The sequence below is a fragment of the Megalops cyprinoides genome, chromosome 5 (genome assembly GCF_013368585.1).
Source record: "Megalops cyprinoides isolate fMegCyp1 chromosome 5, fMegCyp1.pri, whole genome shotgun sequence".
Classification (NCBI taxonomy): Eukaryota; Metazoa; Chordata; class Actinopteri; order Elopiformes; family Megalopidae; genus Megalops; species Megalops cyprinoides.
The window spans coordinates 28,775,001-28,883,788 of record NC_050587.1 but is presented as its reverse complement, the minus strand read 5'-3'; the positions used below and the strand labels follow the sequence as shown (position 1 = coordinate 28,883,788).

At 41.9% G+C, this 108,788-nt stretch overlaps 2 protein-coding genes across 5 annotated transcripts in view; one reads left to right on the top strand and one right to left on the bottom strand.

The window, feature by feature from the left end:
- Positions 1-1,025: 1,025 nt before the first annotated feature.
- gnaz (guanine nucleotide binding protein (G protein), alpha z polypeptide) lies at positions 1,026-50,237 on the bottom strand. 4 transcript variants are annotated; one of them, XM_036528257.1, is made up of 3 exons: positions 49,987-50,237; positions 18,527-19,957; positions 1,026-2,305 (listed from the first exon to the last, which is right to left on the bottom strand). In XM_036528257.1, the coding sequence occupies exons 2-3, from the start codon at positions 19,247-19,249 to the stop codon at positions 1,961-1,963; spliced, it is 1,068 nt and encodes a 355-aa protein (XP_036384150.1). In that variant the 5' UTR covers positions 19,250-19,957; positions 49,987-50,237; the 3' UTR covers positions 1,026-1,960. The 4 variants fall into 4 exon arrangements, with proteins under 4 accessions (XP_036384150.1, XP_036384152.1, XP_036384151.1 ...); XM_036528259.1 differs by lacking the exon at positions 49,987-50,237 and adding an exon at positions 23,813-23,958; XM_036528258.1 differs by lacking the exon at positions 49,987-50,237 and adding an exon at positions 23,704-23,801.
- A 36,594-nt stretch (positions 50,238-86,831) lies between these two features.
- The window catches only part of sppl3 (signal peptide peptidase 3), a 32,522-nt gene continuing 10,565 nt past the window's right edge, over positions 86,832-108,788 (top strand). The window contains exon 1 of the mRNA XM_036529215.1: positions 86,832-87,358. Within this exon, the coding sequence (XP_036385108.1) occupies positions 87,333-87,358 (26 nt within the window). The 5' untranslated portion in view covers positions 86,832-87,332. The remainder of the gene's footprint in view (positions 87,359-108,788) is intronic.

Sequence of the window (108,788 nt, the reverse complement as noted above, 5' to 3'; positions counted from 1 at the left end):
CTTTGGTTGGACAAACAGTCCTTATGTCTTACCTGTCTGCGCTGTTGTCTTTTGCCTCCCTATGAAAACAGGTGACTGATAAGGCTTCTCATATTACTAAGACATCACTTGAAATCGGGTTTCAAGGCTTCTATGGCATGCCTGTGACAGGCTATGTGTTGGTCAGGAGGAGCCATGCAGCCCTTTTGTGAAACACCACATAGAGACATGTCGGGACTAAACATATTTCAAGTTCATCTTTTGCTCTCTCCCACTCCCTCCCCTCCCACCACCTCACAAAAACACATCTGCACCAGAGTCAACATTTCAACATTTGCTTTATTTACTAATATTGTTCTTCTTATATTTTTTGTTAAATCATTTTTCAAAGTGGACATCTTGGAAAATCAAGCCTGAAGCCCTTAGCTGAGTTGTTAGCACATCACGCCCCTTCTCTGCCCAAGAGGAGGAGAGGAGTGGACCAGCATTTCCCTCACTGTTGTTAACACTTTTTCTTATCCACAGAGAGAGTGTACTTGCGGTTATATGCTGCCATTATATCTATGACAGTGTCCACTTAATGCAAGGAGATTAAAGTACATTTTTTTTTCTCCAGGAGGGTTGCCCTCCTCCCTCTCTCCTTACATCTTCTCATGCTGGCTTTTGAGATGACCTCACTGTCACCTGTGAATGCTTTGAATTATGTGGAACAGTCAGTGGAAACTCTTCAAAGCCAATCCAGCATATATATATATATATATATATATATATATATATATATATATATATATAATGTGTGTGTGTTTATGAATTCAGTTGTTTTCAATAAATACCTTTCAGACAAGAACTGTACAGTCGCACACAGTGTGTGTTTTCGTTTTTCATACTATACTTAGGGAGTATTTTCGTAACTAAAACAAACCGAATAAAAATGGTAAAAATCCAAAACTTAAGTCATGCATTTTTTCCTCTTTCACTCAATAAAAAATGAAAAGATAACATTTCTTATATTCTTTTTTTTTTATTATTTACACTGAAATTGGCACTGATGTCATTTTCTTTCTTTTTGGAACCTGGAATGCAGGTAAGAGGGTGTGAAGAACTGCTATCAGCTCTGTGTAAAACACTCTTAGAAAATCAAATAAGAACTTGCAGTAAAAGGCAAGTTTGGTGCACATCCATGTTTTGCAAAATAAAAGAAACAAAATAACTAAGGATGAAAAAATATATCTTTAGAGCCTTCCAACCAACCGACCAACCAAAAAAAAAAAAAAAAAAAACAGTGTTGCAGACCCATATTTATTCCGATTCGTGGCAGTTTTCACCTTTGGGGTTTGGACCCTGTCAAATCGTTGAAATCCTCTGACAAATCTCACAGGAATTCAGTTTATCGCTCCCTCCACTCCCTCCGGCTGTCCATTTGTACAAGTGATCCTCCAGCAGGAAAAAAAGCCACAGACCTTTCATTTTTAAGAATCTTTTTTTTTTTTTTTTTAGAGAACAGCATGGATTGAACCAGCATGGATGGAACAGCTAAGAACAAAAAACAAAACCAAAAAAAAAAGCATAAATGGACTGCGAAGAACTCCTGTTTGAATATGATGGTTGGCGGGTCAAGAAGAAGGAAGGGGCTGGAAGTCTCGTGGCTCCAGATGTTTCCATGTCAAACAGGCGATTGACAGCTGATCCAAAATCCCAAGGCCTTGCATGTGAACAAACGCGTACGCGCGTGTGTGTGTATATGTGTCTATATATTCAGTGCAGAGACATATATTCCAATCTTCAAAAGCTCTTGCAACCTTCACTTCCTTACACTTCTTTTTCTCAAGGGAGAGGGATGCAACTGTATTCCCCTAGATAATCCCTCCCAGCTCCCAAGACTGTCTCTCTTGTCTTTCCTCTACAGCATGTGGCACATCAGCCATTGCACAGCTGCCCCCCCCAGCCCAACCTCCCAACCCCAACCCCCTGACCCCCAGTCCTAGCATAGCCCAATGTACTTCAGATTGTTCTGGATGATGACGTCCGTGACGGCGTCGAACACAAACTGGATGTTGCTGGTGTCCGTGGCGCAGGTGAAGTGGGAGTAGATCTCCTTGGTCTCCTTGTTGCGGTTGAGGTCCTCGAACTGCCGCTGGATGTAGACGGCCGCCTCCTCATAGGTGTTCTGGCCCTTGTAGTCGGCGAAGCACACGGTGAGCGGGATGCGCTTGATCTTCTCGGCCAGCAGGTCCTTCTTGTTGAGGAAGAGGATGAGGGAGGTGTTGACGAACCAGTTGTTGTTGCAGATGGAGTCGAACAGGCGCAGGCTCTCTGCCATCCGGCTCTGAGAGAAAGAGAGAGAGAGAGAGAGTGAGAGAGCAAGTGAGAGAGAGAGAGAGAGAGAGAAAGAGAGAGAGTGAGAGAAAGAGAACAAGAGAGAGAGAGAGAGAAAGAGAGAGAGAGAGAGAGAGCGAGTGAGGTGAAACAGTGATCTTGCTGATCTCCAAGTCAAGGGACCAACCATACACAGAGTCAAGGATGCTATTGCAAGGGGGTCCTCAGCTAACCATATCGGCAATGGAAACACCTTTCTAAGCGTAAAAATATGGAGGAGACCCAATGCACATGCACAAAAATTTCCCAAGGAAATAGCAGAGAATGGCTGACATGTCCGTGCGCAGATGAAGTCTCCTCTGAAATAGAGCCATTATTGAAGGAGTTGCCCAGCTGTCAAGGTAATGCTTCCAGTGCATTATGTTAAGACACTTAACTCTTTATGGGACACTTGATTGAAACGAGTTCCAAGCTTTTAACCATGAGAGCATAGCAGTGCTATGGACAAGCTTCTGCAGCCTCCTGTTGACTACAACACAGGAGAGACATGTTTCATCTTCATAACCTTGCTCTGATTCAACCTGTAAAAAGTCCAGAAGCCTGCATCAGTTGGGGCTCTTGCTCTGTTTGCTTTCAGAGAGAATCAGGAAAGAGCAAGCCATAACAGTGATGTCGGAGTTTACAGGACAGGCACATGTTGGCATGCATGCACACCGCATCCAGTACATTTTAAAACCATTGTTTCCTCTGCTGTGCTATTGGAACAACTGGAGCTTAACGTTGTCAATATCCATCTTTTGCTCCTAGCCTGGCCTGGTGCAGGAGCAGGGACACAGATCAATTTTTCAATTGGATTAGTCCGTGTGAAATCATACGCCTAACACCATTACCGTTTCCAATGGCGATGGATTGTGGCCGACGCTGAAAAATGAAAAAAAAAAAAAGCAAACTCATCGTAGCAAAGCCATCGGAAAGACAGAAGACATAGAGAGTAAGAGAATGGAGAAAGATAGAGAGAGACAGGAGGGGTCTCACACTATTCACACAAAATTTAACTGAAAACTTAATACTTCAGAACTTAGTAGCACTGCAGACAGGCCTGTTCAACTAATTTGCAAATAATTGGCCTCAGCTTCACCTGTGCAAATGGCTTAATTACACAATAAAATTAATGGCTTTGTCAGTGGTAATTTGGAGTATTTGGAGTATTTTACACATTAAGCAAATGAGAAATGTGCTATATGATAAGTTAGAGTTTGATTGTGTGTGTGTGTATATATATATATATATATATATATATATACACACACATATATATTCTGCATATATATTCTGCATATACATATAGCCAATTATATGTGATTAGAACAGCAGCTCCTTTACATGTAGTTCAGAGGGCATCTTATTGGTTCATGTCTGGAGTGATATAAGTACCTGTGCTTGAGGTGCTCTGTCTACTGTAGTGAGGGTCCCAGGCGTGCACACTGATGCTGTACAGTTAGAAAGGTACCTAACCATAGCTACCCACTACCAGACTGCAGTACCTACTCAGCGAGCTGAAGCTGTTTGCGAAGTGGGTCAGCTTTAGTAAACGTCTGTACTGTGAGAATCAATAATTGAGTTAAGGATCGTCTACACATCGCTCAACATTTCTTTGAATACTTCCACATTCTTTCTGTTTTTCCTGCAACCCCCTCCCCCCATTGTTCTTGGCCCGTGTTTTTGCTGTGGTTCTCCCCTGCCTCTCTCCTCATCCCTTGCTTGTTTCAGTTTTCAGCCCAGTGGTGTAGGCCTTGCTGTACTGCATGTGTACTGGAAGCAGTTTTATCGTCCTCCTGCACCAGTTCCCCATGCTGTTCCAGCGTTGTCTGTTTCTCCTTTTCCCCTTAGTGGAGAAACTTACCCTTTCATTTGTCCTATTTCACACACCAGCTTAGTCCTTGCAAAACCTCTAGTATCCACTCAGGCAGAGAAGTCACTGCTGTGGTCATCAGTCTTCATTTTACTCCCAGACTGAATGCTAATGGCAGTAATGACTTCTAACACCTCTCTAGTGCTTTCACTTTTCAGTGCCATGACACTGTTTTGGTATTAATTATGACAGTGAAGTTAAACACAGAATTTATTCTTTGCCTTGCTCTGAGGTAGAGGTCATCCTGGCTCCTTCTTAAAGAGCTACTCCTTACTTGGTCAGGTGTCAAAGCGTGTGCATGTGTGAACATACATATGGTCTTGCCACGCCAGGGTGCTTGAGGAGTTTTTATCTGCGTACATTTGTAATGTGTGTGTGTGTGTGTGTGCGTGTGAGTGTCAGGGTGCATTTGAGAGAGCTTACGACGCGGGGGTAGGGGTGGGGTTGCAGGCACGTGGTCGGTGCAGGGCAGCTTGTGACTGAGGGGAGGGGTTCAGTGGGAAGACTGGGCTGCTGTTCGAAAGGTTACACAGATCGCCCGGGCGCTCGGAGCAAATCACAAGATCTCCTGCGCTCTCTGCCTCCTGGTTGCTGGGAGAGACAGAGATACGCAGAGACAAATCAATGGACTGGGAGCCCCCAGAGGAATGCTGACTAGGGGCCATATGAACAGATATTGTATGGGCTCACCCTGGTGAACCGGGCCCTGTAACGGGGCCAGTGTGTAAGGGCAAGCCAAGCCGGTTGCCCGGCATGCGTTGTGCATTCTGCTGATTGCCACAGCGCTGCTCTTCAGACTGAGATCGAATTAGAAACGGCTGCAATACCCTCCACTCTGACTTCCAAAGCTTGTTTACTCACAGCTGTGCTAGCTCGAAACATTCCCAGCAGTAGAAAATTTGTCCAAACAGTGCCACTCTTGAACAATGCCAACACTCAGCGCTTGCCTCTCCCGCTTTATTTTTAGACAAGCTTTCTGAATTTTGGCCTGGGAGAATACAGCCTATCCGCGAGCTGTCTCTGCAATTGTGAATTTTGGTTATTGTCTCATAGTATCTCTGCACACCATTGGTAGCTTTGCATTGTGCCCATGTGGCGGCTGTGTTCCCCTGGTAAGATGATAACATGCAGCATTGCGTATTCTCTGGTTGTTATTTGCTTGTTTTGTTCAAAAGCATGGAAAGAGACATCCACTATAAACAATACAGATTCTTTCAGAGGTCTTTGTGGATCTGCAGCAACTTAAAAAAAATGAGGAAGGTTGTATCTTATACCATGATGTTGTGATTTTTCTAAGGGTGCCCCTGCCTATGCTTGTGGAACAGAGCCCCCTGCACTGAGTATGAATTTTCCCTCCGCTGTGGCTGCCTATTGGCCGTGGGAGAGTCTGCTCAGATCTATTACAGAGCCCGCAGCCTCCAGTCATTCCAGTTCCATCGGAGCCCTGCTGAATCCTGTTCCCGCTTTGCCCGTGGCACCTATCAGGCGCCTGAAAGACAGCTGCTGTCCAAATGACATTGCCCACGGTCCAGCTCGGAGTGGCTCCGGTGTCGTGCCAAGATAAGTCCTGTTTTGGCTAAGGATCGGTGGAAGAAAAATCTGCTGACCTCCAGGTGATTTTTACTTCATGACCGACAGCCCCTACAATGCATGTGCTCCTTCACACGTGCTATTTCAAAGTATACATTTTGATTCAGTCTTAAATATCTTAATTACAGACGTGTTGTAAGGCTTTACATGGAATACACACGATGTCTCAAATTATTTAGGGCTAGTTTTGCTTTCCTAGTAATCATTAATTGTCCTAGTCAGTAAAATTGACTAAAAAAATTGGTTTTCTAATACATGCAGTAATTATCAGGGGTTGCAGTGAAGACTGGAGTGGAATGCTATTCTTCCACCAAGGCATGATCTCAATATATTCCCAAAACATTTAATTGAAAATCTGACCCTCTTTGTACTTGAAGCATGCAGTATGCATCAGAACCACAGCATGGTGTTGGTTTTCATCAAAACAGCTGTAACCTCATTAAAATCCAGATTTGTAGAGAGAGGTCTGTTTGTGCACCAGTATGTCATTGTCCAAATTTGACCTCAAACTTGGTGAAACACAAAATAAAAATTTGAACAGCGGCACCTATTTCTGTCCTGTGTCTGCTTGTCTGCTTGTAGTCAGCATGGCAAGAGACACTGAACGGCTAAATGACTACTAACTGTGGCATTGGCACTGAGATGGCATTGTTATCAGCATAATCTCTGTGTTTCTGTAAAGAAAGAAACAAGACTTGCTAGCCATTTCTGCTCAGTACTAATGGTTTTAAAGAATAGAAGCCAGCTATGCTATCACCGGGTAGACCTCAACATACTTAGTTGTCTGCTTGTGTGCTTTTTGCTTTTCTAGTGCTGATAGGAAACTTGCTGTGGATTCAGTATGTTGCCAGAACACACAATATGACATAATAGTATTGAATAAAAAAACATAAATTGTGGTATGTACCTTATCAGATTATGGAATTCTATGATGAGACACTTGTTTTGCGAGGTTTTTGCAAGGAAAACTCAAAGGAGTAAGTGCTGCCTAATGCTTAGCCCCTCTCATTCCATTTAAAGTGTTGTTATGCAGCACGTTTGACATGAGAGACTAGCTTAAAGTAGTAAAGTACTATTGGTACATTTGTCGGAATGATTTTAATAGCAGTGTTTTTGAAAAATCCATTTCCACCTTAGTGAAATTGAGGAAACTGCATCTTGTAAAGTGAGTGTTGCAGATATAGCTGTATTTTAGAGAGTCAAAAGTGCTATTCAGATGGGAATATATTACCCAAGGACATCTTTTATTACTGGAATTTGTAAACTGTGCTGATTTCCACGACCTCAATCCTACATATAGAAACAGCCATAAAGGTAGTGATTTTTGCCAAGGTCCTCAATAATTATTACAGGCTAAATAAAGCCTATGTCCAGAGGTAATACTAGCTCATTGTGTAAGACAAGAAGACAAGAAAAAAACAAATCCCTTATTTAGTAAAACAGGAAAACAGGACATGCCAAATATATACACATATACACATATTATTTAGAGCCATCTTGTGCAAGTTTCTGTGTGTGAAAATACTTTGCTGGATACTGGAATGCTTTTGCAAATGCAAATGCATGGAGCTAGCATAAAAAGTTCCCTGCATCCTCTGGGATGGGATTTTGTGACACAACCCCTCCAAAACTATCATCAAAATAGATTCATCCATATTGGGTCATAAAGCATTGACACAATGACAAAAGAGTTTGTCAAATGAAAATGCTACACCACAGTGAGCTGGGATCATGGCAGAGGTACCTGGTTATCCCCAGTGAAGTATTTTATAATACTGTCCTAACATAAATATGACATCATCCACGTTGCAGACAAAAATAAACATCATCTCTTGGTTAAAAAAAAAATTGTCAAATTTGTTCAAACTCAGAGGACCCTAGTGAGTATACTCCCATGTGAGTACTTAAGATAGTCTCAAATATGTGTATGGACTCCAGAGACTGTCAAATAATTACTGCACTCAAGAACTGCTTGTACTGGCTCATCTCTGAGCGCTCAGTGATCATTGTAAGTGGAAAATGTGTTCGGTTGTGTAGATTTGGAAGTGGAACTGGGGGGTTTCCTTGGGGAAAATATAATTCATTTCCACTCTTGTGCTTCTTAATATTTTGTTGGGTGCTTTAAGGATGAATAAATATATATAAATAAATAAATATATATAAGGGGGGTCATTTTTTACTTTCACTTTCCGGCAAACCTAAAATATAAAAAAATTGAACTGTTGAACTGTTATATAAACATGGTAGTATCCAGCACAGGGTGTTCCTGGACGAGTTCTGGACACTGAACACAGAGCAGTGGCTGATTCATAAACAAGTGATGAAAGGGACTTTAAGGTCAAACAGTGCAAGTCCTGGGCCCTTTAATATGGGCCGAGGGTCAGCCACGCTCATGGGCAGGCTGGACAACCTCCGTGCCTTCAACCCACTGTCCAGTCTGCAGGGGACAATGCACCCAGCATAAAACAGCGGTCCCATGAGTGACCCCTCCTAACCACCCTGCTGGCTGTATGTATTCAATTCTCTCCTCTACACTGTCTGACATTTAGCTGCTTTTGTACAACACAGAAAGGGGCTCTTTTAAAACCTTGAACACCCCTGTCGCCAAATAATCTGTCTTTCCACAGGGCGGCTCACACAGGAAGAGGAAGGCCTCTCAGAAATGATTGCCCTCTCGCATCCGACTGGGGCTGCGCTCGTTTTGAATATCGCTCTCAATGTTTTGATTGGCTCCGCTGAATGCGCCATTGCGTTGGGCGTGTGAACTGCAGATGAGTGTTACGGTACATGATTTCTCCAGGCCCTCATGCGGCGCCTGCTGATGAATCATTTGAAAAACAGCTGTCTAAGAGCGGCCTAACTCAGTCCTACCGTTGCATTCAAAATCAGGTCACAGTCAGCAGGAGTCTCTCCAGCATGTTGTGGGTTTTTTTTTTTTCCTATGCAAGAGCCTGCAGTTTGGGGACATCCAGAGAGGATTCAACCTGCTGTGCAGTGGGAATCTCATCGCTGCCTCCTTGTTCCTTACCCGGTGTGATTGGGCTAAGCACACACAGAGAGAGGGGAGGGGAGAGAGAGAGAGAGAGAGAGAGAGAGAGAGAGAGAGAGAGAGAGAGAGAGAGAGACAGAGAGATGCTACTGAGAGACAGGGATGGAGAGGGAATGTCAGGGAGGCAAGACAGGGAGGGGGAGAGGGAGAGAGAGAGAGAGAAGGAGAGAGAGGTAGAGGGAGAGAGGGAGCAGCATAGCTATTAGCCTACAGCCCACAGCTAGCAGTACACAGCATGAAGCCCCAGGCAGCCTCTGCACTCCCCGATCAGTCCAGACACACAACCCTTAATTAAGCTTCAGTATTAATGAAGAGGTTCAGTGGCGTGTTAATTCTTTGTTTCCAGTAAATACAAATCACTGGAGCACTGGAGTCTGTAGTTCCTCCTTCCACAAGTCCAATTCCATTCACATAGATTTATTTTCTGTCTGTCCTCTGTCTGTTTCTCTCTCTCTCTCTCTCTCTCTCTCTCCCTTCCCCCTCTCTCTGTAACTGCTCTGCCATGACAAAATAGCCAATGCCTCTGTTTTTTCTGTGCCTCATGGCTTCCCTTTCTGCCAGTGAACAGAGCAACACACTGAACTCCAATGGCTGCCCAGTCTCCTCAAATCAAACAGCCACAATAAAACTGCGTTTTCTTTTAATTTTGTGCTGTTCATATTTCAGTTACAACCTGAAATACAGTTAATCATAGATAAACGCCTTATACATCTGTACAACTTGATCGTGGCGTTTCTCATTATTCCATATGTCAGAGATAAATGTGCAGTGGTTTTGTGCGTTTTTCTGTGAGATGAGCATACTTGCTATTCCAGGTCATCTATGAAAAAAGGGCATATTTTTTCTGTCACTAGAGCACTATACAGCTATGACGCAAGCTGGAGAGAGAGAGAGAGAGAGAGAGAGAGAGAGAGCGAGAGAGAGCGAGAGAGAGAGAGAGAGAGAGAGAGAGAGAGAGAGCCATGGTAGCAGCAGTAATTGAAATGTTTGCATTGACAGGGTCAAGTTTCCTATGGAATTCATGTGTTTTGTGCCAAGCATGATCAAAAATGAAGCTCAGAACACATGGATTCATAGCTGAATAACTCTCATGGAATTCAGGTTTGTTGTTCGCAGTGCCCTCAAAAGCAAAGTGTTTAGAACAGCTGTACCATATTAATAGGAATTTTTGGATCTAGGTGTTTTGTTCAGAGCACTTTTAAAGACAACATGAATGGCAGGGCAGACTGGGGCTTGCTGAGCCCGCAGGTAAGTCAACCCAGTTTCTCTTCTTGAGGATTTGTTTTCAGGCTGTGGAGCCGTCGGACAAATGAATAGAGGAGACATCTGCCACCAACTGTATGCTTACAAAGGTTTGGTTTCAGTTTGGAGGGCTGGTGTCACAGGCATTTTTTTATGGTTTTTGGTTCCAGAGTATTTGCAACTTTATCAAGTAGAGATAACAACTGTCACATGTTTTGCATTTGAAGGGCAGAGGAGGCACTTTGTTTAGGTGATACCTGATAAATGATATCCAGGATATACGTCATTCTCTCTCTGTTCATTTATGTAATTATTTGCTTTTCAAAAAAGAATTCTGTGGTGTGAATTGACCTAGCACCTATGGGGCAAGCTGACTATTACCTCAACTAAATCATACCTTCACAGTAAATGTGAAACATTTAACCAAAGCTCCCAAAGGTTGAAGGCAGGCCCGAAGACACAACAGCCAAGCATCAGGAAACAAAAGAGAATTAGCCTAACAAGCTCAAGCCGCTCAAACGATGATAGCAAATTTGATTTTGATCTGAACGAAAATAGCTCATCTGATTTTCAATCTCGTGACAGCAGCAACTCCAACGCTTGATTCCCAAAGCAATAGAAATGAAGATGGAAGATACGCAGCAAAAGGCAGAGGTCATTTTCTCTATCATACTTGTAGAACAATCCAAAATGTACTTTTATGTGAGTGAGGTAGGTGACATAGACAGGAAGGAGGTTCATGGAAAGTTCATGACAAAGATGTATGAATTGGAAAATCAAGTACTGCCTACATTTGCCTTGAGGAAATGTTCCGTTTGGGTAATGTTTCAAAAATGTGGTACACATTTAGGTAAATAACTATGTAAAAGTTAAATTTTTCTCAATGTTTAGCTGAAGAAAGAACATTTTAGTAGTGGTTGTATGTATTAGCTCAACCCATGGAGACTGCTAAATAGATATTGTGATGCAGGTACACTCAGCCAAAGCCAAGAACAAAATTTCTGCCTTAACAGATGTTGAGGTTAAACACTGACACGCACACAAGATACCATATCCAACTGGAATGTGTGGATGTGTGTTTTATGCAGTAAGGTGTTCAAGGTGGGCCCACAGTATCTGCTCTGAGTACACAACCATATAAATTAGCCATGCAGGCTTTCAGAAATGAGGAAGTCAAAACAAGCCTGGCATAATTACCATGGATATCCACACCTTAAAACACATAGCATCCTTATCAAGGCTGGGTAATAGGAAAACACTGTGCTAGTCCATGTGGCCAATATCTTTTAAGAAGACAGTGTATATTGAATTCATTGCAACAATAGCCAAGAAATTGTCACAGCCCTTTTTCACTTGGCTTAGTTAATATTTTTGTTAGTTTCTTAGCAAGGACAACAATGAAAGTTAAGCATGATATGAAATGATATGAATGATATGAAAATGCTTAACAGATAAGGAATAACATATACAGTATTATGATTTTCAGTAGAGCACTCCATCAATACTACTATATTTAGAAAATGTATTACTTGGTAATTAAACATGTATCACTATAAAGGAAAGGTATATAAAAACAGAAAGGTGTTAGATAATGACAACTCACTGACAGCATCGCCAGAGCATTGACAACAGCTGAACCACATAAGAGGGCAGAGTGAGGTACATGCAACCTTCTGATATACAGACAGGCCTACCATGGCAGTTTTTCATCCTTCAAGTCCTACAGTGAGTCAGGATGTGAATGCTATCATGTTGTAAATGCATTCTCCTCATACTGGATGAGTAACTAACTCACAGGCACTCAAGTGCGTCCCAGTTCGCTGAGAACAGAACAATGAGGGGTCCCTGGTTGACCTACCCACCCCTATCCCCAGTAAAACTAAGCCAGTTTGTTGAGTCAGTGTGGGCTCCTGGTCATTGTGTGCAAATGACACATCCAGTTTCAAACCTGGGCTGTAGGGCTCAGCCTACGTTTTGAAAAATTACTTTTACTGTCTGAGCCACTCAAGAGCCAGTGCAGGCTCAAACGTATGTCATATAACAATATGTTCCCCAAAGGTAATTGAGATAAATGATTAGAGTTTGTTTGGTTCGTGTTCCTCTCCTCAAACAGCCAATGTCTACACCCTTCTCTGAAACCCTGCCCCTGGGTCAAACAAGGACAACAAACCCTGTGAGTATCCTTAAGAGATAGTATTGCACTGCGCCGGATGCTAACAGCCACAGAATGGTTAAGTCAGACACTGGTGACACACTGGCTACTTGTTTTTTAATGAAGCAGCCACATGACCACTCCATCAAAGACTTTCACAGCTCCAGCAACACAACCTTATGCAGGTTTCTTATTTGTCTGTGCAATGTTCAATAATTATCAACAGCGCAAGACTGTACTAAAGATCTGGGGCATTCACTTCCCAGCCTGAATTGAGATTAAGTGTACGTACTCTAATGTTAAAATCATTGGTTTTTTTGATATTTTGAAACATACTGCAAGCTGCTGTCAGGCCAGACCTTGCATCCTAGCTGATTTCAGTTCAAGGCGTTGTGATGGTTGTCCACCTCCTGGGTAATGTGGGCTGAACTGGGCCAAGCCCCATTCTATGCCCTAGTACACTGTGCCCGTTCGTGGGCATTCCCTGACCTCCTTACTGTCACAAACAGCCTTAGAGATACCACTAGATTTGGTTTCACCTCTTTGGCCACCCACACGTCTTGCAGGTGTTATCCTCTGCGTAAGATACGTGCTCAAATTTCACCCCCCCGTGTGGCAGCTGTCCCCAACCAGGGACGGGTCACCTGAACACGTGTGCTCCATGGGCCACTTTCTTTCTCCCTCCAAAAACAGCCATCCATTTTTCCCAGTGAGAGAAAACCCAGTGAGAGAAATTCCTGGTTATTCTGCTATATATTTTTTTTTAACTTTTGTAGTGGTTAAGCCACCCTGTCCCATTTCAAAATAAGTTCTCATGTACAAACCCTTCCGCTGTCAAGTGTGCCCCACTTCCTGCCCTGTCACCTCACACAGGCTTTTCACTCTGTCCTACTGTATCAGCCACCCCCCCCGCCCCCCCCAAAGACACGCATACATTTTCTCTGTTGCTGTGTGCTATATTTCCCCTCCCCCTCCTCAGTCACAGCTCATTGTCAACAGCCTAGGATTAGGTGCGTGTGACTGGTTTGTTGCTAGGCAACGGTCTCCATGGCAGCCAGCTCAAATTGAAGAGAGGGATGGGGGGAAAAAAAAGGACTGGGAAAGGGGAGAAAGGGAGTGGGGAAAACATAGAAATGTACTTTGAATAATTATATAATAAGCATCATTTTTAATGGGTAAAATACCGTAGGTAACGCATTTAGATTTACGTGAAGCAGATGGACAACTTTCATCAAAAGCAGTGTGCTACATTCATTTCATACCAGTAAATGTTTCTGTCCATAAATTGAGTCATTTACAAAAGTTTTACCATATGCTACCTTTCACATCTCCTGTTAGCTGTTGTGTGGATGTGTGAGGTGGGACAGTTTTCAGTACACCTTCCCTGCTTTTCTTCATTGCACCATGCAGTCCTATGACAAGGCTTAATCCCTGCCTCCTGCACCCAAGTATAAACCAGCACCGGGCCTGCCTCTTCCCCATCACCGTGGACCCCGCCCCTCATTACACACAAGTTCCCCCAATGACCCGTAAATCAGGCCCCTGCCCTTCCCTCCTCCATTACAGAAGGTGTCAGATTACACGTCTTTCCTATGAGGATGTCCATTCTCCACAGACACTTTTCTCTATATTTCAGTGCAGTTCGTATAGCAGGGCAGCCTTGTCTATTCCTGCACATCACTGCCGTCATCAGATGGCAGATCAAGGCAAATAGCAGAGAGACCATATATGGCAGCGGGTGTGGTTTACTCACTGTAAAAAAATAACATGCTTGTGTTTTGGCCAAGGCAAATTTAGGCAAGGCAAATTGGGTTCTCCTTAGATCATCAGTATTGAAGACATGCAATATATTTTATATGGAATCCATAGGGATTTTTGACATAGCTCCTTAATTTGCTGTAATGAAGAGACCAATTTATGTGTGCATTACATTGAGTTACCTTCTCATGCCATGGTATGAGTTCACAGCTAAAAAGAATAATAACCACAAAATCAAATGTAAGTGTTGAGAAGAGAATACTATCTTAAGTAAACAAACAGATCGTCCATTATATTTGCAGTGGTTTTGTTATTGGTGTAGGCTTGTATTTTCAGGCAACTCATACTTTGTCGCTAAGCGTTTGTGAGTTAATCAGTCCAAGGACTGCTTGCATGTTTCCCAAAATAAACATCATGAATTCTGTGCCTATGTGTCCTCAAGAGAGAAATGACAGCCTCGCAACAGTGTAACCGGCTCCCCGTTAAAAGGGGTCGCATTCTAGCACAACAAGGCTGTGTGTGGACTGCATTGCCGTGCCCTATTGTAGAAGTGACCCTACAGCTGCGCATGTGATCTGTGCATCGGCACTCCAGAGCAGCTCAGATGTCCTGAGAGTCAGCGTCGGAATTAGAAGGCTCTCCCTCAGGCTGGTCCTGCTGTGTACCAATCTGCCTTCTCTTCCTCCATATCTCCTCTCTTTTTTCCCTCTCCCTTATCTCCCAGCCTCTTCCCTCTCTCTCTCTCTGTCTCTCTCTCTCCTTGTTTCTCCTGTCCCTCACCCCCATCAGTACCATCACAGAATGCAAAGAGAGGGGCTGGGGGGGTAGGGCATAAGGCTGCTATTGACTTATCCTGAGCCCCATCGATCATATTTTGTTTTGAAAGCACATATATGTGCACAGACTGCCATACACACGTACACACATGTGTATACATACACACACACACACATACACACACACACACACACACACACACACACACACACACACACACACACACACACACACAGTTCATGAACTTCTTTTATTTAGCTGTTCACTAGCCATAAGTGAGTACAAAGTAATGAAAGCTCCCCTTTGTAAGGAACATGAAAAAAAAATGATTACCATGCTTATAACGTCTGTAGCCTAGCATAGCATAGAATAGCATAGCAGAGTATAGTTAAAAAGGGGGGCTGTATGTATATTGCAAGTTCAATCATTCTCAAATGTGCAAGACCTCTCAGAAATGAGTGAATTGGAAAGACAGTTTAAAGGTTAACTCCACTCACTAGACATCTTTGTTTCCTGGCTGTGTCAAAGCAGTATTTATCAGTTAAAAATCTGACATTTGACAGCGTGGTGTCTTGTCTAGGGGATTCAGCTTGTAACCATAGAGTTGTAGTATCGATTCACAGGCTGAGCATTGGTATTTGTACTTCTGAACATAAATTGCTGCAGGAAAACATCTACATTCATTTTTATAAGTGTAGTGAAAGTCAGTCAGCAGACTGGACTATGCAGGCTGGTGGCCGGGGATCCAAATCTGTTGATCTGAAAAAGCTCTTTCATCACCCCTACTGTCTGACACTTGATCATGCCAAGCCGGCACAGGGGAGCAGGCCGAGCAAGCATCTCTTTTCCTTTCACCTTCTGTCCTGTTCCTCCTCTACCTGGCTGCCCCCCCCTCCCCAACCCCCCTTCTACTTCCTATGCTTTGCCAAACCTTGCAGCTTCAGTAGCTGTTAGTTAGTTCTCAGATTCAAATACTTTTAGCTGCCTTTCCTGTGAACTCAATTATCACTTCTTTGCTCTATAATTCGCAAGACTCTCAGTTATTTATGCTTTCTTAGCACAATATTAATATGTAACATCTTTATTATTGCTTTTATGTACATGCCAGGAGTATTTGTGTTTCAAAAGTATGTGTGCAGTCTGCTATCTGATATTAAATATTATGCTTAGACTGTGTTGTCTGTCATGCTTGGCTGTTGTTTCATACCATTTTTTAAGTTATGTTCCATGAAACAGATACTGTAGCATTAACAGAGCCAAAATACAGCATGACTCCAACATCGCAATCATAAGAAAAGCTATAAGAAAAATAACCTTATACCTTATAATCTTATAATCTCATACCTACAATTTGTGTATAAAGTATAAGGTAAATCCAAGGTGCTTATCACAACAACATTATACTCTTACTCAAATATTTTGCTTGTAATTATTTAGCTCATCAGATTTGCAGCAGTCACTTTCTTTGCAGGCTGGTCAGGGAGATTGATCCCACAGCCATGTTTACAGACATGATAACCGTATTCTTCGCTGTTCTGCGCTCCCCCAAAACTAGTACGTGCAACTCTGTAGACATATTGCTGGCACCTTGCAGTAGTTACCACAGAGTATTTACCATAGATAAACCAGTAGATACCACAAGTGTATCTACCTAAATCTACCACAGGCTTTTGAGACTCTCAACAGCAATACGTCAAATAACTAACATTCTTACAAAACAACACTGCAAGATTGCTACAGCAAGATGAGAGAATGCTGCATGTTTGCTACATGAGCCGCCAATAACCCCAACAGGTTATAGTGTACTTGTAGACCTAAATTTATAAAATGGGATTGCACATGTTTAATGGCCATAAAACCGGCACTGAATGCTGTGATGGGATTTCCGCAATACAGGCGATAGCATGAAATGCAATTAGGATGTGGCCTACAAGGTTTAATGTTTCGCTCTTCTGCATATGCAATGCTTTAAATGTACGATGAGTTCTGGGGTGTTCCAAAACAACACAACCCCAGGGGGAAGAGAGGTGGCAGAAGTTCAATTCTATTAAAACATGTCCCACATCACTGGAAACCCTATATTTTTCAAATCATTTACAGTAAATATAACCTGTTGGAGTTCAGTTTGTTGGAAACTGATTCAAAGAATTTACCAGGAAATGTTTAGCTATGAACGTATTACAGTTTTCTGCGAAAAAGACATTTAAGCCCAGCCCAACACTTAGTTATCACAGGAAAATGATAATGATGATGGTGATGATGATGGTGTTGGTGAAGATGATCATTTACTCAAGATAATGATTTCAGTTTTATCATCCGTGTGATGTATTATTTTTTTTGACTAAAATCACTGCCATTTTTACACCAGCTGAAAAAAGCACGTAATCACCCAGCTGGATATTACTTACTATAATTCGGTGACCTTGCAGCAATTGTATTGCTGATTGCTGACAAGAGTAAACTTGATAAGAAAACTGAGCACGTCCTAATATTCAATTCTGAATGGTGGTCAGTTTTTGACATGTTTACTTTTTGGAATTGCCTGCAGAAACTCATATCCAAGTGATATGGTAGGATGAAGGCGTGAGCAGAATACTCCGCTATGGGTGCTACAAAATATTTGGAAGTCAAGGAATATGAAAGGCTGAAATCAGATTTTGGATATTTCATTGTAAATATGGGTTTATGAAAGGGTACATACAAATTCACAAACTCTGAAGTGATGTATGGTCATTTCTCTCTAAGGTCATGATATCTTGCCCATTTGCTATGAATGTGTCTCTTCAAACTCTGAACTAAACCTCATTCCCCTTTGAAAAGGAACTGGGACAAAAATGCTTTGATTGAAAAGGTCGTTTAAATTTTTGATCCTTTTTATCATAGTCACTCACCTTTCCCCTTATTGTCTACGAAAAACATTTACAGTCCATAGTCCTGTGATAAATCAAGTGACAATGTGATCTTTGCATTTGTTTGTGTCTCACAAAAGACATCAGACCAGTTCTTTCCACCACTGAAAGCATTTCCAGGCAACCCCCTTAGATTTTAGACATGGTTCATGGAGTTTCATGCAGCTCATTAACAACATGAATTAAGTTATGCAATCATGCTCAGCTTCAGATGCAAAAGTAAAAAAATCACATCTACATCTGAAGGAAATGTTACATAAATCTTGATAAAACTGGATCTCAAGGTGGTAGGGGTTTCACGCTGAATTTTACTGGTTCCTAGGGACTGTATGAATGTACAATTACAATAATTTCACACTTATTGAAACTACTTACTGGAGTTCACTGTATTTTCTGAATAATTTAGTGATCAACAGTCTGTACATTTGCTGTGAGTGCTGAATCTTGGCAATGTGAAAAAACTAGATCAGTTGAGATGCTCTGTCTAGGTCTATGTCCCTAAAACCCTGTATGATATGTTGAGGCTTTTTTATTGTCTTTGGGCTCTAATAAGTAGGCTTAGCCAGGGCTCTGGGCCAGTTCAAAGACTCTAGGAACATAGGGTGAGTGATCTATATTGGAGAAGTAATCTCCCTTTACACCTTATAGCAATAATTATCACTGAGGATCTTGCCTTTAGCTTTATGTCTTTAGGGCTGTTAAGATTTTTCTGCAGCAGAGTGCCCTTGGGTGTGTGTCATAGCATATGGTCAGTTGGAAGCGGGTGTACGTGAGGCCATCGGGATGTGGGAGGTAGAGCCTGTGACAGTAAATGCCGAGGGCACGGCACACGGCACTCTTACCGTCTGATTGTCCTCATAGAGCTTGAGGTCGTAGCCGCTGAGCTCCACGCAGAAGATGATGGCAGTCACGCCCTCGAAGCAGTGGATCCACTTCTTCCTCTCAGAGCGCTGGCCACCCACGTCCACCATCTTGAAGGTGAGCTCCTTGAAGGTGAACTTGTTCTCCACTATCCCGGTGGTCATGTCCCGGGAACGCAGGATGTCCTCCACCGTGGGGATGTACTCGCTGGCGGAGATGCGGTCTAGGTCGTTAAGATAGTAGGCGGTGTTGTCCTCCAGGTGGTACTCGTTGGAGCGGCAGAAGCACTCCTGGACGCCCGAGTCGGCCCACAGCCGCTTCATGACACCCAGGAGCTCCGGCGTGATCTCGCCCTTGCTCTCCGCCGGGCCCGTGAGGGCGAACAGCTGCACGGCGTCGTACGCCCGGTCCGGGTTGTGGAAGTCAATCTTGAGGGTGGCCAGGGCGCGGATGATGCGGGTGAGTGAGTCAATGGCGTTGTAGAGGATGAGGGGCTTATACTCCTTGCAGGCCTCCAGGTTGAAGCCGCCGCTGTGGATGATCTTCATCTGCTTGACGATGGTGCTCTTGCCTGAGTTGCTGGTGCCCAGCAGCAGCAGCTTGATCTCGCGGCGCTGCCGCTGGCTCTCCGAGCGCAGGTGCCGGTCAATGCGGCGGGAGCGGCGGGCCGCCTCCTTCTCCTCCGAGCTTTGGCGACATCCCATGGTCCTCTGCGGGGAGGCAAGCGCGGGGCGGAGGAATGGGGATACAGCCGCTTGGGGGGGCGGCGGGGTGGGAGTGCTCAACCAAAATAAGAAATCGGATGGATGAAGTCGCAGCAAAAAACAAGACTGGTGCGGTGTCAGAATTCCTTCCCTGGGGCAGGGCTCTTTGGAGAAAGAGGAGGTGGCAGAGCTGGGGTGAGAGAGATGGTTGCTTGGCTATTGTTTTTGCTTTGTTTTGTGTTTAATCCAGAGTTGAGGGCAGGTCTCAGGACAGAGTTCTACCAGGACAGGGCGGGCAGCTTGTGTGGGGCCTGGCAGACGTGTAGAGTTGGCGGGGGCTCCCCTGGTGGCTGGGTGGCATATCAGTGGTCCCTCCCCAAGATCAGGCTGTGGGGAACCTTCCTGTCAGTGGGCAGCCGGGTGTTGGCTGAGTTCTGAGCCAGCGTGCGGGTAAAACAGAGCCCCCTCGCTCCCCTGCCTCATGACGACCCCAGCACCTCTCGTGCTCTCTGTGGCTGCACTCATCCACCCTTGCTCCCCCTCCCTCACTTACTCTCTCCCTCTGTCTGTCGAACTTTCCTGGTTTCCGTGGAGATGAGGGGCTTTATCTTCTCTCCGCTTTTCTTCTTTTTGAGCTCCCTTTTTCCCCCCCCTCTATTCTCTCTTTAAAGGAGCGCTTGCGTTTCAGGGGATTGCTGGTTGTCGTTTCTGCCAATGAACAAAAATAAAAAAAAGGAAAAGGATAAATGAGTCATGTACAATCATGAATCACTGGGCCCAGACAGATGCAATTGAAGTGCAAAGTGGGGCACCAGAGGACATCTCCAGTTTCCCCCCTTCATCCCACAAACTACTGCCACAGACTTGCAGATCTGGATCCACCGCCACTCAGACCCTCAGACCTGAAGGACATCCAGCTGTGCTTCAGACCTAACACTTAACAGGCTCCGGTCATACACTGTTGCAAAATAGTAACCTTGCTCTAGCATTGTGAGAACGTTCTGTATTCCTCTGCTGTGGAGAGTGCTTGTGACGCGCTGTCACTCATATAAACCTGCATCCAGAGCCATCCTCTTATCTACTGTAGCTCCTTCAGAGTATGTAATTGTCAAGCGCTCTTATATACAGCAGACACTGGGCTATAGGTTCCCTCGTTAAGCATTCATGAATGTACAGAATGCCAACAAAAGTAAACTGGACATTATACAGTCTATGCATAAGGTTGAAAACTTTGTACGCGCACACACACTCTCATCAATTCCCTGACCTCCCCACTGACCTGTCTTCCAGAGCTGTTCCCCCGCTGCTCAGCTACAGTGTGGATAGGATTTTGCCATCCCGTGCTGCGTCTCTGTATCTGCCAGCCCTTATTTGCATTGTGTCTGTGTACGCCTGCAGTTTTGTGTTACTATAGAGTCTCCTGGAGCCGATACTGTACTCTCGGCTCTATCGATCTGCCCTGCCTCACACGCACACACACACACACACACACACACACACACGGGTGTGCTGTGAAACGGAAACAGATGCAGGTCACACGTCCTTCCCCACACTGCCCCCCACTCCCCGCCCACCCCCCCAGCCCACACACAGACACACAGACACACGAACGCACACACACACCTTGCCTGAACTACAGCCTGTTCCACAAGCCAATATCAGGTGTAATGTTTATTTACTATCACAGTGGAAAATAACTGGCTCAGACCAGCGGTCGCCTTCTGTCTCATTCCACAGCAAAGACCAGCACACACAGTCTCACTACACCAGACTTGTGGTTTTCAGTTTGTACCACACCTTGGCTTCTCCTTACAAATGCGGTATATAGATAGAAAAATGTATGCATTGCAGAATGTACTTCCTGTTAAAGAAAGGTTGGAAAACGTATTATCTGAGTCGACACCTTGTACAGCTGCTTAAATTCTCACTTGTCACAGTTTTGTATTGCTCAGTTATACTTCTGAAAAATGCAGTAGACTCAATGCATTTATAAATGCTGTTGATGCATTTATTCATAAATGGGACTTCTGAATGTCTGACACATCTTGGAGCTGCCGTCCTATTGTCAGAGGAGACTACATTTCCCAGCATCATTGTACAGCAATGAGTGCACCACCAGATTTTATAATGAAAAAAAAAACAGCAAAAGATGTGCACAGATGAGCCAAACAAACAAACAAAGTATTATACATCTGAGCCCTATTTTGCACAACACGTGCTCACTGTGAAAACGCAAAAGGAAGCCAATCAGGTCATGAAACAGCACAGTATTAACTTTGAAGAGACACGGGAATAGTGAATCAAGGAAGCGTGAATTATCAGCAGCAGCACTTGCCTGAAACCAGTACTGGTAGTATATACGACAGAAAGGTTATTATCTGTCTTTCTGCTATTGCTTTGAACACACTGAGGGGATATTCCACCTTTCACAGTTCTGACATTATATAGCATTACAATATTTTGGAAGAATAGGACTGTTCCGCACAAATTTTAGCTGTCTGTTCCCAGCCTGGCAGAACTGATAGCTCCTACAAGGATGTTTTTTGATACAGCACGCACATAACAGTGTGCAAAAAAAAACAACAACAAGTTAATTCAATTAAACAGATAAAACGATTGTCTCATAATTAGCATGTGATTACAGGAGCAGAAACCGGTCAACTTGCATGCAACGGCAGCGGAGCAAGAGAGAGATAAGACATTCGGAATGGCTGCTTGCTGTTTGTCTTGTGGTGTTCACACTGCTGTCTCACGCTCCCCTTTGTCACATGCGTGACATTTGCCTGCCAAGACCTGAGGACACGGCGAAAGCCACATGTGAGGTTTTGTTGTGTTTTGTCACGCATTCAAGCACTTCTGCCACCTGGGACAGCGCTCTGTTTCCATTACACGGGCTGCGCAGTTGTGAAGGTAAAGGTGAGGGGGTGGAGACAGATGATGGCTGAGATAGGGGGGTGTTGCTCCTCCAACAAGCGTTCAAAGCAAATGCCTTGGACAGTCATCTGCCGCTGTTAACTTTGAGATTACTATGGCATGAGATTCTGTGCCAGTGACTGCAAAGGCGGATAATCTCCAGAAGTCACCTCTCTACAGTTTACTCCCTTTGTCTTCCTTTGTCATTTCCTTGACTGATCATGAAAAGCCGGTGGTTTTTATCTTTACTGGGTTCCTGGTTATTGGCAGGACTCGGCCGGTCATGAGATCGAGTTGTAGCGCCTTTCGCACTCAGTATTACCCCTGGGATCTCACCATCTGAGGAAAAAAAAAAATTCTGACGTGCCAAAAATGCAATGGGACGTTGTAAGTAAGCGTATCAGGAGATTGCAGCTGCAGTTATCAGGAAGCCAATCGCAGTGAATGCCTCACAGACTCTGATTTTGGCTACAGTGACTCTATATTTTTAAAAAAATGGAAGTACATTTATCTGAAGGTCACACAATCAGCAAAACCTGCTTAAGACAGGCAGTTTATGTTGATAAAATCAACAATCTTTTTTGTTGAACGTATGGCAGGTGTTTGTTGTAGATAGTGTTTGTTATGGTAAAGTCCAACTGACTTTTGCATGATTCTTTATTTAGGGTTACTGCTACCCAGTGGTTAAACGTGTGTAGAACTACAGTAACTTTCTCAGGATCTCCTAGCGAGGCAATCTTTGGGTCAGTTTCCTTTTAGTGAGGGAGAATGTCTACCCAGGGAAAGATACTGTCAAGATCAGTTTACTGCAAAAAAAGTCTGTTTCCATGGCCAAGATTAAAACACCTGATAGGGCATTTTAAAATTAGGACGAGACTGTATATTAAAAATCCATCCTTGTGGCACATAGGTGTGGATCAGAAATTCTGTTCAACCTAATTACCAGTTACAAAACTATAAAACTGTTTGATTACTTTTTCAAATTTCAAATTCCACACTTGGATCATGCCCTAATTTCACAATTAGACCTACCCTTTTTCATCGCAGGCTTCTACCCATTACTTTCATAATTACTTAGAGTGAAAAATATTTCAGATACTTTCTCACTGATGCAAACTAAAGGAATTTTGCCATTAGCATCGCATTTGGCTGTATCAAGGTGTCAGATTCTTTTGCATTCTAATGATTACGAGCTCGAGGTAATCCTGTTGAGCAAGTAGAAAAAAACACCACATGACCTAAAAACAGGATCTCTTTACTGACATCTAGACATCTAATTGTGTTGATAAATATGCCTCCAGAAAAAAAACTCCACAGACCTTCAGTGTCTTCAGCCGTCTGGCTTTACACAAAAACTTCCGCCACCAATCTTACTTTCAAAGTGGACTTGACCTTTTAGTCATGAGACACCCGCCTGTCTGTAAAAGACAAAGGAATTCACCTGGAGTCTATTCTCCTAAGCCATCACAATAAGCCAAAAGCTAAGCTTATTCACAACAGCAATGGCCTTAAAACATAACACCGCAATTTGATGCACCTACCTTTTCATCATTCCTAACAATTCAACATTTACTCCATAGCACCACCACCAGTGGCATCTGCTGCATAGTTTGTGTTGTAAAACTTTTCCGGCACCTTGCTCCCGAATACCTTCGCTGTAGCTCCACCTCTCCGGATCCTTGGCATTCTGAGGCTCCTTGTCACTGTGTCACAGCTTTCTGAATGTCTGCTGCACAGACAGACTCCGTTGGCTTGTTGTAACAACGAGCCTTCTTAAGATCTGCATTTGGCCTGACAAAAAGGGTTACACGAACTGCCACCGTATGTTATCTGCTTGCCGTGTGTGTGTGTGTGTGTGGGTATGTGGGTGTGGCATGGGTGTGCATGTTTCTGTGCGTGAGGGTGTGTGTGTGTGCCCTGGGGGTGTGCCTGCCGGGGGACAGGAAAAAAAAAGAACAGCCTTGTGAGGGGGGGGTGGGGGCAGGGGGGGGAGGAGGGGGTGTCACGTGACCAGAAAAGGTATCATGCTTGAAATTGCTGAATGTGAGCAGGAGGACGACAACATGACAAAGCACAACCTGCAGTTTGTGCAATGACCAGCCTAAAGCCTCGAATGGCATATGCTCACTCATCTGCCAGAGGGCACGGGGACTGCTCAGCATGCCACCATTCCACCCTCTATCACCCCTACAGAAAGACAGGGTCTGCATTGTGCAATAAATAGATCATTACATAAGTTCTGACAAAAGCACAATGGCATCTCTCCCTTATTGATGAATGCCTGTGTGTTATGTAAGGCTGTTTGCCAACAGTAACTTCCTGCTATTTGCCTTGTCCCTTCTCCCTGTCTCTCCTGCACATATCCCACCCACTTTCCCATCAGCCCCAGACATGGTGGAAAATCATGTCATCCATGCCAGGAGTGGAAAAGCCAGACAGAAATGGCACATTTTCCCATTCAAACATGAAAAGGGGCCTTTCAGAATTAGAGAACTCTTGATCCAGTTCACTGTCTCTGTCTGAGAACAAAAGTAAACAGACATACAACTCCACACATACTGACAAACACTGGGAAGTGACCTGGTCTGAGAATATTGGATCCCTAATGTAGCTCTCAAATTGTGTATCCACAATAACACTTACTGGGCAGTTACTTTGCATACTTTTGGCTATAGACTGCCTGTCTTGCTGGCATATTTGATTAAATATACAGAGCCACCTGCTGACTTTTGACAAGGCACAGAGATATTTAAATGGGTTGGTTATAAACACTGTTGTAGAACATGGTTAGAAAAAAATTGAATTGACCCTAGGAAATGGGAATTTCCCTGGCAGCAAGCCTACATCTCCAACTGTCTGGGACATGATCAACTGTGCTATGAAAAATAAGCATTATTTGCATATTTACAAGCATATCATCAAGGAAACTACAGTGCAGCTATTTATAAGGAGTGGCTGCCACCATTACATATAGGATCAAAAAAGCAGAGCATTGTAAAGTATCTGGCTAAATATTTAGATTTCTACTTTAGCTAGCCACTTGAAGTAAGTACAATTGCTTTGTTTATATATCATCATTTGAGACATTTAGCTGACCTTTCGGGATAAAACATATCAAAAATGCCAACAATTTTACAATAGCTACAGGTGCTAACCCAAGCCATGTGTCTTTGTTAGTTTGTGTGTCTGTCATTCAGCCACATGGAGTCTCCTACCTGCTGTGCAAAATCATTACGAATGTGAGGAAAACGGACTGACTGCACGCAGTTGGCAACTGGACTTATCTCAAAAGACTGTTAAGACAGCGTGGCCCTCGGTGTGAGCCAAACAGCTGAACTTTCCCACATTAATCTATGGTTCCAGGCGTGGCTGAAGGTCGGATTGTAGCGCTGTGTACTGTAGTTCAAAGCATCTGGATTACACTAGCCTGCTGCCCAAAGGAGAAAGTGTGTCACTCTAATTGGAGGGGGCGGGGGGCACACAGATGGCCAACTCTTCAGTGGCTGTTACTGTGTTTACTGTGGCAGCTACACATTCAGGGCGAGAGGATATATCAGTAAAAGCCATGCCTATGGGGTGAGTCATACAATTAGCAGAATCAATGGCACACGTACTGCCCTTGTACACTGGCTGGCAAACAAGTGCAGAAAAAAGTAGAACGCCCTGCAAAGAGCTCCTGCGTGTGTTTGGTTTAGAAGCAGAGGCAGAGGTTCAACTGTGACCAAACGAGAAGGAGTATCAGTGGAGTAGTTATGAAGATCATAAAAGATGCTCACATAAGCGACAAACACTAGTTTTTTTTCAAAATGTTTGGAAATTACAGCATATAAGAAGCAAAATTTAAGAATGTTTAGCGGTTCAAAAAAATTATTGATGAATAAAGGAGAGGATAACACTTGATGTTAAATCTTATTCCATGCATACAGACAGACATAAGCCCACTGACATTATCCTACACACAACCTCATGATATCACACACACGAACTCTCACAAGCTGTTGCTTTATATTAATCCACCTTGAGGCCCATTGCGATAGAGGCTGGCCCAGGAAGTGTGTCCAAAGTTGTCCATGGCTGAGGGTGTACAGTAGGATACAGGAAGTACTGTGGTTTGGACGGAGCACACCTTACATTACATTATTGTCATTTACTAGATGTTCTTATTCAGAGTGACTTACACAGGTTACATTTTTTGCATGTTATCCATTTATACAGCTGGATATTTACTGAGGCAATTCTGGGCTAGGGACCTTGCCCAAGACTATATACATATATACATACATATGTATACATATGTGTATGTAACATGCAGAACTTTGCATATTGCAGAATGAAAGTTCTGCATATTGGCAATAAAATACAACACAGCATAAACAATATGTAAAGGACTAAGATCCAACACTGTCAGAGAGTAGACATTGTGCTGAAACAGTTAAAAAAGGTAACAAAAGCCAGGCATATACAACTCCATATAAAAGTCCAAGGATAGGTTCAGGGAAGTGCAACAAGAGTGCTCCTGGGTCTTAAAAAGATCTCCTAAAATGAGAGGATTCAAGTGCTCAGTCTCTTAAGTCTCAGTAAAAGACGGCTCAAGTATTCAACACATTTTAAAGGTGTTATTAAGGTATTCCATGGAAGCTATTTCAAGATAAGTTCTGTGAATAAAACCTGAGGACACGTAATTCGCAGTAACATTAGAAAGCACTTCTTCAGATAGAGCCATTAATTCCTGGAACAACTTTGCAGAATTTGCAGCAGAGTCTGGGATCCTAGGATCATTTAAGACAAACCAAACATGGTGCTTGTTTCATTCTAGCTATGCTGTCATTTTAATGTATTGTTCATCATTTTATGCAATATTTGTAATCACTTTATTTCAATTATTGTGTTGTTAATTGTGATGATAAACACCATTTATGAAACACATTGTCTTTTAGATGAATGTAAAATGGTGCGCCCAGAATGGCTGAATTGTTTTTTCATGTCTTCCAATTCACAAACATGTTACAACTGAAAACCCCTCTGTTCTCTCCTCTTTTGAATTGCACAATACAGTAGTGGGAACTACAAAGGGAAAATTATCAGTCACACTAACATTTATCTCACAGTGAATAAAACATTCAGAACTATTTTAAGTGTCATTGGTTGAAAGTTTCATAATGTAATGTATCTAAAAACATATAATGAATGGAATACCTAGAAGATATTAAATTATGTAATACAACATATTAATATTTTAATCCAATTTATTAGAACATATTCTTTTTTCATGTAATTTGGATCATTTCTGGTTCCTGAACCGAAGATATTTTCATTTGGAATATAATCATGTGTGTCAAGTCTTCTGTAGTATGACCCTTAAAAATAATTAGATTTTTTACCTAGGGACCATTTGACCTTTCGACCCACAAAAACATTTTAATTAGTACCTCTCCAACTACAATAAAATTGCACTAAATATCAAATATGGGCAAAAGAAGGCTTTCTATAAAAATGAAAGTTTTACAAGATGAAGATGGAGATGAAGAAGAAGAAGAAGAAGAAAAAGAAGAACAGCTCATGGCTCAATGTGGATACAATAATTTACTATGTTTCTGTGTGTTACAAACAACATGGAGGAATTGCATTGCACTTTTGCTGATCAACCACATGCTTCAAGTGATTTTCTATCTTTCTCACTGAAATGCACATTTTAATTTGTTCATGTAGGCCATGTTTCTCAGCTTAATAATCCTTGAGAAGACACGTCTCTGCAACAAGAGGTCAAGGTTTTTGTTTGTTTTTTCATAAAATCCAACATGGACACTACATCATGTGATAGAATGAAACGTGACATTGGTGAGGGAACACTGGTTTCAGGTTCCATACCTTTGCATCCTGCTGATTATTTGTTTTACTTATGAAACACAATGGAATGTGACCAATCTCAACATCTGCAATTTGATTGGCCCATAGCAATCAACAGCTCAGTTCACTTTTTTAAAAAAATATTTCTATTGTGTAGACAAAGGCAAGTACCACCTCTGGAATATGAGGGATTGATTTAGGAGGATTTACATTTTTGTTCTGAGGAAAACACACTGTAATTTATTTTTGTATTGATTATTTGAAGTATTTAATTATTTGAAAATTGCAACTTATTTTTGTATTGATTTGCAGCATCAATAATTGTTTCAGAGTTCTAGGATTGATAGCCTAATATTTTGTTTTTGCAAATTTGGTACCATTCTGAAATGACTGGTTTGTAGCATGCTTGCCTTTTCACAGAGGAACCTTTGCAAGAGTTGACAAAGAATCTGCTGTATGCAATTTTGCATGCACCACTTTTCAGACAACCAGGGATAATGGTTTATGGGAAGTATGTGTTTATGTTTTCAGCTGCAGACAAAATATGGCTGAAAAACCATGTGATTAATTAAAAGTGATTTGAATGGAGCAGCTCTATGAGTGTCTATTTATTCAACCCAAAAAATAGTATGTTTTCAGCCGCTCTAAGATGACAACACAGAAAAAGCAGGGAGATTCAAGTGCCATGACACTCTTACTTCACCTGTGTATATACACTGCTTACCAACACACACACACACACACACATATATATTTTGAGAATTAATACTGATGTATCTTACATAAAAAGAGTGTTGAAAGGTGATCAGTTGCAGTACAAAGTCCATGACATTCCTCTTGACACATGTGTAAGCGTGATGAATTTATATTCAAATACCATATTGTTCGCAAAGCATTTTTAGTGTAAAAAACAGCATATCAGATGCAGATCAATTGGTATTGGTATTGATATCTGTATTTCACTAAAGCCTAGGCCAAAGTTATTTGTCCTCTTAGCATGGAATGTGTTATTATAATTATGACATGCACTAAGTCCACACATTCATCAGCTTGGAGATAAACATATGGCTGGTACAAAATAACAAAATAAACAAACGATGGGCTCCCCTATGCTTTTGAACTATCAACCAGAAATACTTTTCAGAATAATACATTTATAAAAAATATTTCAATTTTCTGAATGTACTACATGTATCTGCACATACATTATGTTTTCTGCTTTGTCAAATGTATCAGTGACAAAGTGTTTCAGCAATATCAAACTGTTTCAAATCTGCCAAAAGGAAAAAAAAAAAGTTCTTTCTAATTTAGACAGAAAAAAAATAGAATTTAAATTTAAACCTAGTTTAAATTTGGGAGGATTAGATTAGTTGAGATTTGGGTGGAAAGGGCAATTCTCCCAAGCACTGAATTTTGAGACATTGCAGCTGAGTTAAAATGTGATTTCCAGAAAGCCACATGATATGGCTCTTCATGTCTCAGGATTTAGCAAGTGGTTTTTCATGAGCAAAAATTGTAACCTTGTAATTGTGACCTTGTAATAGCTTTGTTTTTCATATACTGTATGAGAAAGGCAACAGAGATAATGGCCAATCCAATGGCATTTTTTCTATCTTATGGGCATATGAATACTATCATATACCTGAAAATATACAACGTAAACCACATTGTTTAAATGTATATTCTAATTACCTGCATCCCTCAATTTCATCTTACTACACATTTATTATAATCCAACAATATATTGTCCCTACAAAAAACATCAAAGGTTTTTTTTATTGTTTTGGGGGTGGGAGGAGAGAGGGTAGGGTGCTTGATTAACTATGCAAAAACTGTACACTCAGCATTTCGATTGAATACTGCAAAGGATTAGGAAACTTTGCAACCCGCCTAAAAATACCTGTGAGACTATCAGGAAAAATAAAATAACGATGAAATGACCAAAATGATCAGATAGTGATTTTGCACAATGGCTTTTTTCCCCACTAAACCAAACAACAAACTGGTTCTTTTTAGGAACTGTGAATTTGGGTCACATATTTATTTTGTGATGCCACTGCTGTCATCTTTGTCTGTTTTAATGCCAGCCCGCAAAGCTCAAATCTGCAGTAAGAGACGATTTTACATTCATTTTCATAGTAAGCTTTGGGTTTCTACATAAGCCCCAATAGAGTTGCATACAATCTGACTGTCACATACAGTACTCTGTATAATTAAGGCTTTGACTGCATCTCAGATTTATAGCAGGCATTCTGGCATCAGTCTTCATAGGCCAGCAATAAACCCTGCCGCCAAGCACTTTGATAAGAAGTCTGTGTGGACAGAAAATGAATAGTTGACGGAAGTTGATGACAAGGTCTTCTGACACAGACTCAAGGTTGGTGGGGCAACAGTGATTAGCTGTGTTTTTCATTAAACAGAATTAAAATGGCAAAGGCTGTGATCAGCCTTTGGGCTTTATCTGCCTGGCCTGGTAAGTAAATTATAAAATAGCCATCATGGCAGAGTGTTGCCAGCCACAGAGGAACCTCAGACAACAGCAGGCAAACGCTATGTCAGATGTGCAATAAGGGCTATCCTTATCAATTATTTTAGGGCTTGGCCCTGCTAATCAGTGATACGAGACAGGAAAAGGAAGTTAAAATAAATGCCAACCCACGATAAAAAACTGCCTTAGTGTTTCACATGAAATGTTTCAGACTCTTTAGTCACAGCACTGCTCTACTTATGCCATCAACAAAGGTGTTTCATAATCTCACTTACAATGACAATTATATGCCGTTAACAACATGCTCTGTGATTGGGGGAGTAGTGGAGTAGGCTGCATTGTAAAATGCAAAGCACTGTTTGTCAAGCAGAGACTTTCTTATCATACGTCCAAGCTGTAAAACGGAGAGTTTGCTGGGCGCCTTTTCTGAAAACGGTCCCTAACAAGGTAGCCATCATACAACCAACATTTTGAGTACAATGATTCCCAAACCCCATTGTTAATCAAGTGGTTTGTGAATGGGACTGTGGATTCAAAAGAGGTCTGAGCTAACTGTGGAGAGAGCTGTCAGTCGTGAAACTGCACAATTGCATTCCCTGAACAGTCCTTCCCTATGCCAAATGTCCATATGCTAACAGTGTACAGCAATTTACTGTACATATAGCAGGTAGTAGGTTAGTGATAATACGTATAACCATCTGACATACATACAGTATAAACAGCTTCAAAGTGCAAGAGGCACAATTTCAGTTGAATGCACTGACTGTATTTGCAGAGAAACAGGGATACTTGTAGATATTCACAAAGACAGAATATCTACCTTTGTGGTATCAGTTGTCCAGTTATAACTTAACCTTCAGCAGAATGGTACCGTCATGAATGCCTTACATTTCACTAGACTGGCAAACATCTGCCATGTTTGTCTGATGTCTCTGGTCTCGCGTTTTGTTGTATTTTGTTCCTATTTGCAGAAATGTTTGGGGGTGTAGTTGCCTTGTTAGTAATCACACTTTTTTGTTCATCTCTGCTTCAGTCGTTTAGACTCCATTACACCAACCAGGATTCTGAGGAAAATTTGAAATAAATAATAAATGTCATTTTATGTTTACACATTTGAAGGAGGAACTTTTATCCAATACCTCAGATAGACTTTGGCCTCCTAGAATCTGAAGAAAAAAGGAGAGTCCACTGAAGCCATTGCTTCAAATGATAGACATAACACACATTTGTCTTTGAAGCCTGCTTAATAATTCGATATTTCCCAAGAAAGCACTTGTTTTTTACTGACTTAATAGGAATTCAGATTCATGCCAAAATATAGCCATCATAAAATCTATCTGAAAATAAATGCAAGTTATCCAATATATTGGTAGATGACATTAGGAGGGGACGTCCAGGAGACCAGATCAGATGTATGACACCCTGGACCCTCTGGAGAACATTCTGTCACTACAGAAAAGTGCTGTGCCTGCCACTGAATGCATAACCAACTGCACCACCCTGTGTCATTCTGGGACTTTGTGCTTCTCTACTCTGGTAAGAGGTTAGAGCAGAGATGTACTTTTATATATTCTGGTGCATTCTTTTGTCCTTGTATAGTTTGTTTTTAATTTGATTCATGATGCTTAGATAAAATCTGCTGTGTCTGCCTAAATGTAAAAAATGTCTCCAGGTAGATAGCCAAATATGTTTTTTTTGATAACTATGATAGTGGCTAATTTGATCATTGAAAGGTTAGCTACAGGATGTGGCTAAAGCACAACATCAGTGTGATACTAGGTAGTGTATGAAAAGTGATCATTTTAATGATTGCTCTTACAATGATAGATGAACAAAGAGCAGGTAATGCATAATGTAATGTAACAGCTTGGCTATTTTTAGGCAACCGTTTTAGTGAAGCCCTTTTAATGAAGAAAATAACTTGCATGTATTGAGGGCCTGTTGCCTAAAATGTCTCCCCTAAATATGAGTTTTTAACCAATAAAATGCTACTGTACAGCTGTATGTATAAGCATGAATAGCCATACTTGCGTTTTATTTCACATTAGTTTCAGTAAGTGTGTCCGTGGGTTGGTTGGTTTTTGAGTATAATTAAGTTTATCTATTACTGAATTCAGAGTACACCAGACAGTCACAATGCAGCATTTAGGTCTGTCCTGATGAGAAAAACAAGATCTTAAAAAAAAAAAAAAATCAGTCAGATTGTTGTATACATGACGCAGTCAATAAAATTCTACTCCTGGAGGATTCCTGAGGGAGGTAACATGTTTAACTGCCAGAGCTGGGAACTGAACCCTGCTCTTCTGCTCCACAGCACCATTACCACATCACTAAAATGCTAGGCCTCGAAGTGTGACAGAAATGTCCTCACTTCAATGACACACATTACATACTTTTTCCTTAGTGACAGTGCTGAGTTAGTGCAGCGCCAGTGTGGGCAGTATACAGCCATTGGTAACTACCCAACACACCCATTTTGTTTCAATGATAATAATTAATGCAAAGTATTAGCAGTCCCACTGGAACTGAAGGAGGAATGCTTTAGAGAACTGTAATGCAACACAAAGTTTCAAGTACCAACAGCCATTAAAATGTATTGATTTACTGTTACATTTATGCTGCCATGATTTACTGTAAGGATCCAATTGTTTTTACTTTTAATGAACTCAGTTTAAGAAGCCAATTTTTTTGCATCATCCTGACAGAATGTTAAACTCTTGCTTGATAGAATGTGATGGGTACAATATCCAGGAGCACCTCACAGGGGAGAATGCAGTGGGCCATACAGACACATTAAAACATTCTCTCTCCTTCTGTTTTCCCTTACTTCAAAAGGATCAGTCAATCTAGACTGATCCAATATACAAAAATCTGATGCAATTTGGCTGGCTTCTCCAGTCAGTTTGCCATATTCCATTTGCATTGCTGTTTTTTTTCCTTTTCCCTGATCTAATTGCAATGAGATACAAATAAATTCTGCCAAATCGTGTTTAAACATCTAATAATATTTGCAAGCGTAAACACGACAGCCTGTGTACTGAAACTGCTGTTTCGAGGCAAGAATAATGATAGTTTTGGGCCATGATCCACATTTGCCCCTTTTATGCTACCGGTATATTGCAAATATTCATAACGAAAATATATAGCTTTATGATTTTTGTACTCACTGTTCAGAACAGGTGCGAGGTAGATAAATACTTGAAACTCATCTGTATTTCCCATGAGGGTATCATGGCATCCAAAGTTTTCTGAAAACATTTCGCCATTATTATTTAAATATGTTAGCAATAATACATCAAAATTAGACATGAAATGTCACCTTTAAGACAAACAATATTAAAATTAATATTGTATTATTTATGCAGTATATTTATGAAGTATAGGCCAACTTTAAAAGACAGTCCTGGCACTAGAAATGTAACCAATAGTTGAAATAAATCTTGGATCAAGATTTCATTGTATTCTAATTTGGGGATTCTTTTGTGGTGTTATCAAACATTAACGTTAACACATCTAAATGAGAAATTAAGTAGCAGTGCTGTTGAAAAATGCACAACTAATTAGCCAATCATATAAATAGTCTCCTATGTCCACAACATAAAAATACAACAGAATACAGTGGGCAGTTATATTACTTCATTATATTAATCTATAGGTTACATCATTGATTATTTTATGGAAAAATTAGTATACTGAAAGACTGTAACTATGATGCTTTGGTACATAAAATATACTTACATTTTTGGCTCACATATTGCTTCATAATGTATTGAACATTCCACATTATACATTACCCTCTTCAGATTTAAAGAAACATGTTTCATGAATCTTTCAACAGATGTTTTTTTTTTTTTTCGGTAAGTTTTTTCTTCTACTATAGTGGTTCAGTTAAAAAGAAATGTACATGGCCTGTTTCTTTAGAAACAACATTGTAACCCCTCCCTTTTCTTTGATATTCTTTTGTAAAGGGGATGTGACCTCATGAGAAAGAGAGTAATTTCATGTGTATCACAATATAACCAAGCCTTGCCACCACCTACCACCCTATGAGTTGAATTGGACCAAATATGATGAACAGTATTGCGCACTTGCCACTGATTGTACAAAAACAATAACCTAATTTAGTGTTAGTCAGAAAAACTGCTCCTTACAGGATGCAACTCAAAACACATGGCCCAATCAAATAATTTCCTCAAAAAGAATGCGTCAACATAAATGATACAGCTTGCTTTGGAAAATAATTTTTTGCATTGTAGGAGTTACTGTTGTCACTCTCCCAAACTATATGCACAGACCAAAATTGCCTCAATCAGAGTGCTACTGAGAATGTCTGACTGCTGTCAAGTGGCCTTCATCAAACTATATGCACCTCTGCAATCAGCAGGATATAATATGACAATTAACACACAGCTGTATATATGGTATATGTGTGTGTATGTGTATATAATCATGAAGTGTTTAGTCACCTTTCTACAGGACAACAGCGGCATGCATGTGACACCTGGATAGCTTGCTTGTAAACGATCCTGAGTGTGTTGGGGGGACCAGGTCTTTTTATAGCTGTAATTTAAACCTGCGCGGTGCTGGCGGACCGGATCCATCCGAATGACTTGGATACATGAGGAGAGAAGGGCATGTGAAGAAGTAAGAAAACAGGAAGAGAGAGACAGAAAGATAGAAAGAGGGTGTATCTGAGGAGAGAAGGACAGCAGAAAAAAAACACTACAAAACCACTAAAACATTGAACCCCACCCTCGTGTTGTTATTATTTTTTGGGTGATAGAAGGTAACCTGCTGAGGGTAACCAAAGAAGCCCTCTAATGTGTAACCAGTAGTAAAATAAAGTAGCACAATTTAGATTTTATTTACGCCTTTTGACCACATGACATTGGAAATGCCATTAATGTTTTTGTAACAAGTGTGACTAACTTGCACTAAAATCAGGTTTGCTAACACACATTTTATTAATTTAATATCTCACTAATCTAACTCATTCTTTTGCCATTATAAGGCATTCACTTTGGCTCTCTGTGACCTAATCTCCCTTGAGCATGAGCATGAGCCTTGCTTTTCATTAGCCACACACACTGTGTCCCTAGACCTAATATTGTATGATGATGGGTTTCAGCCACATCTAAGGCAAAAAGATGCTGAAGTGCTGTAGCACATCTGAATATATAAGAGTAAGGAAGTTTATCATATATACAGTAGAACAGCCTCTGGTTGTGGTATTCTGCCAAAAATGTGAAAAAGCCCCTAGGAAGACCCCAGAATTCAGCCTCACACAGATTCTCTGTTTCAGAGAATTCATGACGCTTTGGAAAGTTTCCCACAGGAAGAGGAAATGCAACTCATGCAGGGCACTCAACAGCCTTTAAAAATGCAGTTGGGCCCTCATCCGTGCTTGTTGATGGGATTCATGCATTTCTTTACTGAAATGAAGCATTTCCACTTGAATGATTTTTTTCTGAGAAACCTTCCAAAAAAAAAAAAAAAAAAAGCGAACAGCCTCTCGCCAAAGGAGAGCTAGGGGCAAAAGCTTTTGGCAGTTGTAGCTTACAGGAAAGTAAGACAAATATCTCTGTCCCATTTTCTGGCATCTCCTTTCTCTGCCTTCTCCACTTGATCCCTTCCAACCTTGACTCCTTTCGTCTTGCTCAATGGAAACTTCTCTTCTGTCACTAAATGACTCTCCACTGCTTGTGAAGGTTCTGTTTCCTCTGTCTCAATGCCTTCCGTTCTAGATATCCTCCCCAAATGCACTTTGAAGTTGCTGCAGGACGTGTTGCGTACAGTGTGCCCTCTTGAAGGTCACATACTGTATGAGTATGTATCATTTTGGAGGATTTCAACCCTAACAATGTCAATGCTTTTATATTGCATTCAGGGAACTGTCCCTTCAAACTTCATACACAAACTGCGATCGACCAAATTATTTAATGGTGATGACATACATGAATATTAACATTAACATTGTATTTCAACAAAGAAAGCTTTTTTTTTATGAAATCGTATGATCAAGCTAACTACGTAGGATGTAGTGGTTAGGTCATACCTAATTATCTCAGGAGAACAGAAGGCAAACCTTGCCTCTGTCAGATTTAAGTTTCATTAAGTGAAGTGTGCTTGATAGAGAATAAACTACACTCTTTATTGGTACACGTTAACCTTTTTTTTCAGATGAGAAGCTATTCTGAGAACAGTTCTGACTAACAACTACACTAACTGCGGTGCAAGGCCCAGCTAGTACTATCCAGCAAGTCATATTAATCGACAGCAATGTACATTTAATGCATGCCTGTTTAATTGTCATTAGGAGTGAACTTATTAACAAACAGATCAACCAAATTAAAAATGTTCATTTTCATCAATTGTTTCAGGATCTGCAGACATCAACCCTTGTCATGGAAAGCATTTTCAACCCCATTTGCTCATGATTATCCATGAAGACAAGGCAATGAAATGACCAAGCAGAAAGAGGAACCTGTCAGCATGGCCCCCTTGCAGGCAGGTTCATGATCACGTCTCTAAAATCCCTGGGTCCTTTAATAAGTCAGCAGTCAGCTGTTTTGAAGTTCAGGCTTAGTTGCGTCGCCTTTTCTGACAGGCGTGATTGCTACACTTCCCTCCCCTCTGACTGGGTGTATCCTCACAGTGCAGCTCATCATGACCACACAATCTGTGTATCTATGTTGACACACCTTGTCCTCTGGATAACACCAGTGTAATGTCCCTGCCAACATCAAAATATTTATGTGGTGGCACTTATTTTTCACTCATTCTGCTGTACAGAAGAACTACCTTTTTTTCTTTTCGGGCCTTTCTTTCTTTCTTCGGGGATTCCTGTCAGACATACATTTTGTTTCAGCCAAAGTTTAAATAAACAGAAGGACTTGTTTATGTAATACTGAATATTAAATTAAATATTACGTCACCAATGTGCTAGTCCTTTGTGAGAACACTTGTTGAATGTTTTTGGAAGCATTTCTGTGCCACTAAAAGTGTACACAATGAAAGATTTACCAAACTCCTCGACTTATGAACAGTTATGACTGCAGATATGAAGCGTGATGTTTTGACCCCCTTGTGCTCTCAACTACCACTGTAGTTATCAGAGGTAAGTTCACTGGAAACATGTTTTGTAGCTTATGCATGAATGGCTGAACATTTTCAGCTCTTTGAAAAATGTGTGCCCAGTTACCATGAAAAACTACATGGCACAAAGGTACCACGAAAATTCAACCGAAACGGCTTAAACAATGAAATAATCGAGGAAGTGGTTGAATCCAAATTTTCCACCCATCTAATTAGCAAGAACTTGAACAGCATGCACAGTAAGCTCCAGGAAGAGGGTTATACAGCCCTGCCCTAAGCGGCTGTTGGGACACGCGGCCACTTCCTCCCCTGTGTAAAATCTTGATTCTGCAGAGATGATTACACAAACTCGCTCTCCGCTCACTTCCTTCTGGCTCTTAAGCAACAGGCTCTGAAGAGGCATTGCCAGGGGGAATGACGTGGGTAGTGCACCGCACCAACACGGATCCACTCGTTAGGGGCCAGCTCCATAGACATCATGCGAACAATCAATATAGCATTGGATGGCCAAATTTTCCAAGCCAGTTTGTTGAGCCCTGCCCTTGTGTGTATCGATCAGTGACTACAGAGGCCTTGAGAGGACAATCCCAGCAAAAGGCACAACATGGGGATACATGCAAGTCTTAAAATCTACAGAGGTAATGACTCTGGGGTGTGTTTCTCTCTCTCTGTAAGTAGAAAAGGCTATATGTGGCTAGAGAGAGAAACAGATAATCTATAGCAAGAGTTTAGAAGGTTGTGGGGGTAACTTGGGCGTGGAGGTGAATGAGACGGTTCAGCGTTCACCAGCAGCGTAAATACAATCTCTCTTACGGAGAGACATTAGAGACGGAGAGAAGGAAGGAGTGGATGTGGAGACGTGGGGACAGCCCTCTAATTGGAGGATCGTGACTTCAGCCCAGTGCCTCCAACTTAAAACCTTCCTTCACAAAGAGCCAGTTTAAACGTTCCCCTCTTGGCCCTTTCCAAGGACCAGGCCCAGAAAGAAAGGCTTCTCTCATTCTTCTACCCGCTGCACCGCTGCCATTTTAGCATCTGCCTGTAATGAGCTTGTCATAACCACAACAGCACAGCCAATCAGTCAGTAGCAAAAACTTCACAAGTCTGAAGCGAAGAAATTTAGGATTCTTAGAATTACAGCAAACTGCCTTTTATATGAAGTTGTCACTTTTGTTCTTGCTCAACGCAGATAAACTAATAGTAAAGTAAGTAACAGTAAAGCATGCACAGCAAATTATCCTTATTTCCTGTGCCATATTTGTAGGACTGATATCAGGTTAAAGGTTTTAATGAACAATTAGATTTACCATCAACTGTTTTCACTGCACTAGATGTTTCAGCAACGCCTCTTCACTGGACTCAGAGAGTTTACATTACACACAATGCTTACACTGTATGTTTTGCTCAGCAGTGTAATACTGTAGAACCGAAATCCAGCACTGTGCAGCTCAGTAATACTGAACCTCAGATTTCAACAGAGCATACATTGCCCTGGAAATTATTTTCGGACCATTTAGGCAGGGTGGTGTGGTTGGAGTGGGGGCAGTGTAGTAGATTCCTTTTGTGATAAGCATGTCTGTCAGACTGGCTGAGGGAGAACAAGACGGCTTTGCCTAAGTGCCTCTGCGCCGTAAGGGGGGTGGGGGGGGGGGGGGGGGGGGGGTGCAGGGGTGGGAGGGTGGCGGGGCGGTTCTGTGAAGCAGTAGGTCACGCAGTCACATGCTGTAGACTCCCTGACAATAGCATGCTTGTCTGGAGGCAGAGTGAGCACACGGTGTTTGTCTGACAGAGACACTGGGCATCGCGTATCTGAGCGCTAGGAACGCAGTTCCGAAGCACAGTTCAGCACGTAGTGTTTGAAGGCTGGTGGACTGAATGCAGAGTTTTTTTTTTTTTTTCTGAGACAGACAGAAGCGAGGCAGAGCCAGGTAGCTTATCGCTATAAGACATCGCTAATTACCTTTGAGTCACTCGGATTATCGAGCGAGACCCAGAATCCCTGCGTGGCTACCTGTCCGCCTGTGCTGTAAACATGATCGGCCTCTCTGCTGCGCTCCTTCTTCCGCCATGATTCTAGATTAGACACGCCAACCAAAGACAACTGAAAAATCACACTGCTTGCACAAACGGCCACTAACAGTCTATGCTGGCAGTGGTAACAGAGCACAACACTGTCTCTGTGGGTTTTTTCACTGAAACAACAGGCAGTATAGAATTCTGTTGAGGCCAGCATGATGACACATTAGTCAGAGCGGCACTGAGGATATCTGGGAGGCAGTGAGGCAGCAGCACTGACAGCAGTAGGAAACACTGACCAGTGGTATGGGTGATGGTTAGTATAAAAGTATAATGTAGCAATCAGGGTTGTGAGAGCACGGAGCAATTATTAGTATAAAAGTGTTGGGTTGTGGAGAGTATGGAGAAAAGGTTTATGTGTCGTAGTCATTGATATAATGACTTAGCTGGTTAGTAGTTTTTCTAATGGTGTGGTTACTAGTTAGTTGTGACACTATGGAGTCTGTCAGCAGTGGGTATTAGTCGAGACAGCAGTGCATAACTGTGTTTGATGCATCACTGTGGAGCAATAGCCAGAAATGTAAAGCAGGAGACCCCTTTTACACTGGCCTGGGGACCCAGTTGTACTGTTGCACAGTGCCTGTCATAGGAATGGTGAAGTAGAGTATAGTTGCAGTGGCGTACAGTATTGGTATGCAGAGATGTACAGTAGTACTGGTATACAGCAGCCTTCAGTAGCAGAACTGCATCAGGGTGGTGCAGCAGTGGTGTAGGTAGTAGTGGTGTACAGTAGCCATCTTTAGGAGCAGTGCAGCAGCCTGGAGCACCAGTGGTGCAGCAGTAAGTGGTGGCAGTGCTACTGCTGTCGGTTTATGTCTCTTATAGGCTTGATATTGTGCTCCAGCAGTGCCTTTGAGCAGAGCACTTTACCGAGATTACTGCTGAGAAAATTTGATAGCCTGCATTAAAGCCGCTGCCAAGTACCGTAAATGGAGGAAGTTTTCTTTGTACTTCGCTGCTGAGGAAAGAGAGAGGGGAAAAAAAAAACCACCACTCTCTTCTGCCTTGCATCAGAAGGACGCAGTAAGACCAAGCTGGACCAGCTGGACCAAAGCTGCAAGGTTGTGTCCCATTCCACATATGCTGCTCCACAGTGCAGTCACAGGCAGGTGGTTTTTAGCATTTTGTTTTGATCATAGGCTGCTCCCATACTGGCAAAAAGAACCAAATGATATCTTCGTAACTGATAAACGATTCATTATTATTTGGCTATCATAATGGAATCTGAATCTGGAAAGCGCTGGGCTCCTTTCAACTCCTTACTCCTACCACAGTGGGATGAAAGCTACTGCTTTAATTTGAATTCTGAATATGAATGAAATTGAATCCCTTAGATTGCATTAGCCACAAAGATTGCTTTCACTTCTGTATTAGCATGCAGAACGCCTTGACAACGCTTGATTTCCCCTTTTACACCTAACTGAAGATAAGCTAAAGACGTCTTATCTGCTCCTGTGCATTGCCGAACACGTCTCACCTGAAACAATTACGGGGACAGGCAACTAGGAACACTTCAGGAATTAGCCTCAGGGTCCCAGCTGTACGTACACACCCGACAACAGAATTGATCAATATCATCACGATTTGTAAGAAATTGCATACTAAAAGCAAGCGAGATGCCAAAGGAACAGAGTGCTGCCAGCCTTGTTCATAGTCTTCTGTGGAAAACAAGATGCCAGTATCGCTATTGTGCTGCTGTAGATGAGGTCTTCTAGAAATCATATCTTTTCAGTGTTCATTCCTCCATTTGCTAGAAGCTGCTTAGGCACAAGTTTTCAGTATGTGTTGTTGAAACTGTATCTTAGTGAAGCCCCCTCCTCCACAGCACAAACACACTCACACACGCACACACACACACACACACACACACACACGCCTAAGCACGCATACATGAACACTCCACTTTATCTTAATCACACTCCCTCTGATAGAAACCATCCAAATGATGTTGATTCATCAGCGGCCCGTTTCGCAATGAATGTTCCTCCTCGCTCCGCGGGCTGGCAACCACCTGCCTCCTCTTCATCAATTCAGATAATGAAATGGCCGGCCAGACAGCTTCTCAGATTAACCGGCAGAGAGAGTCTCGTCGCGGCGGCGCTACACACACCCTTGCGTAGGCATGCTAACATACATGCATCTTCACACACACACACACACACAGTTGTTGCGCTGTGGCAAACGGCCAGTACCCTGTGACAGTCAGGTTGGGACCCTGCAGTCAGCCCACAGCTCCCGAGCCACTCAGTGCAATGCCAATAAAAGCCGTGCCCATGGCTGGCCATATGGGGCGGCTCACAAAACCGTGTTTTGTTTCACTTTGCTTTCCCGGGTGATACATGTGGTACCACGCTCTAGGCTCTAGACCCGTCAGCCCAGTGCCGTCCTGCTCTGCCACAAGACGCTGATGAATCCCACACGCAGCCCACTGGTCATGTGTCCTGAGCCCTCCCCACATCCCCACACCACTCCCCCCCCCCCCACCAAAACCACCCCGTGCACCCCTGCCCCCCTGTCCCCTTGCCCCCCCATCCCCCATGACTGTGGCTGAATTCCCAGAACAAGGCCAGCAGCCTCACTCTGGCGCACTGAGAAAGACGCTGGGTTGAAACCTCTCCTGCTCCCAGGAGCCCTCCCACTGTCATATGACCAGTGTCATGTGTGCGACAGAATACAAAGATGCCCTGTCCCCTCTGCTTCCTTGTGTTTAATGAGCGCAGGGTGGGGACCTCGTTAGCTCGGCATTGTCGGCGTAGACGCAGGCTGTTTTCAAGAGGGGAAACGGATTAAAACAAGGCCTGACGATTACTTTGTCCTTTTTTTTTTTTCTAATCGCCTCTAACAAACAGCATGTCCCTGTCCCCCTATTCAGCTGTTAAATGCGTCTCTTGTGTTCAAGCAGACCGAATAGAAGAATAAGCGAGGATCGGACATGTGTGAAGGCCTTATGTACTTCCTCTTGGTTCTGACGTCAAACGGATGATTAGGAGCTAAGCTACGGTGGGGCCAGCGCGGCGTTGGCAGACCCTCTGTTCATCATGGCTATCGGAGCAGCGTGAAAGGCAACGCAGGACGGGCTTGCATCACCACCACCTCAGAGTGCTCCCCGCGGCCAACCTCACTCCTCAATTGCGCAACTAGTTCTCTCGTGCAGCACTCCGCAGCCTGTGTGACCCACCCTCATCTCCAGCCGCACGGTGGTCACGCTGCTATCTAAGCGTATTTGTCATTATTGTCACCGTCACCCCGACCCTTTATCCTCATCACCGCTATTTTCAGCAGCGTCGCCATGCTCATCCTCATCCTCATCATCGCGGGGGTTGTGATGCATTTGGAAGACGTCCTTATCCAGGGCGACTTGCAGAGCATTAATAGAACCGAGTGCGGCGGTGTGACCTAGATTGCTGCTTGCACAGATCCTCCTCTGCAGAGCTCCGTTTAAGCTCCGCGCAAGACCGCGCGGCTGTGCGATACCGTCTGGGACGGCGAGTCATTGTGCGCCGGTGTGTGCTATACGTGCATATCTGTGCAAGGCGGTGCAAGGCCCTTTGAGGGAACTTTGGCTGAAACGGGTTTGTCATTGTCCTTGATGGACTGCAAGGTGATGACATTGCTGGTGTTAGTCCGTGTGCGGCGCCGTGTGGTTTTACTGCATTTGATGGTCATCTGCGGATGCCATGAGTTAAATGGGAAATTGCTTTCAGCAGAGCTAAATAAACGAATACTGAAGTCATAGAACACTATTTTTCCATAGGCCCTTTTGGCTGCATATCCCAAGTCTGACATTCAAATTCACTTTCCTCCATAGCTATTGCATGATGTCTGAGGTCAAACTCCTTGTTTAGACAGCTTTTGAATCTCAACATTTTCATATCACGCTGTACATATACATCTATGGCATGCTGTTAGGAAGTAATGCCAAAGGAATACATTTGCACATATATTCCACTAGTACGACGTCTTAATAGTTTGCCTTACATACATGTGCTTCTCCCTTCACGTAAGTCTCAAAGCACATTCTGTTTACAAAAGCACATGTCCATGCAGCCATATAAGTGGTAATATCAATGCATGGCACAGCAATGGTTGTGGATGGTTTGTATGTGTGTGTGCGTGTGTGTATGTGTCCGTGTCCCAGTGGAGAACTTTCGTGGTGCATCCTTCCCAGTCCTCCTGTATTTCAGTGAAATGAGAGCCAGCAGGTGGGACTCAACCCCCAGGAGAAACCAAGCCCGCAGGTTTCCGCCGTCCCGCCATCCCGCCGTCCCGTTATGAGGGGGTATGCAGCCAGCACCGGCAGCAGAGCCAGACCTGATCATTATTCACATAAAGCTGAGGGTGCCAGGAGGGCCCGGGCTCACCGTTTCCTCTCTCACCAGGAGGAGCCACGCCCGTCTCAGTCAGAAGAGAGCACGTCCCTCCACCAGCGCAACTGCCAGGGAGCTAAAGGAGCAGCACCTGCGCTAATGGCAGGAATAAACCCTCCTGAGGAGGGAAGCTGGAAGTCAGCTCTTCCCAGAGGGGCTGCACCGTGACAGACTGACTAATTAAGATCAAGGACCAAAAACAATGACTCGTACATATAGAGCTGCCACAACCCACATAAGGAAGCAGGCTAACGCACGCAGACATGGAAGCCCAGAGAAGAGAGAATATGCTGACAGTGTGGGTAGAGAATAGATGCGGAGACGATTCTCTACTCTGACCCAGATTTCACAGCATTTGGGTCTATATTTCCACAAAATAGCATCCCAAAATTCAGCAAATTGGACGAAGGCAAAGTGCCATTCTTGTTCAAGGCAGGAGGACAGAAATGAGTACAATTCAGTACATTAGTAACATTGCTGACGGTATATATAGCAGTATTTGTCTGCATTTTTGTATAAATATCTGTAAATTTGCATTTCCCTTGTAAGCACAGCAAACCGAAACATCTGACTTCCACATAAAATTTAAGGCCCCACCCTTCCTCTATTTCTGTTGCCTTCTGGCTATGTGTCAAAAGCCAGTCTCCTTTTGCTGCAGGCTAACATTCACCAATTCCTTAAATGAAGAATAGCTATTTCTCTTGGCTGAACTGGGTCACTGTCGGCTATGTTACATGACCAGCCATTCCTGACATGTCCAGAGGATTTATGGTTATATTATGTAACTGACAGAAAACCAAGATCATCAAGGATGAGGAAGATTTTTCTATATATATTGCTTTGCAGTGAACAAGCAAGCAAAACAGACAGATGTCACTTAATGCGAACGTTGTTTGTGTAGTTTTTATTTTTATTTTTTTTTAAAGGCTTCACCTATCTGAGGCTTTGAATATGTGTCACCTATTCTTTAAACATTTTATTTTGATGTCACACACTTTGGACTTTAGTCCATTGTTCCAAGCTACAATTACCGTTCTTTGCAAGATCAAATACTCTGTAGGTAGGCCTTACTTTTTTTTTTTTGCTTAGTGATTTTTTTTGATTAACCCATTTCAGACTTTGGTGAGGTGCTTCCCAAAACATTCTACAACTGGCGTTGGATTCCTTGTGTAAGTCTGAAAGAAGAAAATGATTGGAGCCTGTGGAAAGATATGAAAGACTCACACATGCCACATGCTTAGTCATATGTAAAGATGCTCAGTACGGCAGGCCAAAGAGGACATAAACCTGACTATGTGACTAAATACACCGTATGGTCTTCCTTGGGCCACACATGGCCTTTGTTAAGACCACATGTGGTGGATTATGTGTGTGCGTGAGTGTGTGTGCACACAGATATGGCGTTAAAAATGTACATGTGCACACGTCAGAATTACGTCAGCATGCTGAGTAATTTTAAGGTCAGCCTCATAATGACTTTGTTGGAGACACACAGGGGCTTTTCATAGTGATGTGGATGCCTGTCATGGCTACAATAGCTGATTATAATCCCTCTTAGCTGAAATCAGATTTCAAGTTGCAAGCAATCCATCCATGATTAAATATATATAGTATCTCACTCACTCAAAAGTTCAATCAATCCATGCTAAATAGTAGATCAAGATTAGCACATAATGGAATGGCAACAGGGAGCATGACCCATTAGAACACTAAGCTTGGGACAATTAGCTAAAATGTCACTGGTCAGAGTTGGAGTAGGCATGTCACTTTTGACAGTTGCTCATAACATGTGCTCACCTCATATGTCACAGGGGAAGCTTTGGTTGAGCTGTCCCTACTTCACAGTGTATGTGAAGAGAAATACAGCCACTGGTATGTATTTTGGTTCACAGGGAACCGCTACTGTAATAACATTAGTTAGCTAGCCAGCGTTCTCCGCCAGGGAAAAAATGCAGCCGGCTAGCTAACGTCATTAGCCGATCTTACAATGACCCTGTAGCATTATGGTGTCACGCTAAACCCAATATCCCACCCAGGCCCATATTGATGAACGGTCTTCGTACAGTCCCTCTAAAGCTGCTGGTTTTGAGATCAGCTCAATAATGTATCCTTAATGAAGACGGTCTCAAAGTCAAATAACAAATAAAGGACTGTGTCCTGTTTCCTCCCGTTCCATATATACAGTCGACATACTTCAGAGATGGGGTGGGAAATTAGAGCGAGATAAAGCATTTCTGTCTGCGACAAACCATCCTCTCTGGCCTGGGTAGTGAGAGCCTAATGAGATTCTTTCATGTGGTCTGTTGTCACTGGCCTTTGCTTGCCCTCCCATCCCAGGGAAAGTCACATTCCTGCCTGCCCCGCTCATTCCAGGGCAACCTCTGGCCCGGGACACTCACTAATTGCGGCATTAATTAGGGCCATCCTTACAAGACCTTGTTTACGCAGGATTTCAGCCCCCTGGTTACCGAATGCTGTGCCCTACTTAAAGATCACTAGGGGCTGTGCTCTTAAGAGTTATCTGCAGATTAACTCACAATTATCCTTTAATCACGTGCATCTGATTGGGGCCCGAGACTAATTTTATGTCTCTTGGAAAAAAGTGAAATTGTGTTTGAAAATGAACACCATGAAAATGGGTTTTCCTGGAAGTATCAAGTTAATTGGTTAGGCTGGATGATAAATGCCTGGTATATCTAATGAAACACTTCCATAGTTGTGATATTCTCCAGGAGTGACTTTCTAGGTGTCTGATAAACTAACACTCAAGGAATGGGTTCATAAATGGGCGCATGCCTCGGTTAAGACCCACAGATGAATAAGCATCACTGTAAGCACAAAGATTTGGTAACAGAGCATTGAAGCCTTATAGATGATATCTCAATACTTCAAACAATACCTTGGAGTCAACAGAGCCTGACTATCAGAGACCAGTTGGCCATGCTGTCCATTCATACATACTGTATGTATACAGTTAGTTTTGGTTGGCTTTTGTCATTCAGCTTGATTATAACAAACCTAGTAAGTAATTTTCAATGTTCAATATCAGTAATAAAGGGGCATCATGAAAAACATCTACACTTACTGTAAATTAACAGCATGTAATAAGTTTGGTGTTAAGTCTTTTGTGAAAGGGCATTTCCTTTTCATATTATGAGTGGTGAGAGAAATTGACTGATGTTGTTTGTCTCCTACAACATAATTTTTAGCAACAGCTGCAGCTCCAGTTACTGTAGCTAAATACCTACATAAAAATGTAAACTTACACAACTTAAATTTGATCTTCTCTTCCCCCCCTATACATTTGAATATAGTATGCAACACGCTTATTGTTGCATATATTTTGCATTGTTCTCCACAAGTTTGATCTCTTTTTTTTACACATAGAGCATCTTAAATATTTTCCTGGACCCTTAGCCATGGCAGCATGTAACAGCTTTAACATGGCATCAGCATTTTAATGGAAATATTTATAAAATGCATTTTTATGTGAGAGATGGCTGCACAGTACCATCTTTGACTAATTTGTTCCAATCCAAGTCACATATGCCTGCAATAAAAGTGTCTGTCATAATATAGTGGAACATTCTGTTATGATGAAACTCTCACACAGAATTGATGTTCTGTTATGATGAGACATTGTCATGTCCACACAGCAATGTGAGGCTGTGAGAACGGAAATGTATGTTCTCTAAATTTTGTTACAACACTTGATGTGACTTGATGAGGATGTAACTTCGTAATTCAACATCCTTTGAAAAATGATCTTTAGGTTTGTAAAAATGGTATTATCATTTTAATTAGGGGTACATGTCATATATTAATTGTAGTGAGATCTTTTAAGAATGCTACTCTTTCAATGCTGAACAATAAGGTAAAGTAATGATGACTTTAATAATGATATAGTGGAAACATAAATGCTTTCCTAATCAAAACAAAGTCTTTTTGTGCACAGTGTCAATGCACTAGTAAGATGCTGTTTTTATTTGGGAGCAAACATTCACATTTCTATTGATATTGTAAAACTTGTACATTAAATTAAAGTTTTGCAGCCCTGGGGAAACATTCTCACCAAATTACAGAGAAAAGGGCAACACAGGACTGGATCTGGTCAAACATGGGTAAGAGACTGATGCTGATGCTGATCAGAATAGACTTGGATCCACTTAGGGTCAGGTTAAGGATGAAGCTTTATGAATTCACAAAGCTATGAATCCAAACCCAAATCCAAATTGATTGCTCCAAATATGGGATCAGATCCTGATTAACTGAGTTTGATTCTGGTGCTTTGCCAGAGTCCAGCTGGTTTGGCAACTTTGATTCAGTTTTTAAAATCAGTGTACAATTATGTGGGTATTAAAGCTGCATTGCTTTGTTCTGTCTCGTTCTATTAATACATCACCATATTTTGAAGATAACACAAGATATTCAGATTGCTTCAGAGCACCATGATTTGTAACGTAAAATTGCAACTTGTGCAAATGTATATGGGTATATGAGGCTAACCACAACATTATACACCTCTACGCTGTTAAAACAGCCCACAAATCTATATCCATATCTATATCCTCTTAATGTGCTGTCTTAAGCTGCACAGCCAAACAACAACTTTTCCATAGTGTTACAGCAAAGTCATTTTAATAGCTGGGAGCTAGTCAGCTTCACTCTCACCATCCCTTTCAGTTGATTTTGCTTGCTCTCCAAAGGCCCAGCAGAGAGTGTTTTTTGAATTGCGCTGCCATTGAATAATTCAGAGCGCTGAAATGTTTGCCATTATATAACGGCCCTGTCATGTGCCACCCAGCCTCTGATTCCTCCCCCCCAATCCTCCTCGACCGGCAGCCTCACGGCCCGTTCCTCTGCCATCTTTCACTTCACTTTCACTCCATCTCTCCTCTCTCTTTCCACACCTAACCACCCCCCTCCACGCCCACCCCAACCCCCACCCTGTGCCTCTCTGCTCACTCGTCCTTCCCCTCCCAACCCCTCACACCCCCCCCCCCCCCACCTCTCCCTACACGCACAATCGCATACATTCCTCCTGCCTCCAACAACCCCTCCCTCGGCTCCTCTATGCTTAATTTAAGATCCCTGGAATTTTAGGAGCAAATGACAAAAAGACCCCGCAAAGCTGGGGAAGAAGACGGCGAATGTGCACTCTTTGACACAAACGCGCACGCGCGCGAACACATGCACACACACTCACACACTCGCATACACACAGACACACACACACACACAAAACCACACACACACGCAAGTACAAGCACAGACGAATAAATATAAACACAGTGGACGGGCTCTTGTCATTGCTGTCGGACAGAACCGGCACCGCTGGAATACAGCGGGCACTAGAATACCGATGCAGCGCTATGCCGTTCAGATGTGCGCCTGCAGACATGGGCGCAGGCTCTGTGGGGTGTGTACCTCCTATATCACATTCACACTGTGGTAAAGCATGCGAGTGTACATGGCAGACCCAGCAGTACGTGACTATGTGTTAACTTGGACTGCTCTCTCCCTCCCTCTGTCTCTATTTCTCTCTGTTGGTCTGCAGAATCGCTGGATCACACACACATACTCATTTAATCCCTTACATGCAGCTAAATTCGTATACTAATTCTATTAATCATCATATCTGGGACTTACCCGGTATATCACCCTATATTTTTATGTGTGTGTGCGCGTGTCAGTGTGATACAGGCATGCACACAGACATACCCTGCATTTTGTGTCTCTGTTCACAACACATCCCTAACCCAGAGCTGAGAGCACTGGATGGCCAGCTAGCTCCCAGTGCAATCAGAGGAAATAAAGCCACTGAGCTGTGAAAAGGTCCCGTTCTCTAGATGCAAAATTCAATATCTCTCCATTCCAAACAAAGACGAGCTGAGAGGGGCTAGCCTCACAGCACGGGCGTGGGGAGCGAAGTAAGAGAAAAGCTGCCTTACTGTTTCAGCGTCCTCCTTCCATCCACGGATGACATGCAGATATACATTCGCTGGGGGAGAAAGGGAGTGTGCGATCCTTCCTTAGGACTGATTCACCAACATCCTCATCTCTCTCTCTCTTTCTCTCTCTCTCTCTCTCTTCCTCTCTCACTCTTGCTTTCTCGCTCTCTCTCTCTCTCTCTCTGATTATTGTCTGTGTGCTATTTCCTCTCTTGTTAGCTCCAAGGCAGTTAAGACACACCGCAGCGATGGGGGAGGAGGGTGTGTGTGAGTGAGAGAGAGAGCGAGCGAGAGAGAGAGAGAGAGAGAAAGAGAGAGAGAGCGAGCGAGAGTGAGAGAGCAAGCGAGCAAGAGAGAGAGAGAGAGGGTACAGGAAAGAGATGGAGGGAGGGGTGAGTGAGGATAGAAAGAATAAAAAAGGTTAGGATTAAAGTACAAGAAAAAGAGTGAGGGAGCAGTGGGGTCAAAAATAAGCAATAAGGAAAATGTGGTGTTAGCAATCTCAGCCTTTTTTTTGCAAACATAGAGACAAATGCAGTTTTACACCTGCAATGAAAAGGCTAATATCCAAATAACAAACATACAATTTCCAGACTCATACAGTACATAGTAGCAGCTTGATATTTGGTACAGCTATCCCTCTCCCTCTCTAAGCTCAGATGGGTCAGAAAGAGAATTGATTGTTTCATTGATTTAATTGATAGCTGAGACAGAGAGAAAGGCTGGGGGGGAGGAAGCGAATGAGTGAGCAAGAGGGAGAGAGAGAGAGAGGGGAGGGGAAGAGAGAGATGACGACAAGGGATGAGGGGGCTGGATTGTAGTATAATATGCTGTTTCCGTGCCAACTGTCTCCCTGACAGAAGGACCACTTCCCAGCACCCATTGGTCCACTGATTTTACAGACAGCTGCACAGACAAATAAAGAAAGTCCAGGGATGGGGAGTGAGAAGGTGGTGCCAGTCCCTAACCCTTGTGTTTTTGAGAGCACAGAGAGGGATTATATGGAGATGTTGTGCTGGCCTCTGTAGGGCCGCTAGCTGTGCGCGTGACCAGTAGACAGACGCAGATGCCTTCCCATGCTAGAGCAGAGATGGCAATGCTGAAATCATCTATCGTGCAACGTATACCCTTACGGACCCTGCCTGTCCAGAGTGGGGGGAGCCTTCACCCATAACACGTTACAGGAGAGCTGGGATCAGCTTTCCAGTGTGGGGTTGGGAAGGTAGTGGGGGGGGGGAGGTGGCAGCCACACTGGCCTCAGATCAGTGATGCAAGGCACCACCAAGGCCCGGCCCCTCTGTTAGTCACAGAGCCCAGAGGTGGATGAGAGAGAGGCTGTGCAGACCGAGATAGGGATGTTTTGGACAGCGGTAGTCACACTCCCGCTCCACAGATCATTAGTCCCACCCCAGATGAGCAAGCATCAGGGTGGCAGCGCCATTGTCTCCCAGACTCTCAAAGCAGTGCCGAGCCACAGATAATTTATGAGCTGGCTCTGCCACGTGATCCCCTCAGACACTTTCCCTCTCTCTCTTTCCTTCTCTCTCTCTATGCCTCTGTCTCTCTTTTACGTTCTCTCACACTACCATGCTCACCAGACTACAACTGTCAAATTTCATTTAGTTTTAATCCCCAGGTTAAACCCTGTGAGGAATTAATTCATATGTGAATGTGCAACTGTTTCTTTTTGTCACAGCCCTCACAGGTAAAGATAGAAAGTATGAGTATGAATCCTAGAACATCACTTGCCATTGACATTCATTTCTATTGTACCGAAAGAGAAAATGCAAAGTGGCTACTTTTTAAATACAGGTATAAACAAGGCCAACACATGGGTGTGTTTTTGCAAGAAAAGGAATCATTACTGCAAAATTGTTGAGTTAAAATGATGATTTAAAAAAAAAATCATCAAATCATCTGGCATCTGCAAGTAAGCAATCAATACATCCCTCTTCATCTGAATCAATATCATATTTACAATAAATACTCATTTGTAAGTGCTCTTTCATAAAGAATTGATTGTTAGCCTTCGACGAGGACACCTATTGGCCCATTATGTTACTGCATGGGGAATCGGTGAGGTCTGTAATATTATTTGCACTGGCCTACATTTCATCAAAGCAACATTACATGAAAGCTGATGATTGTTCCTTCCATGCTAACATCAATAAAATCTCAGCAAGTTTGAAAAACCATCCTGCAAAATATTTCCAAGCCAAAAAAAAAAGGTCTGCGCGTAATTACCAGCATCTTCAATTAGTAGGGTACAGCTTGAATGGACAGCTGATGCGTCACAACAGCACATTATAATCTATTATTTATTTATTCGATGGGCAAATTCCATTATCCAGGGCAACTTGTAGAGCATTATAAAACACAAGTGCAGAATATAAACAGCAATTACCCAAGTACAGCAAAAGCAGTGGCATATTACAACTGCATGCAGACAGAGACAAGAGATTTACAGAGCTGTAAATGCAACTCAAAACTTTTTAAACTGAGTGAGGCACCAGAGCTGTCTACAATTCCAAACACAAATGCAGTGTGAAAAGTCCAATGTGAATCATGACAGTAAGCTGCCAACAATCTGTGCTCTCTACCAACAAAGACATGAATAATCACAGACAAAAGGTGTGTTTCAGTTGTGGTCCCAGTCTGTTATACATCTACTATACATCACACACATCTCAGTTGGGTGAGCACAGGTACTGTTTGAAAAGGTGAGTCCTCACTGTACTGACTGGAACAGGTGGCTCATTCCACCACTGGGGGGTCAAGACCAAGAACAAGTGGGCCCTCCTAATGCAATCTCAGCGCTGGCAGGGGGAGTGTAGGTAAGGATCTTTTAGGCCAGCAGCACAGTTCTGTGCCAGATGCAGACTGTGACTAGCTACCTGTGGAGGAAATGAGGAGGTCGATCCCAGGTGGAGGCGAAGACCAGTCAGTCCACAGAGTTGTGGGTGAGGGTGAGTGTGTCGACAGAGAAGCCAGCCAGGGGGGAGTTGGAGATAGTCCAGGCAGGGTAGCACAAGGCCCTGGACCAGCAGCTACATCGAAAAGCTGGTGAACTCTTTTGATGCTTTCCTTGACAAAAATTTTATCCAACTTACATTCTGTTGTTTTGGTCAAATTACATAAAGCATGCATTTAAAAAGTTCAGTATCCCATTATGTTGTTCTTTGCGTCCAAATCCCTGAAAATATTAGTTTGAAGTGATAAAAATGTACATATATTAACTAATAGCCTTGTGTCTGGCACTTATGGAATAAAGGAAATTCAGTGTAAATTGCACACCAAGCATCTACGAGATCAACGAGAAAGGTATCCAAATCCCAATGAAACCCTAGCACTGTTCTTGCTCAATTCACATAATTAATTAGGATTCAAAATGTCATCCCTTGAACCTTTTCTTGTCCTTATGTGATGTATCAATCAAAGAGTGCAACAAGTGCCTAAAACTGGAGCCGCTCGTATACATCATCAGACTAGCGCCTATCCTCCAATCGGCGCTGGCTTCATTGCAGTGCACCACGGGACTTTTATGGGAAAAACAGCAATTGGTTCAATGCAACTGTAACAGAGGACTGTCTTTGTCTTGGTTTTGGAGGAAAATAGACAGGCAATGATTTTTTTTTTTCCCCAAACGTGACCATATCAATACTGTAGTTGAATCTTATATCAATAACAATGGTGAATAATAATGATATGAATCCTGCATTGAATTGACCTTCACTTATAACACTGAGTCCTAAATACCGTGTAGCTGTGTGACAAGAGAGGGAGAGAGAGAGGGAGATTTAGATCTTATCTAAGTTCCAGGACATGACAGATGATTATCAAAGAAAGACACAGCAAATGGTACAGGTTTAAAGTTTACATCCATTGGTTAAGCTATATATTGCTGTGTCAGCCTCTGATCATTTGAGGATATTAGTCCTTTGAAGTTGAGTATTTAGCGATTAGAAAAGCGGTTCTTGTCCAGACTGGAATTACTAACATCTTATTGGAATTATCCATGCAATCATTAATTAATTTAGCAATTATCCATAACAGAGCCATGAACCTTTTGAATCCATTTTGAAACCCTACTGTCAGCATTTTATGTTTGGGGAAGGGCATAAAAATGGTGGACAGGCAGTACGTGTGCACAGATATGCATGCATACGTTTGTGTGAATGGTGCACACAGACATCTTCCCAGCATTGTACTTTTCATCAACAAAGCAGCTTATCTGATCTTTTTGTAAAACCTTATCTGTGCACAGAAACATTTGAGTCATACGGATTCAAACTGTGAATGTTTAAGGGGTTTTTTTTTTCCGTTATGTGATATCACCAATGGAATGCAAAATGTTAATTTCATCATCAAATGTACATTTACTTACTGAAATCAGGGGTAGATTTAAAAAAAGAAGGCAAACATATTATAATTATATGCACAACCATGTCAGTGACAACTACACTGTGGACAATTTGCTACCTGTTGGGGTTTTGTAGCTGTGATGTTGTCATTAGAGACAGTTACAACTGCTTTGTATATGACATGAGAATATCCTTACAGAAAATTGCAACCAAGGCCACTGAAGTAATTATCGTGCAGGATTTTTTTGTGGCAGTGGGGGTGGGGCTTGGGGGCTGTGACAGAATAACCAGAAATTTGTTGCCTTTTGTTTCCCCATAGGCAATTTGTGCACAAAAATAATGAAGTAATCTAGGCGGCTGTGCTCTGACAATCCCCCAACTGCAGAGCAAGTAAAAGTACTCTCTATCTCTCAGCTGTTTTGTTACATAATTTCATGAGATACTTTTTCACAAAGTTTGCTCCGCTCCGAAAAGCAGTGATGACCAGAATTGGTGTGAAAACAACGCAGTGTCTGTTTAAGGTCTTTTCTTGTGTTCAGTGCTCACAGACGATGAGTGGTGTCAACACCTCTGTTGTGAGCAGCTGAAATACTGAGAGCTGGCTGATGACTTTGGATCCAAACACCCGCACAGCCTCTGTTCAGACCTTGGATCAGATCTCCGTTTCTCTGGCTCTGGTGGCCCTTTAGTGTAAAGCAAACCCTGAAACACAGGCAGGTTTTATGGTCCCCAAGGCAGGATTGGCGTCTCTTCCTGGCTTCTCAGGCTACCTAAACACAATGGGCTTTGGACCTGGCCACGTCTGGCCTGCAGCCATGGCAACTTGCATCGCTGATGACAGGTCCACTACATCAGGCCAAGGACAGGGAGCATGCTCAACAAGGACCCAGGACAGAGAGAAGGATATGACGTTTGACAGCAATGTTATACAACAAAGCCAGCCCTGTCGTGCACAGTAATATTGGGGATGGCCAGGTGCAGGAATTTGGAGAATGTCAATGAAAAATGCCATTTTGAGACCACAAACACCAGTACAGAAACAGTCTTAGAGTGAAACCTACAAGGAGCTCCTACAGCTTTGGCATATTTCACACAAAGAGTTAACCGTTAGCATGAATTTCTTTGTTAAGTGTACAGCTGCACCTGCATTAGTCTGAGGCATCCTGCACCTAAATGTGGGTAATTCTTGTCACTATGTTTCATCTGATGTCAAGTATAGCTGAGAGTGGCCAAAAAAGATCTGACTGGTTAAGTTGTACTGGGCATAACTTACTCTAATACGCAAACATGCACACTCTCTCACACACACACACACACACACACACACACACACACACACACACACACACACACTGTTGCAATTATCTTTTAATTTGAAATGATCTAAATATGGTTTAGCTAACATTTGCTTTCTATGTAACTCAACCATAAGTGATAGTTTAATTCCCTCTGCCATCTGCTTTCCTAGCCTGCTGTTTATTTTTGTATTTCACAGTTAGGTAGTAAGGGGTTAGCTAGCTGGGACAACCGTGCATGCGGTTCTTGCGTGCATCCTGCAACTCTGCAGGCTCATACATGTAAATAATTTGTTTAAATATATAAAGTAGCTTGTTATCCACATGTAAATATGGAAAATCATACTTCAGAGAGGCCTGCAGATGTTACTGCATATGTTTAATTTCTTGGAGAGCAAGAAACGTTTGCACAAGTGTAAGAAGACACTGAGCACGCAAAAATGCCAAGGTAGATGCAGTTTCCTCACAGTAGCCAGATGTCTGTGAGCTCAGAGAACCACATCACGAGCTAACTACTAGTGACAAGGCAATGGCTGGCTCGTTACCCCTGACACCACATTATAGGTGCATAATCAGAGCCATCTTTGTGGAGTTAACTGCCGACCACATATCACCTCAAAGCACATACAGAATGATAAGGAAGGGATTGCACAACTCTGCCTTTTCAATAAAAATACAAAAGAGCATGAACAGAAGGCCCAAAATATACTCCCCACTTACCCTTCATAGATGCTGCTAGATATGTTTTTTCACTTAAAGCCCTGTATCAATACAATGAGACAGAGAACAGTTATTTTTTAGTAGTTTCTTGTTGTTTTTTTGTCCGATGGCGCTAATCTCTCACAATTTCCTGTTCATCCAAAAACGAAACTGAACAGAGCAGCCTTTTTCATTATCTGTCATTTACACTTACTGCAGTGAATCGAGTGCAGGCGAAACAACAGCTTGCAAAACTCAAATAAATGAATTAACAGGTGCCCACTGAAAAGGCTTTTCAGGCCTAGCAACAGTAACCATGATGTCTGAATGCATTAGATCATTTATTCACTAGCTGAGATATCTCCAGGGAGAGTATGGGATGAATTATGCGTAATGGCGTGTTTTATTCAATACTGCGCATCCATTTGTTTTTTATTTGTGGATTGTTTCCTTTTTCCCCATGATTCTCCATTGGAATATATTTTCTTTAAGTGCTGTACTCTTACTAACAATAATACAATTTTTAAAAATTACCAGTGAGAACACACACAGTACTGTCTAATGCTTTACATGAAATCCACATATATACATAACAGATATGCTATTGTTGGCTGTGTTGTTCAAATTAATTAGGTGCTTACATCAGTTTTACAGTGTCCAAATAGAAGTATGTAGAATGCAGATATAATTGCTTGGTATCTTTATTACAAATAAATAAATAAAAAATAGAGAACAATTAGTGCCACCCAAGCCAAATGGTGAACAAATGACACTTTAGGATGCAGTTAAATTCTTATTATCCATTTAGGGTGTAATGTGCCAGGGTGGCTAGCTGAACACAATCAGATGCGAATATGTATTTTATTTGATTTCAGATGGTTGTGTGGGCCTGCTGCTAGGTACAAGGTTTAGATTAATGTTCTAATAGCCGGTGGTTAGCATGTGGAAGTGAATCTAAATTCGATTGAAAATCCATGCAGAACATGGAACAAAAATTCCACTAATGAATTGGGCCACAATGGATTAGTATAGTAGGTCCAGTTTTGTGACAAGAGCTAATGGATGTCTAAGCTGTATAGTGCTGACAATATCACTAACTTCATACATATATTGATCCACGCCATTAGCGTGGCATTAAGAGAGCACCCTGTTGTTTTAATAACATAAACAACAGTGCATGTTGTAATTGTTTTTATATTGTAGGGAGGCTGAAGCATAGACCTGCCTTTTCTGAATGCTTGTAAAAAATTGCAAATTAAAAACTAAATGTAACACAGTACTGCTGTTTATAGGGGGAAGGGAAGAGCACATATTTAAGTCAAAGTAAAAAAATTACTGACACTGAAAATGAAAAATTATGCATTACCAAAAAAAAAAATCTTCTTTCAGGATATATGCAGTATGTCCTTCTGACCCTTTTCTATATTCTCAGCTCATGTATGGTTGGGGCCTCCATCATCCTCAGGGATAATAGATACTAATACTCCCTACACAAAACCAGCTGCATAGCCCTTATGATACTGACACAGGTTGGAGATTTAATTTAAAAGTGATGTTTTATTTTAATTGTGCTTTTGTGGAATTTGAAAAGAATAATTTTCATTTATTTATGCCAAAGTGTTCAGATCTGCATATCAGAAGAAAGCCCTTGCAGGTCTTAATGTATCTTTTTCCTTTAAAATAAAAGGAACATGGTGTAAATAATTTAATCATGCAAAGAAATCATGAAATGAATGAGAAACACTTGATCAAAAAAAAAAAAAAACTACAGCATTGTACTTACTGTACCAGTTCACATTAGATTTCACATAAGACATTTCACTATTAGATGCACTTTGTAAGTTGCTCTGGATAAGAGCATCCACTGAATGATGATAACGATAATGATAATGTAATGTAACATACAATTTTTCACAGGCTCTTGCCCAACATATTCCACTCTCAATGTAGTAAACAACAGCATGTGGCAAAAGACATTGGAATATTTTTATTTTTTTCCATAAACTGTGCTGCCCTGTTAGGAAACTGCATTAAACTTATTGCCCTTGCTCTAAATCTGTCCTCCCTGCTTATCACTGTATGAATGTAAAAATCCATGAATCAAGTATAGGTTCCAGACATTAGTAATCTGAAAATGACTATGTAACAAATGATACCCGTTTCATGGTAAAAGAAGAGATACTTTTTTCCCCTTTTCCTCATAGTTTTTGTTCTGTTCACCATGAGTCATTACCAGAGTGATGGTTGTGGCAGCAGTTGTAATGATGATAACGATGATGACGATGATGACGAGGATCATAATGACTGTCATCACTCAGTGCAAAGCTCAGGGCTCGCCAGGGTCGAAATCTGGGTTACTTAAAAATAGAGTCCCATTTTTTAATCCCATTGACATTTTTGTGGAGCTGTCACTCTGGGAGAGTCTGCGTGGAGCAGGGAAAGGTGCTTTCTCATGGGCAAAGGCAAACTAGATCAACTCATTTTGGCCTGCTTCACTGTTCTAGTCTGAAAACAACAGCATACTGACCTAGTTATTAAACCCTACCAAACCTGGCACAGAGCCTCACTGCCTTAGAGACACGGTCTGGGTTCAGAATATTGATTTGCTCAAAGCATCAGTTCACAAACTTGCTGATATTACCTTGCTAGCTTCCCAGTCATTTTTAGCTACACTGTGCCTACCTAAGCAACTACTACTCAGCTGTGTTGAGTGGAAGATGGAAAAAATGACCTAGCTAGGTAATGTTAGCTATGATATGTTATCTAGCTAATGTTATCCACAATGTATTGCCAAAAAGTCTTTACCCACTTACCCACTAGCCACGGCAGTTTAAACCAAAATGAAAAGATCAGACTAAATCATTAATAAACTCATAAGCTGGTAGCTATGTCACATAACTTTTACTGAAATAACATCCTACGCAACACAACTAAACATACAGTTGCCAAGGAGTTTACTGTTCAGTAGCAACAGTGTTTTGTTTAGCTGACTGATTTCTAGGTACATCTGAACCCTTAGCATACAATAACAAGCACAACATTGTTTTTATTCATATATTCTTGATAGAAACAATGACAAGGGACATTTAGACAACTGATAACCAGGCTAATGTAACAATAGTTAAATAACGCCATGTGCCATTTGTTAAAAACTTTGCTGCACATGCAACTGTTTCATCTCACTCCCTGTCACTCCTCTGACGGGTATACCATACAGACAGGCAGACAGACAGATTCCAGTTGATTGTTGATTATTCTCAGACAGGTATCTAACCCTTGTGAGTGATGCATATGGCTCTTGGCAACAGCAACACTGCAAAAAAGCTTGACAGGGGAGGGGACACTTCCTGTCCAGATCACATCATGTTCCAGCATTTTCCTTCTGAGGACCTGAGATTGCCATCTTGACTGCAGAGAACAGCAGTGCCATAGGTTTGTCTTCTCCACGTGACTCCAGAGAGAACGATCGGTCGGAACAGGGTTCACCTCAAGCACCATAGCATACCTCACTGAACAACCATCTTTTATGGATCAATATCTCCAGGGCACTTCAGCGCGTGATGTAAGCTAGCGTGTGCCCGATGTGTGTGTGTGTGTGTGTGTGTGTGTGTGTGTGTGGGTGTGTGCGTGCATGTTATTTGTTCAGGATACATCAGCAGCTATCACAGAGGCTACATTTACACTATGTGATCTCTGACTGGTGCCGCCCCCTATAACTTGTGCTCGGGTTTGGCCCAGGACAGCAGGGACTTTAATCTTTTCCTCTACCCCTCGTCTCAGTGAATATGCACATTTGGAGCTGCTCTCTCTCTTTCCCTTGAGCTCTCTCTTTTTCTCCCAGCTTCCTGTCCCTCTAATCCGTAATCCTATGAAAATCTGTCAGGCGGAACGGGGCCGCTTTGATCAGGCTTTTATATCAGGCAGGGTTACACTGTCAGCATGCTCAGATCCCCCTGCACCCTGATGGCCTGTGTATCTGCTCCATGCAGGGACACACTCTGCGAGACCTCCAATTTGAAGGATACTGTCTGGCAAGAAAAAGTTTAGTTTTGAGATGTTGAAGATTTAGAGTCACATCCCAGCCCTGTTATAGAGCCTGTCTTTTTCTATGAAAGCCTGGGGTGTTTACCATATCATATTGTTTTGATAACAATAACTGCATTTGCAGTACATCTTACAAATGTACTGTAAGTTGTGATACAATTTTTTTTAATACAATATCTGCCATAATGATTGTAACTATTTTAAACTTATTTTAACAACTTAAGAAATATTCATTGATTCTTGCAGTGGAAGGAGAGCAACTACATATTTTCTTCTTCTTTTCCAAAAATAATACGAAGAACCTTTATCAATATTGCATTGATGTTTATCACAATTTTCTTTTAATTAAGATGATGAAAAATAGAATAACTATATGTAATGAAGTATTTTACTAGCTCTTCATTATTTTCAAAATTAAAGACATTAACCCTTTCTTCTTTTTCAATCATGAAAAAAGCCTGTTTTAATTTGACCCTATTGTCGTAAGCATGCTTTCATAGTTTTCCCTGTCTGCAGTAAACATGAATTTGTATGGAGGTCCTCTTCTTCAGCCCTTGGGGAAGCCACATCCTTTTGTGAAGACCACAGACTTTGCAGACATGATAGAAAGTGGATTTCCTGCTCAGCCTGCCAGCCGTGGTTAGTCAGATGTCGGCTTGAACAGGTGGATGTTCTTGATTAGACTTGGTGGGCTAAATACTGTAAGGACAGTATGTGAAGATGGAAGACTCTGAACCAGTGAAAGGGATTGCTTTGTTCTTAAGGGATTTAGTGCATGCCCGGAAATCTTAAAAGCCCTCAGTTTGAATGGCAGAGTACAGACAACCTTTATTTGACTTCAGGAGCATGCACAGAAATGACACAGCTGAGTAAAATTCATTCTGTACCACTGTTGTCTTAGCACTGCTGTATATATACTTTTCTTTTAGATGCGCCAGAGTTGAGTGCTTAATTCTGTTATTCTTTTTCACCATATGAATGTTGTTTTGATTTTGAATTTTGTAGTTGTGAGGTGTCATTCGCAAGAGAAGGCTGCCATTCTGTGGGATAATGTATAATGTCCAGTGTGTTATGTATAATTAATGAGCATGCCTGGAAAACACAGTCTTCTAGCTACACTGCTTGTATTTGTTGGTTATATGTTATTTGTACTATGTCTTGCCAGTGTCTGACCCAGTCATTGTACAAGCATCCACAACAACCATAACTGGTTGCATAGCTAGCTGTCAATCATGTGGACAGGAATTATTCAGCATATTTTGAATGACAACTCACATGAACACATGTAGTGAGTAAAAATATAAAATTACACACATTGCACCTCATTTCCATCCATATTGTGAATCACTTTCCATCATTTTGAAATGGCTAGCCCCCACCTTTTTGGGTGTCACTCACCACCCTCTTGAGAATATTTACCAATGAACTAACAATATCTTTTCCAGGTTGTTCTATGACCCTTTAGCCTGTTTTCTACAATGAACTGCAATCCACCTCCACTTGTAGACAAATTGAGAGTCATGAATTTGCCGATGAGCAATGACATATTGAAGGTCAAGTGTTATCTACTCATTGTTGTCTCTAACTTAGCACATTATGTATACATTAGTCCGTGTTAAAAATATACTTTTTATAGAATGTTGGACTTTTCTTGAACCTATATGAATGCTTTGTTGTGTTGGTGTCATGGTGCCTTGCCCAGGGCCTTTCCTGGGGGCAAACAGGCACCTAGTTCACATCTGTCACTTCCTAAATCGTGTTTAGAGACACTAGCTAAAATATAAGCATTGTATCTCAGAATGCTGTGACTATATTAAACTGTATTTGAACTGCTTTTTTATGAGAGTATGGTCCCCACTGAAGGAGGAAGAGAGGGCTGTCACTGAAGGAAAAGAATCCAATTACAGCCTCCATATAAATTTAGATGGAGACATTCCATCCAAATGAAATTCCAAATATTCTGGTCAAAGACATTCCAAATATTACCCACTTATTTTTGAAACAACTAAGTGAATGCCTGAGTTTTAAAGAAAATGACAAAAAAAACAGGCTGTTAAGGACATGTAAAAACATATGAATATGTTTCTGTATATAAACCCACACTAATGTTATTTACCACATATGTGTAATACCAATGGCAAGTATAATCATAACAAACAATCCTCAAAATGACAACACAAAAAGCTATCTCAGATGATTTTATACATACTGTGCAGCAGTTTCCATGTAATACCTTCTGTCTGTCACCTAAGAATACTCGTGGCTAATTCAGTTGTATAGAAAGAGTGTGTATTCCATCCAGAGCTTAGTCCCACCTTGTGTGCTACATCTATTGTCTGCTGTCCCGGAGAGTTGCATCATTGAAGTAAAATGGGATATACACTGCATAACATCACTGTTTCAATGGCCAGCAATGGAAGCACTGTGTTCTCAATCAAATGAGAGAGAAAAGGGGAGAAAGAAAGTCAGTGCCTTTTTATTCTTTGCATTTGTTTATTAGGGCACCCCATGGGAAAGTATATGGATAGCTTACTCCAGTGGTCCATGAGCAATGTGGCAGAGAACCAAATACCATGGCCTCTGTATACTTCTTGTAAGGCCCTACTGAGTGAGGGTGTGACCTTACACTCACTCGTGGAAAGTGCTAATGAATAGACACCACTGGAAGCCATTATCTGAAAGAGTGGTGGGGAAGAGCTGGAGAAAGACCTTAGATCCCCAAGTCTGTATGCTATAACTTCCTGTAGGAGACTCTGGATGTGAGTGGCTTTGTCGAGAAAATGAGAGGCCAGGAGAGTGAGCAGTAAAGCATGAGATATTAATATGATATTTTCACTAATATCAGTGTCTCATTATAACGCCTTTCAGGAGACATGTAGCATGATTGATGCTGTTGGCAACTCTAAGTGTTTTGCTCTGGGAATCCAGGCCCTAAGTCTACACTCCTTAAAAATTGTAATCGATCCTTTAGCTGCAAGCTAGCATTCCTTAAAAATCCCAGCATGGCAGAGCTCCAATGATGAGCACAGAGCACAACAAAAATACAACTGGAAAAATTCCGCCAATGAACAACCTCCATTTTCCCCTGTCATGGTGGAGGATTCTGTGAATCAGTCTCAGGCGCCTGAGAAAGACAATAGCAGTGAGACTGACATGCACATCCTCACAGCATTAAAAGGAGCTTCACAAAACATTTAGACAATCTAACCCCATCGGCCCAAAAACCAAAGCCACGACTTGAGAATCTGCAATGCACAGCAAAAGATTAAGGCTGTAGCAGACACCGTCGAATCACTTAACAAACAATCCTCTTACTCAGCAAGGGCTATCAGTCTCCTGCAAAGGAAACTACTTGATTTGGAGAACAGGAAAAAGCACATTAATGTGAGTGTCAGGTTTGGTGGAGGGCTTTGAGGTAGGCGATCTAGGCAAGCTTTTCAGCTACATCCTGGATGTCCCTGCCCGAGATTGAAAGCACTCACTAGCTCTCTGACCCAGGCTAGGCCCCAAGGATTCACAGCGGCTGATAATCCTACCATTACTGAGATGGAGCGACAGACAAAGGATCCTCAGGGCTGCCAGTAAGAAGGAGAAACTCTCGTGGGAGGGTTTGCAATTTCAGGACTTTGCCACTTACAACAGGGGGGGTCCATCATTCTCTGACCTTAGCAGGAAACGTCAAGCTTTAGGTCTAAGCTATGGAATTCTTCACCTCTTCAATACTCTGGTGAGCAAATCACTACTCCTTGATTTGCGATAGCCTGGAGGGATTTGAAAAAGTGGTTGCTAAAAACTTTTAATGAACTCTGGCATGCCAGTGGCAGTACATTTGATATGGTTCTCCTTTAATCTCCAGCTTCTTTGGTGAACAGTTTGTCTGTTTGTTGTCCCGGTGTAATTTTTTTGGAAAGTCTATACTATGACTTGTGTTTTTCATTTACATTTTGTTTTAATTGCTTCTTTCTGTCTTTATGACAGATGACTTCTATCATATTTGGAATGTGTGAACTACAATATTGTAATTCACCCGCTGGTGACAGGTGGTCGATAGAATTGCTTTCTCTGAGTAGAAGGGGAATCATATGCATACTGGAATTTTATGTCTAGCTTGTTATATATCTGCATAAATCTTACTCTGTGTTAATGATCTCTGAAACCTTGAAAATGCAGCTAGAGACATGGGAATTTTTGTACAAAACCAGTATTATTTGTTTGTTATTAATTATTATTATTATTATTTGTTATTAATATTATTGCTTTCAGAAATGCAACCATATATTTATGGACTGCTACAAATTATTGATGCCACAATAATTGCTGAAAGTTGATGCCGTTCACTGTGTTTGGCAATTAAATTCTTGTACAATCCAAGAATGAATTTGCCATCTCTCCCTGTCCCTGAATGGAACAACTTCGGTGTGCATGCTGGGGTTTGAAGGCTGACAGGAAGGATACAGCTCACCATAGTCGGGCATCAAATAGCTGTCATGCTGCTAAAAGCGGTGCCACTGATAATGTGAAATGATTGCACAACATGAGACAAACATCGTGGCCCTTTTTTTGTTAAAAATTACTCCTTTTTTGGTTTCATAAAGTGCATTTTTGGAATGAACAAATTTAATAAAATTTTATTTTATTTTGAATTTAGCACAAATGGAGTACTCTAATTATCTGAACTGTTTGAATTCTCTGAAAAGAGGACATGTAAAAAAAAATGAACCAAGCCTATCAGTACAAGTTCACAACCTTGAGGCACAGCACATCCTAGACCCAAACAATTGTAAATTAAAGCATTAGTCATGGTCAACTTGTAAGGAATGTCACATGACAAAAACACCATTTGTAGTATTTCAGCCATACAAAATATTTGGAATTGGGTGGTACAGTCAAATTCAGCTCAGCTGTTTGTTCAGCTCAAAGATAAAACAAACAGTTAGCTCAAGTACATAAGTTTTACAAATGATTACATTCACTCAATTACACATCTGCAAGTTGAATCTCATGCCATTATTCTTGCTGTAGGATGCTGTAAGTTGGTGCAACAATTTGCTAGTTCATTGATGAATCGGGCAGGGATGCCTAATGGTAATTATCGGCATCCACTACCAGATGATATAATTATTAGTGGAAAATGTATTTCAGTGCCTGTAGCATTCACAGCTGTTGGTGTTTATCTGTCTGAAGAACCTCACTATGGGCAACATTTAAAATATGACTTTTTGGAGGATGTTTTAGGCCTGCTTCTGTTTAGTATATACATAAACAATCTGGATATAAATGTTGAAAATACCAATCTACACCTTTATGCAGATTATACACTTGTGATTCCATGCTAGACAAGGCTATGGAGGGTTTAAAAGGTTTTTAATGTTGTTTGGAAATACCTTTTTAACTTGAAACTCATTTGAATGTGTAGAAACCAAACTGATGGTTTGATACCAATGACAAAATAGCTTATAGTTACTGAACAAAATAAACAAATTGAAGATATGAAAGCATACAAATACCTAGGCTCTATCCTTGATGACAACCTCTCTTTCAAATATCATATAGATCATTTTTTTAAAACTGAGATTTAAATTGAGTTTCTTCTTAAGAAATAAATCTTGTATTTTTTTCAGGCCATAAGACAATTGATTTTATCGACATTCCCTGTTATTGATTATGGATATGTAAAATACATGCATACTAATAGTGTTTGCTTAAGCATGCTAGATACAGCTGACCATGCAACATGGAGGTTTGTTATCGATTCTACCTATCTCACCCATCATTATTATTTGTATAAAAGAGCTGGATTGCCATCATTGTGTACCAGCAGAAAAAAACTCACAACTTCCTCTATCAAGCAATCATTACTGAGGTGTCCCATTACCTTGGTAATGGTGTGAGGTCCTAGTATTTGGTTCTGTTCACCATTGCAGAAGGCTGTTCACCATTGCAGAAGGCTGTCTTTGAAAGCATGTAGCTTAGCCGTTGCCATAGAAGCAACTACAAAACAAAATCCATCTTGAGTCTTTAATACCTCTAGATGACTTTAAACTTGTGATCAAGGAAGATTTGGTTACTGATTGCTCTTGCTTCTAGCCTATTGATTGTGTTTCTTACGTCTTTATTTATATTCAGTTTTTATTATTGTCTTCGTTGTTTTCATATACTGATTGTCCACTGTTACCTTTGTAACTGTTTTACTGCCGTCTTGGCCAGGACTCTCCTGTGGAAAGAGATTTTGATTCTCGATGGAATTATACCTGGGAAAACAAAGGTTAAATAAAAGCACATTTTAAAAAATAGTCCACATCATATAAATTGTACTGAAACTAGCATTATGGAAATTACTCCCAATTTCTTGCTTCTCTATTCTCTCTATTATGCTCAAAGTTCTTGGCTTTGGCATTTTAATATTCCGTAAACGAATACACTTAGCTCCTTGAATGTTTTAGCTAAATATCTGAAATATTTTTAGATGCTCATCCTCAGTGAGTGTTTCTGTCATGAAGTGGTCTTCACACACAAGCTTGTGTTTGCTGAAGTGGAATGAATTGTCACAATGGCTGGTCCCAAAGAAATGAAGCCATTTCACAGCTTGATCCCCCTACCCCTGGGGAATTTGTTGCATCCAAGATTCTGGGCAGTTCTCTCATTTATTAACGCAGCAGGTGTGGTGCCATGAGGGGGCTTGACCAGGCAATGTGCATCAAGATAGACTTCTGTGCCAGGCCATCTTGAATTCTGAAAACAGTCGGAAATACAGGGGAAGAAGCTGTAAAATCACAATCTGAAGCAACCATGGTGAAAACCAGTTGTTTGCCAATTTAAGATAATTGAGTGGCAACTAGCTAATTGGCAGCAGGGTTTTGACCTTGCTGCCAAAGTCTTTCCATAAAACTTTAACATTGTGCTATAGAGTGTAGAACGTATGACTGATAGTCAGCAACTTAAATACAGAGTCTTATTTGACATAAAGCAAACAGCTTTGGCAGTGCCTCCATATCCTGTCTGTTGTACAGACTGCCAGGGTTTACAATTTGTGACCCTTTGCTCCTATTATGGCACAGTTTTGATTTAATCGCATCTTTCACGTCATATTTGTTGCTTGAATCGATTACCAATAAATTATACCTCTGTAGGCGTCCACCCTCCTTCTGACTTAGAAGGAAATTGCTCTTTGCATAAGGGCAATTTCTAGAATATACAAGCTGCTTTTCCCTTCGTAAACAGTCCCAAACATCTGCGTACAGTTGGAATGTGAGTCTGACCGTTACAAATCTCTTATTGCAGAGCACAAGGAAAAAATTTGATCGTCATGTGTCAGATAGAGGACTATTGAAGATTTTGGGCAGGGATTGCATTACCCCATCCTGAGTACTCAAAACAAATGACTACCACAAAGACCCATCTGGTGAAAGGGGTTTACTATGCTAATGAGCTGTCCCCCTGTCAAATTTTTCTGTTCTGACATGGTGTAGGTGCCTGTCAGAAATTTTTTGATGCAAATATTTCTTTATGGCCTGAATTATTGTGTGGTTGGTCTTACAACATCCAGTCCATCAATTTAGAGTTTACCACCAAAATACATTTCTGGTTGCCTATTTGAACATGTCTGCAGTTGAGACCTTAGATCTGCAAATGCTGGTCTTTTGAATGTTCTGAACACTTGGCACAAAAGCAAAAATGCAGCTTTTTTCTTTTTTGCATATAAATCATGGAACCAGTTCCCTTAATTCATTATTATTATTATTATTACAAAACGCTGCATCACTGTGTAGTGTTCATAATCATTTCAGTCATCATGCTCCTCAAAAGGAGAGAACCCTCTTTTTGCTATAGGCAGATGGCTGGAGGACTACTTCTACCTGCTGAAATGGAGCAGCTCACTCTGTTCATGAAGCTGTTGAGGGATTGCATGGACTTGAGGACATTGTTTGAAATTTGCCTGACTGTGATTAGGTTCTGTCAGCCTCTTTACACTAACAATGGCACTGCCAGTTCAGTGTGATATAATGCTTTTTCAATGGACACTGAACAGTGATGGTCTTGACTATGGTACAAACTACATGTACGTGATTGTCATCTAACCAGTTTTTGTGTTGCTTTATGTGCTAAGCATTGTTATAAAACAGGTTGGCCAAAGGATTATACACACAGTGTTTTAGAGCTTTTCTGGACAGAGGCATGCATGTGACACACAAAAGGAAGACAACAACAAGGAATGGATTAATGTAAAGTAGGAAGCTTGGAAGCTTGCAAATAGATACAAAGGCAGGATATTGCAACAGCAGAACATCCATTCAAAATTCAACAGTGGCAGCTACAATCCTCATAATATACTTACATAATATACCCTTCTAGGTCTTCATATGTAACCTGGAACTAGCCTGCCCAACAGTACAGGATACTTACTTGGGTGCCTGGAAATGGAAGCCCTTTTCTGTGTTAGGCCTCCTACGTCATAAGTCAGATGTCCATGGCTCAAACTCCCCATTTTGCTTTCCCATGATAGGATGACCTTTCTGAGCCACGATCCAATCAAAATGGCTAAATGTTGCCTTTTCTGCCTTTCCCTATCCTTGCCCAGAGGCGTGTGTGACTGACAAGAAATTAGCCTGCCAGGCTCTCTGCATAAAATACAAGTACTGAATGTGGAGGTCCAGGCATTAACAACTTGACCCTTTCCAGACAGAGGTGTGTTGACTTGTGGCGTGTGTAGAAATGACTAAACTGGAACTTCCCCTGTATCCACAAAAATGCATGTGCTGTTTCGAGTCATTCTCATAGCAATTAATTCAGATATTAAAAATGCTGCTTTCACATGAGCTGGCAGCTGTGCTGCTAGGCCCTGATTCAGCTCTAAGCAGGATGCGCAGCATCTGATTGTGCTTCCTGTCAGCAGCGTTGCATCAGATCAGAACGTCCAGCATGCATTTCTCAACTTGCTGAGCAGAAAACCCAAGCGCTGATGATTGAGATCGTTGATATGCAGTCATAAACGCTTCACACTTGAGGTTGCGGAGATGTCTGCTTTGCGCTGTTTCTTTTGTCCCTCCCCTGCAGACCTCATTTTACTACCAGACCTTTTCGAACTACATGTTTTTTTTTTTCAACAAAAAAATCGCTCTGTCTATGCATGCATCCTGTTTTTTTACATTGTTATATATCTGCTCTATTTGAATGCAAATAAAATACCTCAAAGACAAATACGGTTAGCACACAAATGTTTTGTGCATTTTTTTGCGTGTTAACATCTGTATGGCTGCCAATGTGTGTCATGTTTCATTCATGTGTTTTCACATGCTGGGTATCAATTTGCACTCACTTGCACTGTAAGTGGAACAGCAGGCTTGATAAACAGACAAGAGAGGTGGGTCAGGACCAGCACACTGGATCTCTCATTTGCAGTGCTCTCCCTTTTCCTCTCTGTCCAGTCTTGCCTTCCTCTATGCCCCTTGTGCTTAAGCGGTGTGAGAAAATGAAAGAGATGCCTTTTGAGCCGTTCTGTACCAGTTTTCAGGGAAAAGCAAAAAACAGTCACATGATCATAATCTCCCTAGTCCCGCCTGAAGAAATACAGAAATCAAACTACCCTGAGAGAGGGAGGGATGGGTTGGAGGGAGTGCTGAGGAGGAGGAAATGCTGGGCTCCAGTGAGGCGGGATTAAACATGGAGCAGAGAGAAAAGGGTGAAAAAAAGGTGAGACAGCAGGGGGGAACAGAGAGAGAGAGGGAGCGGATGGGGGCAGGGGTAAGTATTGGTAAATGTTTAATAGCAGATTTGGGAACCGGGACTGGATAAGTGACAGAACACTCCCACTGTCTCTCTGACCTAGATAAAGCATCTAGCAGCAGGCATATTATACTCTTTCGCACACACACGCGCATGCACATAAAAACAGGCACACACACACACACACACACACACACACACACACACACACACACACACACACACTTTCACATACACACACACATACACACGTCCACACATACACACACATGTGCATACACATATTTGTACACATGTACACTAGTGATGTCAAAAATTGACATGGACGTACACATTACATATGTACAATCTCCAAGCATCATTGCAGCACACTAGCCCACCTAGGTCCTGATGCCTAAATAAATAATATCTTGAAGTGGAATATACAAACACTAATGTGACTGATATAATGTTACTGATTTGAAGAGTTTTACCAATTTAACCATCATCTGGGTTATTGTAATTATTAGTGTTCATGCAGCTGCTTCATCCCTTGTAGATTAGTCAATTTGCACACACAACTACAGAGTTATTGTAGCTTACTCGGACATGCATCTGATTCAAGGGCTAAGGAAAACAGCACAGCTGTCAATTTACCAAATCAACCCCCTAACAAAAATGAACATCCTATTAAAGCGATTTTTCTTCTCACACTTTCAGATGTAGCCAGCTATGCTTATTACTCTCAACGGTCTCCTCCTATTTTCTGACTTGCTAAAAGCACCGGATGGCATTACTACCAAGCACTGATGAGAATTAATCCTGACCGTGGTTTACTTGTCCTTTGATGTGCATTCATTTCCAAAGTAGCAAGAGAAGGCAAAGCAGAATAATGCTTCATCAAGTTTCACAGAATGCTTCATTGAATTCATTAATTGCCAGTGGGTTTTTTTGGATGATATACAAATGCTGAACAACTAACAATTATGCATGAGAGTCAAAAAGATACTTAAACACAGAAGTCAGGCTCATTGGAAGGTAATGCATCAGCCAGCCATATGCATGTGTAATGACACATTCAGTTGGCTTTGGAATGTCTGAAACACACTGTGCTGTTGATGTGGCAGATAAAGTATCAAGTAAGTATACCTAAAAGCCTTAATACTGCAAATGTTCTGCTATATCGCAGATGTAATAATTGCTATGATGATTGCTTGCAGTTTTAATATAATTGGTGTCCTGATATTAACCACCAGATTGCTAGCTTCATAAAATGAATTAATTTTCATATTAAGAGTGAAAGATTGACTCATGCTGACATTTACCTCATATCTTGACACCATAATACTGTAAAATAAGACGTTAAATGTGGGTGACATTTTAACATTTACAGTTGTATCAGGATGATTGATGAATGGATTGTGGAAATATGTTCATAATTTCTTCTTGACATCTGACTGCTGTTTGATAAGAGCAACACATATGCAAAATATCTGAGTTCAGATGGTCAGGAAGTCCATTTAGTTTCACAACCCTCTGAATTTCCCAAAATGTCCTAACTGGTGTGAGGTAAGTTGATGTTTAGCTCATTTTCATGTGGCAAATAGATGTTTCACAAAGATGTGTTATAAAGACTTCACTCTGTAGCCGGCAAGTAATTGATGAAGTATAATTAGGAGAATATTTCTTAAAGAAATGATCTGTCTGTTGCAGTTTTCTATAAGTATCCATATTCATAGCATTCCTTGCCACAGGAAGATGACACAGGAAGTACATACAAAGCCATTTTGTGGGTTGAAACCTTTATCATCATAACTGGTGGTTATGGTGAAATATGTGTACGGCACTTTGTTGTCTTCAAACTCCACTGCAAATGTGGATAGTGTTCCCAACAGGAGATATAAAGACAAATCAACAGTAATCGGTAGAACTGATCCTTACAAATTCGACAAGAGAATGCTAGCTAATCACTTTCTGCATTTAGGAATTTATCCAAGATTAGAATAAATTTTTTGTATTAAATAGATACAGTTAGGGTTTAGATTTATTTTCAATGGCAGAAAGTACCCTGAATTAGTGTGTGATCCTGACGAGGTAGCTATTACATAAATATGCCTTTTCAGCGATTCCAGCATTTGATGACCTAGCTATACAGTAAATGTGCAAGGAGCTAAGCAAAGGCAGTGTGTTTTGTCTGATTGATCGTGAGTTCAGACGCCATGTACTGTACTGTACAATTGTACTGTATGCTTGCTAGCTGGCCAGCTACAATGGCTTGCATGAAAAGTGAACAAATAATGAACTGGATGTGATCATCTTTCCAATACCTCACACTTTTATATGCACCCATGAACTACACATGTATGGAAATAGTTTACAATAGAATGCTACAAGAGTAGTATCAAAAAAACTTCTCGCCATCATTTATCATTGTCACCTATGCCGCCACCTATCACTAATACCTCTCTTGAACTTGACAAACAAAATGGCCGGGAGCACATTTTTGGTGAAATGTGACCTGTTTGGATTCTGTGAATACAATGATAAAAGCAAATCTAAAATCTAATACTCGCCAGTATTACGCTAGCGTACATATACTCCTCGATGGACACAACCTGAAGTTTGTAGCGCTGCAGCTGGAATAGTCAAAGAGCACCCATAGGGCGAGCATGTAGAAAGAATGTTTAACTGGATGTGCAAAGCATTTATATGTATGTGTACATCAATATGTGTACTCTCCCCAGAGTTCATTGGTAAAATCACAAGCTTTTTCTATAAGCTTTCTACAAGACCAGGTGTAGATGCAGCTACAAGGCTTACTATCAGGCTACAATTGTATTGTAGCCTACGTTGGCTAACCTGATTTAACTTTGTGATGGTGCTGTCCTGATGGTGTCAGTGTGGGTGCACTAAGGACAAAAAGTCTACAGTCCACATGTGGGAACAAGCCCAGACTTGCTGGTAGAGTGACCTGCCACTGCGGTTTCGTATGAGGAGGGAGGTGGCATTCCCCTCAGATCCTTTACCAACAGGAACTGTTGTCATCAAGCATGTGGCATTTGTGTCAGAGAGAATGTGACTGTTCCTTTTGTGTACCATAGGCCACAAAAACACACCAATTTCCATGATTCATCATTTGAGCTGAGCTCTGCAAAAGCAGAAGTTGGTGTTCCATATAAGGGAAGGCGGCCTTAGACTACATTTAATATAAAACTACAGTTCATTTCACATGTCAAGAGATCCAGTTCATCACACAATCATACACATTATTAACACTACTTTTTACAAATATTCAAATATTCAAAATATCCCCTTGCTTATTAGTTTCAGTATGACCAGAGTGATATAAACAGCTACAATTTCAGGCTAAACCTACACTGTTACAATCTGCATGTAATGTGTTTGACATTAAGGATTTCTTTGAATAAAGCTTTGGAAGGATGTGTAATTCTTCATTCTTGAAGAAATTTGGTTGACACAGTTAGGAATTGCTCATTTCACCAAAACTTTTTACAAAAAAAAAAAAAAAATTGTGCAATGCCTGAATCATGCCCACAAATGATTACTCAATACTCACAAAGCAACACTGGATGGGAATTTTGTTTTATGCATTTAAATTCACTGGCTAAGATCTGGAAAGTGGGAAGGTGAAGTATACTTTATTGTACATTTTGCCATATTTGAATGGATGTTAAATGTTTTGATGTTTAATTTACTTTGAGCAATAAAATATGTTGTCCGATCAGATTTATGTTTTATTTCATGTCTTACATTTTAGGATACATGAAAAAAAATGTTACCTCTGTACAAAGGGCAGTAATCCAGTAACAGATTTGTCAGTTTACTTAGAAGTTCTGATTCAGTAGCACAGTCTCAGATGCAAAATGAGAGCTTCTGGATTTATCCAATAAGGTAGGCCTTAGAGGGTAGGAAAAGACTGCTGAAAGAAAACACAGGGTCTTGCACATAACAGTGCATGAAAGTAAAGTGAGCTGACAAACTTATTGACTGATGTATGAGAAAAGTGGGTTGAAAGAAATACTTTGTTTTGCAACCTCATAGATGCAGCTGCACTTGTTTTTTTCACTCAAACCATGCACAACCCACTTTCACACACACACACGCACATACACACACACACACACACACACACACACAACAGAGAGGGAGCTTGTGTGTCTAACTAGATAATGGTCTTATTAAACCCAGATTAAGTGCCGTAGTGCAGCAAGCCTGATCTTGTGACCTCTGGAATGTTCCTTGCAACGAAGAGTAAGAGGTAACTGTTTCGTGCATTTGTGTGTGTACTTCTGTGTGCGCCTGAGCAAAATTCGGGTCTAAATCAAAATAATGTGCAATGTGGCATAACAAGCAAATCAGGCAAAACTCATGATTAATGTTGCTTCAAGCAACAGACATTTTTCATCTCCACAATAATTCCAATTTGAACTTATAAATAGAGTAGGGCAAAGACACAGTCAATCCTTGTTGCAACCCCAGTTCACCCCATGTCAGATAAATGATTTTTCCTCTACCAGCTGAGCCAGGTGCAAAGTGTTCTTTGTTTAATCTGACTTTATCTGAATGCAGCCCATCAACAATGTCTGCATCCAGCTGTTTTTTGCCTATTCACTTTTTGCTTTTCTACTCTCCTAATGCCACACCTCTTGCCTGCCTTAATGGTCAGTGCCATCAGGTTCATACATGAGCACTGTGACTAGGCCTGACTTGTCTGTCTACATTCTCACCACCAGCCATTTCAGAATGCATGGGAAACGTCTGACCACAACTAAGCAGGTGCAGTCAGAGGCACACAAAACTAGTCTCCGTAATTATATCACTGCCTTCCTGTGAAGAGCTGTCCAGAGAAAATACAATAATTTTTTTTATAAATTGACCATAACATGATTTAACACAAATAGAGTACTACGTGCTAAAAAGCTTCATGAGCCAGTTTCAGAGGATTACTATAATATATTAGTTATCATTTTGCCAAAAAGTGACTGAAATCATCCCCCCCAACCCCCAAAAAATCCATAAATAAGATTATTTCTTTCTATAGGCACTGAGATCTCCTGTGCAGAGGATTACGCCAATCTCTTCAATTACATACTCTCATCACCCCTTTTTTCAATCTAAAGATAATCCCTACATGGTAGTTTTATATTAAGGAGACACACAGATTAAGAAAAGGACCTGTATTGATGTGAACCAGGGCCGGATTCTGGACACCAGTATTTGGGATATTAAGGCCCTGTGCATGATCCAGACAGAAACAGCACCCCTCTTGCTGCCTCTTTACATTTGATAGCCCTGAAACGAGGCCTGTCTTGTCCATTTCTGCAATTCACAAGACACCTAAGGATTGTACTTTGGGAACATAATACAACTGAAAAAAAAAGTGTTTTGTTGGATGTTCCAAGCATCTGTAAATCTTACTTGTAAGGGACACTAATTTTGGGTGTGCATGGAATTTGAGGTGGGCTTGGTAAATTGAGTTAATCTCTTTTGCCAGGATTCAAATACTTATTTACTTTTTCCACTAAAATGTAAAATTAATTTCAAACTTCAATTAGACACACATGCTAAATGATAATGGTAACCTACCAATCATTTTTCAAAGAACCGCCCTTCTGGCCCTTTCATGGGATTTGGAAACAACTGCAGGATTTTGCAATGAAAGTGTGGAAAATATATGTATACATCAGATCATAAATGAGTGACATAAATAGCAGCTGGATAATGCCCTGAATAAGGAATATTTCAGTACCTCACATGGTGATCAAAAAAACAGCTGAACACTGGAATATTAACTTCACAAATATCCTGGGAAGAAAACTACTAACATGTGCACATTTACACAAATGTTTTGTCCAGAAATTAAAATGTTCATTTTCCCACTGCCTGACATGTTACTGATCCAAAGAAATCCATTTCTGATTTTAGATGTCTCAGTAAATATAAATTACCCACACTGCGATCAGGCCATCTTTAAGGAAATGAAACAAACGTTCAAGCTTTGTTTGAACATCTCATTTTCACAAATTAAATTAGAATACAGGAAATCCACTGCAGCTCTTCGCTAATTGTATTTAAAATGAAAGCTTCATCAGATTATGCATATATTGTATATTCTGTTATTTTATACATTTGTACAACTGGATTTTTTTATTCATCTTGCAAAATAAGGTATATTACTGCAAATCATAATTGTGTGCATTTTATTTGAAATTTACTATGTCACTGAATTATTGGTTTATATTAAATTGCATAATTTAACATGTCAATATGTTCATACTGTTTGCATATGAGACCGAGGCCTTTGTTATACATATCTAACAATAGTGCACAGTGTCTTTGTGTAATTCATTTGAGCATGTAAAGCAATTTTAAGCATATTTCTTTCAAAAAGCGTCACATTTGCCATTTCTTGATCTGGAGGCTATTATGTGCCCATAATGTATTTGAGACCAGACTTATCTGACTTTGCAAAATCCTTCCTGTAACCTTGAAATAGAGAGTCTGTCTGCAGATTTGCTAGCGCTTTCTTCAGTGTTTTCCACAGTCTTTCAGTCCCAGCTTGCCCCCTACAGGACAAAAGTACAACTGCAGTCCGGAGGATGCACCCACTCCATCTTAAGTCAGAAATGGGCCTGACCACAACAAAGCCATGATCAGTAGCCTACTAGTGATGTTACAACAATTTTGAGAGACATGTTGCACAATGCTTACATTTGTTACTTGATGACTCTGGAGACTTTTTAGTTTTTTTTTGTTTTAAAAGATGCCATGTCATTTTAATACATGAATACACGTGAATATGTATGTGTAATACATGAATATATAAATATATAACATCTGAATATATATATATTATAAAGTTAAATGCTTCTTTCTTACAATGAAACTATGATATTTGCTATCTTCTTCAAATGGCAGTAATGTCATAAATTCTGGACTGCTAAGTGCTGCACAGTAAAACCTTAACATGACAACACCCCACTGCGGTTAGTTGTACTGTGACCATTGTTTTGGTCTGATCATGCGGCCTGTAACGTAGCACCAGAATCTAAATTTGCTCATCATCTTCAGTCTCTGTATCCTGGATTTGACTTTTGATTATCCTCTGCACTCCCATATCTGTTTTTGCTTTTTGTTCCTTTCTCTTTGTCTGATTATCTGCTCCATTTGATTCTCCATGTCTCTTCCTCTCTGGTGTGACCACATGAACTAAAAGTGTGACACTGTTAATGGGACTTAGTTCAACATGTGATGACATGTGATTGATTCTGTGTGGCAGTCTGAAAAAGCTTTAAATGACTAATGTTAAACTAACTAGACAGTTATTGTAGGGTATAGTGTCTGTGCTGATGAGGTCACGATGCAACACACATGCAGTTTTGAGGTTATTAGCATGGGAATAATTGTCCTTCCTCTCTAATGCATAAAACCTTTTCAAAGTTAAATTGGACTAATTACAATCAATAGCAACAGCTTTTCTACACACAAAAAACAATCACACAGAAGCACAGACACACAATGGCCTGGCTGAAACAAGTCAGCATAAGTGACTCCTATAATTACATAATGATAAATTGTATGCTTTGTTATTATTGTGTTGCATGCAGCTGGACACATTTTGAAAAGCATTTTTTTTTTCATTGCAACGTGTTCCAGTCAAGCTCATGTAGTTTGAATGTGTAACACATCTGGTCCCAGCCTCAGTTTTACAATGTCATAATTAGTCTGTGCAATTCTCTAGTTCTGCCAAAATCTAACGCTTAAATATATTTAAAAACTTAAATTATCGAAGTGTTGTTATCTGCCTAGACTGAAATTACAGATTTTAATGTATTTGGATTTATATGTACACAATAGTACACACTTTGACACTTAGCCAGTACTAGGCTATTTTGACTACTTTGAAATAGCATTATTTAATTAATTTAAAATAGACTGTTTTCATGTCTAAGTCTGGTGTTTGTCTATGTCTGGTGTTATATAAGTGCAAATATAAGTGCAGCATAAATTTGACAGAGTATGACATTTGTAATTTTATCCTTCTGATTTCACTTATTCTTCTTATGTGCAGACTCCTCCTAAGTGATATCTCAAAGAATGAGAAAATACACCTTAGTGATGTGCAGACTGATGCAACAAAATCTAAATGTTAAAAATTGAATTGAGAAATTGTATCCGTTAAAATCAGTTAAAACAAGGAGCTAAAATAGTGTGTGACTCACCACATCTATACACAGCATAATCAATGACAGAAGGCTACAGTGTACGGGCCTTCATGAATATGTGATAATCCTAGTGATGATTTTGCCACCAAACATTTAGGATCTGAATTTTGAACAAAGAGAACAAACTGACAGCTAATCAGCATTAACACTGATAACTGGCATTAATGAGCTTGGAAAAGTTAAATAAAGTAAACCACAACATAGAGGGGTGATTACATTTGAAATATAGATTACATAAATGTATATGAGATATGGTTAAGTATAGCTGGCTACTATGTTTTTAAAATGTCACATGTTGATTTACACCAATAGCATTCATTTCAAGATGTCATCTATAGTAATTTGCTTGTTGTGTATGTTAGTGCTGACAGTTATAAACACCCTGAGGCCAAGTACATGGTAGCCTCACTCAGCAGGTTGCCAATTCGCCTCTCCGTGAAACTGCACAGGGATATTGTTGAGGCGATTGGGAATGGACCCATATGGGCAGAAGGACAGACTCAAAGAAAGACTGGCAAAATCAGATACCAAGCAAGAGAAAAAAAAAACTGTGGCTACTATAATGTCACTGTGGAAAAGCCTGAACCCCCAAAAACACTGTTGCACCGATGTGTCACCTTGCAAGATGTAATGAATCTAAGGCAGTGGAAGGGGTTTCTAGAACCCAGATTACACTATGGATATGTACAGTAGCATGAATGTATACAGAAGAGTTGTGAGTCCACATGTAGAAAAAGAAGGCCACTAGCAAATCCCATAAATACACTGAGCATGGTTTAGTTTTTCTGCCTGCTTCTTCCCTGAACCATATCATTGCAAATTCCCCTAGGCTGACAGTAAGTTAATTGAACTAAGCAGCACTTCAGGGTGAATTACTGAAAGTTTTAATTAGCAACAAATCAGTAAACCTTCAGGTCAGAAAAACTGGACTGAGGTACAGTGGTGGTTAATGAAGGTTGCTGTATATTTTTGAAGAACACTGTCTAGTGACATAAATGCGTTTATAATTCTGTTAGAGCATTGACAGAAAAAGGGAGAGAAACCATGGTAACCCAGTTTTTTAATCTATGGATTTGCCATTATTGGAAAAGACGAGCCTGAACTCTTTAATAATGTGTTCCTCTGTTCTTTGAAGATTTTGTGAACCTTTATTAAGAGTGGTGTGGTTACAAACATTTTAAATATTGCTTCATCATCCTTTTTCCACACGTCCTTATGGCTATATGCTCCTTCACACGCGGGTGGCCTATGTAAGCTTAACCCCCTTCCAAGCGAAACATAATGCCTCTGTATCTGTACATATTTTGCCTTCATCAGCAGGATTTGGATTCTGAACGGTCTAAATTCAGATCAGTCAGAGGACGTGCTAGAGCAAATTAATGGGTTCAAAGTGATGATGGTGTCGATTTTTTGCCGGTGCACCTTGTACCTCGAAATGTAAGGGCAAGGGCTCACAAAGTGGATTTGCAGACATGGAAGGATTTGTTTGGTAGTCAAGCACTTAACCCCCAGACTGAAACCTGCAGGGGAGGCTGTGAATGATGAAGCAAAAGGCTAAAAAAAAAAAAACTAAAAATGTGCATAATCTAGAGATTGTGACACCAATAGGAACCTTTTTTCCCCACCCAAGTAACTTCTGCAGCAGCACAGTTCCCCTCTCACTTTATCTGGTCCTGTTGCTGTTGCAGTGTGCAGAAACCTGAGAGTCACTTTCATTTATGAATAGTTTTTAAGATAATTGAGACTCCCATTTATGATGAGTGCTTTGAGGCTGGGTTATTTTAGTTTATACATTTTTGTTTATCAAATCAGTTTGTATATCTACCTTATTTTTCATTTACATTTATATTTCAGTTTAGTTCTAAATGCCCTGCTAACCATTTCTGTTGGTTCTGGATTTCATAGATTTTTCCAACATGATCAACATTATGTAATATTTTTCCTTACCACAACATGTTCTTTAGATTTAGCTAAGCAACCATTTTTGGGTGACTGACCCATCCATGAGGAAAATGATCATACATGATTTTACATTCACTTCATGGTTATCTTATGGTGACTAAGAAAGCACACACTTACATCTGTCTGCCTGTCTCGTGAGCAATGTGAAAGCACTTCCTGTCAAACTGACGTAACTGTGCTGCTTTGCAAAAAACTCAAAAGTGAAGCTTAAAGGATCTGAGTCTATTTTAATGCTATTTTGATTTCATTTAAGACCCAAGGATATGAATTTCAGCTCAGCTTTCATGTCTCACATTAACTTTCATTTTCATTATTTTTTTCATTGATGCATTTTATTTTTGTTTCAGTTTTAGCTGACAGTATTAACCTAATACTAACTTAATAATCCATGGAATATAGAGGACACCTCTCAGGTGGAATGACTGTGGGATCAGAAGCTGGTTGGCTTGGGGGATGGTGTCTAGCAACAGGACTGAGGGTTTTCCTTCCACAGAACCCAGAGGAGTCTTTTAAAGCTATGAGCCAAAAGGTTTGCAACTGGAATGGCAGGTGAAAGCTTCCAGAGTGAAGCTTTGCCTGTTGAAGTGACCCACAGTACAGCTGGAGAGTCCTCTGCTTCACAATCTCACTTACAGGACTGAAAGCAAGCCATCAGCAAAGTATTTCAGTGAGTGCCAACATCCTGGTGTTGTGTAAGCACAAGAAAATAGTTGTTCAGGGGTGGCTTAAAACAAACCAAAGATATGTTGTAAGAAATTTTAAAATTGGACACTTAAATGTGTCATTCAAAGTCAAGGACAAAGTGCAGAGGTATATGTTGGAGAGTCAGGATACACTTAATGCACCATGACGGCCTAGGGAAGCTAACTCAGCTCCACTTGACACTTCTTTGAAGAGGCTACCTGTGCCATCATGTCTGCATCCAAACACTCAGGAGAGGCAAACAAGGCCCATCTGCTATCACTGCAGATGAGCTGGAAATGCTGTCTGCCAGCTGATGTATTGGCCATAGTGTCTGGCACAGACGTTAAAAGTACCATTGCTGGCTCCACAGCTACAGTCATAGAGTTGAAACATGCATGAAACAAAGTGACAGAACAATATCACCGCTGTGTGAGGGTGACCTAATTGTAACTTAGGAAATTCAATCAATTTTAGGGAACAATTCACTCTGCTGACCTGTTGGTTTGTTATTTTAAAGCAGACACACTCTCTAAACAGAAAGTAAACAAAATTAGGATACTCTGTCTTAAATTTAAATCGCACATTACAATCGACACACACACACACGCATATATATATATAGATATCTGAATTCCTGCCTAAAGAAGATCAGGGGTCTAGTGGTGGTTTATTTGACAAAAATGGGAGAAAACAGCACCAAACAGGCATGGTTACTATGTGACCATAGAAACATTACTGACGTAGATGTTGAGCTGTGGGGTTTTCCTAGACAGAAATACCAATATGACATGAGAGGTTTCAAAAAAAAGAGTGGACAGCCACAGTGTGCGTTTCCTTCCAAGACTGCATATCTTTGCACCAAAACAATCTATATTTTGATCCACAAAGAATCTTCATCAGAGCCAGTTTGTCTGCCCATGTTAACTCTTAACTCTGTGAGCCCTCCACAGAGGTCAGCAGGATCCCACAACCTGACTGCAAAGACTGCCATTAAGGAAAATGACTGAGACCAAACTAATGAAGACCATAATACAGGGGTGAGGGATTAGCTGTAAGGAGAAAATTTGAAAGAAAAACTTCAATAAGGTCTTAAAGCCCCTTTTAAGAAGTACATGTGGGTGCGTTACACTGACTATGAGGATTCTGGACATAAAAAAGTCATGATACCATGATGACTAATGTGGCTCCAAGTAGAAATGGTCCAAGCCCTCCACCTCATGTTTTATGAATAAAGACTTTGCTTGCTGGTGTGACAGAAAATGGTGGTACAGGAGGAAGCTATAGTCTGTGGGCCGCTTCAGTTATAATCAGAGATTTATGATTATAGTAGAAGCTGAACTCTGTGTACCAGTCTAAGTGCTCCATGCCTGGTCCTGCTGCACTCCTCTGTGCTCCAGTTTCTGCTCGAGTTGACCAGTCAACATCCCGCACCCTCTACCTTAAAGAAAGACATTTGTTGCTGGAAGCTTGTCTGTGCTCCTAGTATGCCAACATATATTTGTAAGGGTCTCCTAGAATGACTGGATGGAGTGGGGAGGATGATAATGGAAGTTCTGGGGAGAGGTTTCATTGGGTGATTTGGAGAAGTAAACCATTCATTCCAAACCTCCCTCCTAAATCAAACCTTCTTTAGACTTCATTATGTAAGTTACGTATTTCTTGTCCATCACCTGTCCATCTAGGTAGATTAGGAGATCTAGCACACGGCTTTTATTCCCAAGGCACGGGTGTTGGTATGGCGATAAGAACAACAATAGCAATGGCGAGCAGCTAAGGGCAAAGGACTCATTCCTTGAGTGAGAGCTTGGGAGGAGCAATGTTAAAACGAAAGACAAGGAGGAGCTGTGTACAGGAACTCACTGGGCAAACTAAAACTGGGGCAAAAAAGAGACAGAGGTGAAGTCAGCACTGCCGCCGCCTAAGGCTAGCCTATACATTGTCATATGCCCGCATTATCTGAAGTGTATGAGTGAATACTGTCAGGTCGTTCAGTGGAAATTTAAGAACTGCTGTGCTTGTTGTTTCCTCTAGTTGCTCACATACCTGGTGGGAGGTCCCAACAACAGCCAGCAATTCCTGATCTGGCACATTTGGGTGTGACACTGTTAAAGAACAGGTGCTAACCGGTGAGAGAAAGAGATGACTGAGCCGTGGGCGTCCCGATAAGGCAGGAATCATGCGCTTCCCTTTACCTAATGGAAAACCTCTCACCGCTTTGAGTTTCCATGGTCCCTTACCTGCAATATGGGTGAATTGAGCCTGGAGAAACTGGCACTGGTAGGGCCAACAGAGGTGGGATTTGTGTTTTAAACAGTGACGACACTTCCATGTGCTCACAAAGAGCTACCACCCACGAAGCATCTTTGCCTCTCTAAGTTTACGTATAATGTTTTTGAGTCTGGCTGTCTCTTCTTCTTGTTGGATTATTCCCTTTAGACGGGCTCTCCCTTATCAAAGGAAGCAGATAGGACAACTAACAGAGAACATTAGTGGGTGGGTGATATGTTTAATATTTCAAATTTGGTTTTATTGTGTGCTGCTGGTCTTAGTTTAGAATATTGATTAAGTCCATTTAAGTGCATAAAAGCTCACAAGGAAAGGGAAGAAGTGGTGGGCACTGCATTTATACCGTAGACGAAGTCAGGTTTGCAGTGTTGCTTGATGTATGTATAGCCTTAATTTACCTGGATCTTATCCCTGCTCATGATCAGGAACAGCTGATTACTAACAAATCCCAGCTCCCCTAGGGCCTTTCTGATTCACACTCTCAATATTCAGTCTAGTGCAGCTAAGAAGTAGCAAGATAGTGAGATAGATACCAATATGTGCCCCTGATTTGCAGCTAAAATGTTTTGTCACAAATCTAGTGCACAAAAAAGAGCAGAAAGAACTCTTTTGTTAAGAAACACTGAACAAAATTCTAGATCATTCCCATTTTTGGGAATGTCAGGACGGATTGAATGAATTGAATGTCAGCTTTGTAGGTAGATATATGCGAAGTGTTTTTGAAAATAATTTCAGAAAAGAGAATGGAATACATTTAATCAAGGTTTATAGATTGAGAGAGTACAGCATTACCCCTGTTAATCCATGGTGGCTTCTCAGTCCTTCCACAACAACAAGCTGTTTTCACAGGTTCTAAAATAAACTTAGTTACATTCCATTCAAGTCCCTTACACATAGTCATTGCTGTCACCACACAATGCAGTTTTCCCTTTTTTCCTTTTGTGCTTTAACTGTGTTTGATGTGATTTCTGCCCTGTTGCTTTCTTAATTTGACCCTATCGTAGTAGGAATTCATTCTGTATTTTCACAGATTAGTGTACTGATCTGCTCCTAAGTCATGTTAATAATTCTGGTGTAGACGCAAAGTGTAACCATGGTGACTATTGTAAATGTCATGTTACAGGTGAACTTCAGTTATGTCATACTTCTACTCAATATGCTTTTCACCTTCAAAGAGTGTAGATGTCTTTGGGCCCCTAGAGACATCTTCCATTCTCCGCATCAACTGTCAACATCAACTCTTCATCTATAACACTCTTTGATTAAATGCACAGCAATATGTGACTCCATACCAGACTTGTACCATGTAGCACAAACAATGAAGAAGCTGTTGATATAACTTACAGTTTGATAACTGACAATATGATCAATCATTTAAGGTAGGTACCTCATGAAGCTGGCTAGCTACATGCTGTGTAAAAGGTAGCATTCAATGTAGCTACTCTTGCAAATTAATGCTATTGATAGCTCTGTCATGGGGAGACTGGACAGTCTGGTTACAAGCAGTGCTGGATTATGGCTGCCAACTCTGTGTGCCAATATACAGTAAGGGCTGACTGGAAATTTACTCTGACCATATTGTCACTGTTAACTGTAACTAGCTTATAGCTATAGATTCCTGATCCTGTTACCAAGAACATTATACATACTTGGTGATTAATGATTCTGAAGGGAACTGAATGAAGTACTATTTGTCTTCACACAAGACTACAGCCCTGGTTGTTGTGATTTCAGTGTGAGGAGATCCATGAGTCCAGTTCATGATTTATTTCTTCAACATTTTTAAACTGAACTTAAAGTCACTTAGTTGTTCAAAATAATGATGGTAAATCCACTATAAAGTAATTAAAAAAACAAATCAATGCTATCTGGTGTTACAAATTTATTTGTAAAATCCACATATTAAAAAATAACTTTAAAAGTACCATTTAGCTTTTTGCTAGCACAAGCACTCCTACAATGACACATTTCTTTCTCCAAGAACTAAAAATAGACAACTCAAGAGATGTCAAACACAGACAAGTATTCAATTAACTGCTCAGTCAAACCTAATTAAGAGCTCAGTTGGAACAAAAAAACAGCATACATAGACCTTCTGCAGGACTACGATTGGGAAACAGTGCTGTAACCCAAGATGTTTTCCCTCCATTTTGAAAGCAAAAAACCTTAACAAGTACAATAAAAGCTAAAAGGCTTTCCACTCTAGATTTCACAAATGAATCACACAGTTTCAACAGAGGCCAATGCAGCAATACTACTTAGGAGGGATAGTGGATGCATTGCTTGTTTCAGTGAAAGAAATAATGGTACATTTGGTTGATTTTGTATGCAGTTTTTTTTTTTTTTGCCCACCACCACCCTCACTGGAGGACATCTTTATTCTTATTCTGTAATAGTTGCATCCAGTGTTTGACAACTCAGTGAAGTGTTCAAGATGTTGGAGGCATGATCTGAAGCTGAGAGACAACATATGTTACTGTGGCATTAGGTGAGATTCCAGACTTGGATGAAATTACAGCTTTGCACGTCTGAACCCCACCAATTACAGGTAAGTAAGCAAGAGCCTTTCAGGGACAGGTGGGACAGTAAAACTGATACATTTCAATACTTAAAAGTATTGTTAGCAGACACAACAGCTAATCTGGAGGGTTGGTGTCTGAAGGATAGCTTTGTCAACAGATTGCTAAACTGCCTTTAAAAAGCCAGAAGAAGCCCTTTCCAAAGCCCTGATCCTGTGCAACTAGGTATATTGAGCAAACTGGTAAACCACCTGTTGGACTAATTAGCCAAATATTGCATTGCATGGCATTCTAAATCTCTCAAGTGAGTATACTCCAAGTGACTTGTCACAACTCATCCAAGTGTTAATTGTACCCAATATGTAAATCTATGGATGTGAAGAAAACCCAAGCATGGACCACCTAACTGTCAGCATCCACCAGGTTCTGATTGCTCCTGATTGGCTAAATCCAAGTGGATAAAGATTAGAGCAAGCCTGAGATTTGCTGCCCCGACCTAACTCAGAGGGGAGCCCCCTTTCGCTTAATCTGTGGCCCTGGTGGCAAGAACAGATTGTGGATAATCTCTAAGAACAACAGCTCCTTGCAGATTATAGTAATTCCAGACATAGACTCTCTGGGGTCCCCGGTCCATGCTCTGTCCCTGTCTCTGCACCAGGCTGGTCCCCATCACAAAGACCCTATATTCCTGCATGTTTATGTTTTCCGCTTACACACACTCCATTCAGTTACACAGAAAGTCACGGCACATGAGCTCACTAACAAACTGATATTAAATTCATTTGTCATTATGACATGCTACAGGTGCACATTTTATAGAGAACACATTCATACAGGAGTCCAATGTGGATGAATTTAAATCACGTTATCATGGTAAAAAAAAAAAAAAACAACAACAATAACAAACAACAATTTTTACTACTGTAACGCTAAACCACTGAGTGAGTATGTGGTCGTTATCAATAACTACAGTTCACGCCTGCTAGAACTCTCACGATGTGAACGAGGACGTTGTCATTGGCGGCGGGCGCGTTCTCTAAACCTTCCCGTTCACACACATCACTAGCAAGGGCGATATTGCGCGCTCCCGTCACTGTCTGGCCATTGAAAACAAAGCTATCTGCGCGATTTCCACTACAGCCGAGGGAATACGATTCAGGAATATTTACATATAGACGGAGAAACAAAGATGAACATGGATTTACAGGGAAACTAGGAACCGAATAGACCGGGGCCTGCTTGGAGGGCAGACAGACGGCAGGACACTCCCGAAACTGAGGAAAATTTGAGCTTTTTCCGGAGTGCTTTGTTATTAGCTAGCTAGCTAGCTCGCTAGCTTACTTGCTAGCCATCATTGTCATTTCTGTTGCTAGCTAGCCAGCTATCTTGCTGAAAGCGAGAGAAACACCGCCATGTTGTTATCAAAGAGCGGATGTTAAAAATCCGATTCTTGAATTAAAAACGGGATTTCCCTGCACCCTGTCCACTGGTTTGAAACAGGGACCCAGAATCAGTGCTGCAGCCACGGAAGCCTCTGTTGTCGGCGACATGGCGGAGCAGAGCTACTCTTCTTGGTGAGTGCGCATAGTGCGACCTGTGTTAACTAGGGACACGGCTATGATGTCGATAGCTAGCTAGCAAGCTAGCTGACCAGCAAGCTGAGATCACCGTCATTATTGCTTTATTAACATTTTCAAAACGATCTTGTTTACAAGATGTGAGTGCATTGTTGTGTCAATAGTGGTGCATCGTTTTTTTCTGTAATTGACTCTTTCTTGGCTGGAAAGCGCAGCTAAGTGGTTAGCTAGCTAGGTCGGGTGCAAGCGGTGATTAGCAATGATTACAGACGAGAACGAGCTAGCTAGCTAGCTAACGACGAACTGGCTAGCGAACTGTGGGTGCAATAAACAAAGAACGGTATGTTGTCTAATTAGTCAGCTAGCTTATATGTTAGCTAGTAATATATTTCAAGGTTAGCGTTTGCAGCATTGACAGTTATAGCAAAATCACGTTTCATATCGGTAACGTTAAATTAGCTAAACATCAGCTAGCCACAACCAATGAAATGGGGCTAGTAGGCTGGCTAGCTAGCTAACGTTAAGCATTTTGATATGGTTGAATCAAATTAGTTAACCGTAGCTAGAAAGCTAATTGCAGTGGGTTTTGTTAGCTACCTAACTATATGTTATCGGGCATTTATTTCGACGGTATGAAATGTTGTATAGCTAATACTTCTTTCCGAGCAGAATGCATCCAACCAGCTGGCTACCTACCCAGCTCTTTACTTTGCTGCACAGTACAGTTAGCGTTGGGTAGCAGCTGGTCAGCTAACGTTTTAATATCGCCTGCAATTAATTCCGTGTTGTCGTTGTTTAGCTAACTAACTGACGACAGCTACATAGAAACTAGTTATTTGTACAAAATTTAGTAGAGTGACTCGGTATGTTGAGCTTTACATACAAAATTATGCTCATTTGCTTTTAGTCAAATATATCTCTCCGTTACCGTATCCACAGTTCATTAATTAAAAATGTCCTCCGTAACCTAGCCAGTTAGTCAACTAACTATTCATATTTAGCTGCCGATTAGCTAAATGTTGAATAATTGTTAGCTCTCCTCATGTAATTTATGTATTTGCCACGTTCGAAATGGTATGTAATTGATGTTTTTGTGTTACAAATGTCCATAGCTAATGCATTTCATTTTGGTATAAAACCAGTAGGTCAGTTCATCCTCGGTACAGAATGGCTATCTAGTTATGTTGTGGGACGTTTTTGACGGCTCTCCCCGTGTGAGGGGCGCCTTGTAGCTGCATATTTAGTGCAGTGTCTTCGGCGTTAATACTTCTTACATTTGATTGAACGGGAAACCATACCACCTTTTCAATAAGCAGGAAATGAGACTTGATTTTGTTCCCAGCCATTATGGGGTAAAACCTCACACATATTACTGACTTTGTGTCTCATCAGTGCAGTAGCTGGCAATAACTTTTGTGTCTGAAATGGTGCTGCTTGTTTTGTCTCAGCTGTTAATTCCTCTATTTGATTATGGGGCCTTGCTACGTAATTTGTAGGGTTCTGTCATTTCAGCGGAGACAAAATAGGTGCGTGACTTTTAAGATGCCATGTACGAGTAATTCTGTTGTCTGAACGACTTGCCTTACTTATATCCTTGTTGTTTTTCAGTGTACAGTACACAAAAAACAGAGTTTGCATTCTTTATAGACCAATTGGCTGCATTCAGAAAGCAGAAATTAGCAAGAAAAACACATGGCTTCGCATAAGTTCGTAAAGCCCATTATCAAGTGTCAGTCTCCCACAACCCTCAATAACAGCCTTATGCAAGACTCTCAAGTCAAACGGTATCCGTAATTGCACGTGTCCACAGCCACAGTCTTAAATGTGTCTTGAAGCTGCTGTGGCTTCATTGTAATAAGTTGAGAAGGGCTGGTCATGATGTCAGCACTCATAATAGCACATGTGGGGACAATAGTGTGGTGGGGGAGGTACAATTCATTGAGGGGTGAGTTGTAAAAGCTTGTGTAAATCCTGATGGATGTGCTTCCTCTCTCCCTGTTAGAGTGCAATTCCAAAGTGTGGGCAGCCATATTTTCTCCTTTTCTTTGCACCTGTGGTAGCTATGCGTCTCAGTAAATAAGGGCGTCAGCCCATGCTTGATTACAAAGGCAAGCACAGAGGACGGGCGTGTGTGAGAGTGAGTGCATGAGAGTGTGTGTGTGTGCGCATGCACCTTCTCAGTCTTATGCTCGGTGCTGTAAAGTTATGAGCAGACTACATCTGTGTGGCTAGTGGATCAGTCAGCAGCATACTGAATGGCATAGCTTTTATTCAGACTTGACACGGCAAGTGCTTGCGACATCTTGAGACTTGTGAACACATTTTTTCATTGCTCCCCATGGAAGCAAAGAAATAGTGCTGTATCTGTCATTGCTACTTAGAATTTAGAACAGAAGAGGTAGAGTTTTTTCTTCTTTTTCTTCTTCTTCATGCTCATTAGGCCTACACCAGTGCTCCCGAGTATGTGAGAGTTGAACCAACAGCCACCCCCATTTTTTTTTTTTTTTTTAGAAAACTTACTGAACATTATCAACAGAATTTCCTGGGGCAAAATGCAGCCATTTTGATGAAATCCAGAATTACACATAGCCAGGGTTGAAATGGTTACTTTTTTGCAGTCACCTGCGAATATCGAAGCTTTCCCCCCTAAGATAATTTTGGAGGATATCAAGGGACAGTTGTTGTACATGCCCAGGTCTAGAGTTGTCTCATTAGAAGGCATCTTGCATTAAGTGTGTTATCAGGCGGTCTGGGTCCACTGAGGTCTGATATGTTTTCTTGCCGTGCTTTGTATTTTGCATAATACTGCATCACTTAAAATTTCCTGGATAAGCTGTCATGGACCAGACGACTGGGGCCACCTTTCGTTCGCAGGCCAAGAAATAGGCTACTTTTTGCCAAACATTTTCAGCAATATAAAATAAACTTTCCTGCAACATCATAAACAGCACATTGTACCCTGTTATTACACCCTCTAAAACCGGAAAGTTCTTTGACTCTTAAATGCCTCCCCATTTCTCTTTCATGGTAGCTGTTACATTTTAATGTCAGTGTTTGGTATAAAAGGCAATGGTATACATTCAGTCAACCTTTAATGGTTGGAAGGCCAAAATCATATGACTGTATATAAATATTGATTGGAAAAGAGGCTATTCAATAAAATAATAACTGTAATTTCTCGGGAAATAAAATAAGTGTGGCACAACCGATTAATTACATCTTAACTATTAATTGCTATTGGTCCTTCTAAATTGTGTTTGATTCTTATGTGTTCTTGTTGTCCTGAATATTTCAACTCATTGTGAAAAATCAAATTGCTGTATTCCAGAGTAATTACACAGGTAACTACCAGTGTTTTTCTTAATATCCTTTTTTTAATTATTACAAATGACAGCATCACTCATTTTACTTGGCAGTAACTACAACTTTTCAGTCTATTTATTGCACAGGACAGCATACAGTAGTCTGCTTCTCAACATTGTAATTCAATTAATATGAAAGTGACACACCTTGGTTCTCAGACAGTAGTTGCATTTCCACAACTGGTCCAGACAAGGATGTGCCAGTGTTTGATTGTGACCTTTGCTTGTACTCTATTTCATGGACCTGAAGTTGTCCTCAAGCAGGGCTAACTTCTCCATGCCTTTCCCTAAAACTGAATTCTTATCCTTTGTCGTTAGTGGGTCACTGGGGACTAAGGACAGGGTTGTGTCATAGGGTGGGGGTATATTGTAGCAACATTGTTCTGAAAATGTCTATCCAAAGCACAGTCACCTTTTTTAAACAGTTCGAGGGCTGGGTTGCATGTTTGTAGATAAGTGGATTAAGACTGCGATCGGTGGTAGTCAATATCAGGCAATGTAGTCTATGCAGCAGTGGTATCATAATGGAGTTTCTGTGTTTGACCAAGCATGTCAGAAAGATAGTATAGCTGTAACATTGCCACCTAGTAAGTGAGTTTTCAAAGGCAAATATTATTCATCCAACCACATGTGCAGAAAAAGACATTTTCTTTATTTTCTTTCTTGCTAGCTAGCTTTCTAACCATTCAGAGCTAGCTGGTAGAAGGTACATTATCTTTTTTCTCTTGCAATGGCAAAAAATATCAGTCAGTCCACCACTGACCAGTTATTAGAACATTGTGAATATTATGACATCTTTCTAAATCATTTTCAAAGTCTTAACCACAAAATAAATAAAGATGCTTCTGAGCTGGCTTTCACAAAAACTTTATTTGAAGTGGAATCCCTTTTCAGTGGGAGCCCAGTGTCAGAATGGTGTCCACCATCTTGAAGCTGGACCCTGCTTTGCTCCTGATGTGTTTAAAATGCACATCAGGATTATTTTGCATCCTCCCAATGGAAAGGTACGCTGGTCAATCAGAGGATGGGGTTTTTCTCTGTTTCTAGGATATTGCTGCTTACATGCTTTCTCTTGCTTGTTATTCATGGGAGCTGTTGTGATAGCTGTGAACATCCTGTCTGTAGATTCTGATCCTCCCCCAAAAAATTCTTCCAAAAACTTGATTAGGGAAATTCATGAGTTTTTGACTGTTATCTGTTTTTGCATGAGCAGGTGTGAGACAGATGTACTACCAGATTTTTTCAGTCATCTTCTGTATTAGGAGTGCAGCCATTGCTTTTTTTTTTAAGAAAAAGGATTGAAATAGAAATTGGAGTTCTGGTCATAAAATGTAATCGGGCAGCAATGATGTACTGTGTAGCTACAGAAGGAAGTGTGGAGGATGTTGTTAACCACAAGGCTTACAAGGCAAATGGCAGCAAGGGTGATCTTGAGCGCGTCTAGGCAGATTTCTAAGAAATGTGCCAAACAAGACAAGGTTAAACGTGACATTTTCAGAGACTATGCAGAGTGGTGCTTTCATTGGGCATAGCCAGGAACATAAAGATAAAACGTAGTGGATGCGTGTGAAGAGACAATCCCTGATAAGTGTTATAACACAATCTGTAAATGTGATTTGAATGAATTTTTACGCTTGTGCATCATAGTGCGTCCAGAAATGCATTTGGTGTGTGTGTGTTAGGTGTTGCCTGGGAGCGTGACCAGTGTAAAGCCTAGCTTGGCAAAAAAAAAGGCAAGTAAAATCATGTTTCGCTACCATATTGGCTGTGGGTGGACATGGACCAGAGCTATGATAAGCGGTTTGTGCACATCTGAAGGCCATCGCTGACAAGAATGCCAAATGTGAAACGAAAACCTGAAGGCTGCCAAATATTATTGATATGTGAAAATCACATTTGGTGGCCATATTAGACTTTGCCTGTGACCTGTAGATAAAAGTAGTTTATGTGCCCCAACAGACCATGACCAACAAGATTGCCAGATTTGAGTGAAATTGAGTGGTTCTGTCAACAGTTAGGCCTAGGCCTATGTGTGCCAGAAAAACAAAGACAGAAGAAACACTGCGGCTTTCAGGCAGCCTGGCTTGAAAGCCTGAAAAAAAGTAACTCCAGATCTCCAAAGACTCATACAAATTACTGCGGCTGTGGTCACCAAAATTGTGAACGCCATTACCCAGGTCATCTTATGAAGATTCATAACTACATAATGCCCATTTAATAGAGCAGTAGTGATTAATTTATTGATCGAGCTAATTAATCAACTGATGCTTTAGCTGATAGCTTATTTCATTATTAGCATTGATGGGGTTTAATATTGTGCACGTTTAGGACTGACATGGCTGTGGGAAACCTGGTAAAGCCCCTTCTCTTTGTCCCACATTGCCCAGCCTATGGAAGGAGAAGGCCTTGGTCATCCTTTTTTAAGTTAGTTCCTCCTTGAGTGTGTTACTGAAAAGACATACATTGCACAGTTTACCTCAAATTCTGATGTTGACTTAAGTTAGCTACACGTCCAATTCAGGGGCTAGTCTGTTAATGACAGGAGACAAACCTTGAAAAGGGATTACTTCCTTGACCTGTGTTCTGGTACGTTAAATGAAGCTAGGCGCTAGTTAGCTAAAGCAGTTCAGCAAAAGGTGCAGTGTGCCACTCAGAAGGGGAAAGTCAACTTACTGGCAGTATGCCATTGGGGGAAAAAACATTTGCTACCTGGCTAACCACACAGATTTGACAGACAATTTAAATGCAAATTGATAGTTTTATTTCTTTAAGAAATGGAAATTGAGCAGGTCAGAACAGTTCAAATCAAAACAGACAAAGCTTTTGAGTTTTGTTTTATTTTATTATGTTTTATTGAATATTATGGTTTAATTTTTACAGTTCTCTTTTGGTTCATTTTGGACTTTTCTTAGCAATCTGGTTGTAAAAAGCAGTCTGCTCATATCTGGACAATTCATTTTTCTTTTTTTTTCATACCACAATTATGAAACTAAGTAAAATGTCTTCAGAGCCTTCAAATAAAATAATTTCACATGCCCAGCATGGACTGCCATTTCTTCTCATTCGTCTCTGGATCAATCTCTGATATTCTCGTATGACCTGCCAGCTGTGCCATGTTGGTTTTCTCCAAGCTAGGTTTGCTTGTGCCGTCAGCAGTCTACTGGCACTACTAAGGGCGAAGTTGCTCCTTGCGGAAATGATGTCACAGAAATGGCCACCCCCCATGCTTTCCCTGTGAAGCAGGGGCATGCTATAGGGAGCGGTGTGAACACGCAGGGCCCAGCGTCATTTGCCAGCTCTGAAACTTTTGCTTCCTCACATCAATGTGGGGATTACAGTAGATCTGGGGAAACAGGGCGGAATTCTGCAGGCAGTTCCACTTTGCCTGGCGACAAGTAGACTGCAGCTGCTGTGCTGAGGAGAGTGGAGGGGAAATGGTATGGCGCTCCATTTTTGTCAGGTTGAATCGAAAACGCGGGTGTGCAGCTAGCCAATGAGAGGATGAGGGAGGAGTTTGAATCTCCCTCTGAATTCCCGCCCTGCAAATTAACAGATAGGCAACATTTTTTGGACATGGAGCCACGGACCCTTTCCGATATTGGATAATCCACACATTGTGGTGTTGAAGTGGCTGCATTTTTTCCCACAAAAGTATGAATGCAGGGTCTGTTTTGCCATTGTGTAGTTCTTTCTTTATTTTAACAGGAGAAATTTACAACGACGTGCATCCAGGGGTTGCATGTGACAATGTCATTAATTCAGACCTAATATGGAGTATGCCATTAGCCAGCTCCACCCGCAGTCTTGGTCCCAGTGAAACAGCACCAGATAAGTTATGGACCCAAATATTTCACAGTTGGTTTCTGCCCAGCAGGGCCACCTGATAGCGGATACACTTGCTAACCGAGACTCATTCTGAAATTCACAGTGTAGCATGTTATTGGAAAAGGGGTCGTAGAGGCTGGATCAGATGTGTGGCACAGGGCTATTAAAATTCATATTCATCATTTAGATGGTCACAGACCATCAACACCTACATGATGAATAGTAATGAGTAGCAAAGGCTGCCCCATCAAGTAGTCTTCCTACACAGTTTGAATGACAGGTCAGATTTCATAGTGTAGTTTTTATATTTTTATTTTGCAATTAGGTGAATAGGATTGCTATTTCACCACATTCCAGTATAAAATGATTGCACAGGGTCTTGAATATTCATGTGCAGACTGTGTGTAATGTGTACATATTGTATCTGATTGCACTGCTTTCTACCCTGACTGTAAGTAAATGATTGAAGAAGTGATGTATGTTGCCTCAATGTCAGCAATGTAATCTTTTTTTGACCTGGAAGCTATCAACTAAAGGAAATGAACTGGATGATGTTTGGCTAGGCATACTAAGTTGTCTTCCAGAATCTGCTAAGCCCCATGATACTCTGGAATTAGTGGGGTCGATAGTGGTCCAGCTAAAGGCATGTGTTTGAGCCTTCATCTCGCATACCCAAGTACATGGTTGGGATTATAAAATGTCCAGTGTACAAGATCTATTTACCGGTGACTGGGTTTTACCATTTTAAACTGGCAAATGATCAGGGTAATAAGATGTTAATGGAGCTCAGAAAGCCAATTAGGTGTATGGGACTACTTCCCCCAATAAAAGCATCAGGTCACATTGTGATTTTAAAAATGAAGGGCTGTCCTGACTGGTACATTTTCCCTTGCAGGGTAAACGGTGTAAACGCAGTGTAAACGCAGTGTAAACAAAAAAAATAATAATAATAAAGAAACATAATCAGCAAATGTCAAATTTCAATTAATCTTTTATGGCTAATGGCCTAATAGAGGCTGGCTCAGATGCATGAGTGTAACATGCAAGAATGTGAACACTTCAGAAGAATGAAAAAGGTTTACACCTTCATTATTGTGTATACATTTAGATTATAGTGGTGAACACTAGCACACAGTAGCATGTACGACTTTTTCATTATGTTGTATGTTGTTCATAGGACAGAATATTTATCACTACAAAGGAAAGATACTGACTAAGTTGTAAGACATGGTAATGTTTGGGTCTACGTTGACACTTGGAGTATAAGATAAAAAAATCTTCATTAGTTACACATGCATAATCTCGATAGACATGCTATCGTTGTAACTGTTTGTACTTCCTCATAGGTTGGAGACATTGCAGGCCATTTTGTGTACCTTTTGTCTCCTCAGACAGGGTAAAGCAGAAGAAATAGAATAAGCTAATTAGCTGGTCATGTTGGATATTTCAGACAATTTTTTCTGTATCTTTGCATTCGATCTTTGCTGTATCTTCTGCTCTAATCTCTAGTCATCTTATTTCTGCCTGAGAGTATCATCATCAGTTGCCAGGCCAACAGGCCCGTGGCCTCCCACTGTCTGTGGCAAGCCTGACTCTGCAGGGCTGAAAACATTTGGAACGCTTGCTTTTTCTTTTATGCAGAGGATAATTTCCATGTTGCCGTCATGCCGTTTGCAGTAGGGGGGCATGACAGATTTCGAGTGTAGGTACGGTGTGCTATGGTGCGGTAGTCTAAGGGCTAATACATACCGCCCCACTTGAGCAGTGCTTGACTTCACATCACATCATGTGCAGTTCTAGCGCTGTGCCATGCCTGCTTCACTTACACGCTGGGTGAAGATAGTAGTTATTCGAGTTAAGTGTGCTTAATTCATCCACATACAGCAAGTGGCGAGACACAGCACTCCAATGCTCCCACCTGGAGGCTGTTTCCCACTCCTATACGGTTCTGATAGCGGCTCCCTCTTGATATTGAAAGTTTGTGCAGTAGCTAGGGGTAGCATCACAGGATGTGAAAATCAGAACATCAGCCAGAGATAGCGAACCCCCAAAAAGTTGTAGAATGTGCGAATCGGGCCATCCAGACCTTAAAAATTTAAAGATGGCTGGGGAGTGAGCAGCCGTCTGCACACATGCAGCCACCGTGTGGACTGTGCAGCGCTGCATTGTGCAGTCACATAAACCGGTTCACTCGGTGGCTGCAGGGAGCCCTTGCTTACACGCTCTGCATTTTGCAATCTGTGTGCGTTGACCTACGCCACCTTACGGTGCCAGGCCGCTTGCGTCGCCCGTGGCGGGGCAGTGTTAAATGAATAGATAGCGGTCGAGTGTGGTATCGTGGAACACCTGCGAACATCTGATTAATCCATGCCTGCTGTTCTGGCCGGAGACAGCCAAGTGTCAGAATGAAGAGATCGCCTGAGGTTGTGGAGCAGAGTGCACTGTGCTTTCAGCTGGCTTTGCTGGATGTAGAGAGCAGAGGAAGGTGCAACATCGCATAGCGTTGAGAGATCGAGAGGTTCCGCAGGTTCTCAGAAACGTTTCCTGCGGTGGCATTTCTTCTGGCTGCAAACAGAAGGAAGAATGTAAGTGTTTTGACCCCTGGTGTATGGCCAGACTTCATATTTCAGCCTGTCAGACAGCAGTCTGAGGTAATGGAGCCACCCTGAAAAGTCGGGTTCAAGCGCTTGCTCCTAATTGCTCTGTGGTCCAGTCTGGATGTTAAGAAGCTGGTGCTACAGACTGGACCCCTGTAGGCCTCTACGGGGCGTTGAAGAATTGCACACACAAGTCTGAGGGAAGATGTAAGGCATACTAACTGTGTGAGCAGGAGAGCTGGTCCTGTGTGCTTGTGTTGAGGGGGAGGTCAAAGGCATTTGCAGCTGACCTGTGGTGTGTGTGTGTTTGTGGCTGTGGGAGGTCCGTTGGACTGGGGAGAGGGGCCCGAGGGGGTCCTGGCAACTCCGGAATACATTCCTCACCCCTGTTTTATGTTTTGTGGAGGACCACAGCAGGAACACACGGACCAAACCCGCATAATGTGGCCAAACTCGGTGCTGTTCAGTGCTGAAGGTTAAAGATGTTGTAGACACTGTGTGTGTAAGTGTATTGGGGTGTGTGTGTGTGTGTGTCTGTGTTTGTGTGTGTGTGTGTGTGTGTCTGTGTTGGTGTGTTTGTGTGTGTGTGTGTGTGTGTCTGTGTTTGTGTGTGTGTGCGCGCGCGTATGCAAGTGCAGACGTGTGTTTTCATGCGGCTTTGTGTGCGCGCATGCCTGTGTGTGCCTATCAAAGGGAGAGCAGTTATGCCAACAATGCCGAGTTGTGCAGAACACATGTCGAAAATGTAGGTCTAAATAACACAGAAAAACCAATTCTGTGAATTTTAAAAAGCCTGCTTATTCCCCTGTCTTCATTACTCATTTTTACTCTACTCGCACGAAGCTTCTGGGTCATTCGAAGCTAACTTGGCTTTTAAAGGGGCAGTTTGTTGCCTGACCGTCTGATTTTCCAGAAAGCGTCCTTGGTTTCGGGGTCTGCTGAGTTCAGAAATGCAGCTCATTTATTTTTCCTCTGAGCCGTGACCTGGCCAGTAGTCCCTCCACGTTTCTGACACACAGAATAGCGTGCAGTTCTACCTGTGAAATGTGCATTTGTCACTTGTTCTTGGTCTTCAGTGTTGTACAGTGGGTGCATGTAATTGTAGGAATTCTGGGGAAATTATCCAAAAAAAATAGATGACCAGGGCTGGAAATATTATGGAAAAGAATTAAAGAGTTGGGAATGTAATTGAAAATAATTTTGTCATTATGGTATAGGTTGTATATTGCATATTGGTTTTCTTTGATTCAGCATTTGCTTTTGTAATTCAAATCATTCAGCTGCTTGTATTTTTCCTTTGAACTGCCTGACCTTTGAGTCAGTAGCATTATGTGAATAAGATCAGTTATTTGACATTTATACCCCTAGTCCATTTAAGAGCTGGAACGAGGCTAGCATGAGCTAAGCCAAGAGCTAGCTGACCCGGCACAACACCAACAACTTTTCCATTGCACTGCCTGTGACCTGTAGCGCATGATGTCACTGTGAATGTTGGCATCTGCCTAGAGAGAGAGACATCTGTCTGGGCTGTGTCTGCAGTCCAAAACTGTGGTTCTTCCTGACAAAACTGTACTCCATATTCCTTCCACCCACCTCTGTTTGAGTTTGCTGTGATCAGCAGTGGGAGCAGGCTCCTTGTCTCCTCGTATATAACACCAGTTTTTAGTGCTGACTTGAGCGTATAGTTACGCAGCTTGCTGAATCCACCCGTAATTAGGCCGGTCATATGAAGCATAATTTTAGGGAGTTCTCATTTAGTCGGCCGTAATGGAATCACAGTTTTATTAGCGCTCCGGTGTAGCTTGAAGACAGTTCATTCATTCGAGATGTGTTCAAATCTGCCGATCTGAGCGAAGCGATCATTTAATGTTAATTCTCAGGTAAATCAGCACTTTAACGGATGATTTCTCTTCTGCCATGCAGCTGCTTTGTGTTCGACTTCTCAAGCAGTCCATTCACAGATGGTGGGGTGGCACATCTGCAGACTAGTTGCGAAAATTGGGAAGTACACCTATGCTAATATAGCTGTGGAACGCTGTATGCGCTCAAGCACTTGGGGAAACCCCATTCATTATGATATGACGCTGGTTTGTGGGGGGTGGGGATGACTCTGGAGTGTTTTAGTCAGTTGAGGCACTTGTTCCAAGTCCACCCTATGGGCTGAGGTTTGTGCCCGGCCACACCATCTGCTTACAGTGACCTGGAGCCCATAGCACATGGCAGTAGAACAAATTGGTTTCATTCCACCAGGAGTTGGGTGTGTTGGCCTGGGTTCACACATCACGCTGCTCTCGGCACCCTGTGACTTGTTCCAACACCTGTGAGCTGCTTAGGTGATGTTAGGGAGATTCCTCCATTCAGCGTTTGCCTCCTGCTGCACCATGGGACTTTTAGAAAGAAAAAAAAAAGGGGGGGTCGTTTTGTTTAGCAAGTGCATAGGTTGAGGTGAGACAAGCTAATGTACAACTGGTGATTACAAATAGTTTGAGAAAAAAGTGGCGAAAAGGGAGAATGCAGGTGAATAAATGAATAATAACACAACACACAATAGTATACAATTACAGACAGTAATGAAGTGTATCATATGTAGGCCTATTTAAGATAAGATAACACTTTATTGATCCCCAGACAGGGAAATTTGGGGAAGTTTTGTAGATATTTCCTCCGTGTGTAATGTTCCTGCACTATTGCTGGAGGCCTACGCAAATCAGAACGTCCTCATTCCACAAAGTCACAGCCAGCACTTCCAGTCCACTGTTTAACCACACTGAAAACCATGCTGGAAACAAAACCGAGAGAGAGAGAGAGAGAGACCTGTTGGATTAGGTATACCCTACAAATCAGTTAGCATGAACATTACAGAAACCACAGCTGCAGAAAAGGTTCAGCTCATTCCAGGCAAGTGTCAGTGCCCTATTAGATCCATAAATCAGTAAGCCTCTTAGACCGGCTAAGGAGGAACCAGGAAATTCACCAGTGTTCACTGTGTATGGGCAGAATCCTGAGAGGTAAGTTTCTTCATTCCACAGTCATTTAGGGATGCACTTGGCACTATTGTTTTTGGTAATATTTTGCTCCAATAATAGCAGCAGTCAACCAATAATGGCACCAATATTTAAAATTCTGTCCCAATAGCACTCTGCACAACACTCTGTGTAATTGGAGGGTGGCAATAGGTGGTGAGAAAATGGAGGGAGTGGTTGTGAATAGTCAGAGTGCAGTGATGATTTGAGCACAGTGCATTGGATGTGTGTTTCCATGCTTGTGTTAGGCCATGTCGTCTCTGAACACTTGACAGGGTGCATTCGATTAAGCATAATGGTAGCCTGTGAGAGATGTGGGACAGGCATCTGCTGTTGAACACCAACATTTAATTAACAGTTTAATCATTTCAGTGACAGCATTGGTTGTGGGGGGGGGGGGGCATAAAACAAATGTAATCACCAACTAGACATTATGAAACAGAAAAAAATGAGATTAGCTGCCCTGCTTAGCTTGTCACATTATCCAATCAACTCCGCCTTCACTGTGAACTTGAAATAATAAATCTAGCAAATAGTCATCATTAGAGTGCACCACAGTCCGTGAGGGGGAGGGGCAGTGAGTGAGAGGGAGAACAGCTTAACAGAAACTGACTGTGATGGACAACCAAGTAGAAACCAGGTGTGACTTTTAAAATGACTAAGGAGTACACAGGTGATAATTCCCCATCTCATGGCCCTCCACAGACAATGCATTGCTGTAGTTGGAACGGAGTACACATTCTCTCTTTGGCGGGAATAATTGAGGAGGGGACAGCAGCCAGTTTCAAAACCCCAGACTGATTTCTTAATTTCGGAGGACGAGTTTCGGAAGAATCCCTGGTGGCCAAACCGCGGTACAGTTCAGCGTTTCACCCAGTGCCACGGTCCATATTCCTTACCTTCTGCTGTAAAGGGGACAGCTGCCTTGTCATTCTAGGCCACTGGGTAATTCCAGCGCACCAGGGGGTATTTCCCAATCAGCTGTGAGTTTGGCTCTCCCTGAGGACACATGGACCACGCCCACATGCGGTGACAGGGACCGTAAAACACAGTGGCAGTATAAATTTACTAATTATAGGAATCGCATAACTTTTTTCTGCCATCAGCTTACTACATTTACCCTAACAGCAGAAGTTCTGAGTAACTAAAATTTTAAAAACACCAAGAGAGTCAAGCTTAAAAAGACTAGTGCGCACTGCACTGAATGTCCCATGCAAGTACAGCATTAAAGAGTCTACAGTGCCTCAAAAACAGCAGCATGATGCTACATTTTACCAGTTAACATCACAGTTTTGTTAACAACAACCAGGTAAGTGTTTTAGCACAATTAGCTTGCTAGACACAACTGGTAACTGAAAAGCTGCCATACACTATGCTGTGAGCACAGCTCATCACAAAGTGTAGATCTAAATGCAGTGTTTAATGTGATGTGTGTCTGTCTGAGAGAACATAGTGTGTGTAATTGAGCATGGCACGGATGATTTTCATGTGACAGTGAGGTTTGTTATTTTGCAGGGCAGTTTAGCTTGTTTGGGGAGGGCCATTCTGTTCTGAATGTGTCAGGAGCTATGGTATGGCAGTCAAAAGAGAATGCGCCCGAATGACGCCGCTGCTGAATCCTAGGAAATTACCCAACAAAGTAACTCCATTACTATTCTAGGAAATTACCCAACAAAGTAATCCATTACTAACTAAAATGACTAGATCATAAACATTCTGTAATAGAGGTGGATTTTTTTTGAGTTGAACGTTTTCATTACAAAATAAGGTACAGTATGCCTATAGTTAAGCAAGAGAGTTCAGTGTCTCATTTAAATGGAACTCCCCCTATTCGTAGAGCATTTTCTCTGCAGAGCTGCCATTATTTCAGACATAAACTAACTTGTGTATACAGCTATACGTACACAGGCATAACTGTGTGCCAAAGCGACACAGTTGGGCCAGTTTGGCTCTTTGGACTTGTGCTTGACAACAGCATTTATGTCAGAGACCTGCGATTGGCATCTGCAAATTCTGCTGTGAAAGACACAGTTGTGTTCAAGCTTTGCAATTTAAGAGCAGGGTTGTCCAGCAGATGGTGGAAACCCAATATGTAGGTGCTCCTAAGGCACTCAGGCAAAAGGAAGCTGTACAACACTCACTGAAACTATTAAAAGACCTGGCCATGTAAATTTACATAATACAAAGTGAGTGCTCTCATAAATCATTAAGTGATTTGACAGCTTATCAGAAAAAATAATTTGTATGACATTGGTGCGGGGGATTCTTTCCCCCCTTGAATTACTTTTGTGCACACCTGCCAGCAAATTATTTTGACATAATTAGCCATCTTCGTGAGAGCATTGTGGTTTTACCAAGAATGAAGCACGATAGGGTCTTTCATTCAGTGAAATGTTGGCACGTGCCTGAGTGCACGTTCATTTAGATGGACTTTTGAAAGTGTTCTCTCTTACATTACCGAGAATTTTCGTGAGCCACTCACCCCTATTCTTAGTAGAAGAAGATCTCATTTCTCGTGTTAAAATTTGGACAGAGTCCAGCTCCCAGCTTTGCTTCCAAGAACTCGGTGCTTTGTGCTGATAGTACTGTTAAGGTGGCAGAGTGCTTCAAAGGGAAGTGCGAAGAAAGTCTTTCGCTTTTTGTACAGCTTGCCTCCATTGTGCCTCACCAGCGAGATGGTGAGCTGTCTCAAATTACTACCTAGTCGTTTTCCTCCCTCTTTCTGCCCAGCCGGCTGCGGAGATGGGCTCTGGTTGAAAATGCACCAGATTCCTCTGTGCGCAGCGGCTGATTGTTGTGTGTGCGTTCAGACAGGGAGGCTCTCTGTCCATTGAGGCCCTCTCGCTTCAGGAGGAGCATTGAGCTGGAGAGGCGCACAGGCTGCGTCTGCGGCCATCTGCGGCGGGACTGTGACCTCCCCTTGTCCTTAAATCCATAGGATCAGCGCGGCGCTAACGATGCAGCCTCTCGGCGACGGGCACACAGAGCGCACAGAGAGTGTCAGGGGCCCGCCCACCCCCCGTGGCGACTCCCTTCTTGGGAGCGTGCGAGTCTTTTCTTCGTAAGCATGCTCCGTCTCCTGCTGTCGGCTTTGACACCTGGAACAGGGAGGGTGTGGCCTCTGGAGCCGTGCCAGGATTGACAACGATGTGGGACAGGCCCTTCCCCCTCTGCCTTTCAGCTCCCTTTCTATAAATAGCTGTGGCTGTAGGACTTGGCAGCACGCTCAGGTGTGGCTTTGCACTGCGGTTAGGCCTGACCAGGGACCTTACAGGACTTTGGCTGGAGGGGGAGGAAGTTTTGCACTAGTGACCCCACCCTTCCGCCCCCCCCCCCCCCTTCCGCCCGCCTGGACCAGTGTGGTCCTTTTTTCCGCTGTTGTGGTGGAACCAGCATTGCCAGGAAGGCCAGGTGGAGATCCAGCCAGTTTTCCAGTGATTTTGTTTTTTTATTGATCCAAAATGGGACCAACCATGAAACTGAATCTCCAACCACTGGGGAAACCTATCCAGACGCTGACCCGACTACTGGGACGCCAAGGCCAGGGGCGCACAAACTGTGGTGGTGACGTTGCATCAGTCGAGAAAATGGAAGAAAATTCAGATGACTTCACATGCAGCTGACCTTTCTGTGGAGATGCAAATGAGAGGCTTGTTTAAGCATGCTCCAAAACCTCTACCGCTTGTTTGAGAGAATGTCTGAACTCTCAGAAACCCAGAGACCTGACCACTTGATGACCACATATTTGAACCTAACCTGCGTATTATACTGTATTATACTTGTTCGGCACTGTATGAAGGAGCTGTTTCTAGACAGAATGCTTGCTTTGGGTGTTTCAGATTCCTTTTTTTCCTATGTTCTTGCAAGATTGCTGTGATGTGCACATTTCTTGTACATATTGGTTTAAACCATTGTCCTGTTTTAGGTTTGGATTCTGATGTTTCTTTCCCCCATTGTCCCCTTTGTCTACTCGCTAGCCCCTATTCTATTATGGAACTTGAACTCAATGTAAGTAGGGCTAAAGCTGCTGACTGTTTCCACTGTTTTTTTCCAGAGTTTATTAGAGCCAAGGGTGAGGTTTTTAGGCCTTAAGGGCAAGGATATCAACCGTGCAAAACCAGCTTTGCATTGTTGCGTTTTTGAACAGTATTGAGTAGCGGTTTTTCAGCTCAGAATAAGTTTATAAAACTGTGTGAATTTGCTCAAACTAGCTAACCTGACCAAAGCCAAAGAAGTAAAAGCAAACATGCCACTAAGAGTCAATTACTGTGAGGACTGGGTAGTAGGAAGTGGTGGGTCAAGCTAACATAACAATAATCACTTTAATTCTTTAATACACTTGTTTTGCTAGCAAGCTAGCTGCTGCCTCTTTACTAGCTATCTGGCTTACCACCTAGCTTGTTCGCAGATTTGTGTCCTCACCAGCAAACTTAAACACTCTCTTATGAAGTCACATCCATGTGTTTTCATTTTTAATCTCAGTTTGGGAGTCTGCCTAATCCAGAATGTCATGCCTGCTGCACATACATCATGTTGTTCGAACGCACATGAAGTCATAAACATCCTGGTGGAATCTTGAAATCCCTCAGCCTCTGCCTTCATACCAACACTAGACCATTTTGTGGAGCGCGTTCCAGCGCATCAGCGTTGGAGCAGGTTACGGCAGGCTTGCATATTCTGCATGTTCTTGAATGGGACAACGTGGCCAGCGAGGTGACATCAGTGGCCAAGTGTTCTCGTCTTGGAAAGGCGGCGGTAGCTCTCGGCTTGCAGGTTTTCCTAGCTGGTTCCTAGTTCCTAGCTTGCTAGTTAGGTTCCTAGCTGGCTGTCAGCCCCAGTTCCCGTCAGCTCCAGTTCCAGTTCCAGTTCCAGTAATGGAAAAGGGGCTGTCGTGGCCCGCTTTGTCGCAGTCAGTCGGGTGGATGGCATGGCCCCGCGCCTCCTTGTATTGGGAGCGGCTCAGCTGTTGGTGCCGGTCCAACGCCCACCATCCAGCGCTGGCACCCTGTTTCCTGCCCTCACTCCCCGGCCAACCTGCAGCGGTGGCGCTTGCGCCTGACATACCGCAACAAGTAGCGAAAGCGAGAGGCACCTTTCGCGCTAAGCGGCCACACAGGGGCCGGGAACGTGCCACCCCCACGCACCCTTTCTGCCCGGCGAGGGAGACGGACGGACCGAGCTAGACGGAGAAAGGAGGAGAGAGACCCACAAGCAGACAGAAAGAGAGCGAGAGAGAGAGAGAGAGAGAAATACAGACGTTTTGCTTGCGTGTACTGCTGACTGAAGTCGGCGCAAATAAGACACACACACACACACACAAAAAATGAAAAGTAGTGGTTTCTGCCCAGACATTCAGGCATTTGTGCTCCATTCAGAGCTCTTACACAACTTTTTTCTGTTATTGATATGGTCTTAGGATAGAGCAGGGCTGTGCCAGTGGTAATACGGCTGACTATGGCTGTTTTGTTCTGCTTTGACAATGGTATTGTATGAGCTCTTCAGCGCATTGTTACACCGTAATATCTGGGTGTCCACTTCACCAGAGTCACTTGAAATCCAAGCCTGTCCAGACCCCAAAATGTTTCATAACAGTCCACATGCAGATTTTTTGGAACATGCCCATGCATGGTCAAGCCACAGAATGTTAATGGTTTTGGTAGTTTTAGCTTTTACAGATTTAGAGTCCACAGAGCCTGTTTGTAAGCAATGTTACACAGTGTCCACTGAGAAATGGAAGGGGTAGGTTTATGGCATAGTTCAATACATGGGTCCTGGAAGTTACTTGCAACAGGAGAAGATACACCTACTGTATTTTGTAGATAAATCCAATATAACCTAATATATCTATGTCCAGTTTCAGTGGAGTGGTTCTTTAAAAGAAGCCTGGTTAGGCACACAGTCAAGAATTATTCATCTTGATATGGGTAATTGAAGTATTCAGTATAACAGTCCAAAACAGATTTTGGGATTTTATCCCTCTCAAACTTGAAGCACTGTATTTTAATGAAACTTTCAGCACAATGCCAACATCTCACCAGGGACAGGCAGTTAATATCTCTAATTTGAGAGTACAGGACAAAAAAACACGCTCCATTGCTTCCAAGTAAACAGTTTTGTCACATTGATTGTTTCTAACATGCTGTGCTCCTCTGTCCCTGGCGACAAGAAGAAGCATTTTCACATTAGCGTTTTTCTCTCGCGCCACAGTGTACATTGTGTGAAGAATATCCTGCCGATGAACAGGTCAATGCAAGAGAGACCAGTCCACCTCATCTGATAGGAGACAGAAGCCAGAGGAGCACTCACAGACTGTCCACAGATTAACTAGTACTCTGACCTACATCTCATTAGACCACCTGTTGACTTGTATCACGTTTGCAAATGAATCTGTGTTTGTTTAGGAGAGCACATTTGTGATGTGTTTAAGCCTCCTGTTTTGTTGGTATTGACTGCTGAGGGGTTAACAGTTGTGGTACAGAGCTCCTGTATGTCTGGTAGTCCACTCTGACTCTGTTAAACGCGGCCTGGATGGTATGAAATTGCGTCCCCACCCTCTGCTGTTGGAATTGCGTCTTCTGTGCCGGAGACCTGGGTCTTTTGGCGAGGTAGACAGATCACCCTTTGCATAGATATTGTGTGCCATGGGGCAGGGGTTGCCTACTGGTGATGAAGACTATGTAAACTGGATACTCCACTGATACCCTATAAACAGCAAATTAAAAACCTGCACAAATGCCTGTTCTTCCTTGTTAGACTTGTAATTACAGAATGTACCTCACTTGAACATTTTGGTATTCAGCTTACAACAGTGGCATGCTTAGTAATTGTTCTGAGGCATGGAGATGAGTCAGCAGCACGTAAACATCGGCAATGAGCAGCTCGCTTAACGCGTCCAGAGCCATCTTCTGGGGACGCCTGCTTACAGGGTACGCCCTTTTATAGTCTAAAAAGAAAAGGCTGGTGTCTGTGGAAGCCCTCTTCAGAGGGTAAGACCGTTCGGGGAGTCCATTTGAGGCAGTGTGCTCGGCGCTCGATAGCATCGATGTAATGACAGTTTGAGTAACATGGTGCAGAGGAACTGTCAGGTGTGGTTGCGCTAATGTAGACGTCTCTTCAAAAGCACAAAGCCGTCCTATTGTTCAGCCTTTTGTTCAGTTCCTGTATTTTTCTCATCATCCTGTAAGCGCATTCCAGATGACATGACAAATACAATTCAAGTTTGTACATAAAACTCTTTATACAATACAACTTTGTGCTCGCCCGGTAGCCTAAGACTCTATAGAAGACCTTGAAAATGGATTACGTTTGGGGGAAGCTACGTCATACTCACTGCCTGATTACATCATTACAGCTGTTAATAAATACAACAGGTTTTACTCAGATCCAATGTGTCTTTCCAGCGCTGGCAACATTCATAAAAGCACTGTGTATGTGACTACACCAGCTGGCTTTCAGTGCTGCCTTAGTCTGACAGGGCAAGACAGTTCAGGCCTGCCTGGCATACACCCTGTCTGTTGCACAGCCCCGTTTGCGTGGCACACAGACAAAAATGCGCCCAGCTTCCCCAGGGAGTAAATGCCGTGAAGGTGGTTTGCGGCTTTGGCTCTGGAGCCGGATTCCTCGAAAGGCGGCTTAGGTGGAGGATTCGGCGGCGTGGTGCAAGGACGGCCCGGGTGTCCCGCTGACCCGCGGAGAACGGCGTGACGGTCCGGCCGTGTGCCTTCGTGCATCCACGGTGACGTCGCGAATCACGCCCCCCTGAAGGACAGACGGTACTGCGGTGGTGGGGCGAGCTGTCAGCGTTACCGCCAGCCAGAGCGGGACACAGCCTTTTCAGATCGAGCGGCCTGTCCGCTCGCGTTTTCAGCGGCTCATTGTAGTGTTGAGTAGCCATCTGGAGCACTTCTCAGGGAAGAGGATACCTGACCTGCTCCGGCACAAAGGAAGCCGGACAGGGACTCTCCCAGGCGCGGCCATTTGAGCGTCCTTTAGTCTAAATTTGGCACCAGGGCCTTTTCTGGGCTGTCTAAAAGGCAGGTGTCGTGTCTAAGAGCTTTTTCCTGAACAGCCAACTGAGGTGTGGCTGCAGGCGCTACCTAACCGATCATTTGGTAATTAGCAGCCTGAGGAAAGTCAGCCACACCAAAGTTAACACAGGCAGGATCCACCAGTGATAGGAATCAAAGCGGGTATCATGCAAGAAGGGCTGGTATTTTGGAAAGGATTGAGAAGAGCTTTTCAAAGGCATTTGTTTTATATATGTATTTCCCTTGTGGTGATGTTGGCAGAGTGGTTACTGAAACCATTTTAAAGTAGTGGGAGTTCCCCTTTACAGCAGATTTACAGATTTACCATTGATTTAATACAGTGAGTGCAGCTTGCTGTGTGATCTCTAGGAATAATACCTGCATATGTTATCTGTCTTCATTATAAGTGGCAGCTGTTTATATACATACAGGCTATACCATATAGCAACCGTATAGCAATACCGCAGGCAATTGGAATTATACCTTGCAAAAACACACAACCAGCAGGTGCTGAGAGCAGATCTCTCAATATGCTAATTAAGTTTGCATGTTGAGTCATCGCATGTTATTATAAAATCATCTGTTACTGAGTG

Bases quoted from the DNA above. Each gene is read 5' to 3' on its own strand.
- gnaz (XM_036528257.1), bottom strand. From the start codon at position 19,249: ATGGGATGTCGCCAAAGCTCGGAGGAGAAGGAGGCGGCCCGCCGCTCC. The intron at 2,306-18,526 runs GTAAGAGTGCCG...TCTTTCTCTCAG, and splicing joins TCTATGAGGACAATCAGACG to AGCCGGATGGCAGAGAGCCT.